This window comes from Falco cherrug, chromosome 8 (genome assembly GCF_023634085.1).
Source record: "Falco cherrug isolate bFalChe1 chromosome 8, bFalChe1.pri, whole genome shotgun sequence".
NCBI classification, from domain to species: domain Eukaryota; kingdom Metazoa; phylum Chordata; class Aves; order Falconiformes; family Falconidae; genus Falco; species Falco cherrug.
In genome coordinates, this window is record NC_073704.1 from 32,999,881 (window position 1) to 33,141,455 (window position 141,575).

The window sequence follows — 141,575 nt, forward strand, 5'->3', positions numbered from 1 at the left end:
AGTATATTCACTTGTCTTAAGGATAAGAGAGACTATCTCTTGCATGGTCAATGTGTTCAGTCTCATCCAGTAACTTTTGCTTAAAGACAAAAAATCCAGTGATCAAACACAGGCACCTCTTTCCATCACAGATGCCCCCTTTGGTTTTCTTTATCAACATTTTATCAGATTTGGATTGTTCTGGTTTGATGAAGAGACCCTTTGGGAAAGTACTTTTCAACTGGGCCACTCTCATGGCCTTAATCTATTCTCTGTTCATTCTTTTGGAAAGCACTTTCCTCTGTCATCTATCCCCCCTACCTTGAATATTTATTTTAATCTAATACATAAACTCCACCTTAGCAGTGACATTCAACTCAATACATCAATCTCAAACTCCCGGAACAGACACTGACTTAAATAATAACTATAATCACAGAAATAATTCATCACTTCTTCGCTGAAAGTACATGAATAGCTTTACTTCTCCTGTGTGAGATGTCATCAGTACACAGAGTGGGAAATTTTGACATCTTTTAGGGCATTACAGTTATGTCATCACATTTCATTAAAAAGGAGATTTTCACTGTGATCTGGTATTTTTGGGGTTGAAAGACCAGATAGGAAAGTTGTATTTTTCCATTGCCTCCTCCCTGATATTTTTCCACAGCTTTTTTGGTTATTTTTACAGTGATTAGTATAAATTAGTAATGTCCCTCGGTCCCTTTGGGAGTCTAACATACTCCAGAGCAATAAGAACAAACAACCTGTGGGGTCTGAGAGACTGAAAGGAGGGCCGTCCACAATCAGCAAGTTGCTGCAATGTCTGAGGTTAAAAGATTCCTTTGTTTGCATTCTGTCACAGCTCTTTGGCTCAGATCTATGAAGATATTTGGATGCTTCATTGCCAGGGGCATCAAAAGGAGTTAAGTACTTGAATTCTTTGCCATCTGCTCCCTCAGTGATTTGCAGCAGTATCTGATGCCATTATAAACACACAAGATTTAACAGAGAACACTTAACAGCATTTAACAGCAGAACAAAGTAAAGGCTTTCCAAGGAAAGCAGGCTGCTCTCAGGCCTCTCCTGTGTAATTCCAGCCTAGCAGGATGAAGTGGTCTCTCAGGCACCAAATTCCTATCTATCACCTTAAATATAGGATTACGTCAATGTTTTATGCAGCAAGAAACATCACAGCCTGAAAGAGCTCATACTAATGCCATTGATGTCAGTAACAAAATGCCTGTTGTTTTCAGCTAAGGCAGATCAGAGCCAAAACTCAAAAACTTCTGTAGAAAATTCAGTATGTCACTTTTACAAAACTAACTTTCCTTTTATCTGCCTATTGGTATAAATGGTCTTCTAAATAATACATCAGGATAATGAATCCAGCAATGGCTAGACAGAGCCACAATTATCACACCCACTCCAGATGTGACCAAGAATTTCTTCTGACCAACATAATGTTTGAGTCTCCAAAGGAAATGGCAGAGAAGTAGTTTTAATGTTAACAGAGACTCTGCTGCTTACAGTTTAATTCTTATAGAGGTATTCTGCTCAAGTTTTCTTGAAGCCTGCTACTCCCTTACTGCACCTTCTCTGGATCAGAAAGCATCATGGATGACAGCCAGTAATTTCAAACACCACTGACAGGAAGGAATAATCAAATATATATAAACATGGTGATTTTTCAGAGGCTCAATTATTCCCATAAAAACAGGACCAGATCCCAAACCAGACTTCAGGTGAAGCTGGTCCATCTTTATTGATACCAGGAGAGAAACACCAGTTTTAGGACACCAGCAGTAACAGTCTGGAGTCTCAAAGTGTCTGATGCTGTTATAAATGACTGCTTTGCAGATGATTAAACAACACATTTTTTAATTTAATATATCTGAAATTAAGGTTCCAGCTTTCATAATTTCAGAAAAAGCTTGAGAATGTACTCTGAGTATAACCTGCAGCTCAGAAACCAGGAGTAGAAGAGAAAGAAATACAGACTGAATAAAAATAATTCAGACATTCTAGGGATCTGGCTCAAGCTTTCAGTGCCTATGTTTGGCATTACTGAGCACACTGCTGACGATCTGGTCATCAGTCTTGCCTTTTGACACTCATTCATAACACTGAAGCATATGAACCTCTTCTTCCCTCACTTCCTCAATATGAACTACAAACAACGTTAAAAATTCAGTGTGTTCTCAAGAGAGGGCTGGATCAGTTTGCAGCAGCTGAAGCTTCATGCTGATACCCCAGGGGTGGTTTTTCAGATTGCCACTCTTTTTTTCCCTGCTTGTTAATCGAGTAATCAGGATCACTTATAATGTATAACTCTTATTTTCATCCACCATTAGCACTGTTAATTTTAAAGAAGCAGAGTTGCATTCTAAAGTGCAGGAGTCTTCAAGAATGTCTCTGCAAAGGTGGAGGTCTGGCTAGCACAAAAAAGCTGTCTGTGCTAGTTTTAATCAAGGTCGATTTAAAAGTGAGCGACGTGAGCCTGCTTGGATGCTGGACACTGATGTCAGTGACCAGCCTGTACTGAAGCCTGCCTTTTTTTCTACCAGGATTTGAACAGTCCAGTTTAGCTTGAGTCACTCCTCTCAACAAGTGTGTGAATGATTTTATCAGTATCACTAATAGAAGCTCACAGCTTCTATGTCACCTGCTTTTAGCAAGGCAAGAATGTGACTATACTAAATTGACTGATAGCAGAATGATGGATGATGCACTGAGAATGGCACAGAAATTCCCCTGGTTCCATAAGCCAGTATTTCCAGAGGTGCAGATTAAAAGGTAAGGCTGCGGCCAGGAAAACCTCACTGGGCTAGGACTCCAGCACTATGCTTCTGGAAGGCAGGTTTGAAAGACAACTCACCAGTAGGATCTTCAGCACTTTTCAGGAAGAAGGATCCAGGGAGGAAGTGTGCATACAAGCAGCCGGAGAGGGGCTTGCATAAGGCAAAAATGATTGACCAAGGTGGATATTATTGTTATAGCAGACATAGCTGGTTTGTTCCTTTTCAGCTTTCTATAGTGTTACCAAACAGCTACTACTAATTATGCTATGCTCCAGCACTGGATGGAATTACATTAACATGGAGGGGTTATTAGCAGGAAGAACTGAACTGCTGAAATTTGAGATTCCCTGGCCTGTTAGCTACATGCAGAATCAGAAGCTTTTTGGCTGCTAGGTCTGGTGGTGGACATCGTTCATCAACAACACTTTTCTGCATCCTGAGCTGTGTGTGACTTTCCTGTACTAATATATAAAATGATGCTCCATGACTGCTCGCAGTACCTGCACGGGGACATCTGTGCCTACTGCGTTACCAGAAGTAGCAAGTTTGTTGAAACATGATGCTGCCTGCAGGGAAAGGTGCTTCAGAGGCAGGGAAGCAAAGAGAGAATTGTTTGAAAGCAATTCTCTCTTGATACTTTGTGTCCATTTTCAGGGCAACACAGAGAGAACTAATCATGCAAATCCAAACTCAAGGGAAATAACCCTTGGTTTCTTCATCTGGTGCTCTGAAACTCAGCCAACAATACATACAACCAATATCCCTGAGGTGACAAAGTGCCTTGTTGATTTGTAGGCAATGCATATTGGATTACCAGAGTCTCCACACTGTGAAATTATTATAAACCAGTAATTACTTGGTGACGGAGGTATAATTTGGTTCAGAATTCTGAAGCCAGATAAACCCAACTGATTAGAAATAATGCACTGTTAACTCAGTCCCTTGTGCAATTAAAATCTCATAGAGCCTGACTGAAGTAGTTAGAAAGGCCTTCTAACAGCAGGAAAAAACTGTAACCATTTAAAAATGTGCTCAACTAACAGTAGGATTTGGGTCCTGGAAATTTTATTTCTTTAAAGGCAGAAGGACATGCTATTGCTCTTCACCCTGGAGAGCCTTCGCTCACTTAAATGCAGCTTAACCTTTGGACGATAAGACATGAATGTGCTGGAACTGAACAGTGCCTGGCACAAGTAAGCTGCTCATCAGTTTATTTTTTTTATGTACCAGTGCTATGGAAAAATACTTCCTGCAGGTGTTCTGCAATCACCTGGAGTTTTTCATGAGCTACTTGATTTAATTTTCAAGTCCCTGCTGTGGTCATACAGACATAATCTGGGAGGTCCCTCATGACCAATTACCTTCTGCAGGTGTTAAGTGGCACAAGATAGCCCTGTCAGATGTGTCTGGCTTTTTTTTTTTTTTTTTTTTGCCAAATCATGTGATTTCTGGATCTTTTTTTTGTGCTTGAAGTTATTGCCATGATATTGCACTGATTTTGGTTTTAATGAATTCAGCTTCATTAAGAGGACACAGAGGGACACAGCTAATGAAAGGATGGCTCAGTACAGCAGTATTTATGGGAGACTTCTGACAAACTCTAGCTTCATAGAAATGATACATCTTACTTGAGATGTTCATAAAAACGAAGACTCACAAGATAGTTATGCCCAAGTCCTTCAGTCTTTGGGAGCGGTATGAATGGCACTCTGTTCCTAGGAATGACAGGAAGTCTCTTCTGAGCACATGCTGAGACCCTGCTACTGACAATACCCCACACCACAAGGCCCAGAGGAGAACTGTATGCAACTATAGCACTGCCTTCCTGATGGCTCTCCAGGCCCTGCACCAAAGCAGCTACCACTGACTACCCTTTGGCAGCAGGCAGAACTGGAGGAGGCTGAAGAGGCTGCTCAGGCTAGAATTGCTGATCCATGTGCCACCAGACCAAACAGCTATAGACACTGCTCACTGCTCTAAATATCCTCTCAGAAGGCTTTTTACATTTCAGAAAAAAAAAAAACAAAGATTTTGAGAAAGCTGTCTTACCACTGCATGCTGCTAGCTACAACCGCTTGAAGAAGAGGACTTGTTCCAAGTGACCACTGTTGGTATTCAGTCCACAGGCTGACAGCAGAAGAAACAGAAAACAGAGGAGGAAAAAATAATTTTTTAACCAATTCTGCCTTAAAATAACTTCTGTGCAAAACCTAGGTACATCAGTGACAGCTATGGTATTCAGAGGTCATAGAAGCTGTCAGCACATCAGTTTGTTTGGCATCTATATAGGAACTGTATGAATAATATACTTACTGATTGCAGAGCAGCACTTCATAATTACATTTACAAAGAAATTTACACACACTAGTACACAGAGAAGTCCTTATTCTCTGCCTGTATCCAGCTTTCTAAGGAAATGGCACTGTTTATGTATATCTCACCTGATAAATTCCAAACCTGCTGGCTATTTCCAACCAAACTGAAGGAGCAGGAGAGGTCTCAGCAAGAGTTAAAATCCTCCATGGTGAAACAGCTGTAGAGAAGCCTTCAGAGTGTTTCCATAAGGTGAAGGATGCAATGTGAGCATAGCTCTAATTAAACACGAGAAAACCTGTGTAGGAGAAAGACCAAATAAATCTCCTGACCACAACAAAAATTTCCACTGGAGCTTATAATAAATGAGCCTTCCATTACAAATCTAAAGGTAACTACATTTCTTTAGTTTGGGGTTCATGAAACAATTTTTGTAACATAATTTCACCCACTTCTTCTCATCAGAAACACACTGCTGTTTTTCTCCAAGCCTTGTTATAAAATATAATTAATTTACGTGTTAAAGACCTTGATGGGTTTTCTTTCATCATGGAACAGTAAGTGAGATTAATAACCCAGTTACTAAGCACTTAAGCTCATGGATCAATTCCATATAAGAACATTAAAATTTTCTTAATTTTTAAAATGCACCTTTTATTTGATTTAGAGGTTAATGCTCATTTCTTACGTACTAAAAAGGAGAAAAGCTAAAGAGTGAGTCAGTGTTTATTAACCTTGCTAATAAGACAGTCTTTTCCAGGCAAGATGGATATATCTTAATTACTAAAACTGTTGCATCATCATTTAGCCAATTAATCCTTTCCAAGCATGGGAAGCAGCAGCAATTTTATTTGCAATGAATGGAAATAAACTTGTCACATTCTGCATATCAATTTACACATTCTTAATTTTCCCACTTATATCAGTAAGAATGCAGCCCTTTTATTCCCAAAATAAGGCAAACCAGAAATTAACATCGGTATGTATGGAAATAAGGCTATATATAACATAATAATTGAGCATGATTTGCAATCTGTATGTGAATTCAATCCACACATTCATGGTATTAATCTAGAATTGAATGCTATGTTTCCTTCAAAAAAGTGTGATTTACATCTTTAATAGAGGCATAAGAAAGCACACTAAAAGATGCATTAACAAACTGTTTTCCACTGTTTGTAAAAACATAGCCTTAAGGCTGAAGTTTGCACTAATGCTTTTATAAATAGCACTGATGTTGAATGCTGGCATTTGACACAATTGCTATTGAATCCTGCTAGCTGATCCTTAAAAAAGACCCTACAAATCATCCAAGTGTTTATTAACAGGTATTAGCAGGTTAGTTAGAGACAACCGTATATGTCTTTTACACATAAAAGTGCACTCCAAAATTTATGTTCTGGTCAGTACATTATAAATGATAATCCAGATAAAAACAACTGTCAGAAATATTTCAATACAGTGGGTAATGTTATACCAAAAGCAAAATTTCCATTACATCATTCCTTTTTCTTGTGATTTATTTTCTGTAACACCTCAGTCCTTTTCATGAAACACTGCACAGGCATAGAACTGTGAATAACCACCAACCGTAGGTTATAATTCTTATAGTGTATATACCATTTCTGAAAGTGTTCAGTAGTCAACTAGGAGAATACCTAAGTGGCCTCATATATTAAAACCTAAGACTTCAATTATTTAGCCAAATTTCTCGTTCTTAGACACCGCTGGATCGTCTCTGATTGCTTATCACCTTGAGAAGAGTCAGCCTCATACTACGAGGTATTCTGGAGAGATATAATGCACAGAGGTCTATGCATTACTAAGTGTCCCTTTGGATTTTAGGAACGATTTAGGGCAAAGTAATACCTTTTTCTTACCTTCTCTGCACACTGAAACCTGGCCCATAAAAACCTTAAAACACAGAAAGAAGAATCGCTTTAATAGAAAGGAGGTTCATTTCTTTGAAGGCTGGTGTCTACCATCGGAGAATGGAGAAGCATGACTAATTTCCATTGGGATGACCAGGACACTCTGAAGAGAGGAAAGAGGATACTACTGTAACAAAAAGAGAACAACCTTGGTTAATCACCATTGTTTCTGAACATTTATTCCCTCTTTACTAGACATTGAAATTTAGCTAGTGAATAACAGTTTCTAAGAATTATCTATGCTTGATTTAACCTAAACAGTGAATTATGAACTGTGAATGCTTTCACTGTATGAAATGTGAATGTTTTTGTCATGGTCATGTTAAGAAACAGCTCAATTCTTGTTGTGCCTCTTAGAAGATCAAATGCTTTCCTCAAGACTTGCAGAGGAAAAAAAAAAAGTGTACCTATTTAAGCAGTTGTTTGTAGTCAGAGAAACTCTGCAGATATCCAGACCTGCATTCTGAACAATCCCTTGCGGATTAGACAGTTAGCAGAAATTTAACAGCTTTTAATTTCTTTGAAGTGAGTAGAGATAGTATGTCACTAGTATAATACAGACTATTCTGCAGCTTTATTTTCAGCCTACTTTTTCATTTTCTATCTCCCTGGGCTTTTTACAGTTTGTCTACACTGATCTCTCTCTGAAATTAACTTTTTTTCTTAGGGGTTTTAAGTATGTCTGGAAAGAAGTATGGCTCCTAGAAACGTACTATGTATTGCTGCACCTTACATGCCTTTTAGTACAGAGGATATCTGCTTTGTAGTGCAAATAGCCTGGACCACTCTTCAAAATGAGCCCTCAACTCACTGCAGATAAAACCAATTTTGTCTGATGTCCAGCTTGCCCACAAGAAAGTAGGAGACATCTCAGCTGAAAGGTGATACGCTGAAGAAATCTCATTTCTTAGAGGAACATACTCCAAGCATTACAGGGCTTTCACAGGGCTCTAGAGTTCATCAACCCAATCCATGCACCCTTTTGCCAAAAGAGCCGTGCATTAAATTAACCCCCTGAACAGCTAATGAGATCTGCTTGGACATTATTTTTGTAGACAGTAACTGTGTTCAAGTCTTTCTTTTCATTAAAAGTCTCAAGTGTATAATTTACAGTCATGACTGAGATGTAGTGACTTACCTGCAAAAATTCAAGGACAGGTCATAACTAAAAAAACAAAATCAGAATAATTTGGTCATGAAGACTTTTCACATTTTATTTGAAACCAGTGGGCTGTAAATTAATTACCAAACTATTTTACATGGTAGTACTGTCATTTTCTGGTCCTTCACACCAGGACAAAATGAGCAGGTATGTGGCTGAGGGTTCTCACTGGAGCAATTACTTTGTTTGGGGTAAGGATCACAAGCGAGTCCTTGGCAGAGGTGGCATTACTGGTGGTTCTCTTCTCTGCATAAGACGTTGCTGACCTCACTGAACATAAATACATGTAGGTGGGACATAGAAGGCCTCACACATTAACAGGATAAACAGTGCCAAGCCATGGACTTCGTAAAATTACTCTTATCCCAGAATAAGGGTTTTATTAAGTGCTTTCAGCTTCATTTTCTCCACATGTTTTTGAACCTTCTCTCTGAGCTCGTTGTTTTGGGGTTGAAAATGTCCATCTGGATGGTTGTGCAGGTCTCTGCAAGAAGTTTAAAATGCCATTTGTATTTATAATAGCTGGGGGAGCTACTTAGGAATGCTGACAAAAACAAAGGAAGAGACACACATCATTCCTCTCTTTTTTTTAAATGAACACAGAGGGTATTCCATTACTTATGCAGAATGGAAAATGAATGAAACTGTGAAAAGAACATTCACTTTTGGCTTGTCCAGTTAGTAAAGCTAACCATCTGACAGGTAAACACATACCAGACTGAGTTTTATGTTTTATTTATGAAGGAACATATGCTGCAATGGCCAGAACTAGAGCATCCACATGAAAAACTGATTTGCCTTAAGGATAAAATGCTGAAACGGCTGGAGAGGAGCAATGTGATATCTGTCATCTGGCGAAACACCACCCCACTGATAACAACAAAGAACCTTCCAGTGACAAAAAAAATGGATTGAGGCTTCATTGTTTACTAATAATTCTTCGTTTCCTTCTTTACAAAGCCAAACAAATAGGGAAGGTTTCAACAAGTAAGTATAAATACCCAGAGGTGTTTAATACAGAAAAGCATTTTTATTTCTTAAGGAAACATCTAAAACTTCAAAAAGAAAGATCCTTATGATTATAAAACTACTTACCCAGGAAAAGCACCATCCAACACTGTATCACTGTGGAGAAAAAGGCCACCCTTTAGTTACACAAGCCAGCCCAAATGCCCATGTTCTGACAAGCATAGTGTCATAACATGCAAAAAACAGCACTGAGTCTGACACATTTGTGTTTTTAGAGCAAATTATTTTCAATCAATGCTGTAGTAATCACAATACAGCAATCAATGTTTTGTCAGAGAGCTTATAATATGCAGCACTGTTTTTGAGTTTAATGGCTGACAGTTGCATAGGATTTCAATGTCAATCAAATAATTTCCCTCTAAAATTAAAGAAAATGAGACATTCAAATCTTCTGATAGCTCTGAAAGTTCCAGGCTATTATGCACATCCTGACATCTAAGCCACATCACAATCACTTTAAAGAGGGGGCAAACTGTTGGACATAAAGATTAATTGACTTGCTCCAAGTCACACAAGGTACCTGTGAAAACAGGGTTAGAACTCGGCACATTCTCCTCTGTTGCTCTGCAACCACGTATCCTTCCCATACTGCCTGCTGCTCAAGCCCACTGTCCTCAGTGTCCCACTTAAGAGCTCATATACCTCCTTGCATCCTTCCTGCAACATCACATACCCCCAGGCTTCACACAGTTCATCCGCTTCTGCTTCCAGCCCCACAGAACTGCGAAATGCTGATCTCAAACCACAGTGGTAATCATCAACACCATCAAAGACCCATTTGTCTCTCAGAGCTTTCCTTGTCCTCAGGTTGCCCCTCAGGGTTTTTCTGCTGAGCTGCAAAATCAGGACATTGGCCTGACAGTACGGGAGGCATAGGGCAGAACTTGGCCCTTACAGTGGTCAGTTCACAACATTTTAGGGAGAAGGTAAATCTATGTTTATGAATGTAAGCTATTTTACATGCTGTGCTGTATGCCTAAAACACATTGTGTGTTGGTGGAATGTGAAGCTCAGACAGCAGAGAGAAAATGTGACCCACTCCTAGGAAAAGCCTGAGAAAAAAGCACCATGCCAGGGGAGATTCTAAGGGCTTATTGCTCTGCCAGCATTAGTAAATATCTAACAAAAACGGTCACTGAAAATCAAAAGCCACTAGTCCAAGAACACTGACTATCTCTGCAAGGGCAAGAAAAGTGCCTCAAGTGTTAGCTCACATTGATAAAACTGAAGTCAAGGAGACATCCAGGCCAGTGTGTCACATTCACAGCTGCTTTCTGCAGTCTAATCCAGAGATCACATTTGAAGTGCAAATCTGCTCAAAGTACCAGATCTGTATCCCACTTGTGATGGAGCCCCTACATCACCTCAGTATGACTTTCTACGTGATCTGGAAGGGATGCTTGTCTTCAGATTCCCTCTCATTCTTCTTCCCTAATTTCAAATGATACCTACCCTTCTCTTTTTGCTGATTTCTCTTTGCCTTCTGATAGTGCTTCCCCAACTTGTGGAAACAGAGCTCTCACCATCTCTGGAGTAAGAATCATTTTGAACTCAGCTTCATCTGTCTCCCTAAAAATTTGCAAGATGAAGAAGAATTGGGCTTTATCCTTTAAAAAGTGGGGTTTAGCCAACAAAAAACAAAAGTACGTTCTATGCAAGAGGGACTTTGTGCTTTTGCCTTGGAGGATCTCTCAGTACAGGTTTAGACACGTTCATACAAGTGGTTAAGACATAATCAATCACACTGAATACAAAATAGTGGAAAAACTTACTGGTCAGTTATGTTCTCCCTGTCTCTCTCAGGTAAGCCATGCAGCATTGGTGGTACATCTCTTGGAAGCATATCTAAACTGTAAGGATCCCTGTGATGGAAATGGTATTAGTTTAAGATGGGCAGATGGCAACTGCACTAAATATTTATATTTTGAAGCTTCACACAGTAGTTGTAGTTACAATGAAAATTATGTACTTTTAAATATTCCTGGAAAATCTGAGTACACCAGAAACTGCTGTGATATGAGGGAACCTGAGCCCGGGAGATGTTAGCTACCAGATGGGTGCAGGTACCCATATATTAAAGGTTTTACCATTCATACTGCTGCAGGGCAGACAGGGTTTGTACCTCCCAGGGTCTTCTAGCACTGAATCAAAAAGCATTCAGGAAAGATGTTATTGAAAGTCCCAACTGTAACTCTCCTTCCAGGGCTAGGTATTTCCTCTACTTATACTGTTCTTCACCCACCCTTCAAGGAGGTCAGTAGGGGTTTTCCCCATCGGCTTTGGATTTCTGAGCAGCAGTTAATTGCACGCGTAGGCTCACTTTTATCTGTGGGACTAGTTACTGGTCAAATGGAGTAACAGACAGCAGAAACTAGTGCAGGATAGAGGCACTGTATGTTCAAATTCCTTCTTACCTAGCTGTTCTACTTGTCAATGTCGGAGTGTTAGAAAAAGTGGAATACACTACTGGTAAGAATCTTCTCCATTCCATTACTCCGCAAATCACTTCCTGAAATGACAAGAGCTACAGCGATCAGACCTCTAATACATAATGCAGTGGGGACAGAGGCTTGTAGGACAGAGCATCTGACTTCTTGGCTGAGAACTGAATCTGAGGAGCTGCAGTTCTCCATATTTAAAAGATGCTACCTCCACTGCAAGGTCATGAAAATAAAGTAGATGGTAAAAAGAAGGAAAGAGCAGAGAAATACTAAGGGATAAATAAGAGACATGGATAAAGCTGAACAAGAACAAGTTATTCTGACCCATGTACTGACTATTTAGGTGCATGCATAATTTATATTTGAAAATGTCTTCTATCTAGGACGACTCTTCATCTTCCTTTTTCATTCCTTGGAGCAAATTCTCAGCAAGAAGATATCAAGAAGCCAGGTACTTGTACAAGAAACCCAAAGGGCCATACCTTGTGATGCAGAAATTTCTTTTGTGTGACTGGAATACAGGATCCTTTGGGGCATTCCTTGGTAAAGGTGTATTTTGGATGAGGACAAAGATGATATTCAATATTTGTTTCAGAATAGGCCAAAGGAGGTAAAAATGGAACTAATCCTGGTGTGGGGTTCTAAAAACAAAGAAAGGATTATTTTTAAAACCTGTTATGAGCACCATAAAGAATTTAATTGATGAAAATTCAGTTCTTACAATTAATGTAGTCTCCCCAGATTTACACCTTTGTCTCATTGTGACTGTTCTGTTCCGTGTGACCCTTCATTTCCTGTCTCTTGTCATCACAGACCCATAATCTGCCTGGTTTATCCATGTTCTCTGCTGTCTAAAATACAGCAATTTAGGTGTTGTCTCCAGGTTTGGAAGAAAAAAATTTGCCTGATTATTCCAAACTCCATTGCTGATTGTCTGAACAATTTAAAATCCAAGAATGCAAACTGGCCTTGCTGTGGTGGAAGCTAGTGAGCGTTTTGCCAGCTATTTCACTGCACTAGCATCTGTTCCTGAATGAAGTCTAACGCTGGGCAGTTTAGGATCGGACCGTGTCTGGTTCTTACACTGACATAACAGAGGGATGAAAGAGATGCATAGAAGATCTCATCAGTAAGTCCGCTGGAGTCCTGGCTGCATGCAGTGAGGGCAAGTCTATGCCATATATGTTATGCCAAGATCACCAGACTAGCACACTAGGCTCTGAGCCATTGAATCTAAGTAATGCTGACAGACAGAGCCACCCAAGTCAGGCACAGTGGCATGCTGGCTTGGAGATGCTGCCATGCACAGCACTTAACTGAGCTATACAGCTGGCTCTTCCTGCTCTGAGACACCTCGGGGACTTTCAGGCTGTACTGCACTGCGCAGGAAATGACTTCCGTAGTTGGTGCCAAATAGCATAATCTATATGACAATTAAATAACAGAAAAACCTCCCACACATGTGGTTGTAATTTTTTTAATCTCTGTGCCTAATAGTTTGGAAATGTGGTTTTGGTATGCTATGAGAACTATTGGAAACTCTAAGGCAGCAGGATGCATTGTGAGCAAAGAGTTTGACTTCACTTTTCTCAGTTTACCTAAGGATCAGGCAGAACTGCAGTCCCCTAGTTGAACAGAAGGACAAGGCTGCACCTGTTCTATCTATCTGGGCAAGAGCACGAGGTTATAGAAGGACTGAGACGACAAGATCATGGCTTTTCTTCCAACATCCAAATGGGGGAAGAAATGGAGAAGTGAGGGGCCCCATGGTGTTCCAGGGAATCCTGGGATCAGTGACCAATTATGGAGTGTGAGACTGGAAGGGTCTCCAGTTCTCTGCCATCATTGGCAACTTTGCCTTATCATCCTCTGCCCTAAACAGATCAAATTCCATTGTAGAGTGAAGCCATGCCCCTCTCTGTGGGCTGAGCTCTGTGACTCCTACCTACCAGGGCCTGCACCTGGAAGGATTACTCTCACTCTGGGTAGTTTTATATACCAATCTGAGTAAGAAAATTGCGCACCAATTCCACATCAGGCTTCTGATGGAACAAACACCTTTTCCCCTTCTTTCTTAGGTTCTTTGTGGTAGTCAACTCCTACTTACAAAAATGCGAAGTGGGTTGCTCTCTGTAGGGTGAACCAAAGCTTGGGGAGGAACCAGTTTTAAGAGGCTGATATTCCTTTTTTCTACATCTTCTGGAGATGGTTTGTAAAAATCCATCCTCTGGGAGACCAGGTTAAGTTGCCCCTCAGGAGAAGCAACTACTTGAATCAACTCATCCTTGAAAAACACAGACATCAAAGGTTTTCAGGGTGTAGTAAGCTTTTTGGTATAAAATGTCAAGACAAAACTAAACAAATAATGTAGAAATGTAGGGTGGAGAGTGACTTCAGCCAAGTTTGTATTTGAGATGATTCATTACCTGGGCTCCCTGCCTCAGTGGTTGGGAAAGTTTTCGAGGCTTGTAACTTGTGGCTGCATAGTGTGTATCAAATGGCTGATACTTCATAATGCTGGAATGCTGAGGAACCTAAGTGCAAAGAAAAAAAATGTGCTGCAGGAGATGACAATAATAACTTCTGATTAACTCATAGATGGAATGGAACATTCCAGCTTCATCACAGACACATCACGTCTCTGTGGTAAAAGATACTTGGAACACTATTCTGGAACATGGTATATGAACAAAACTTCAAGAACCCATACTTCACCAGGAGAAGCTGAATGTGTGCATAAAGGAATATTTCCATTCTTTTCTATGAAAGAGCATGGATTTAATGGTTTCTTGATCAAATATACTGTACTTAATGGAGTGGAGAAAAGCTGTGTTAAGTAATATACATAACACTGACAGATGAACCAATGCGTAATAAGGGGAAAAGACACTATAAGAAAGCTTCTAGACTTCTACACCACCTGAAAAAAAAGAAGGTGGACATTGAGCCAAAATCTGCATTGACTCGAACCTAAGGAAATATTTTTACTGGGATGGGGTGCAGAATTTGAACTTTTGCTATGCAAAAATTGGAGAGAAAAGGGTTTAGAAGTCAGGAGGAAAAAAAAAAAGTTTCTGTACTCACAAAGTTGCAAAAACATTACTTATTTCAAGAAGGAGAAGTTCGCATTTCCTATACAGGAATGAAGGAACTAAGCATGAAGAACAGGATGCCAAATAAACAGAAGACTTCCATTACTTTGTAAAAGGAAGGACCCTTTTACAATGTCGCTTTTATAAAACTGTAAAACCAAAGGAAAAACTGTGTAGTGTGCAGGGCTTGCAGCATCATCATTCATAGAAGGATTTTTGTTGCTTGAGTTATAATTTTGGCTGAGGTGATTCACCTCTCTGTCTGGAGGGGACTATTGCCAACTATAAGCTTGTTACTTATGGAAACAGGTGAGATTTGTTTTTAAAAAAAGCATGCTAATCATACAGCCATATTAAGGCAACATTTCTACTGAGCTACACACTGGGGCCACTGAATCAGGCAGAAAACGTGTCCAACTGGATTTCTGGAAGAAAACCATGATACAGTTGAGGGAGCTGTACTGACTTACCTTCAAATCATAAAAAGGAAGAATGTGTCTGACTGTCACATCTACAGATTCGATAGGAACTAGGCCAAGAGCATCAGGTGCCTGAAAGAATACAGTATTTAAAACTCAGTAATATGGTGGGCACTTTGTTTTGCATTGGCAGCAATCCATCATCACAGCCACTTGAAAATATATGGAAATAATTATGCAAACATTTTGTTTGATATTTCTCCTGTCCTTTCTTGGACTTCAGCATTTCAGTTTTTTTTCATTTCTTTTATTCTGCAAAATCATGGATGTTAGCTAACTCTGGTCGTTAATGTATTAATCAGAACTTTAAAATGCAATTAAGACAATGCAAAGATTTTAATTTTTTTACTGCTTTCAGCAGTACCCTCAAAAAATCTGAAGTCCTGAATTAATTTGTCAGAACCCCAGAACACCAATCACATTGTGAAATTTTAACAAAGGCAGTACTGGGTCTTGGGCCAGTGTCTTCAACAAAATTCTGCCTTGAGTGTTGGCCACCATTTCAGTTACTATACTTACCAAGTCACGGTGCAATTCATGGGAACTGTAAAATGGGAATTCAAAAGGCAATATACGATCTTCAGATATGCTGGAAGAAAAGCCCTCACATTTTTCACTCTTCTTTTGTTTGCTGAAACTCCTGCTTTCTGTCATGAATGGAAAGCAAATATAAAGATTTTGTAATATATCTTAATACACCATTTCAGAAATAGAATCAAGATGTATTTAACATCTTCCTAAGACAGATGTGTCTAGTAATTTTAATATAAGAAGTAAGGTAATATTTCTTAAAGGCTTTGAAAGCCTTATCTACAAGATAACAGGCACAATACCTTGACTAGCAGACAGATCTAATTTCCCCTTTCCTAAAAGGACATTACAGCCTATTCATTCCAGCATGGTTCTCTAACTCATTCCGCTCAGCCAGGCAGAAACAAGTCAGAAGGCCTCTCTTACACTAACTGCCATTCACCTTCTACCGGAAGCATCTCTGCAGCTCCTGCATACTAGGAATTACAAGTGCCAACTTGCAGAGGCAGGAAAAGGCCTGACATGCAAAGGTGCTTCAGCAGTTGTCAAATGGTGTGTGTACAAGGGAGTGGGAAATAAGAGACACAAATTCTCTTTTGTCCCCAGTGTACCCAACTGTGACTTCCATCCAAGGTCAGTTTCATTCTATGACTGCTAAAGAACAAGTGACTCTTCCAGGCCAGCACTTCCACCTCACTGAAAAGTGACTGCTTGAAAGCACTTGTATGAGAAACCAATAAGGAGGAAAACTCAACCCAGTACAGGCCACCTAGCCATGTATCTCATGCTTCCTACTGTCTCATTTCACTGAGTTCAGATATCTTGCCTTCATCATACTGAGGTGTCTTTCCATATTCCACCCCCCATGCAATAAGCTCCTCTTAACGTATGACTCGAACCTCTTGGGCTCCACCTGATCTGTTTACCCACCTCTCTGTTTTTCATATAGTCCCATCTGCCCTCTCATTGTTCCTCAGCTCTTTAAGTTGAATCACAGAAGTTATTCCAGGAGGGTTGGAAGGGACCTTTAAAGATCTAGTTCCAGGGGCAGGGACATACCTATCACTAGACCAGGTTGCTCAAAGCCCCATCCAATCTGACCTTGAACACTTCCAATGATGGACCATCCACAACTTCTGCCCTATTATTAAGCAGATAAGTCATAAGGTTCCTAAGAAGAGTTAATCATATTTTTAAAATCTGGTAAATAATGTGCATGAAAAACAGATGTATTTTGAGTACAGCCGTTCCTACCTGTTGTGATAGAACAAGGAGTAACAGTTTTAAACTAAAAGAGGGTAGATTCGGACTAGAGATAAGGAAGAAATTTTTTACGATGAGGGTGGTGAAACACTGGCACAGGTTGCCCAGAGAGGTGGTAGATGCCCCATCCCTGGGAACATTCAACCAGGTTGGATGGGGCTCTGAGCAACCTGATCTAGTGACAGATATGTCCCTGCCCCTGGAACTAGTTGGAACTAGATCTTTAAAGATCCCTTCCATAGATGTCCCTGCTCGTTGCAGGGGGGTTCAAACTGGCAACCTTTAAAGGTCCCTTCCACCCCAAAACTATTCTATGATTCTGCCTTGTCACACTTCTCTTTTTTGCTGGAAGACTCCTTTGTAAGAACTCTGTCTTCACCTTTATATGTAATGCACCTGACACACTGCAGTACAACCTGAATTATCATAATTCATGGACAAATACCAACTTGTTCTTCTACTCCTTACCAGAGACAGAGCCTTCCTCCAAACCTCTGGCTTCTTTGGTTAGCCCACGGAATAGAAGCAGTAAACGATTTAGCCGAATCTGAATCACAATCTGAGAGAATGATTTTAAAGTTTATAATTAAGCCAAACACTCTAAGTATAGCCAGAGAAATATACATACATTACAACTGTATTTATTCTACAGAGCTGACTTAGACATCTCTATTTCAGAATTTTTACTATTGTTTTCTGTTCAGGAGGGAGAAAATGGGGAAGCAGAGATGAAGAATGGATCTCAACTCTGCAGTGCCATTACACAACAAAACCAGTTCAAACCATTTAGTTTTACAGGTCAGACTTCTTTTGGCTAGATCCTTCAGCTGTGTCTACTGGCATATACAGATTTAACAATGGGTAAACAGTCAGTTGATCAGGGTCATATGAATACTTGGGGCTCTGTGAATGAGAAGAATAAGTAGTAACCTGCACTGTGCAATTTGCCTAGCACCACATATCGCAGGGTAACGATGAAAAATCCTAGGTTTTAATACTGGAAGGGGCCATTTAGCCACCTCTTTATTTGTGCAATACAGGAAAGAGCATTTCATTTCAGGACCTACATATCGAGCCTAATATTGTGAATGGATTGGAGAAGAGTATCTAAACTGAATACTAGGAGAGCATGAAATTTCCATATTGCTTGCTACATTTAGATTTACTGGGAAAAGAGCCATGAAGATGCATAATAATATTTAAACCCAATGAGATAAGTGATTTTACTGGTTAGTCTTTATCTTCCACATTGGAAGGGATCTTAGAAGGTCCTAGTCCAACCTCGTGCTCCAAGCAAGGTCAGTGATGAGATCAGACCAGGTTGCTCAGGGCTTTATCCCGTCTGGTCTTGGAAACATCCAAGGATGTAGACTGTACAGCCTCTCTGGGCAACCTGCTCCAATGACTGACTGTCCTCATGGTGAAAAAGGCTTTCCTTATACATGGTCTATGCCTCTCTTATTTGAATTTATGACCATTGTTTCCCATGTTCCCACCATGCACCATTGCAATGATTCTGGCTCCATCACAAATAATGTCCTCGGACATGTTGGAAGGTGCTGCTCCCTCCCTCCACTTTCCCTCTCCAGGCTGAGTAAGTGCATCCTGACAAAGTCTCCTCACAGAATGAGTGCTCCAGACCCTGACCATCTTGGTGGCTCTACACTGATGATCCAGCTTATTGATGTGTTTCATGACTGGGATGCCAAAACTGGGCACAGTATTCTATATGCATTTTGAAATCTTCTCTTTTTTGTGCAGAAATATTTTTTACTTTTTAAAAAACCCTAAATTTATCTGCATTTGCTCAGTATTGATTGCAATACCAAGCACCAGCAGAACCACCAGCAAATGCAAAACTTACTCCAGATCCTTACTTCCTGGTGAAGTGGGGATGTATTTATCAAACTATCAAATCCCTAGCTAGCTGTGAAGACTCTTTATGTGCTAGTTTGCCTGTTCTTTTGTGCTATTTCCAAGGCATCGTGCCATCACACTGCATTCTGGTTGTTCACGCTACCTTGTATGCTGCTTGTTGGAATTTCCTCAGCATCCTGTTTCTGTTGTCCCAAGTGTCATTACGGAGCAAGTCAAATGTGGGATGGACACCTGGATGCTGCATGGTATTTTTTTTAAAAAAAGAAACAGAAAAGAAAAAGGACACCCCTTTTACAACTATACAAGGGAGGAATTTCCTCCAGCCCAAGCCAATCCCTGGCCTGAATCCATATGTTATTTCTGAACACTGGAATTAAGTCAAGTGAAAACGTTTGCAGTATTGGCATTTAACCAGAAGCCTTTACTGTAGGGCTTAATGGGAGGTAATCACCAAATATTTGCAGATACAGTATGGGGAATGCAGAGATAATGTAGCATGGTCTGCATCCACACAAATGAAAACCACACACTATGATTTAACTGCAAGACTGTTGTGGTTTAACCCTGGCCGGCAACCAAGCCCCACCCAGCCGCTCACTCACTCCCCCCACAGTGGGATGGGGGAGAGGATCGGAAGAGTGAAAGTGAGAAAACTCGTGGGTTGCCATAAAGACAGTGTAATAGGTAAAGCATAAGCTGTGTACACAAGCAAAGCAAAACAAGGAACTCATTCACTACTTCCCATGGGCAGACCAGTGTTCAGCCATCTCCAGAAAAGCAGGGCTCCATCACGCATAATGGTTTCTTGGGAAGACAAACACTGTAATGCTGAATGCCTCACCCTGCCCCTTCTCCCGGCTTATATGTACTCAGCATGACATCATACGGTATGGGATATCCCTTTGGCTAGTTCGAGTCAGCTGTCCTGGCTATGTCCCCTCCCAGTTTCCCAGTTGTGCCTCTCCAACCCTCTGACTGGCAGGGTCTGAGAAATTGAAGGGTTCTTGCCTTAGTATAAACATTACCTAGCAACAACCAAAAGCGTCAGTGTGCTACCAGCATTGTTCTCACACCAAAGCTAAAACACGACACTGCACCAGCCACTAAGAAGAAAATTAACTTTGTCTCAGCCAAAACCAGGACAAATACGTGGGCAGTCAGACAGTGGGATGAATGGACTAGGTCTCTATTGTTTACACACTTCATCCTGCACAGATATCAAGTTGGGACATAGCTGTAGGGGCTCAGACCAGGGGCCCAGCAAAACCAGTATCCTGTGTCTCCAATAATGGCTGATAGCACATACTACAGAAGGGCAAAAGGCTGGGGTAAACTTAAGAATGATAATTTCTCAGAATAACCTCCTCACATGTAGTGAGGTCTGGCTCTGGACATACTTGAGGCAGAGGTGATGTCTCTAATGCCTTAAATTGTTGGAACACTCTTTGAACACAAGAAAATCTCTTTCTTGATGCATTAATCTCTTCTCCAGTTTTAAACCAATGTAACAGAAGAATGTGGCACTAGAAGGAATTCCAGCAAACCCAGAGTACAGTATCTCTCAACAGGATGGCAGCTGCTTAACCAACATTTAGATTAGGAAGGTTATCAGAACACCAGCTCCACACAACAGCATGCCATGCCTCACCAAACAATTTTCAACACTTTGTAACAGGTGTATAACAACAGACCAACTCCCACAGCTATTATGTTCCTCAAGAAGGCAGCAGTTCATATTGTTAACATTCAAAGTTCCTTTGGTAGCTCAATAATCCTAGGAAATGGATCTTAGGAAGTACCTTACACCACAGAGAAGGACAAAAAAATCTAAGTACCAGAAAGGCTCCTGTCAATCTGAGCTGCAAGTAAAGGTTGCAAATCTTGTGATATGCTTAACCTTAGGTTTAGGCATGAGAAAACTACTCCTGAGAGACCTTTCAGAAGCAAGCAATATGAATCTCAGGTTAGGCCTGCAGATTTCCACTTGTCTCTCATATTAGATCAGAACATCAGAAGCTAAGTTGTAGCACAATGCTTGCCCTACTGTACTAAAAGTAAAATGGGAAATAAGACACTAACACGGAAATGGGAATATTAGGAGGAAAAGTATTCAGTGTCAAATATTTACTTAGCTTAGTAGGTGATAATAACATACAGCAGGCAATAAAAACACATAAACAAACCTGGTCAACAGGGCGGATAACACGTCTGAAAGCAACTTCTACTTCATTCCTCTGAAACTCCTGTTCTATGATAGGATCTCCTCTTTGGATCTAATTTGTCGCCAGGATGAACAATCACATTAGTACAAAACATTTAGTGAATTCTTTCCTCCCTTACAATTAGTGAAATAGTGGAGCTCACTTACAATGTAACGTTTGCGGGGAGCTTGACAAAACAGACTTCATTCCCTTCTAGGGAGTGATTATTGCAAGCCCTGAGCAAGTCAAACAAAGTAAAATAATGTCTTTTTGGGTCTGAGTTTCAACCAGATCTCTGCCCTAATGAAACACAGTTTGCTTTGCATAGCCAGAATCAGCAAGAGAGGGGTTACAGAACCAACAGCATAAGTTAGCACCTGAACAAATCTTCCCAGATGACAGCGCTACAGAAATTTCCTGCAGCTTTCCCATGTTCTGTGAACATCTCTGTCATGGTTTCCAATGGTGCCAGCTCAATCTGTTCATGTGTGAAACAGTTTACTACTGATATCAGTTCACCTCTTTGAGATCCTCTCAAAGTGTTCAGGCATGCTGGATGAATACCAGTGCTTCTTTTCATCGTGCCTCTTCCATCCCAGTCCTCCTTACCTATTGTTTCATTTCCCAGATACCATTACATCTTAAACAAAGACCTTGGGGTTATTCTGCAGGGCAAAAGTCCCATGATTTTCATGGACTGAGGTTTTAGTTAATACAATGGAAGACAGACCAGTTAAAGGTCTCCAGGACAACCACTCCCAGGCTGTATAACATAGTGGCTGCTTGAGCAAATAAATGATGGAGGGATAATAAATACTCTGTGAGGCCTCATGACATTCAAGGTGAACAAACTGACAGCATGAGCAAAAATACGGCTCGGTCAGAAATGCATGGGGGCAACTGTGAAACCAACCAGAGATCTCCACAGCCCCTATGGCCAACAGGTAAGTAAATAAATGTTTTTAAACAAAGCTAACATACATCTGATTTAGTGATACAACAATCTCACAATTTAGATCCTTTTTTTGCTGACTTCCTCCTTTGTTAGTATTAAATACAATGTTTAAATTAATTCACAGTGCCTAATTCAATGTATAAATCAAGCCTTTACCCTATCTATAAATAATTTTACTCCCATAAACAGCTCCTTGGAAGTCAGTGGGATGTCAGAAGCTACCTGAATGTCCAGAAGGCAGGATAAGAGGGACAAACCCCACCTGTCCCTGAGGGCTGTGCCATACGGGGAGAAATATCTCCTGCCACCAGGTATTGCTGCTGTCACCCTCATGGAACATGACCCACAGTCTGGGGTGACTGGAGGAAACCAAAGAGAGGGAGGGCAAAGGTGTAGAACAACCTGATGAATTATTTCCCCATGGCTCTGTGTGAGAGTAATGACTGGGTTTAGCTTTTGGTTGTGAGCAATTCAGGACATTAGCTCTTCAGAGAGGTACAATAGAAACAGAAGATTGGATGCTGCCATGATGCCGACAGACTTACACTGCAAAGCTGCACTGTGATGCAGCTGGGTGCAAATCTGCTAGGTTGGGCAAATATCTCGTTACATTTCCATTAATAACTTATCCTCTCCATCTACCTCCAAGATAAAACCACCTCAGAAACAGTGATACACAGGCATAATAAAGATATAACTGCAGTAAGAAGTACAGCTAGTATAGGTTTGCACTGATGTATAAAGAAAAACTGAAGACACAGAGAGCTCGATACAATTCACTAGTGCACTGTGTAGTCTGAAAATATAAATTTGATTTTAGATTTATAGAAAAAACAACAAAGACTAACCTTGTACTGCTCTTCTTCCCTCCGTCGGTTTTCAAGAATCTCTTTTTTAAATTCCAGAGACATCGGATCTTTGCCTTTACAAACTTGCCTGCATTTACAGTGGAGGCAAGAAAAACGCTTTACTTAATGCACAGTTTGCTTTATTTAAAGACTAACAGACTTATTACCCTCTTCCTAAGGCATCTAGAGGTCTGTAACATTCAGCATAAAGGTAGATCTCTGGATTGCAAATGAAATCACAGTGTGCTTACAGACACAATTTAAGTGTTTTACTTTAGGCCATTTGATGTATATGTGCACTTCTGTTCACTCCATTACACATTTTAGCCTTGATTTATTGCCAACCATGATAAAAGCTTCCCTTGCCCTTAAGGCCACAAGATGAGATGCCTGAGAATAAGGTTAGGTGAACAAGGTTTTCAGCAGGTTTCTTTCTGAATGTAACCATTATACAATCAAAGACCTCATTGGGTACTAGTATGGATCACTACTGAGACTGCTTTTAGGCAGAAGATAAAAAAATGGAAGTAAACCAACAGTAACTTAGCTGTAAACCAGAACTATCAGGATATGAAATGGCAGAATTATGCATTAGTGGATATTGCATACATCATTCATAGAGGCCTTAGTTAAGCAAACCCCAGTGTTGTTAATATGGTTAACTAACACTTACCACTTCAGATAATTTGCTGCTTCTTCCTGAATATTTTGTTTGACTTTTAAGTGAAATATGGCTTCCTTCATCTGTCTTGTTTTTATCCCTTCAGTGCCTTGGCAAAGAGCTGCAGGAATATCAGAAAGCCATATCACACATCAGACTAAATTGAATTTTTATTTGGGAAATCCACCCATTATGATAACTGAATTCATTAATACATAAAGCTAAGGTGAGACTTCTTACAGGAACTACAATGACATCACCTCAGCAATTCTGAAGCTGAGTTCCTCACCAGAAACCTACAAATAACGCTAAAGACCAAGTTTATGCTGCTTAATTACATTACCTTCTTTCAAGTCCTTAATCTTCAATTTGCCTGGTTCCTGATTCAAAACAGTAGCTACAGCATATGGATTTGACAAGTCTGTGGGGAATCTCAGATTCTGGTATTCAATTTCCTATGAGATATAAATTAATAGGAAGAAATAGAAACATGAAAGATTTTCAGCCCAGAAAAGTACTTGTGTGTATTTATCTCTTCACACCTTTACTTTCTGAATAGGACTCGAACGTGGTTGGCTGAATTGGTCTCTTCTCCACACCACAGATTTTCCTGCAGACACAGCTTTTTTCTCTGGACGACTTTGTTGTTTGTCAAAATGTTCTTTTCTAGATGTCAAAAGGACAGATATTGCTCTTATAAGTACTCTGTAAATGGCATATAAGTCTAGTACATGCATTTACATCCCCTTTAGATATAGAAGGAGACTGGAAATTTCTCTCCCATATTACAACTGGAATCAAACTTTCTAATCTTCAGAGTTCAAAAAAATTAGATACAGCCCAAAAGATCTTACTGCTCAAAACCCCCTGTATCTTGCAAGACCTCAGCAATAATTATAACATAGAGCAGGCATAATGGAAGCTGAGGATGCTCAACACTTCTTTAAGGACATGTAAATTCTCATTACTTTTATTTTGGTACAGTTTCACTTCACATAGATTAAGGGCGTTCTGAGCAAATGATGTAAGAAGGCAGGTACATGTATTAACAGTTGAAACACATTACTGTATTTTAAATCTCCATAGATACAAATGCTTAAAATGATTCCAGCAAAATGGCACTAAATCCATGAATTTTTTTAGCATTGGGCAAAAATACTCAAAGGCCTGTCAGCCACACATACATTAGACCCAGATGTGGTGTTGATGTTCCTGTGAATACACAAATATAGGGTTTTGAATGAAACTGTGAAATCCGTAACTGCATTGTCATTTGTGCTGTTCCATACTCAAGTGGGGAGTATTTCACAGTTACTTCCACTTTCCCATTGCCTGGAATGATTCCTGTGATTAGAGGAGAAAACCAGTAAGAGTCCATCTAATGTTAGGTCACTTAAGTATACTGAAATTGATTCTGGACTACATTTTTTTAAAACAATATTAACGTTTGAATGGATGGCAGCAGGCCTGGAAAATATTTCAAATCTCAAAGTGTCTTTCAAGAAATATCCATTGCCAGATAATGGAAGGTATTTTGCAATAGCAGAGAGATTTGACAGTGAAACTATAATATTTCCTACTGTTATGAAAATTATTGCCTGTTTATATCTAGAAACTCTTCACTTGCATCTGCCAGTCTTAAATCTCTGGCACTTTCTGCTTTCATGAGCAAAGCATTATAAACATATTCCTCTGTGCTCTTCCAAGCTGGGGGAATCATCTGGATTTGATGCGCTACCTGTCACTACTTGGTCTTATTTCCTTATTACCTATTCCATTATTTTTCCAACCACTTTAACCACCCTTCGTATCCCTAAACATTAAGTGCAATCCCAGGATATAGGCCCTGATGCATTTCTGCAACAAGGAATTTATTCAGATCATCAGAAATACTAATTTCTTGTATCTGTAAAGTGACCATTGCCTGGTTTTCTGCATCCTGCAGTTAAAACCAGTTAGTTTCATCGTTGGGTTGGGTGGTTTTTTGTGTGTGTAGTTTGTTCAATTATTTCATCACTATCTCAGAGCACAATGGCCTGAACAGGAGCTGAAACTTCTTAGTCCTTTTCAGATGGCCTTCAGCTCCTCAGAGTTTCTAGCTACCAAAGTTTCTGACTTAGTTTTTACTGGGTTAATGTTTTTTTTTCTGTGATATTTTTGTTCTCCATACTCCCAATAACTAAGCCAACTTAGAAAGCATGAATTAGTTCCAGCTGCTTTGTCTATGACTGTGCAAAACCCCAAAAACTTCCTGATGAATTTTACTTCTCCCTAGTTACACTAATTTGTTCCTTTCCTCCCTTGATATATCAAAACTTCTTTAAGCACAAAGTAAGAAAGAATATTATCCTGAAAGAATGACACAAAATAAGGCAGCAGCACAGTTTATCTTTGTGAACCACACATCTGATTGATGGAATCCAACTACTTACTACCCCTGAAGAATGAAAATCCATCTGACAAGACAGGGCAAATTCATATCATTGCACATACAGGAACAATAGCAACTTTTTTTGAAGTGCATAAATAATCAAAGTTTAAATTCCAGTGTCACAAATGGCACTAAGCACCAGTTCTGTGAAGATTTTTATTTATTTAGATCTTTATGTATTTTCATGGGACTGACCAGAGTGCCAAAGTGAATTATTCAGCCAGGTCTCACTCACTTCGGTATTTTTGTCAGAACACCTGAAAACTTACATGCTCCTGCCGGCACCTGGCAAATTTGTTACATATGATAGCAACTGACCTGCAAACAGTTACATCTGCCTCAAGACAGAGCCCTTTCCAACATGAGGCATGAAAATAGCTGAGCATACTGCAGCCAAAAGTCCCTGCCTCTTGTAAAGCCCATAGACAGAGATCTAGAATGAATCTAAAATCCACTGCTGTGCCATGAAACACCTGCAGCAGTGTGTTTTGTGCCCATCACTGTAACAGTTCTTGAAGCAACAGACATAATTCCATCAAATTCTTCTAGACCATGAGGGAAGACAGGTATAGGGATATGTTTGATAGAACAGAGGCCATTTTTATTTCCTCTGTGCCCCCAGTCAAGCAACATGATGCATACCTATTCCACAAAGATATCTGTTCCTTTATGGGGCAGAAGCCAGACACTCCACGGGGAAAGCTGTGATAAAGAAGTGAGTGCTGAGCTTCCTGCCTCTCTCCTTTCCAAAGGCTGCACCAGCAAAGACAGAAGACAAAGGCTGGATGGACGGTTTTGGACGTCCCATATTTTGCCAGAGGTTGGTAGCTGGGCATTGACAAAAGAAATCTACCAGCCACAGAAGGCTATTTGCCATGAGGCTGTACGTGACTAATATTTATCAGCCTGCATTTACCTGGAAACACTTTGAGGCAAAGGCTTTTTCTGTACAGCACTGAATACACTATCACAAGTAAGTACACTTAATAAATACAGATTTAACATTTAAAATAAGTTCAATCTACCAAATGTTGGCTGGACAGTGAAGGCTTTGTGGGGCTGAATAAAATCAATGTGGAATTCAAAATCTATTGGACAGCTGCACTGCAACGGGATAACATACTCCTTACTGAAAAGAGAGAAAGGAAGAAATAAATTAATGAAACTACAGTTGATCATCAATTACAAGCTGAACAATTATATTATACACAACATGCACTGAATTTATCTGTGTTCAGAGGGATGGGTTACTTATTTATGTGAAAATAGTCATTCCTCGTTTTTCCAAAAGAGCAAAATATTTCAGATCTTTCACTCAGTGATGAAATAAGAGCTAAATCTTGATTTGAATGCTGGATATTTTACATCTTGACTTACTTTGTCTTACCCATACATAATCTGATTACAGAAAAAATTATAAAATTTAGATTTTAGAAGTTAGTTATATGTATCCTCAAATTCTTACAAACCGCAGTACCTAGCTAGTACAAACAATCCAAACTGGAGCAACAATAAGTACAGAACCAGGAATCAGCCTTCTCCCATGGCCGTCTTTGTGAAAGACGATGAGGAAAGACTATGCAGTCTTCAAAAGTGTTGAAAACTCCAACACATCAGAATGACCAGGCTTTAACCACTGTGGAAATAAAGATACCACGGCCTGATTTTCATAAAAGCTCTTTATGTCTCACACAGGTTGTGTGAGGGTATTAGCACATATCTTTTCAAGCTGTCTTACTTTTGTATGCATCTATTTTCATGTACCAAATTGAAACACAAAAGCAGTGGGGTAACACCATATATCATCCTACAAATCAAGACCAGTTTACCCAGGCTTATTTCTGTTCTTTGTAAACTGGCTGAAATCCTATCCTACTGATTAGCAAAGAATGCATGTTATACACAGTGTTTCTTTGGAAAGCACATTTTGAAATGCTTAAGGAAATGATAACAGCAAAGTCCTTTTTTCTCTCCCTTAATATGACCTGTTCATAAAGAAGATGTAACAGCAGACTGGGGAGGCAATTTGTTTTAGGGTACAGTGCAGCTTGTACAGTAGCCAAAGTGCTTTAAAAACAATTAGGTCACCTGTTGCCTGATGGACCTTCTGTACCTAAGGAAAAAGCTGAGTGGTAAAATATAGGTCTTATCTGACATTTATGGAAGTAAAAGGCAGTTCTTCCATTGACTTCAGTGGGCTATGGACTGAGCTCATAGTACCCTGGGTTCTGCGCAGTACCATGTATTCAGAGAGCTTTAATTTTTTAGGAAAATTTTTAATAGCCTAATGATGAAAAATACTAGTAAAAATTAAGGTTTGAAACCATCAGTTTTCTTTCCAGGAACTCCTCCAAATTCCCTCAGGGGCATCTCTGAGCATCCCTGTTGTGCTGAAAATTTTTCCTATCATTTAAAATTGTCTTTTGTATTCTTTCTAATCTCTTCTCTGTATTCTGAGAGTATGAAAATTCTGTATATTTCAGCACTTGTTACAAAAATGGAGCAAATAAAGAGAATTACATCATGCCTAGAGGCACCCAAAAAATCAGGAGTTATGTTCAGTCCTGTGAGAAAGCTGTAACATCAATTCTGATGGACTCACTAGAGTTTAACAGATTAAAGGATACTAGAAAAGCAAATAAACAAAACCACACAAATGTTCATTCTACAATTCTGGGATCATATTACTGCAGAATTTTGCATTTTCCTTGTATGTGCCTTGCCTATTCATATTTCTGTGCTTCAGTAAAACTAATGAGTTGCTTCCAACTGACAAGCTAAGACAAAATCCAGCTGCTAAGAACTTCAGTTCCTAGAATTCACTCAAATCTTTACACTAACACAGATCACCATAATTACAACTAATATAGTCTATATACTACAGGACTAGACCCTAATCAACAGGATCTCCCTTCTCCTTTTCCCCTCCCCATTTCCTATTCACAATTATTACCGATAACTTCATGAAAACAGTTTTACATCTATGCAACAGAGCAAGATGAAGTCTGTGCCATTTAGAGCTCCACATCAGAAGATTTCAATATTTTTAAATAGAAGAAGCGAATCTAATGACTAATCAATCTGTGGACTGAGGTTACGTATTTGCTATCACTTATATCTACCATATCTTCATTTCCAGAATGCTTCATCTTGAAAGGAAGATTCATTCACTTAGGACTTAATAATGCTAAAAGGACATAGCACTTGGGAGTGTACAGATTATGGACAGCAGCCATACTGCTTCACCATATGATGAATCAAGTGAGTCAGCAGCAACTTAGACCGAAAACCCAGTTCCATCTATGTATATGCTTAGTTTGCACAGCATTTACTTTCCTGTGAACAAGTGCCTGAAACAGTTCGTATATAGAATTATTTTGCAGTCCAGATGGCAGCTGACTTCCTTAAAGCTTCCAATATGTTAAGCTGTACTTAAGGAATTTTAGGAATCAGATTTTTCAGATTTTGTGCATGTCTCACAAAATGTGGACAAATGTCTATCCTTAACTCACCTCTGACCAACTGATACATCAGACAGATTTATAAATGATGGAAATTCTACAACATTCACAGCAGGGTAAGCATGCACAGGAACAATGAATGTATCATCTCCCTGCAGAAAAAAGGGAGATAAATATTTGTTTCTTACATTGAATAAATATGGAAAGAAAATGTTTCTGTAGTAGTTGGCCAGTAAGTGGGCACAAAACGTCTTCAAGATCATCACCGTGTTGCACCTCAGGATATTGACATTCTACATCCTTTCAGTATCCATCTGTCTTTCCATACTTTCAGCAGCTCTCTAGAGCTCCTCAAAGCCTGCTCAGCTAAGACATTACATCAGAGTTGCACAAAGATTGATCTACTGGCAAAGAATAACAGAATAAGGAAGATATTTTAGCCACAGCTCCAGGACATTTACAGAGAGAAGAATGTTAAATGCTCAAAATGAAATTATCCAATCCAGACTTACTGGGAATAAATCCATGTGGCTCTAGGAGATTAACTGTACCTTTACTTTATCACTGTCATCATGTCCTAATAGTTGCTTCATTCCATTACAAATGTAAATATATTTTATAATAAATCCTCACCTGACAGTGAATTCGGATGCAGTCATAGTAATAGCGCCACTCATCGGGACAAAAGTCAACAGTAACCACATATGAAAAGCCAGGGACAAGCCGGTGCTAGAAAATGACCCAAAATAAAACAGATGGCCTGTAAAAGCCACTTACGTGACACAAAACTGGTGCTGCATGCAAAAAGCAGTGTGAAGGCTTTCTGACACTTACTGTTTTGTTGTATTTGATCTGAAAATACTTTGTCTGGGGTGGTATTATGTGAAGGTTTGTTACATCACCAGAAATATTTATCAGCTTCTGTAGAACAAAAGAAAGCCAAGACCACAAAACACTTTACAATGTAAAAGGTCAGTTGAGAATGCCAACTGTACATTTTGTAAGATCATTTTTTGTAAGTAATAATTTTTACTTCAGTAAAAATAATTCTGAATATGCTCTGAATTTAAAAGAAATGTATGTAAATTTTGCATTCTGATTTTTTATTCATTGGAACCAATGACAATTCCTTAGGAATAACAGTTTTGCTAAAGAAGATACTACTGTAAGACGCTGCTGCTGAATCAAATTCTGGCCGTTTTGTTTATGTGCAAAAGGAACAAAAAATGAAACAACTTACTGACTTTGCTTTTACAGAGGTATGAAACAACAGAAATTATGTAATATTCCATGGTTTTGTTTTGGATCACAAAGCAACAAACCTTTGGATGTGACAGTTCAGCCTGCAGAGCCTCCTGCTTCTTGTTTACTTTCATTATATCTGGAGAACCTAGTCCACCATAATCACCCAACCACTGCCTCAAAACACCACATGCGTAAAGAAGGCAGACAAAGGGAAAACAGAGAGAAGGAAATATCCAAACTATTCACAAGGAAAGACAATTAAACCTATGCACCAAGTTTCTTTCCTTAGATTAAATTGCTTTTGGCAGAAAGCCAGAGGTGCTTTCAAAATTTTCCCGCCAGTGAACATGTTTGCAGACCCAGTGACGGCCCAAGTACATTTTGAAAACAATCTCTTATGGAGTTAAAGCATGCATCCTTCATTTATGACATGCAAGTCACATATCATTAACACTGCTCACAGACACAGGAAACAAAGGTAGAGCAGAGACCGCAAAGGACAGTAATGTACACAGCATGGTACCCGTCTGTTTTGTTACCACAGGGCCACTGATTTTGAGTGCTGCTTTTTGGAGGACTCCATAGAGCAAAAGGCCTCATGACCACAAGCAGTCTACTCAGCTTCTGTTGTCCTTTTATGACCCCCAAGAGGATCCCTGCTCTGACACTTACCAGTATCTGTCGATGACATTTTCCAACTTCATACCCTCCATAGTGTAACACAGCAGGCTCAGCTTGTATAACCTTGCTCTTCTGAAGTTCTGAATAAATCTCTACAGAGACAGATAATAAAACAGGGAGAAAAGGAGACCAGGTGAAATACACATGATGATTGTTACTTACATTGACTAAATATATTTACGTTGTACCCAATGCATTATAGAGGAAAAAAATGAGCCAGAGATTACTTCTCCTGTTAAGGGGGCATGACTTTTTAGATGGAAAGTTAAGGCAGCATCTACTATCCCAGCTGAGCCATGATCCTGTTGCCAGTTTATGTCTTGGCATCACAGCTTCAACAAGCCACCCCAAAACTTGAGTCAGCCCAAATGAGTCAGCCAGGATCAGTACAACCACTATTTTCTTTCCTGACTCCTCTTCTACAATTTGGGCTCACAGGAAGACACAATTTAAGCAACAGGATGGGCATTTCGCTTGCAAGTTGCAAAGAAAAATAATAGCAAAGTGCCTCCTAGGATTGCTCTAAGGTGGGGGAACAGTCAGAAGGCAGAAACTTACTTGATTCCAGCAGGTGATTGGGGACAGCATGTCTTTTTTTAGGTTGCTCCACTAGGCTGCCCAGAAGGACACTGGGTATTTTCTTGAAGGATTTCTTAGCGATTGTGATTTCTGTGGAGGCTGATTGAACTACATCCATGTTAGAACAGAAATGAGAGTCTGAATGGTACTAAAATTCTTCAGCACCTGGGGTCAGATCAAAATAACAATGATCAAAATGCCTTCCCTTGCATTGGTAACATCTATTGCCTAATACTGCCTAAAAACATTTAGGAGCAGGAGTTATTTTTCTTCCTACTGAAGTAGATTACTGTGTGTGTGGTAAGTACAAGGACAGAGTGATTCCAGGAAACCCTTTTCCCACTGTAAGCCCTAGCACTTTGCCATGTTCATCTGTTCTAAGGCTTACTGGGGGCATTTGGCTTTCAGCACTGTGTAAAACACCTCTCCCTTCGTGTCTTCCAGCACAGAGAAGAAAAGGCTCTTATGATAATTCCACTATACAAACTGATTTCTGCAGAGATGTTCTTCTAATCTCTCCTGACTGGGTTGTTAACTTGCAGACGCATTTCTAGTTTTTAAATATTAATAAGAGGGATAAGAAAATTGGCATGTGAATCTTTTGTTTGGATAGCATCATCTGGGCTATTTGTTTAGTGAAGATAACTGTAAACTCAGAAGGCCATAGGTATTATAGATCCTGTGTTAAGTAAGCACTGTTATCAGAACATAAACTTCCCTAATGACAAGTTCAAATATTACATAATAAGGACAGCAGACACAATCCATCCACAAAAATTATCTTCATAAATACAGCACATAGTCCTTGGCTCTCCTATGAACCGGAGAACTGCATGGAGAAAAAGACAAGATACTTTTGGAAAAAGTACTGAGTTCAAAAGCCATGCTGGGTTTTTCTCAACCATCAAGAAGTGGGTTGAAAACCCTTCATTTTGTATTTGTTCTTCATGAACGGGAAGATGGGTGTGCAGCTCGGGATGGTGCCACATTAGTATCAGTGCACCGCTGAACCCACCCAATGCTAGAGAATATAGACTCCTCCTGCCAGGCTCCGGTCACGAGGCACCTTCCTGCTCCTGGAGCAGTGCCACAAAGGCTGATTAGCTGCTCAGACAACAGAGTTCCACTGTGTGATCCACACCGTGGCAGCACTTGAAGATTCAACAGTTCCAAAATTGAATTGTTAATACCAGCAGTGGTATTGTGCTTTCTTTGTTATTTTAACACTTTCATACTGGCTTGAAAGACCTTAAAGGGCCCCAACCTAAAATTAACACTGATCAATAAAAGTTGGAGGGAGGAAAGGAAGAAGAGAGCAGCAAAGCAATGCCCAACATAACCGAATCAGGACTTTTGAGGACGAAAGAGGTCCATCTCCCCCCATTACATTTTTTGGTCTCATCTCTGGTATTTGTCTGATTTTGTAGTCTGCTTTAGATCTTTCAGGCAGAAGTCGAGAGGTGCTTCAGGCTTATAAGCTGCTGTTTGGATTTGTGGCCTTGTGCAGTATTAAATAATAAATAAGCAAGAAGCTTAAAATAATGTGCTACCAGAACCCTAGCCCCAATAATATTTTCCACTCCATAACTCCAAGTACAGATTTTCTACTTGCAGCAGAAAATCTGTAAGAGGAACTGTACTATTGTGCACAACAGTAAATTTCTTCTGAGGTAGTGAGACCAACCAAACTTGGAGAAAAACACACTTAAAAAAATTTCTAAACATAAGGCTTACATTCTTTCCACTTGTGGTGTTCAACTTTAACTTATACAACTGTCACCCTCCTTCTCTTGGTCAGTATTCTCCATCAGGAATACAAGTTTTGAAAAACTGTAGACATACATATTACAAAGGATTCCCAATGTAATCTTATCAGTAATTTAAAGTGATGCTATCATCATCACTCACCAACTTTAATAACGCACTGCAGTATTCTTCAGAGGGCTAATACAGGACAAATGTTTATATGCCAAGGTCCTGGAATCTCTGATAGCCTGACATTCTTAAGTTTTCCAGGATACCTGTATACCTGTGCTATCCTTAACATGAGGGTTGTTTTTTTTTTGTGTGTGTGTGTGTGTGTGTAAAGCCACCCACAGGAGAACTCGGAGGCTGTGAAATGCTGGTTTCCTTGGATGTAACAGCAAAACTCACCTCAGATGCCCTCAGGCCAGGGTATCACCCTTCTTTCATCAGCACTTGGCCTTTCTAATCCCATTGGGTCTCAGAGCTCCCAGCACACCTCACCACCAGAAAGGGATGCAGTTTATTGCCCTTACATACTGCATGAGACCTGCAAAAGCATCCCCCGTGCTTTAGGAGCAATGCAAAACGTGCTTTTAAGGTCCAATTTAAATAATTATTCTAGCTGATTTTCTTAGCGGACAGAAATTCCACGAACAACACGTAACCCCTGTCGGTGCCACATTCTCCTCCACCTCCAGCCGAGTCGGAGGGGAGCTGGATGTCCCGTCCCTGCCCTGTTGAGATTCTGCGAGCGATACGCCGCGCCGCAGGCCCAGACAACCCACCCCCGCGCCCCACGCGTCCCCCCGGCCCGGAGGGAGCCGCTGCTAAGCCCGCTCCTCCCCTCACGGCGGCTCACGGCGCCGGACACCCTGCGCGGCCCGGCCCGGCCCGGCACTCACCTCAGCGGCGCGGCGGGCCGCGGCGGTTGCTAGGCAACGGGGCACCGCCGCTGGGCCGCACCACTCGCGGCTGGGGCGGGGGGGATTGGTGCTGAGGCGACCCGCCGTGCTCGGGAGCGCCGATTCGGGGCGGGGGGGGGCATCCCCTCAGCTGCAGTTCGGCGGGCTCTGACGGCCGAAGTACAAAAAAGACAAAAAACACCCTTTTTTTTCTTCTTTTTTTTTTTCCTTTCCCCCCCTACTAATCGTTTTCAGGATCCACGGTGTGGCGGCAGACACGGCACCGACGCTTTTATTTTTAAAAACCCTCCTGTATTAGCATCTAACTTGTTCTTCTTTGGTAAGGCTCAGATAAAGGTTCAGCTCCGAGGTGAGGCCAGCTGGGGTTGCAGTGCCTGTTGGGGCCCGCCTGGCTTAAAACAGACTTTGAAAGTTTTATTACAATATTTTTTTTAAAAAAAGACCATCTCTTTTTTCCACTGCGTATATATTCTCACTTTTCAGTGTTAAACAGCAGTCCCCGAAACATAATCTTAAAAACAGTTTTCAGTGCATTGCTCTTACCACCCATGACTGATGATACGTTCACCTGCATGTGTACAGGGGAGAAGGGAAAGCACAATTATTTTTTTTTTGCTTTAAACAGGCAATCTGGATGGTTTGACGAAGCTGAGAAATGATGAATTAAACACAGCAGTGTGGCTCCCTCGGGTAACACAACCTATTTTTCTAAAGATCCCCTGGCGTTCCCTTATAAATGTTGTCCCAGAGCTGTAAGCCCTCCAGACACCCAGCAGGGTCAATGGAGGAGCCCAAGAGAAAGATTAACACTGAAGAAATCTGCACTGATACCCTGCACTAGGCAACATGAAAAATAAATCTGAGAATACTGGCTGCCCCAGCTCCTTCTGCCATGAGTGTGTGTTTGGGACAAACTGTGTTCACAGCCCTGCTGTTTTTGCCGTGATATCTTAAACATAGGCTTAGTATAAAAAGCCAGAAATATTTCCAGAACTTTTTATTTTTCTTATGTATTCTAAGAATAAAATTATTCCCTTTCAGCTTTTCTAGAAGAGGTAAAATGTGACCAAAATTAGTGCAACACTCTGAATAAAAAAGGAAGGAAGAAAAAACTTCAGATCATAAAATTCAACTCCCAGAATGTAGCTCCCATACTTAGCAAATAGATTAGGAAAGAATGGAGCCTACACCCTTGACAAGCCTGTGGAGAGATGCCCAGTGATGACAACATCCAAGCTGGCTTTAGGCGAAAGTTCAGGATCAGCTCTAGACCCTTTGTGTGAACTCCAGTAGCTCGCTATCCCACCATTTCACAGCATGTTTTCTGTTGGAGCTGGTCCTCGCCTCACCTCTATATAAGCCCCCATGTGCTACACCACTCTAAAGGCACATAATCCATCAAAGATGTACCCGAAACACCTCCTGCCCACCTAACCTCCCATCTCAGCCTTCCTCTCCTGGGTGCATGCACCTCCTCCATGTAGCTCCATGTGCACAGCTGTCTGCCTTTGATGGAGCTTTGGCCATTTCAGGCATCAGGGAAGAAAGCAAGCTGGCACTGTTCCGAACTATCCATTCACCATAGCTGAGTAAACAAAGGCAGACAGCTTGGTCTCCACCTGACAAGCTGGGGAGATGGCTGAAATTCTTTTCTCTGCCAGAATGGATCTCTTGGAGAACTCTCTAAGCAGGCTGGGCTCCTCCAGTCGGCTCCCTGGGGCAAGGGGAGATGTCTCTGCATAATACTATGTTTTTTGCATGGCACAGTTTGGCACTGAAAATAGACTTGCCAGCTATAGAGCTTAATCACAGTGCCCCGTGCTGAACTTGCTGAGGTCTATAGACTTGCCAGGGTTTTGTTTCTGTTTCCAAGAAAAAGGCCTTGGGAACGTAGTACAGCAAATAGCATGCTAACATATTTCTCCTCCCACAGAAACACAGTTCACATGTCTGTCTCTCTGTCTGCTTGGACAGTCATAGTTGAGTGTAAATCAGAATCCATCTCCACTTCCACATCAGAGGAGCTGAGTATGATGCATCTCTGGAAAAGCTCTCTAAGGTTTCCCTAAGAGGTAGCAAATCAGTGGAAAAGGTAGGTGAAAAGAGGAGATTATCAACCAACAAATCTGCAGATTTTCTTGGGAAGGCTAGTTTAAATAAAGATTGTGAACTAGGATTTAAATAGGTGATTCTCACCTCAGTTTTATCTCTGTACTGCAAATATCAGATGAAAAATATGTGGCCTGACTGTGAAGCTGTAATAGAGGCATTGCAAACAATTTAATTATTTAGCAAAGGAGGGAGAAAAATGAATTATTAGGCTGAAGCACTAACGGAAATTTTAAGTATTAATAGATAAATACTTACATCAAAGTTGGTTAGTGTTTGATAAGTAAAGACTCCTACAACCAGAGTAATACAAAGCAATTTATTTTATTTACTCCTAAAGTTACAATTAAAAGTCTTTCAAGATTGCATGAACAAATTCTGATGTTTTATTTCTGGTTTAGATTACAGACCTGAAAGAAATTGCAGCTGTGACAAATGTAAAATAGTTATATGTAGTAGGAATAAAGGTAGGTGCATGCAGCCAAGTGCAATGCTACATTATTTAATTAAACAAACATGTAATTTCAGGATATGTGAATTCTTGGTAACTATTCTCTGTAGTCTGCTGCTGCTCCGAGGTTTCACAGCCTGCTGCAAACTGTCCAGCTGCACTGACATCTGCTGTGCTGCGAGTCAAGCAATGATTTGCACAGATGAAAATTTTCCAGGTTTTATTTTGCATCCAGCTTCCTTCAGACACTCAGCCTACACACGAATATAATGGAAGGGTCACAAAATACTAAGCTCTTCATTCACACTGTTGGTATTTAAGTCCAACATCGTCTCTCTGAAAGTCTCGGGCAACCATCGCCTATTTCAGAAAATGCTCCACATTCGAAAGCACGTTCAGGAGCAAAGCTCCCTCAATTGCACAAACACGAGCAAGAGCAGTGGCTTTCAGCGGAAGCTGTTACAATATGAATGAAATAATAAAATATTCCTTCATCCAAAGGAAGAGAGAGAATGACTTGGCACCCCACTGAGATGATGAAGCATTGCCAATGTGGTTTCTTCAGACTACTGTAATGATATTGTCTGGCTGCCTCTCAGACCCCCTTTTAACAATTAAACAACAGTTTAACCCTCTGACCAATTTCAACCAAACTCTGCAGGAAAGCAGAGCTCTTCAAGAAACGGAAATTACTACAAGTTTAGTGTGGACAGGGGCAACAAAGACTGAGCCGTTTGCCCATTGCAAGGGCAAGTGTTGTGTGAGCGTGCTAGCTGGGTAGTTAGCACACACAAACCGGGCAGCAGGGCAGGACAGACATAGTGCGGGGTTAGAGCAAACACTGCCACTTGCCAGACTCCTGCTCTGGACATGTGGGGGGAAATGAGGGTGGTGTGTAGGGAAACAAAGAGCATTGCAATTAAATGGTCCTAAGGAGCACATATAGAGATGAGCTGGAGTTACTGTGGTCAGAGTTGGCATGGGAAAGGGCAGCTTTCACTAGGAAACCCGGATTCCTTCATGGTGCTACTCAGCAGATGACTTGCTCAATCCAATGGCCAGATTTTCAGTGCACAAGTAATGAGCCATATGTTTTATGGCCGTAGTCATTGACTCTACTGGTAGAACTGGAGCACACCCTCATTCTGGGCAGCACCGCATCACATGTGACCTGTCTGGGGTGATGGGAAGTGGTAAATTGGAATAGGTAGTAAAAGAAGTTTTGACACAACCTGAGGACTACAGTGCTTTGAGAAAGAGCACTAGTGCATCGTGTAAACTTCGGCACTTTTTTAAAGACATATTCATTATTGAGCCACAAGTGAACTTGGCAAGCAAGAGTTTAGAGTGCCTGCCTTGGCAGCTGGGAGCCCACAACCAGGGTAAGCACACATCCCCTTTACAATGGTTATGCCACACAAACAAAACCTGGAAAAACAAAAGAGCGCTCTGCTGCCAGGGAAAGGGGGCTCCTGAGGAACTGCCTATGGGGAACCCAGGACAGCTGGAATCTGTATCACACCAACAAGGTACACAGGGATCCAAACGTGATGACATCTTGCAACCTATAGCATTGGGAAGAAATGCAGACTGGTTGTTTCTCTGGATGTTGGATGTTGGATGTTGGATGAGATAGTGAAGCCCCAGGAGCATTCAGCATTGCAAGGGGTGGGAAGAGCAGGTCCCCTGTTTGCCCTTTCTCTGGTACCTATCCCAGACTCAAGGTTGCCTTCAGCTCTGGCAGCTGTGCTTGCCTGGGCTTGATGGGAGGTGCGGGTAGCCGGCTTTCCTGCAGCAGGCTCTGCCAGCCTCCTGATTTCTGGCTCTCTGGGATGTGTGCTCCCTGCGGGAGGCATGTGCAGAGCTGTGGAGAGCAGAGGCAGCGCAGGCAGCCTGAATCGCATTCCTCCAACTCTTGTTTCTCAGCAGGGCACTTATTCCAGGACTCTGTTTCCCCCTGATTGATTGCCTCTGCCATTGTGGGACTGACATCTTACACGAGAGTCCTGCTCAGTCCCTTATCATGGGAGCATGAGGAATGATCATTCCCCAGGACACCCATTGATAACAGTGAATAATAGTCAGGAGGGAAGGCAAACGATAGTAGGACCATGCTCAAGCGAGGTGCTGTTATTCTTGGGACAGGAGGTTTCTGCAGAGGAGGAGGAGAGCTTGGAAGATGGAGGGGGATGGGAGGTGTCCTGTCATTGCTGATGCTCTCTAGGGCTCAGCAGCTGGAGAGAAACATTGGCTAAGGATGGTCAAAGCTGGGAAGGAAAAAAAGGAGGAGGGAAAGGGACGAAGTGAAAGGAGCTAGGAACCAAACTGGAGAGCATACAGACAGACCAGTGACCTCTGATGCATGAGGGATGAAAGAAACAGACTGTGATTGACTATGTGGACTGTCTGGGTGATCATCTTCTGGATTTCAACTGTACTGGTAGGTGCTCAGAGCTATTTATTCCCAATTGCATGGAATCACATATTGTCTGAGTGTGCGCACCTCTATTCCATGAAGTTGTGGTGTCTTTGTTTAAAAAGGTCTGTGTAGAGCCTGGGATTATTTTATTTCCTTCTTGATTCTGCTGCTTCCTGCACTAATTGACAGTGGTCATATGGCTAGATGCTGGGTGCCTCAGTTTCCCCACCTATTATAAAGACAGCAGTGTTACTAACCTGCTTTGGTAAACATAGCAGGTTCTGTGGTGAAGGAGAAAAGATTTGATGCCATTTAGAGAAGCTTTGCTGATTTACACCAGCAAGCAATTCCCTAAAGGGGAATACCCACGACTGCCACTGCTTCCCTTGATTCAGACTGAAGGGATGCAAAGTGATGTTTGACACACAAAGTTTGGTTTATTTCTTTTAGCTTTATCACTTTACTGGGAATTTATGTGGCAGATTGTTGCTGCTGAGCTCCGCGTGCTCAGACCGGTCAGGAAGAACAGCTGAACCTGGGCTGTGACGTCCAGGTGCTGCTCAGCTTATTCAGATTTTGAAAACATATAAAACCGAGACTGAAATATGTTCAGCTTGGGTGTGAGAAATTGGGAAAGGAGCGAACTCTTAGCAATTGTAAAAAAATCACTGTTTCATTGCAACTAATGGAAAAATCAGTCTTTCTGTCACAGCAGGGGATTTGGTTCAAACTCCAAGAAAACCTGAGCTCTGCCTAGACATTTTAATTGCAGAGTGAATGCAATCTGCAAATGTTTTTTTCCTTTTGATTGTCTTCCACAATAAAAATAGTGACTGTGATGGTTTTCTTGTAATTTTCGTTTCTTATTCTTAGATTCTATCTAAAGGACTCTGTAAATAGATGTCATTGCTCGGGGTGCCACCGAGAGCGTCTCCTTCCACTTGTTCTTTTCCTAATCCTTCAAAATATCTATTTTGATTTTGCCAGGCATCTTTTGTTCTCCTTTAAATCCTCTCATTAAACTAAACCCACTTACTTTCAAAATAAATAGCTGGGAATTCTGCAGCTGCAAATATTATTTATATTAAGTAGTGTTTAGATCTATTCCTATTTCTATTAAAAACTGTAGTGGGCTGTTGCTGACAATGTCACAAACTGCAGCTTTCCGCCCGTTCTGGACATCCAGTTATCACAGCTATTTCTGTTTGGAATGGTTTTGGTATCTTATATTGTCTTTAAAGAAAATATGAGGATGTCTTGCCACCTCATGAAGATCTGACAGCCTGTGGGCTGTGAGCTGTTTCAGTGAACTGTTCGGGAAGAGACAAAGAAACCATGCACAGAGAAGCCCATTTACCTCCTTGATTTCAAGGCGTGGGGACAGACTGTTTGCTCCCAGTTGCGGATGGTAAATATGAGCAAGACTTGAGTGCAGCTGATAGTAGAGCTGGGTTACCTGGCCGTGCCATGGGAAGTGGGATTTTGCAGCACCCAGCAGACAGTGGCAGCAGACCTGCAATGGCCCCACTCGCACCCAGCCTGTCCCATCAGATGCCAGCACGGGCAAAGACCAACCAAGCGACAGCATTTGTGGAAAACAAGGTCTTTAGCACCTGGAAGCTCTTTGCTTCCTCTGGGTTTAAAAGCCTGTTCCCCACATGTCTATTACCAGGCAGTGATACCTACTTGATCAGAAGAATAGGGTGGACATCACCTGGTGAGTTAAAACAGCAATTGTAAAGCATTAACTACACCACATTGCTGCTTGAGCAACACATTTTATGTAAGAAAATAATGCTGTGTCAGAGCATCAGCATGGTCTTTACAGCTGAACGCGCTAAAAGCATGTGGCCTCATGCTAGTCATAAAGAAATAACATAGGCTTTAAATCTTTCTTGAGTAAAAGCTTTCTTAGGACCTACATTTCTTAAAAGAAAATGGTGCCCACAAGATGTGTAAGCTTATTTAAGATGAAGAATTTTCCTGTTTCTGAGATTGTTACTAACGTGATTGGTGGCATTTATTTTTATGTATGTTCAGTATCATCTTCAATACTCTGCGTCCAAACCAGACCCATTCTGTCAGCAACTTCAAATGTTCAGCAGTAATATTGTTTTTTAACATATTTTCACAGCAACTTGTAGACAGAGATACTACAGCAGAAGTATGTTATTGGTCTTAATTGTCACATTTGTACTTGTGAACTCTGAAAATGTGCTAAATTGTTTTACTATCATAATAAAATATAAAGAATAGAATGATAAATAATGGAAGTTTGAAAAAACCTGTCACTATTTAGAAATTGTCAAATTCAACCTTCAGCTAACAACTGAAACTACTAAATGCAGTTATGTTTTTTTAGACATGTTACGCCAGTCAGACATTTCTGTTTTTTCAAAGACTAAGCGGCTTTTAAAATTATTTTTTTCCCAAATGTTGCATGCATTACAAATGCATTTAAGTCCTGGCATCAGAGGATAGTTTATTTCATCTGAATCTTTTGCATGTGTGATTCCAGAAAATTCATTACATTATGCAAAATCAAATGGCTTTCAGTTTATTTATTTCATAATGCACAAAGACAAGGGAGAAAGATGCTGAAGTTAAACACAACAGACCAATTAGATGAGGCATGATACACTGCTGGAAAGATCAAACTTTGTTCAGAAATACAATACCCAGAGTACTTCCAGCCGAAATGAGTGGGAATATAGTTGCTGATGTCTGTTAGGCTAAAATTTAATTGTAGAAAAGTAATAATTCTCATTACAAGGTTTTCAGTAATCATTCTTTCTCCTAAATCTAATCTGAAAGTGATCAGCAGTGCTACAAGATTGATTAGGTTGAGTAGTAATATGATGCTGCTGGGTTAACTTTTCCTGCATAAAGTACATTAAAAAATTCTGTCTGATAATTTTCAAATAATAGATCCTGATGACTTGTTTTTAATCTTTTAAGTATGTGTGTATATACATACGCATATATAGATATATATGTACCTATGAGTTCCATAGTGGAAATTGATCGATTTTTGGTTTTGTTCATGAGGGAGGAATTACTTAACTCTTTTTAATGGGAACCCACTTATATGCAGTATTTTTATTGTAAAAAATAACAGAAACTGGTAAAATAATGGTACAAGTACTTTTTTCCTGCAAGACATAACAACTTGGACCTTGTCCTGCAAATAATTTTGCAATGATTTTTAATACATGACATTTTAATGGTCAGTAGCTGTTTTGTACATTCGGTTTGGTTCAGCTACACATACAATGAACTGCACATTTAATTTCTACATGAGGATTGAGTTAAGACTAACACTTCCACACTGCTTTGTAAGAAAGGAGGATTAGGGCAAGACGGGAAGATGAGAAAACGACTTTAGAGCAAATTACTGTCTAGGTTCTCACAAAAATCAGGGCGAGATTCTGCCTTCAGGTTGGCTCCTGCAGCTTCATAATCGGCAGCAGTGAAACAGGCTTGGGTGGTCTGCAACCAGTGGGCATACCTGGATCACTTCTGCCAGGAAAAATGACCTGCCAGGTCTATGGTGTAACACTGCCAGGGGCAAGTGAGTAATTCTTTGTTGCTCTAGGAGAGTCCAGCAGCGCCCTGGATGTTTCTGCAGTCTTTTGGAAGAGCATCCTGCTCATGTGTTTACTTTCCCAGAATAACACATTTTTCTCAATAACAGTAATGTCAGCAAAAAGGAGAAGGCAGAAACTCAGTCTGTGCTTGCCTGCTGCTATGATAAAAAAGCAGACTTAATTAGGAAAATAGACTACATTTCAAGGAAATATTGCCCACATATTGATTGGCTTGCATGAGAAATGTGAGCCTAAGAAGGGTAAATCCTGTCAAGGGGATGTAAGTTATAAGAGGAAAATTGATTCCACTGCTTTTAAAATTTGCAGATCGGAGCTGTCCCACCTGTCTGTGACCTCCTGAGTGTCCTGAAAAAGGAGGAAGAAAACTGTGCTGAGACGCTTTCCCTGGAGGTGAAGAACGGAACAACTGAAAACTATCTGCTCCTGAGCTCAGGTAAAGGGTGAATTAATATGCATGATAAAAACCACTCTCAGATGAGCTCCGTGGACTCACAGAGCTCCGTGGACTCACAATCAGACAACCCCACAGAAGGCATGCACCCTATATGTATCTCTCATTTAGGAGCAGAAAAACAGGTAAGATCTGTTATAAGGCTCTGAGAGTGGGATTTTGACCTGTGACAGCAAGAGCTGTAGGAGCCTTCTACTCAGCTGCTCAACTGCAGTCCTCACAACTAGGGAGCACATCAGCAACAAAATCTTGCAAATTGCAGAGGATTTGGAATTCTTCTCATCTTGGGCAAGGAAATTTTTACAAAGTCTGCCCAGTAAGTGCAAATTTACTTAACTATGCTTTCAGAATCAATGAATACCAACAGCCAACATTTGAATCATGTGGCCTGAAGGTCCTCATCGCTTCCTCCTTGCTCTAACTTACTGTCACATAACAGAGCTTCCATGGTGCCATCTCTGCTGTGATGCTCACATCTCTGTGAAAGTGGCATAAACACACAGGATTGATTAATTGAGGGTGAATCAAGCACAAAGTTCTTATGCTCCTGCAGTATAAGGAAAAAGAGACTCTGTGCTTTTGATAGCATTAGCTTGGAGAAGGGAGAAGTGTTGCATTAACATAACTCAAGTCATGGTTACGCTCCTTTTTGTGCATGAGCGAAGGTGGGATAATTCTCTCAGGTGCAGGGAGAAAGGGGAGGGAAGCTGCTGGAGGTCTTGGAGCTCTGGTCATGGTGACACCATGTACTTCTGCTGGGGGGATGCTCTATTTGCTGCTCGAGGGAGGTCCTGAAGAGCACAGGGATGCCAGGGAGGTGCTGTTGTACTCTGCCTCCATCCAGGAAGCTCTTTAGCTAGGCAGGGGTGGGTGGCACTGGCTTTGTTCCGTGAGGAATGGCAAGAAGCCCACCTGCAGGAGGAATGGCTCAGCTGGTTTTTGTTTTCTTCTCCTGGGCAGAGATCATCCCAACATCATAATTTTACCGTGTTTTTTCTGTGCACTGAGTCTGATTTGGGGGCTTTATGCCAGTGGCATTGGCATGAAGGTTCAATAACGCAAACAATGCAGCACAGCCAGGCATAAATGTCACCCAAGGTGATGTATCATTTGCTGTTAAACTGTTGCTTGGAAGTAAATGGTTACCAAGTCCTATACACACTGGCACAGGCGGGGACATCAGAGCTGTAATGCCCTGGCTGTGAAAAGCTCTGTATTTCCAGGCACTAGGACTGTTGTGCAGGAGGAAATCAACACATTTCTAGAAATGTAAATATTTTTGCAGGCTGAGAGAGGCTGGCCTTATAAAGCACGAAGTGTTTGAAGAGTGCTGAGCACTTCCTCCCCTCCACTTTCAGTGAGCATGCAGGTCATCTGGCACATGTCAGGACCCGCCAGGTGTACAGTAGTCTTGGCATGCTCCTCTGGCCTCTTTTTTTCCCCGTCATGTTACAAAACCCAAAGAGAAGGTTTTGCTAAAACTAATGACAATAAACAGAGGCAAAAGGGAACCAGCCTGAATGATTTCAGCCTATGTCTGGAGAAGAGCAAAACAAGAAAGGCCAGGATTGCAGTTTCTGTGTAGCACAAAGGGCATCATCTGTAGGTCTTCTCTCTTAAACTCTGCACCACAGGCCAAAATTCATCCATGCCAGCCTCTAGCACCTAAGCAAGATGTCTAAGTTGAGATCACTGTCACACTGTGCTCCACTGACCATTGGCTCCTTGATGCATGTCTACCAGCCTTGTCAGAAGGCAACACAGCCAAGGCAAGGGTGCAGCTGGAAAAGCCTTCCTCACACCCTGACTGTAGGAGGGGACCATGACAAGCCCAGCCTTAAAATAAGGAGTTCTCATGCCTAACTGAAGGAAATGGGGTGAATCTGGGCAGTGGCAGTCAGTCCCTGCAGCTGATAGAGGCCTTGGGTGGCAGAAGGTGCAGGGAGGGCAACTGAGCCACAGGCTTGTGACTGCAGGGAGTCCAGCAGGACTCCAGGTTCAATGGCTGCTCTGAGCTGGGTCCTCCAACAGGTATGTCATACTGTCAGAGGCCTGGCCTTGGAAAAAACAACAGTATGGTCAGATTTTGCCACCATATTGGAGTGTATCCATGTTTTGTCCTGGCCTGTAAATGTGATGACCTTCCCTTTACACTCCCAAGGACTGATAGAGCTTGGCAAAGTTTTGTTCTCCTGCAGCAAAAAAGCCATTGAGAGCTGTGGCCAAGCCCAGTGAGTGGTCTGTTGGTGTTATTCACTCCAGGACAGTCTTGGCATCATGAAAGAGATGAACAAGCAGAGGTGTATCTATGGTGATAACAGGATGACATCGATACTGCTCCTCTCTGCCCTTTCCCTAGTATCATTCTGAAGCTGTTTAAACTCCTAGTCAAGTTGTATCTTTTTCTGTTTACAAAAGGGGTATGGAAGGAAAACATTAGGGTGAAAGTGGAAGCTTTAGAAAGACAGAAAGGTAGGATAAAAAACTCACATCTGGTCTCCTTCATCTTTCCAGGGCCATTCAATAGTTACCAGGAGACAGAGGGTTAGCCATAGGCCTGATGCAAAGTTCACAATGCCCCAAGTTGCTCTTTTCTGGCTAGTACAGACCAGTGGAGTCAAGGACCAGAATGGGACAGGCATGGAACTTGCTGGGGCTGGTTTGAAGCAAGTAGGACCTGTTCTGTCCCATCCAAGTCTTGACAGGTCTCAGCAGGACTTGCTCTATCTCATCCACCTTGCTTTTCAGAGTACTGAGCATCTTTGCTCCTCTAGCTGCCATGGTCCTTGGGAGACATTTCATTGCTTGGAGATGTTTCATAGTGTTTCATTGTTGGGAGAAGTCTCACAGTGTTCTGTCACTGGGAGATGGTGCATGGTATTTCATTGTTGCCCCCTCCACAGGCAGATGTGTTGGAATGTGGGATAACATGAGCTGCTGGCCTTCATCTGCCGTGGGACAGACTGTCAGTGCTCACTGCCCTGAATTCTTCCAGATGCTGACTGGGAAAAAAGGTAACACTGAAAATATGCTTTTCTTGCTCAGGTATTTTTGATTAAAAATGTTATGTACAGGGATGCCACTGTCAGGTCTGAACTTGAAGTGAAATTGTGTCCCTGTTTCTTTTAACAGCTGATGGTCACTTAGCAGTTCCACTTCCAACACTAAGCTAGATGTGGGAAAGCCTGGAATTAAAGTAGCAAGATGTTTATTTTTCTTAGCCAGGTGGAAAAAAGTGCAGGAAGCAAATGCTATACTGAAAAGCAGGGTTTTAGCATGGTTTCTTAAGGGAAAGATTCTTCTTCACTCAGGCTCAGTGCTTATGTATTTCTGCCTGTCTTTCCACTTCTAATAATTCCTAGAGCCAGTGGCTGATCTCAACTGAGCTTGACGGAGACAAAATTTCACACACAGTTAAGTTCATACAAGTTTTGGGAAAACAGCCAGGCAGGTAGGGGAAAAAGATCCCTTTTTTGCCTTCATCAAGAGGAAGACTGCACTGTGGGCTTGTCCCTTGGCTGTGACAAGCTCCACACAAGTGGCACACGTTCATGGGAACTCAGGTTGTTACCAAACAACTTAAAAAGAGATAAGCTCAAGCAACATTTGTTGTCTTTCTAAGCTAGAAATGAAGTGAAATTTATTTCCAGAATGCTACAGTAATCATAAGCTATCAAGTAGGACTCCCTGCTTGCTTTCTGTTCATTTTCAGCAATGCCCAAGAAACGTGCTTACATTTCTCTTTAGCGAGTTAATAACTCAAATTGGAAGAGGGTTTTGCATTCTTTGGTTATAGGACATGGATTAATTTACTTACAGAAAAGCATACAGATTCATTTTATGGAGGGAGGAATGGGAGACAAGTATTAGATTGTCTAATAAAGATTAGATAAATCAGAGGAGAAGCACTTAGTACTCTTTAAATAAAATCAGACATGAGCCATTCAGATTAAAATAAATACCCTGCTATTTTCTGTACACACAAACAGTAGCTGCCCATTGAATCCTGTAGCCTGGTTTAAAGACAGAGGATAAACTACACAAGGACACAGATCGCTGAAGAAATCATCCATCTGGCATGTGTTCACAAATCCTTAGCATAGTGATGCCGGACCGTAAACGCATGAAATTTGGTTCTTGCTGGTTCCTTGCTGGTTCAGCCGCTAGAGGGAACTGCTCCCTGCCTCTGGCCTTCGCACCGGGCAGAAAACAGGAATTTGTACGTCCAAAGGTCATGCTTGCATCTCAAATGTGCATTGGGTTATCTTGGAGATAGTCTAACAGCTTTAAACTTTAGTTGCCCTCCTTATCGAGAAGCTGAGAGCTGAACCACTTCTGATAAGCAACAATCAGAGTGACAGTGTTCAAATCATAAACCAAAGACATGGTCCATTGGCATTTGCATCTTATTTCGGCCTCTGCGTCTGGCATTTTGAGTCAAAGTCAGCAATAGTTTATTCTTATTCTCATAGCCACATTCTTCTCTGATCTTATACTTGCGGTTGCCTTGTGACTCCTGCATTTAATTACTGCTACAGTCATTGCCCTGTTTGAAGCAATTTTGCAAAAGAAACCAAAAATCTGTTTGCTTAAAGAAAAAATAGAAGTTTTCTCTCCTCACCACTTACAAAGCAGATGGGCAGCCACAAATGCCAAAGACCCATATGTTCAGGGACAGAGATAGCTCTGAGCTCTGACCAGACCCTGGTCTCCATGCTGTTGAGCTCTGTGCTGACATCTAGGCTTGCATTTGCAGCCCAGACTGTCTGGCCCCTTCCCACATAACAGACCAAAGAAACAAAATAATACTGGAACCAAGTTCACATCCAGACCCGCACATTGTGTCTCAGGCAAGAAATGAGGAAAGGTGTGACAACTGTGGGGATTCAGAGCCAGAAAATGCCCCATCAGATGGCCCCAGTTTCACAGCCATCCCTTTAGTCCCTGTTCCCCCTTGCCTAGGCAACTCCAAAAGCCTCTAAGGACCAGTAAACACCAAGCACAGATCTTTACACAGTGTGGACCTGAGTCTGCTCAGAGTGGAACATGCTGCAGTTTCCCCACCGTGTGTCACCCATAAGCAAGTAGCACTGTTAAAATTTTGCTTATATCCATCAACATAATATGCCCTGCGTTATTTCCCATGCCTTGCATGTAACACAATTGCATGCACACACCAACACAGAAATTCACCTCTTGTCTGATCTACTGTGACATCCTCAGGCTAAAAACAGTTACAGGCATGTTTATACACGCAATACTACGAGTTAGTACGTGTGTCTTAACAACTGAAGCTGAAGTAGAGAATTTGCCATCATACTGCTCCCTTGCTGAGTGCCAAGGCAGGTTGGGGAGAACTGTTTGGGAGAGCTATTTCTCTCCTGTTGTTGCTGCACTGCAGCAGGGCATGGAAGACCTGGCTACAAAAGCAACCCTGCCCCTTTCAAAGATGCTAAGCTGGAACAAAAGCATCATATTAATGGTCTGATACTGACATACCCAGAGTTCTTCCCACTTGGAGGTCTCAGCATGTTTCCTGTACCTTGCAGTTTTACAGAAGTGAGTTCAAATCCAGTGCAGACATGTTGTCAGGTCACCAGAATTAGCCCAGAGGTAGCAGGAGCCCTGACTTTGTCCTGACAGTCCCAGCAGGGCTCTAAAGAGCATAAACCAGTGCCAAACACTGCTGTATATGCATCTCCCTCCAATCCTCAACACTGTGGGGATGTTTTGCTGGAACTGGATGCCCTGGAGTCCCCATGGTTAAATGTGTGGGCAAAACCAGACTTCTATGGTGTCTTCTGGCAAGGCTTCTGCTACGAAGGGCTGCTGATTTCAGGTCCTAAGTCCTTGCTAGTATTGCCATTACTACAGCAAAGCCAGGATTTCACTCTGTGTTTCTCAAGTGTGGCTCCTACCTGACAGATCAACATGATTAGGACAGTCAGCAGCGGTTTTACTTCTTTGTGGAAGTTTCTCTTCTCTTCAGTACGTAACCTACATGCCTGCTAGGGTCATTTTCTTCCAATGAGATTGTAAGGTGTGCAGGGCAGGACTTTCCACTTTCACTATGGTGCCAAACATGAATATGGACATGTTTGAACCTGCCCTGCTCAACCGCATGCAGCTTGCTGGGGATCCATCTCACTCAGCTTTAGGAGTCTAAAAGTCAGTCATCCCAGCAGAAGTGGGTCAGATAAACTGTCCTTTGCCGATGTCTGTCTGAAAATGAGATGAATTTTGCAAATGCCTCTTTTTCTCCACTGACTAGTAAGACAGCCATGAGGAACACAGTTGGACTCAAGAATTTAGCTTTTAGAAGTCTAACTTAAGTGAGGGAAATCCCATCCTAGCCTTTAATTTGCACGTAAGGGAGGAAATCAACAGTGTAAGATAATGCCCAGACCTGGCTGTGGGATCAAGCTTTTTGGTTTTCATTTAAATCTCACTAAAAATCTGTGACCGTCTAAGGTTTTGTGTTCTCTTTGGACCATGACAAAGCACAGTAAGGAGGTGGGAGCATTCAGGAAAGTAGCAGGTTTGCGTGGAGCATGAATCTGTGACTGAACAAGTCACGTGTTTGCTGGTCTTGGAATACTGGCCAAGAAACACCAGCTGTACTGAACAGTATTATTTATGTTGCAATTAATAAAAACACATCCATCACAGTCATCTGTGAGCGGGCAAACAATATTATGACCCACACAAGTACACTGGGCAAGTAACAACATAATTAGCTCAGCTGCATTTCACCACCAGCTATGCGGAGTGCACTGCCTGGGGACAATACTCTCTTTGCTCTTGGAGTAACCTACATGTTTGTGACTGACTCCCAAGGAGAATGAAGATACAATCAGAAATGATCACACTTGGTTTTGTCTTTCTTTTGTTGCTACCACACAGGTTTTGTCTACCGAAACTGTACAAGCGAAGGTTGGTCAGACCCATATCCAAGACCTGATATCGCTTGTGGCTACAATGTCAATGACACAGCAAACGAGGCAAGAGTGAGTCTGAGTGCCTGTGACCACAGATCTGCTGCCTTGGGGCTCTGGGGGAGGAACTTGTTAAGACTGAATGATGCTATGATTTAACTCAGGTGGGGTTATTGTGACAGATGTTTTTCAGCATAAACACTTCCTCCAAATTATCAGAACAGGTTGCTTGGGATAAAATTTCAGTAGCTGATTTTACAAGAAAATTTGTTAAATAGGAGGAGACATCTTTCTCTTGGTATGGGCTGATTTCTACCAGACAGTCGAAGGTAAAGATGTAAAAATACATGTTCCCCTGCAGCGTTCCTATTTCATGATTCTGAAGACCATGTACACCATCGGGTACTGCACCTCCCTTGTGACGCTGATGATAGCCTTAGCGGTGCTGGCCTCTTTCAGGTGAGGAGAAGCATCTCTGGCTGGCATTTGGCCAGGACTTTTGGTCATGTCAGCCAACACAGATCCTTCTGTTGGCTTTCAGGGCAAGTTAAAAATGGAAGTATTTCTGAAAACCTTCACAGAAATCAGTAACAAAAATGACCTTTTAGTCTTGTCTCCCAGAAAATGTCAGGGCTGTTCCTCACATTGTGCTCCCCTGTCCTTTTCAAAATGTAGCTGGATGTATTTTTCAGACTGGCACTTGCACCACCTCCCTGCAGAGGTCTTCCCATGACTTCAGTGTCCCTTGGGAAGAGTGTCTTTTCCCCACTTGAGACTGTGGCTAAAACTTTGCTCTACGTGCTGCTGCACTGACTTCTGGGAAGGTGTCTCAGATTTACAGCAGTGATCTGACAGTCAGCTTTTCTTCACACATCCTTATAACCTGGAATTTGTACTTTGCTGCTTATTCAGTGAAATGAATTTCCTTTACAGTAAGTGTCAGGGCTGCACCTCCAGGCAGAAGGAACCTCAACTGCTTTGCAAACTTGTCTTCAGGCTGCATGGCCTCTGGACCCAGATTATGTGGAGATTTAGTACAGAAAACATTCCAGACACAAGCACACTGTGCAGGCAAACGAAATAAATCCACCCAGGTGTGGATAAACACCTTAGGTTCATGTTACTCCAGAAAGAAGGGAGGGTGAGAGGCTAGAACAAGTATATTGGTGTGAAATCACAATCCTTCTGGCAACCTTCAGCTTGTTTTAGTACCTGCATGGAGCAGATGTGACTCTAGCTGTTTAAGGTCTTCTCTAGGATATCCCTCTTGAGAAATGCTTTAGCCTTCCTTTCACAGACAGAAAAACAGCATTCTAAATTTGCCAGTTTAGCATTAATAGGGATTGAACATGCTGTTTACAGCCACAAGCTGCCCACATTGGCTAGGAACGTAACCTCACAGGATCTTTCTCTCTTTTTGCAACAGAAGGCTTCGCTGTACAAGAAACTACATCCACATGCATCTCTTCACATCATTCATTTTGCGAGCCTCGTCCAACTTCATCAAGGATGCTGTTTTGTTTTCCTCTGAAGATGCAAATTACTGCAGGGCATACACGGTAACCCTCTGCCTTCCAGCTTGCTCCATGCCTCAGTTTCCCAGCAGGATCCTAGCAGTAGTTAGTACGCAGGGAAGGAAATCTCTGTCCCAGCTTTCTATTCAGCATGCGGGGTTATGGGAGAGGAGAGGTATGCCCTGTCCCTTCTCCATCCCTTGATCTCTTGTGTGGGTTGTTCCTGGTTGAGATTTCCCTGTTCGATGGTATTCTGTGTGGGTGAAGGAGGCATAAGGATGCAAAAGCAGGCCAGGCTAGAGCATAACCACAGAAACCCAGGTGTGGTTTCTCCTGGCTATAGATGCCTTTACAAGTATTGGAGCAGAGGGCACCAAGGTCAGTCTGAAGTAGGTACCTGCATTCATCACTTTGACTGCATTGACTAAATGGCCACAGAAGACACCAGGAGTTCAGCATATTGACCCAGAAATGGCTAAACACAGGTGTCTTGGGCTGTGAACACAGGATACACCACCAGGGTGGAGATTCTTACATGAATTTTAGATCCCAGTAGATGGGGCTGGCAGGAAAAGTACAAGAACATATTAAATATTGCTGACTTACACTGCAGTGTGAGACCTGATATTAAGACAGGGGTTTGCACCCAGAGAGCCTGGAAAAGGAACCACCTAAATTTTGGACTGTTTTTTCCTTTTTCTTTTTATTGGCAGCAAAATATCTTGAAAATTGGGTGTCTCTGTGTGTGTGAGCACCAGAGATGATGTTCAATGCTTTAGACCAAAAGATAAGATTTTGGAAGGGAAACAAAAAACCAAAGAAAAACTTTTCCCCCAGGTTTTGCGGGATTTTTGTTTCTAAACAAGAACATTCTAAGCAAATTTTAACTTGTCTTATCGACCCTTTTTCTTGGCAAAAAAAGGACTGATAAATACATTCACGTGCTTCTTTAAGGTGATATTAGTGCTACTGATACTAATAAGGTAGTAATAGTGAAACTCCTCTGAGAAAGTAACCCAAACCTATGTGTCCATGACACATTAGGTTATCCAGGCAGTTGATTAATGCATTTGCAAGTGCCAGCCCTGCTTTCTTGTCATGTAAATGCCTATCTCGAGGCCACCCATTTTGATCCCTCCGTTCGCCCGCCAAGATTTATTTACTGCTCTGTCTTTGTTAGAAGGTAGATACAAACCCAGGCAGAAGCTAATTATCCTCTCTTTCCTCAGGCTGGGTGTAAGCTCACCATGGTCTTCTTTCAGTACTGCATCATGTCTAACTACAGCTGGCTCCTTGTGGAGGGACTGTACCTCCATACTCTCCTGGTTATTTCTTTCTTCTCGGAAACAAAGTTCCTCTGGCGGTTCATCACCCTCGGATGGGGTACTGGTTCTTTCAGTAAGAATAAATGTGGGTTTGTTTTGCCTTTGGGAGGGACTTGTGGAGCAGTAACTAGCTTTTCCAATTGCAGGTGCCCCAACCGTCTTTGTGGCCGCATGGGCAACTGCGAGGCAACTCCATGAAAATATTGGGTAAGTTGCGTGGAGAGTGGGGGAAGGTGGCATGCCAGGGGGAGCATGCAGCCCCCACCCATGCAGTCTGCTCCACGGACTCCTGCTCATTCCTAACCACTGTCAACCAATCAAACCAACTACTACCCTGCTGTGGTGTGAGTGTGGATCCTAGCATGGATGCATGTAGAGGCCCACCCAGCTGAGCAATCTAAGAAAAAGGCTCAATTTTCATCAGCCCATGATGTTTTCAGCATCTGTATTTGACTTTCTGATTGGTGAAACTTTGTTCCTTTCTTTTCTCCCTTCCAAAATTTTGAACAGTGGTTGTACTTTAAGGGCAGGATATACTTTTGTCCAGTGCAGGTGGACAGGTTTTTATCAGCAATGTTGTACCGCTAACTGAGAACAGGAAAATAATTTTGTAGAAGAAGGGGATAGGGGCCTATCTAAAGTGCAAAACAGACTAAACCTCTTTGAACAGACACCAGTGTTTTGATAACTGACTGCACCTTCTCTTCTATTTTTACAGGTGTTGGGATATTAACACTAATGCCAATACCTGGTGGATCATTAGAGGCCCTGTAGTTTTGTCTATTTTTGTAAGTCTTTTCTGGGACAAGCAGATTCAAAGTGTATTTTCAAATATCATGAAGTCAGAGATCATTTGCTCAACATGTTTTAGAAGTGTGTTACTGAACTGATCTTAGACATGTGCCCGGACTGGTGTGACACATGAATTACTGCTTAAGCAACTTCTGCTCAGCAGGATTTAGTCAAGTAACTAACGCCCCGAAGCTAAGTTCACAAGGAAAGCTAGAGTGTCCTCCCAAGAAGCAAGAGCCTGAAGAAGATCAGGTTTCCACATCCTGTTGATTTCATGTGAACTTGGCTGGCTTGTGGAAGCTTGTTTTGGACTGTTTCAAGGAAGGCTCTGGAGGAGAAATTAAGTGGCTGTACATTTCAGTACAATCACCTTTGTGTCTCCCGGTCAATGCCTCTCTCAGCAAAGCCAAAAACAACTTGCCTTACATGACCATTAGCTTTTGTTTTCAGCAATGAAAGCAGCTCACAGGCTGCATGCACCATATGTCAGTAGATCACAATTATACTGTTACAGCATTGCTCACTGAAATAAGGCACAGGCACTGAAACCCAGTGTGAACCTACCCAGTACGAGGCAGTAGTTTGGTACATATAATACTCCGCACTTACAGTCTGAGTATTTGCTGGTGCTCATCTTCAGAGCCTTAGGCACCGAGGGGCTGGAGCTGCTTCTTCGAAATAGTTGTTCCGCCCAGCAGAGATGCTCTGGGACAAACCGCTCCGCAATGATCTATCTGAAGCCCTAGCACTAGAAACACGCGTACTGCTAGTGGCTATCAAGTAACCCACTGACACTCCATGTGAGAACCCAAGAGATGGTTGAGGGTTTTGTGTTGCCCGTAGAAGCCATAATATTTGCAAGACAGAAACTGCAACACTTGCACAATCTCTTGGAAACCCAGGCAGCAGAGGTGGTGGGTTAAAGTTCTGCTCCCATTTACCAGTGAGCAATCCTTCATGCCCACAAGATCAGCAGAAGACCACAAAAGTGATTCAGGATCAACTTAATGAGGCCATAGCATTTATTTTTCTTAATGAAACTACCCTTATGCTCCAGGAGCTACTCAGCACTATTTAAATGCCAACAAAGCCCAGGCATTCTGAAAGGCAAAAAGCACAATCTTAATTTATCTTTTGATGACCACCACCCACTATGCCCTTCCAGGTTTCCTAAATATCCTGATCACATCTAGCTTAGCCACTTAAGGCAGGAGCCGCCAGCACGACTCTGCCTCTTTACCCAAAAAGGTAGAGGCTTTTCTCAAGCCCATAGCCACAGACAAACAAACAGCCAGTCCTTCAGAATTCAGATCTAATCTCTTTATTCCTCACAGCACAGTCCTCAGCAGTTCAAAGGGTAGAAAATCGACGCCGATAACCTCCTTTGTGCTCCTAGGTTAACATGCATTGCTGTGCTGCCCGCGGGCAATCCCTCCCAGCAGGAACCCCACCGTCCCGCCTTCCCCAGGAGTTTTCATCAGCAAAAAGTCCTGCTCAGCCTACACTGCGCATACCTGGCCTAGTGGGTTAAAAGAACCCAGAACCCCCAGACCTGAATCTCTTCCCCCCCCCCCCAACACCCCCAGAATATTTCAGCCTTTCCTTCATGTTCCCCACCCCTCGTTCCTCCCAGCTCCCCAAACTTCCAGCCCTCCCCAGACACCCTCAGCAGCCCAGACCACACAGCCACAGTTGCTCCCTCTTAATCCAATAAGTCGGGAAACCCAGGGACATCCTGGATCTGTCCCATCTACAGTAGACCTACTTCTTTTAGGAAAACCCAGCACCTCAGACCCCTGCTCCATCACCCACAGGCACGTACAAACCACCATGAAGAGGATGCACCACTGCGATGGTGTTTCTAGGAGCAGGGGAGGGATAAGGGCCTGCCATGGTGCAGCGTGTTGCAAAAGGGCTGTGGTAGGCTCTGTGGGTGCAGGAGGAGCACAGGGGATGTTGGGAGCCCACATGCAAAGGGCAGATTACCCAAGCTCGCTTCCCAGTACTGCATGCTGGCCGTGGGAGAGGGGCACGCTCAGGCCAGCTCTGCCTCCCCTGCCACTCCTGCTCTGCCTGAGGGTTGAATGAAAAAAACCCAGCTATTGCTTCACCCACCTTCACCCAAACTGAGCAGGACATCAGCATTTTTATCTGATATCCACCCTTGCAGAGGGGGAAAATGCAAAAGGAAGGACTTCAGTGTCGACTCTCTCCTATCCCCACTTTTAACTGCTTTGCCTCCATCGTCCCAAACCGTGCTGCGTCTTGTGGCACGGAACAAAGTGCATTTGCAGCCCTGGTTAGTGATGGGCAGCTCCAGTGCTGTCCCTTTGCTGGCATCCAAAGACTGCACAGAGGCTGTCTGAACCTGGCACCAGAAGGGATCCTACCAATGTGCCTGGTCTCCCTGCCATTTGGTGATATGCCTAGATAATAAGCCCTGATCACCATCCCCACAACTAAAGGTGCAGCAATCCAGCAGGGAAAGCAGCCAGCACTTCAGGGCAGGCTGGAGTGGCAGGGACAGGGACTGGGATGGGGACAGAGACATGGACAGGCCAGTCCCAGCCCCTCTAGTCTGCCTGCTCAGCCAAAACACCCCAAACTGGCTCTGCTGATACCTAGCAGTTATGTGCATGCTTACTGGGCATTTGTTTTTTTTTATTATTATTATTTATTTTCATGTCCTTCCTTTTGTGTTTTGGTCTGTTTCTTTTTTTTCAGATAAATTTCATTCTTTTTGTCAACATTTTAAGAATCTTGATGAGGAAGCTCAGCTCACCTGAAGGACGGAACAGTGATTTCAACCAATACAAGTATGTCCCTTACATCATGACTTTATGCCATGTGAGCCTACCCGAGCTCTTCTTGCTCTGTCTACAATGGCTTTCCCCTCTGTTTTCATTCTCAGGAGACTTGCAAAGTCAATGCTCCTCCTCATCCCACTCTTTGGGGTCCACTACATCATCTTTGCTTTTTTCCCAGAAGACACAAGCAGTGGCACAATGGAAATTCAGCTGTTTTTCGAATTGGCTCTTGGATCATTCCAGGTAATATTTGACAAGCTATTATTTCTTTAAAATAAGAAAAATAGGTATAACATATAACTCTGCAACAGAGCAGAGTTCCAATGGCAAAACCAAGCTGTCCAATTTCCCTTGAGATGCTTCATCCCCATTAAGAAGCTGAAACTGCAGTTCTAATTCTGTGGCTATGGTTCTTTTATCTTTTAGGGCTTTGTCGTGGCTGTACTTTATTGTTTTCTTAATGGTGAGGTGAGTTTTGTGTATATAACATTCTTTTTTATTGCTCAAGCATGCCTTATTAATCAGCAGGATACGTTCTCCAATGAATTGCATGTTTTATCTGAGGGTTTTCTTCCCAGCTACCCAACGTCACTCATGAAATACCTCCTGGATCTGGCAAACTTAAGTAATTGTATGCCAGATGCAAACCTCATCTCTCAACTATTGCAGCCTTTTAGTAAATCTGATAGCATTATTACTGTCTGGGAACAGAGGCTGGGAGTACCATCCCGCACACGGTCACACTGGCATTCAACTGGTTCTGATGTATGGTGCTATTATCTGTCATCCTATGGCTGTTCTCTTTGCTTGATCCTTGGGAAGGAATTTATCAAAAGCTATATCCAGTCCAAATCTATTAGGCCTCTCATAAGTAAAACTTTTGGAAGAGGGACCATTCCTTTGTAGCTGCATGATAACTCCCAGGCTTCTGGGCTAGAACTTGTGCTCTGAAATGCTGCTGCTGGTAGAGGTGGGGAAAAACATTATCCAAACCTGGGAGATCCTGAGGTTGTTGTAAGGGAATAAAAAATCATTATTGCCTATGGTTGGAAGAAAAAGTCACTTTGAAATGGAGGAGGGCTTTGAAATACTTCAACTGATCCTTCAACAGGGTTCAGAAAAAGTTGTTTTGAAAAGAAAATCTGATTTTTTTTTACCTTAGTATACAAAATTGTCCAATTTTTATAACCAAAATCAAAATCTTGGGAAAATCTAAACCAAACACTAAAGCCAGCTAGACTGTGAGCATTTTAACATGCAATTAAACAGAAAAAGAGGTTAACAGAAAATTGTGTGGCTGCAACAACAGTATCAGTAGAAGTGACAAGAAACAGGTCCTACCCTAACCCCTTAAACTGGGGGTTAAAGAAATAAATCCAAACCTTGGCAAAGGTTACCTGCTCTCCTTTTCCTGTTATACTGCTCTCCATGATGCAGGGCTCCAAGATAAACTAGCTGAACTAAGGATTTTGTGATCTTTCTACCCAGGTTCAGCTGGAAGTTCAGAGAAAATGGAGGCAGTGGCATTTAAGCAAACACTTGCGTCAGCATCTCAGTGCCTCAGCAAGTAACGGAGGAAGCGGCTTAACTCAAGAGATGCAGATGGTGAGGTCAAGCCCACCAGAGCACAGGAGAGCAACCCTCCAAAGATCAAGCGTGCTTTAACACTATACACCTGGAGGATACCTCCATGCTCAGATACACATGGTTAAGTCCCATGGACCGTGCTGGGAGTCTTGTGTATGCATCTGAAAGCGGGCTTTGGCTATAGATCAACAATTCTTGAAGCACATCTGTTCATTTATATCCTGTGTAGCACCAGAGTTATTTTGCAAGGCAAAATGGGCCAAAGCTTTATGCTTTTCCTTGGGCTTCTAGCCATAGTCATTTGTGTTTCTTTCCACACTAGTATTTTTCAGCTGCTATTTCTACCTTAAATGTGACCTTTCATTTTCCATGTGGCTTTTCAACATGTTCTAGGCTAAGCCAGGTTGGTGAGTGTTCTCTATTTCTTCTGCTGTTGAAGCTGGCAGGACACTCAATCTTGTACTATGAAGGTTATGCCACCCTCTAACACAGCCCATGGGTTTGAAATGCAAAATTAATGAATCTCTAAAATTTACCAACATTCAAAGTCTTTCTGTTGGGGTCACAAATGATAGACACTGAGAACATAACGCACAGCTGAGCTCCAGTTTCCCCTCTGACTGCATATCCATTGCTTCAGTGACAGTAGCAGGTTCAGATGGTTTTCTTCCTTTGCCTCTCCTAACAATGGAGACCTTGGAAATAACAGTGGTCCAATTTTGATCTTCATATCTTCTTGAAATGGTAAAAAAGCTATCATAGCATATTCCAAGGGTGGCCAAGAAAACTTCATTAAGATAGCTTTTTCCTACTGTGTCTGTACCTCTAAGACTTGTCCAGCTAGTCTTTGAAGGGAAGCAATGAAACCCTTGAGACATTTAAAACTCAATTGAACTGGACAGCACAAACTATCTTGTGAAAAACACCACCACAGTGGCTGGCAAAAATCTTAAAAGTCTATGATCACTCAGCATGCTGAAATCTGCAAGACTGTGCACTGTGATACGCTGTCACAAGGTATCTGAGCTTCTATTACAGTTTTACGTTCTTAAGGATAAAATTGTTAAGCAAATTTCCCTGGTTTTAGTGGGAAAGGGATAAAAATTCATACGTCAAATGCAATCAAGACTTCTGAGTCTGCATCTGCACTTCCCTAGTTGGGGCAATTCTTGCCTGGTTTTCTTCAAGGGCAAAGATGACTGAACAGAAAGCAAGTGTGCTTATCACCCTTCCCCCTCCTCCCAATCACCTACATGACATTGTCAAATGCTGACCTAGAGGCATTCCCCAACTGCTTGGCCCAAACTGCTCTAACCAGCTTTTATTCACACCAAACCATCATGGTAGACTTCTGCCATTTTGCCAGAAGGCAAACATGCAGAGAATTCTAAGGATGCTTTCAAAGTTAAATTACCTGTGCAGGAGCAGGTTTTTGAGTGCTATTAGCAGTGTTTCAAACCCCAAGATTCAGGAAAATGTCTTTTTTTTCCTGCCGTTTCTGACAGACTGCACAGCCCGTATCCTCCCCGCTGAAGCGGGCACTGTGGGCAGCCAGGCGAGGAAGGGCACCTCGGCAGGAGGGAGGGCTTGGTGTTTGCTCCAGCCTCCCCTGCCTGGTTCGCTTTGCCAGCTGATGCAGGTCACCCAGCAGTGGGAGAGCTGGACCTCTTTTAACACCAGGAGGGGTGGAAAAAAATAATCAAATATAAAGCAGTGAGCTGGCAAGTGTTTCCAGGAATTAATTTTAAACTTAAGTTTTTGGAAATGGCAAGGTTTTGAGTTGGATTTGTCCTTTAAAACTTAGCCAAAGCAAGTGGAAGGAAGAGCAGAAGTGACTAAGGAAGAACAGAGAGACCCCCTCCATGCATGTTTGTGTGAAAGATCTCATTTCTCCCTGACTTACGCAAGCCAAGTAGAGCCTCCAACCTTCTCGGGGGTTCGCTCTGTCCCAGAGCATTTAGCAAGTCAGATACTTCTGAAAAGATACCACCATTAGCTTAGTTTTCTCTCTGGCCTACAAGTAAGGCCAAGAGGAGTGAAACAACTTGTATGTTCCCTGTCTGAGCATTAAACATCTACCAGCCAAGCCAAAGCAGCTGTTTGTTTTAAATGCAAGTGTCTTCTTCCGGCATAAATGAAGAAATAGAGATTCAAAGATAGAATAACATGTAATTAATTAGACCTGATGCAATTACCGGCTCTCCCACAAGCCAGTGTAAAGAGCCCAGCCCTGCAGTATGTAGTTAAGACCAGCACTGATGGCACAAGTTCGGGTGGAGCTCATGCTGAGTGTCATACTTATTTGTACAGGAGTCCTGGTGAGAGAGGCGAACCACATGCCCTGAAATATAGCACTGCTGTTTGTTTGTGTTAAAAAAAAAAGTTCTAGTATGTTATTGTTTTACATGGCCATTTTGGTTTTATTTGACTTGTCTGAAATAACCAAAAAAAAAGGAAGTATTCTCAGATTCTGTATTACATTTGATTCAAGTATCAAGCACTGGCCTGGTTTGTATGAAAAGCTGATTCCATAAAAAGCCTTCTATGTCAGCTGGCACTTGGAGTCTTTGGCTCTTTGGGAAAAGCATGACCACTCGTGCAGGTGCCAGAAGCAGACAGCCCCAGGTGTTATGATGCTGTGACCTGGAGGTAGAAAGCTGCTGCCTATCACCACCATAGCGGGACATACACCATGCAGTGGAAGGAGCTCCAGGAACTCTGACATGTTTGTAAGCAGATGAAGAGGAACAGGGAAGTAAATCTCAGCGAGCAGTTCAAGAAGCTAGAGATGAACAGGTGCAAGGCATGCAGACTCCAGCATCGGTGGCCTGAAACTACTGACACAGACTGAATGCAAACTCCATATTCAGAATTCACCAGCTTCCCTTTTTCTATACTTGCTCCTCAGTATTCAGGGTAAAGCAGGAATTTGTTATCGGTGAATAGGGCCATCTTTCAGTCAAGTAGTTATCATTGTTTTGGGATGATGCTGTGACAGCCTCTGGCTATTCACTCTAGGTCCCCTGAGAAGCCGGTTGTGGCTCTGCAAGCCAGCAGTGCAGGCGGCAGCAGCTCCAGCAGCTGGAACATCAGCGGTCTAAGGCCTTAGGGCTGAATTTAAGAGGAAATGATTAATGGATTTTCTCTCCCAACACAGCAACGAGGAAGTTCCCAGCAAAACCATCAGAAGCAAAAAGCAGTATTGTTGTGCAGTGAATAACTAATTACATTGTACAATGCCTCACTGGGCATCAGGGGAGCTCAAATGAACTGTTTCAGAAGTGGGTGGTGCCAATTCAGAGGCATCGGATCCAGGTGAAGGTGACAGGACCCAGGAATCTAGCCAACACCCCCTGGGGCAGACCTGCCTTCCACCCAGAGGCCCTTCTGGTGTATGCAAGCTGGCGGTGGAAAATTTAGAAGAGCCACTACCTGCTTACCATTGGTCTCAGAAGAGTGAAAGAGAAGGCAGGTGAGGACAGTCATCTTCCTACAACCACCTTTCCCTGACTCACAAAAGCAAGCAAAGCTCAACCCCCAAACCAATTGTCCCTCCAAGCACAGCTGATGAAGGTACTGTAGACTTAAAATCAAAATACCAGTGAACAGCCCAGGATATCTCCCTAGTTAGCACGCCCTGTACCGATATTTTGTTATTCTTATCTGCAAGCAATGGTTTGTGCACAAGTTTCCAATTAAAGTTAGTAACTAAGTCTAAACAGCTCATTAACAAAAGGTGATGTTCATTACCCTGCTTTTAAGAGATACTGTTAAACCATCTGAGACAGACCAATGACCTCCCCCATCAGAAAGAGAACACCAGGTGCTAATTAACTTACTTGAGATTACATAAATGAATTCAGTGCTGAAGGTGGAAATCTGTTTTCCTGACATTCAACTAAATCTGTTAGCACAGTAAGCTTGGAAAAAAACCTGTATAAATACATTTGTACTCTTATACCACTTTCTGCAGGCCAAATAAGCAGAGCTGGGGAAAAGAGCAAGGATGCTTCAGACACAGGGTGCGGTGTGGGAAAAGGGAGGTGAAGGACACAGGAAAGAGCTCTTTAGCTGGTAAACAGAGCACATGCAACAGCAGGAAATCATTTAGAGCCTACAAGGTTATCTCCAATTCCCACAAAGCAGCACAGCTGACACCCCTTGTTTTGCAAGACCAGAAAGCAGTGCTGGCTGCTTGGGTTGGGGGGGGGGGGGGGGAAGGAGAGCAGAGTGTGCAGCAGCCTTGGCTCCCTTGGTCAGAGCTCGGCAAAGCGCCAGGCAGTTGTTTCTTCATCGGTCTAGCTGGGTAAACACAAGGGGATGGCGCCTGGGAGATTATGTAAACCCCACTCGTCCCCTTAAATCTACACCCCAACATCTAAATATAAGAAGAGATAATTACAGTTGTCTTATTTCAAAGAAATTTATTTAACAAGTTTCAGGAATATTGCTTGACACTTCCACAGGCTTCAGAAAATTAGCAGTTACCCATTGCTGCACAGGTTTCTGTATGTAAGGGTGTCCGAGACAATCAACCCTGTTTTGTAATATTTAGCCACCAAAACGTGCTTTCTCCCAGCATTAGTAAGTCAAGCGGTACTATACAAAAACAGCTGGAGAAAAAAAAAGTTACTGTATTTTCTCTAAAGGATTCCCTACCCTCAACAAAAGGCCTCTTCTTCAGCTAGCAGAGGGCATCTGCAACCGTTCACAATTGCACCAAGTCTTGGGTGAACTCAATGGCCGATTGTCCACTGCCTCCCTCTAACCCGAGTGGGAGGCACCAGCCTGGGACTCAAGTCTGGCTACAGCTGCCTTCCCCCAGGGAAAGGGCTGGGGGCACAGACTCCCACTAGCACAAAGGGGAGTACATGAAGAACTGATTTCCAGGTTTGAGTGTCACCAAGGCGCCACTCTGAAGTTACATTCATGTTTCTAGACAAGCCGTGGACACCCTTAACCTCGTGTAGGGGAACTCTCCTGCCTGGCATGTGCAGCCCTAGGCACCACAACCGAGTTACTGGTTAGTTAAGGCACTCTACTACCTGGTAACACCAAAGTGCAACGGTTTAGGACTGCACCTTGCAGACTCTTTGGGGTAATCGGCTCTGCTAAAGCCACAGCACTATTCACACAAGCATCTGCAAATTCAGCCCACTAGCATACCTTTCACAGCTCAATTCAGCAAATCAAAAGCACCTTCACAAAGACACACACAGTGCAGTTTTCCAGAGGCAAGTTCAGGACCCAAGTCCTTGTCCTTAAAGCAGGTCAAGAAACTCTGACAGAGCCCCAGACATTGCAAGAGTTCCAGGAGTTGGCTGGGTAGCACAGCTCTGTGCATTATCTTGCCAGAAAGACAGGCAGACTCATGTGTAAAAACATAACTGGCACTGTCTATAGCAAGCCTGGTCTGAAACTGCACCACAAAAAAAGGCTCAGGAGTGTCGTCTTATAGTTACGGAAATCTGAGAAGGAATTGACACTGTCCACATGAAGGCAAGTGAGTCCACAAGAGCACATTCGGCAAAGGCGGATGTATGCTCTTAAAGTGTCTTTGCTTTCACAGACAAAGCTGCTTACCCATAGCTCACCTACACAGCCTTCTCAGACTTTGTGCTATGATGCTTTTATTTCAGGTGAAAAATTGTGTCAAACTCAGCGCACAGGAAAAGAAAACCTTGCTCAACAGCTACCAGACAAACTACAGAGGTGAAACGTATAGAAACATTTGTTCCAAAACAAGAATACAAGCAGCTTTACCAGCAAATACAATAACCAATAAATGTTAAACCAGAAACCCTGAAATACTCTAAAGACATTTTTATCTTTGGGCAGCTGAGTGCTGTATGTTGGACAGGGAGGATACATGCAGGGCCACCAACCTCTGAGGTCTCCTCTCCTGCTGAGGTCTTCTTTTACATCAGACACTATGGGGAACATCAAGGCTGCAGCAATTTTAGAGATCTTGACTCAGGCATTGGCAGCAGGAAGACCACCATTAATATAATTTTGGCCAAGTCCCTTGGTATTTCCACCAGCTGTGATGGATTAAAGCTGCCCCCATCAGCCCCTCCTTCGGAAATCACCGGCTTCTCCCAGGCTCACTGTTAATTAGGGGAAGAAAAGGACTTAGTCTAGTCAGAAGGATCTAGAGCCTTCTCCTCCTAGAAGGAATGCTACAGGAGACTCTCAGCTACAGGATGAGCAGATTTCCTATTGCCCCAGCAGGAAACACCAACAACCAAAACACACTCCAGTAAGTGTGGCGGTCTGCCCAGCCACGATGCCCGCCTAAAGCCCCTGCAGAGCTTATCTCTCTTGCCCCAAAGGGACAAAAAAGAAACCAGGAGGAGCAATGCCTTGTTACATTGAACTTTGCAAGGGCTGTGAATGAACCAATTTTGGTGGCCGATTGGCATGCGTCCTACATGGCTGGCAGAGGAGCAGTGCCAGTGGGGAGGCTGCAAGCCCAGGAATACACACTGCTGCCTGAGAAAGGCATCACAACCCTTCCCTGTACATCTGCATCACTCAGCGCCTGCCCTTGGCCTCAAGACAACTGCATCTCCCTGGGCCTCTGTCAGAAGCATCCCAGAAAAACTCACAGGGGAAAGGACAGACACAGGTAACAAAACAGGTGACCAGAACAAGAACTGCGTGCCTTCTCTTTTGAAAGAGAAATGGAGGAGTGAGGTCCCATGAAGATTTTCAATAGTCCACACCAGTGAGCATGGCCAGGCACCGATCACTTGTCCCTGAGACAGAGCAAAGCTATGAGACACACCAAAGTTGTACCACACTCTTCACAGGCTCCAGAGTATGGGAGAAATCCTAGCAACGCCCAACCCACAGCAGTACAGGCTTTGTGTAAGCTTCAAAACAGCCCATGGATGTAGATTGCAGTCTGCCGACCCTGCGCACATTTAACGGGATGCCCTCTTCTTTACTCCACTCCTCCAGAAAACCACATTGCAGGAGCAACCAGTCCCAGTCTCTGCTTTGCTCACATTGCCCAGCCCTCTATGCTGACCAGTGGGTGGGTATGTCTTCCACAAGCACCAGGACTGACTCATGCTTCCCTTCCATGCACACAATTTAAGACGCAGTGTCCTTTTCAAACTTCATTAGACTCCCTTTTTTCCAGTCTAATTGGCAAAGCTGATTACACGAAGGCAGAGGTACATCTTTGCAGCTAGATTTTTCCTACCCTGCTCCTGGGGCGTGTGAGGCTGTTGATGTGAAGTCCGCTGATCCCATTAAGGAAGAAGAGAAAGGCTGCGATGAACTCGCACCAGTATGTCAGCGTGAAGCCCGTGAAGGTGAGATGATCCTTCACAAGGATGGAGAAGCTCAGAACGCCGGTGGCCGACAGCAAAAACGAGCAGAGGATGAGGACCGAGCCCATGGACCACTTCCGCCTTGCATTGGTGTCCTCGCAGACTTGGGACACCATCAGCAGCTCCAAGCCAAATATGGCGACCACAACAGCAAAGGACACCATGCTCCTTATGGGAATCGCCCCCACGCTCAGCCCCTCCACCCTGGCCAGGCTGAGGTCAGTGACGCACTTCAGGACGCTGCCGTTGCTAACGGTGCAGAAGTGCCACAGTCCAAAGAGCTGCCCCCTTGCAAAGAGCCAGCGGCCATCACAGACGGAGATGGATGACAAGACCACCGCGATGGCCACACACAAGATGATCAGGCTCCTGATGAGCGTCTCAAAGAAGGATTTCTGTGGTCTCCGGTGCGCCAGCAGCCTCTGTGACTTAACGGAGAGCGGGGGGAAGAAAAAACCCTGAGGTTAACGGCGCTACTTCAGGGTGAAATGAAACCAGAGGGACAAAGTTGTGGGGCTTCAGCGTTTGGAAATATTTGCCCGGGCACATCAAACCCCATCTCGCAGGGGAGGGCAGCGCAGCTACAGGCTGTACCCCGGAGAAGGGAAGGGTGGGCGAAGCCCTCCCGCTCCCGGCTGCACGAACGATGCTCCCACATCAATGCTGGGCTGGGGATCACAAAGGCTGTGGGCTGAGCGAGACCCCTGCCCCAGCGCCCCCGCCGCACAGCCCGGCTCTGGCAGGGCTGCAGGGAACCGCCGGCCCCGGGAGGCTGCAGGTCCGCGGCTGGGAAGGGAGCGGCGGCAGAAGCGGGGCGGGGGGCACCCCGTTACCAGCACTGCTCTCCTCTCCCCGCAGCCCCCCGGGCTCTCCTCCTCCGCTCGTCGCCCGCAGCGGCGGCCCGGCCCGACCCTGCACCCCGGAGACGGCTCGGCTCCCCCGGGGCCGGGGGTCTCCGGCTGCAGCCCCCACGGGCAACGCACGCCCCCTCCTCACCGAAACCCTCCGGGGGCGCCCGACACCGAACTGCGAGCCCAGCCGAGCGCCCCGCAGCCCCCCCCGGCCCTGCGCGCCCCGCCAGGTGCGGCGGGGAGCGGCCGCGCCGGTGAGGAGGGGTGAGCCACGGCCGGATCGGGGGGTGCGGGTGGCCCCAGCCCCGGAAAGGGCCGCGGCTGCCCCGGGACAAGCCGCAGCGACAGCGGCGGAGCGATGGCGCCCCGGTGCCCGCAGCCTCCCCCGCGGCCCGGCGGCAGGCGCCGGCGGCCACGTACCTGCGCCCCGATGGCGGTCATGCTGCCGGCGGCGCCGAGAGGCGCGGGCGGGCTCCGGCCGCGGCCTTTTATGCCCCCGGAGGGCGGCGGGCCGCCCGCCACGCCCGCGGGGCCGGGGCGCCCTCCGGGCCCCCCCGCGGCTGAGTCAGCAGCGCGGCCCCGACGGGCGGAGCCGCGGCCGGAGCCGGCCCGGGCCGCTCCCCCGCCGCGGCCCGGCGTAGCGGGGACCGCAGCGCTGCCCTGGCCCAGCGCACGGGCTCGTCCGTGCCCGGCCTAGCGCTAGCCCCCCTGCCCCGAGTGCCGGTGCATCCCCGGCGGCCCGTTTCTCCCCGGTGCCCGGCCTGCACGGGGCGGTGACGGGGGGGGCGACCTCCGCGGCTTGCTTGCCTTCCGGGGGGGCCGGGCGGCCCCGTGCCGGTTGCTCGCAGCCCTTCGCGGGGCGGGTGTCGCTCTCCAGCAGAAGCGTGTTGCAAAGGAGCCCCCTGCACGGCCCAGCACCAGCCGCCGGGGCCGCGCCGCTGCGGAGCGGTGACACCCAGCCGCAGAAACGGCCGCGGCCACAGGGACGCCCCGGCCCTCGTCCTCCTGCTCCCTGCGGTATCTGCTCCCGCTGCGGCTGTTTGCGAAGCCGCTCGCACACGGGCCCTCCGCACCTGCTGCGGGTGCGGCCGCTCGCCGCCTGCTGCGCACCCTTATCTCCCCCCGCCGTGCTCGGCCTTGGGGATCTCGCTGCCTCCACCGTCAGCAAAAACGCCACCCCTCATAAAGTTTGTTGCCCTTGCTCTTTTTCATACTCGCCAGCCTCTAATGAATTACGGATTGCTTTACTGCTTTTTTTTTTTTCTTTCCCCCCTCCCCCCTTCCTTTTTTCCTGAAACGGCTTAAAAAAAAAAAAAAAAAAAAAAAAAAAAGGCAGGCAGGTTTTGCTGTCACCAGAAACTCTTGTTTTACTGCCAAATTTTGATTTTGATTCCAGTGGACAGGTCTGCGGTGACTCCACAGGATCTAGTGGATGGTCTCCGGGGTGCCCTGGCCTCCCTCACAGGTAGCCGGGGTCTGAATGCGACCATTCCCCTTCTCCAACATGGAGTGGTACAAGTCATCACAACTTCATCCTTCTTCCAGCTTCCACTTCTGAACAGATCAGCTGTCTATGAAGATTGTCTCATTATTTCAATCTCCACACAAGTTCATGGGGGCTGCCTATGTTTCCTTGAAAAATACATATATATTTGCTGTGATTTGGCCGGGGGTGTTTGCTCTAACACTGTTTCTAGTAAGAGTGAGCGTTCTGAACAACACATTTAGTTTCAATTTTGTACCACTCATTTTGACAACAAATTCTGACCTTTTTCTTTCTCCCTTCCTGCAAAATATTTTTTTAAAATTGTTTCTCTTCAAGTTGTATATATTATTAATTATATTTCCATCAAACGCTGAATTGGGGTTTTCTGTTTTTGCAAGACGGGGCAAATTTTTGCAAGGTTTGTGGTTAAAACTTCTGTGGGTTTGTGGTCTGCAATATTATTTTGTTTTCTGAATGTGCGTTCCAAGCTAGCAAACTTGATGTTTGCCACATCCCTTTCATTTTAGGTTCATCAGAGGGTAGAATAGTGTTATGAACATCCAGGGCTATTTATTCCACAGGTTAAATAGCATTCCTGTATCGCAGTGTTCAGACTGATTACATGCACTTGCTGTTATACCCTTCCACTTTTAAGTTCCAAATGCAACAACATTTATGCAATTTTGGCTCAAAAAGCACAAGCAGGTCTGGTCTCATTTGTTGCATGAACTGAACGAATGCTGCTTGCACGTAACCGTGCTAAGCAAATGCAGGCTTGGGCCAGACAAAATACACCAACTCTTATCTGGCAAGAACCTCACATGACTTATGCTTTCTGTAACATGGGCTCAATCCTGCAAAGCATTAGGCAATTTGGGCCCCAATCAGCAAAATTATTAAGCATAAATCTGCCTTTAAAACAAGTGAGTCATCCTAATGACTTTAGTAATTTTAAAAAATAATTTTTAATAATGGGGGCATATCCTGCCGAACAAGATAATTTTTTTTCCATAAAAGCCTGTGGTAAGGCTCACATGAGTAAACACGTGCATAAGAAGCTTTGTAATATGAGGAACTTTAAAGTGGTTACTTTCGAAAGGAAAACTGCTTCCCTGTCATACTTGAGCAGCTACATAGTTATCTGCCAAGCTGGTTCATTAAGGGAAATGGCAGTTTGAGTCTTTTAAAGATAAAAAAAAATAACAGAATTGCTTGAAGAAAAGACAAATTGTGGAAAAATGCCTCGAGGTTATTATTTTGGAAAATCATAAGTGAAAAGTGTTTTGCAATAAAAAGAGCTCAGTGCTTTAAAAGGAAAAATAAGATTTGGGTTTTGTCTGAAAAACACGTTACTTACATCATAACAACACGGTAAATGACCTTTAAAGCACTTCAGATGTATTTTTGGTTCAGCTGTGTTAATGTAGAGTTCTTGGTATATTGCCAGGTTCATTATTTTGTTTAGAAAGTCCCTTTTCTCTATTGTTTAAGTGGGTATTTCACATCCTCTCCCTGGAGAGAAAGTTTTCAGGGAAATGTGTTCATAAATAATGGAAATTACCAGAGACTGCTGTAAAACATGGAATAGTTTCATCTGGTTCATTTAAAACCATGAAAAGTTTAACACTAAAGAATCTGTTTCAGATTTTTTCCTGCAGAAGCCCGGACAAGGTTCAGGACTGAAGTCTGAGAGTCACCAGGGGCTTAGGGACCAGTTACCCAATGAAGTATTTCACTTGGAGGTAAAGCAGAACACAAGTGACTGAGTCACCACCGGTCCAGGTTCACCAGATCTGAAAGTTGGTTACTTCTGTAAATACACTTGTCAGTTGAATAATTTTTTTTTCTGATCACATCTTTAATTCCTGGCATAGCAATTGATATGGCTAGGCATTTACACCCTCATTTTTGTCAGACTTCTGTTTTAAGGTGTCTTTCCAGACACACATTAACATGATCTTGAAGACAAATCTTGGAGATCTTCGTTATCTTGCAGGATGAGTCTTTGGGAGATGCCCAAAGCCTGTATAAAGTGCAAAATGGTTTCTTTGGTATCTTCCCCCAAAAATGAGCACATAGAAAATTTTATGAGGAAGGAAGAGGCTAGCTGTCTCATGTCACTGTTTTTTCGCAGTGTTTTTTCTTTCTTTTTTTCTGGCAGCAGACTGAAAATCCAAGTTGAAGAAGCTGCATTCAGCTCAGGCTGGGTTCAGCCTAGCTGGGCTCAAACAGAGCTTCTGGAATGGGGCAAAAAGTCAGCAAGTTGCTGGCAAGCTGCTCAAGATCGACAGCTTCTGGGAACACAGGCACAGCCTTCCCCAGTGAATAGTACCCCAGGCAGCCTACTTAATGTTAGGGGGTTTTGGGTTGTACACCAAGGCCTGTACAGCTCACACCAACCCCTTACCACAACGGCTTGAGTTCACAATTTTCTTTTCATCGCTGCAAGTCACTGCAGCCAAGCGGACAGCATCATCCTAGCATGTAAGAGAGATGCAGTCAAGCACGTAAAGCTCTTGGGCCAGGTGGTTTCACTTTGCTTCCTGGCTGGAGGTCTCTCCCGTGCCACAGGAAGGCAGGCTGCTCACTGCCCCGCGTCCCTGCAGCCCTAGCTCTCCCACTCACCACTGGACACGTGCAAGACCTGGGCTGCTGGACACAGCAAGAATACCTGCTGCCGATGTCTGGGATCCTATTGTTCATCCAAATCAAACCGTACTCGTTAAGGCACTCATAGCTGGGTTAGAAACATGCTGATAATATGCTGGTCCATTACAGTGGCTTTACCCCTCACCCCCATTAACTCCAAGAATAAGAAGAGACTTTAAGCAGAAAGACAGGCTTAAAGGAATACATTTTGTATCCTGGAATAATTGTTTTTTCACTTCTGATCAGTTTCTGGACTTACTTCAGCATTACACTGCAGAGACCCAACACTGGTTGCTCACTCATTCTGCTTTGGATTCAGCCCTTTTTAGGGACCTCTGGCAATAGTTACATTGACTTAGGACATACCTCAAAGTACTTGCATCCGTCCGTTGCAACAAATTGATGCTTTGAAATAAACATTCAATAGAGAAAATAAAACTTCAGCCCTTTTAGCACTACTAGAAAAATTTGGGTCCATATGTCAATACTATGTAAGCTGGGGGAATTCATATTCCATTTCTCAGTTGTCACATACAAATTTCTTCTTGCAGTAAAAACTCAGATTTAAAAATACCAAGTATGTGAAACTGGTGAGATCACCTTTCAGAGTCAGAACTTATTCAAATGAGCAGTGTTTGTTAGGTGGCGATGACATACCACCATCTCAGCCTTTTGGGGAACACAGTACAAGCCCGTGCCTTAGCACACTTTGGTGGAGACAAACAAGGCATCTTCCTGGCTGTTCTAGCCACGTAACATAACTTTCTTTCTTCCCAGGATGCAAAATCACCTGACTGATGCACTCCGGGCTTGCAAACAGAACAAGCTCCTGGTTTACAACCGACGGGGCAGAGATCATGTAATATCCCCATGCACCAGGGTTTTGGCCTCTTTTACATAACAATAAAGAGCTGCTCATTGCAGTGGCAGTACATAGAGCTAGAGTAATCCTTGCTAATGTAAGGATTGGAAGGGATTAGTTGAGCCACTGATTACGCTTCCAAGCAGTTTTTCTGTATCACCTCTTTCATAAGCTCAAAAAACTCCAGAAATTTTGACCAGCTGTTCCTCCCCAGGCCCACTCTCATTAATGATACTGTATTTGTGAACAGCTTCTCCATCAATTTAGACAGTCTGAAGTGTAGGAAAGGTTTCAATCATTAGAGGCAAGACACACTGAATGATTTTGAGAACAGCTCTGTACATCTTCAGGTACTTTTGAGGTAGCAAAAGATTGCTCTAGAACTATACTGGATGGCAGGACAGCTGTAAGAGATTAATCACCTCTAGTGATCATTAATAGTGTCAGACCTTGAAAAATAAATGTTTGTGTACAGGGACTAACCCAAAATCCAGTAGCTACAGGTAGAAATGGGAATGAGTTTAAAGATCACTGCAGCCAAGCTCCACGTTAATTCTCTATTCTAGAATAACAAAACCAAGCTGTGTTTAACTTCCACAGATATAGATATGCTGGCTCTACAGCAAATACAAGCTCATTCTATAGATGATGAAGACAGTAATGCCTAGAATGGATCGATCTTATCTGCACTTTAAGTGAGCAACTGAAGATTGGCTAATTCATAGATAAGTTATCTGAGCCTGAAGATACTTCATATACTTACAGGCAGAGGAAAAAATAACAAAAAGAAAATCAGACTCTATATTTTATGCTATCAACTTCTACATCGCTGAGTTTATCACTGTGACTCTCACTCAAATGCGTTACGTCTATGTAATATCAACTTGTCTTACCTCTAAGCGGCTTTGACAACTTGGAAGACTGCATAACCTTTTTTGGGTGACAGCTGTGCATGGCATTCAGAAACCTATCCAAGCTAAAATACATTTTCTTTTTTGTCTTCCCCAGCTTATAATCTATCCCACAAGATGGCTCAGATGTATAGTCACCCCAAAGTGGTATTGCTTGATATTGTTTGCTCTGAACAGTCTGCAGGCAGAGCAAATATTTTAAACAGCAGCAAATACAACTGTCATTTATTTTTAGCAGTATCATCAGGGTCAAGTAAGTTCAAAGGTTGAAATAATTGCATTGTGAAACAAGATCACTCCAGATGAGGAATGAAGAATTTTGACAGATAGTTGCACACTGCAGTCAGCCTCAGAGTGCTTTTTAGTCAAACATAAAAATTCACAGGGTTAAAAATAATCTGTTATGTCTTAAGCAGCACACCAATACTGACTTGTTAAATCTGTGCTACAAGCATTTAACCTTCACATATGTTTGGTAAGAGCAAGCAGAACCCACAAGAAAAAAAAACAACCAAGCAAAACGTACCCTTTACAGCTTATCTCTAATTGCACTGGGTGCCAATCAACAAAGTTTCTCTGCAAGAACTAATCATAGAAGTGCGATAGAAGGAACACTGTCTTATCACACACACAAGTTAACATTTATTATTGTTATATCCAAAGTCCAGATGCCGTCCTGCACACTCTGCAAACTCAGCAAACCAGACCTGAGTGCGTGTGTGCCAGCTGGCCTCTGACCTCCTGCTTGTTGGGCTTGTTTCAGCGCACGTCTTTTCCCCTTCCCAAGCGCTGCGAGGATCAGGATGTTACTGGCCTTTCTTTGATCTAATACAGAGGAAATAGCAGCAGCTCCCTGAATGGGTGTCAGAACAATTCCCTGTTTTGCAGCACTGCCCAGCCATCAAAAGCTCCTCCACCAAGCATACCTTATCACAGACAGAATAATGGTTTTGAAATTATATTTTGGTTTGAGGCTTGCTGCTTCTGTTTCAAATCTCAAGGCTATATATCTTTATTGGTTGTCTATTTTTACTACTTTATCCTTTTATTAAAAGTAATTACCACTACCCACAAGTCTGTTCGTAGATATCCTTAAACAACTATTGCCCTAGCATCACTACTGCCAGAGTGTTACTTAAGCAACCCAGGAATTGCATACTCCATACCAACAGCACTATGCCACCATTAAGTCAGCAACATTTTCAGACAGCCCAACAGTCCATGCACTTACAGACATTCATCCTACTGCTAAACAACCAGCCCCTCAACTCAGTTCAGCCTTTTTTAACACCCTCCCTGCAGTGGTAGTACCCACAGTTACAGTCTCATCATGGACACTGTGCACAGACATCAGTATGCTTCTTCCTGCCTTAGCACCTCTTGTACAGTCTCTTACTGCATAGCTCTTACTTCCACAACTTGAATTTTGTTAGCTTATTCCTGAGATGCACAACTGATTGCCAAAGGGTAGATTAATTGCCAAAGGGCAAGCTAAATAGTAAGACCACTAATGTTACTTTCCCAAGGAAGGTGAAGCTGCAAGCAGGAAGGTGTTACTATGGTGAATATCCCAAGTAAGGACATTAGAGGTAGAGTTCTCAGTCACTGGCATAGACTGGCAAATAGCATTATTTGCAAGTACAAGGCAATGTATAAAAGCCCGGCCAAGACCAAGCCCTCTCTGGGATAAGCACTGTGTATGTAGCAATGTTTTCCTAATGCCAGACAGGTATGAGAAAGGACAGCAGCACCATAACTATCAGTAACGTCTCACAAGGGAAATAAAGCAGAATGAGGATGAGGATACAGAACTTACTGCTCCCAGCCCACTCTTTAGACAGAATCTAATTCTATTGCTTTAGCAGTCAAAAATTCTGAGAACACCCATTTTGACAGAAAGCATGTTTAACAAAGCGCAGCTTGCTCACAGCCATCAGCTTCCAGCAAACTAGAACAGAAGTGGAAGCATTTGCCAGTATGAATGAGTTACATCCTGCTACAGATTGACAGAATCCTCCAAGGATAACCAGCTTCACAAATACAGCTGTGAAGACTGAGCTGGCTGTGGAATTTCAGGCTAGCAAACAGCTAAAAACATCTCTGATGCTGAAGATCTACTCTTACCCCTCTTTTGCAATGTGAATGTAATTAAGGAAAAACTAACAGAGGATACAAGAGGAGGTAAAAAAAACCCAAATGTTTATATTGCTTACCCAGAAGAACAAGGAAGAATAAGACTAAACAAACTTTTTCCTTATAAGAACAGAGCTCCAAGAGCATTTCCCATTAAAAGCAGCAAAGGGGGAAGGTTAGTTTTTGAAATCTTCTCTCTCTCTTACCACCAGCATAAGAGGGAAAAAAAGTATGAGTTAGACACTAGACACAGCAAAGCCTGTGTAGCTTAGTACAAAACTATGTATTTACCTAGACAGATGGGTAATGATAGGTTTCACCCCTATGTATTTCTATAAATCAATTGCTTATCTGAAGACTGAAGTCCTCACCTGTTCAGATGCTAACCAGTACATGTCACCTTTTAGAAGCAATGTCTCCCTTTTCCAGCATCAGCAGCTCCAACAGACTATACTAGGCAGACCAAAACAGGTAAAAGCCTACTAGAGATAGTCATAGCTGTGGGTTTGGTAATAAAACTTCTGATGAGCACCAAGTCTTTCCGTTTGAACAGCCTTGCCAGTGTTAAGCTAGTTTATACTTGATTCACCCCTCACTGCAGCTTTGGTACATGGCAACAGCAGTACTCTGTACACACAGCATTAGACCGAGCCTCTTCACAGTAATCTTCGTGGCGCTCCAGCTTTTGCGGGTTGCCTCTCATTTACACAAGGCAGATGCAAAGCAGTACCAGGCGTGACCCGACAGGTCTGGACACAAGCCCGTACGGCAGGAGCGCCGACTGCTGAGCCCCCTCTAGCGGCACAGCGACTGGAGAGGCTGGCTTGCGCCTTGCAGTGATTGCCATGTTGCAGCTGTCAAACAAGGGATGAATTCGGAATAATCGCTAAGGGATGACCATAACAACAGCTAAAGTACCAAATGCACTTTAATGAGTTCCAGATTTTGTTCCCAGAAGAAATTTATAACGTGTCAGTACATTAGGCAGGTACACAACTTCCTCAGAACTACAGGCATGAGGAAAACTGACTGTAATATACAGGTATTTAAAATTATTTGCAGAAACCAGTTTTCCACAGTATTAGAAATAAGGCATGTTTCAGGTGTGCAAGTGGCTGCTGTATCCAGTCCTCAGATGCCATATTTGCCCTTTAGTTCTTCCACTTTCGCTATGTAAGCTTTCATTGCGTCTTCTTTGGACATTCCTGAAGGACAGAACACAGGAAGCAGTCAGAACCTTTTGCATGCAAGTCACAATTCCTTGCTATAGCGTGTAGCAGCACGCTACCAGAGAGAAAAGAAGCTAAGAAGGTCACTTGGCTGTGAATCTAGTATTAAACAGACATATTAAGCAATGTTTCGAAGTGGCAAATACACTGTTGCTGTCTATACAAATAAAGTTCTATTAACGCTATAACAACCATTAGAGGAAAGCTATTCAACCAACTTAGACTGCATTTAAATGTGGTGCTGGCTCCTTAAAACACCAGAAAAATCCCATTTTCATAGATTAAATAATTTCTTTGGCTCTTATTTAGAGAGCAGCACCCAGTTGCATCTTCCACTTAGGAAAGCTTCAAAAGAAACAACTGAGGGAGAGCTCAGTCTCTGGGGTACCAGGCTGGGACCTGGAAAACTGACTCAAGTTGCTGCTGCTGCTACAGTTCTCCTTTGTGTGGCATCTTGGGCCAGCTGGGGGATATTTCACCTTAATTCCATTTCACACAGGCTACATTTTTCAAGATTACTTCTGCCTTGCAGAGGTAATCAAAAGTAAGTTTATCACAGCATTCTAGAACTCTTGTCTTATAAGGCCACAGTATTTTATTTCTTGCTGAACGACACATGCTTTTCTGACTAGTTTGCCTGTGGTTTTATTTACTAATTTTTAATTTTTTAAGCAGACACTTACCTTTCAATGCATTCCAGGCATCCCACTTTGCTTTGCCTTTGAAGTCCAGCATACCAGGGCGGTCTGAGAGAGACAGGATAAACAGCAGTATTAGTTTGTGTGGTCTGAAGGTAGGCAGTACTCATTCCTTTCCTGAAGGAAAGGGATATTTTAGCTCTTAACTATGATAAAATAAAATGGTTCATCTTTGCAGCTATTACTTACTAACCTGTAGTCAGAAGATCACCTCACGGAAGCATGCTGGAATGCTACTGGTGGCAACAGAGATATTCTCTGTCAAGTTCCCCTAAGACGGCAGCATTTGAGCAGATCACCACCAAATAGCATGATTTGGTTTTATCGTACTTTCTGAAGAGACTGCTGTTGCGTGTCAGCTCTCCGATTGAAGAGCATCAGCTTTAAAGTAAAGCAGAAATGCCCTAAGGTCCATTACACAGAGACATGAAATCAAAACTAGTAGCGTAAAGCTTAGAACTCATTATCATCAAGTTATTAGTATGTTTCTAACACACAGTTCTTCATTTGCTCTGTCATCTCGGGATATAAGCTCTGAATTCTAACTCATTTCATTGCAGGCTACATTGTGGCCAAATAAAGAAGAAATAAATGAGATACGGATGCGTATATGGTTATTCTTCACATGAAGTCCCCTTGATACGGAAAATAATATAGCAAGAAACATAAACCCCTCTGTGTTTTTACTTCCTGTCTCGTTGAAGACAATTCTTAGGATTAACAAATGGAACTGGACATTACCCACAAAAATACCCTTGTACTGCTCACATGGCAATGTGACCCGCAAAACTAGTTGGCAGCTTCACCGGTCTCCAACAAAAACCCTATTAGCTTACTCTTACACAGACTGCTTTTCTAGCCAACTCCTGTTAGCTACTGCTTCACAAAAACGCAGCAACATGCAGAAACATTGGTATATTAACAGCTCTAAAGCACCATTTCACCATAGCAAACATTAATACTGCTAAGGTCCACTCATACCTAAAGGATCAAACCTTAAAACCAGTTAGTTCTTCTCCCCCTCCATGCTGCTCATCTTGCGGGGTGTGTATGTGTCTGTGGGGGGTAAGAGACTGCAAGTGCCCATACTTACCATTTCCTGCACGCTTCGCTGCCAGCTTTTAATTTAATCGACACCCAATAAACTTCACCAGCAACTGGGTCAGGAGGCCAGTGCTCCAAACAAATGACCTTTTCCCTTTCTAATTCTAGTTACTCAAGTGTTATACGAGGCCAATAGAGACAGGCTTCATTCTAAATGTCATTCTTAGGCTGAGCTGCCAGTGACTTAAGTGTAGCAACAGAAGTAGCAGGAGAGATTTTTGCATAGCATACCTGCAGAGATATTTCTGCTACAGTCTTTCCAAGATGTGGTATTTAATTGCAGCTCCTATAAAGTTTTGTCCCCTTTTATGTTTTGGCTTTACAGTTTATTTTTAGCATCCAATCCAATTTAAACGAACTCCACCCCTCAAAGTTACTGCAATTCCACACTTGTAAGGTTTGCCTTGCTGTTTAACTGAGAAGTGTTTGTATTAAGGTAGCATCCCTCGGCCTAAGCAAGTACTTGCTGACAGAGGTCTCCAATAATCCCAAACCCAACATCTGCAAAAGCTAACACAAAGGATTCTCAGACTGTTGCTACACGATTTAGATGACTGTGGCTGGGTTAATCTAAAAACCACAAATTGCACAAACCCTTATCAGGTCAGCTTATGCCTGCCCGCATACAAATCCATGCCAAGTCGGTATTGAGCCGTTTTTGCTAAACCGCGGGATTGCAGGAAGGGTGGCACTCAATAGGGGAGAGGCCCTGCCTCCCCCGTCGCCTCCCGCCCAGCCCCCAAGCCGCAGCTGCCAGGCCGCTGCCCGCCGGGGGCCCTGCACAGGGCGGCGCTGCCCGCCGGGGACCGAGGCGAGGCTCACCCGTGTTCACGTCGCCCACCGTGGCCTGTTTGTAGTGACTGTAGACGTCGAGCATCTCCTGGTCCGTAGGCTGGGACTTGAGCTGCTTCACCTCCTCGGCGGCCTTCTGAAACGCGGCCTAGAGGGGGAAGCCGCAGAGCGTAGCTGGGGTCAGTACCTGCAGGCTGCCACTACCACCGCCCAACGCAGGGGAGAAGGACAGAAAGGGGGAAGAGGCACCCATCCCATCCCATCCCATCCCATCCCCTCCGCCCCCCGTCCCCTCAGAGCCCCCCGCACCTCAGTCATGACGGCGAGCCCAGCGCGTTACCGACCACCCAGCGTCTGCTGCACCGCCCCCGCCGCTCGGCCGCTTCACTCCTCGCCAGAGCGCCTGCTGGCCAATCCCAGCGCCACGGGCAACACGGCGCCAATCGGAGCCTGCCGGGGGCGGGGAGAAGCCGGGCACACGGCCAATGCGGATGCAGCGCGGGATGGGCGGGCTTCGAGGGAGCCGCGGCGCTGGCTGGCGTGAGGCGCTCGCCTGGCCATCGTCCGACAGCAGGCGGGAGCCCCGCCCAGCCCCGCTGCGGCTCGGAGGCGCGGGAAGGGGGCGGGGACAGGGCGCCTCGCAGCCAATCCCTCGGTGCGGTGGGTGGCACCGAAACGAGGTGATTGGTGGGGCTGTGCGAAGGCGGGCTGAGGAGAGGGACCCGGAAGCGCCGGCGGGGCAGTCGGTAGCAAGGCTGAGGGGGGGGTAACGGCCCTGCTGGGGCGGGACGGGGGCTGAGGGGGCTGTGAGGGCTGAGGGAGGCCGTTCGATCTCGAACGGATACCTGGGGCGGGTGGTGCTCCGCCGCGGGTCCTGGTGCTACAGCGGGTGGGCCTAAGCTGGGCGGGCCCAGGGGTGGGCCCCCTTCGCAAGAGGTACCGGTCGGCAGCGCCTCTGCCCCGGCCAGCGCCTGCAGGGGGTCTGCTGTGCTGCCCCGGTACCTGGTCTCCGCCCGAGGTGGAATCGGTCTGTTGGGTCTGTGCAGTACTTGTGAAAAGCGGCGGTCTCTGCTCCCAAATCTGTATTCTTACAGCGTTCTTCCACGCTGCTCAGGAGAAAGTTAATTGAATGCTATCCCCTTTCCTTTACTCTCTACTGTGCCCTCCAGGTCTCAAGCCCATGTGCAACAGCATCAAGAAGATATTAATATTTGCTGTATAGCAAAAATCTAGTGATTTTAAGGTACAAAGTATGCTTTTCTTGATTGGCATCTTTCATTTGTGTATCACAGCTTATTTACAATGAAAATTGAGTTAAGAGCTCTGGGAGTTATTGACCAAGGGGATGTAAAAGCAAGTTACCTTCTGATGTGGAAGGCCTGTGTCCCCATTCTGCAGAAAGTATTTGAAGAAAATACTGCTTGCTTACTTTGCTAGGACAAATACAGCAAGGATTGGGAGATGCCTGGCTACCTGCATGATGGTGGGGTGCTTAGATAATCTCCCCTCGCAGCACGGAAGGAGAAAAAAAAAAGCCATACACACACAAAAAAAGAACATGAAAGGATGAATAGGCAAGAGAATCCCTTGCAGGACTGGAAGTGGTGACTGAAATGGCTGCTGAGGGATAGGAGATGCAGAGGCTGTACTGTGTCCCTGGCTGATGTTGCAGCACTTAGACTGCAGTCTTTGCTCATTGCTGCAGCAGCCACGGCAGTTTACTGTGTGACCAGAAAGCAATGTTGTTGAGGAATACCCAGCACCAAAATTAAGAGAAGATTGTCAAGGTAGGAAATAGCTTGTTTTCCTGTGGAGAGAAAGAACCCAATGGAACAACACGTGGGCTTGTTTGTAGAGGGGCTTGGGTTCATAAGCTGCTTCTGTTGTAGTTTCTGCTCTCCGCTGAAGTACTATAAGCCCTGTAGACCATTCTAGAGACCTACTATTTTAAATTAAATCAAGCCTCTTAATTATGTAGTAGTATACCAGGAGAATTATTTGCATGTGTATGTGGGGGAGGTTTTTCCACATTCTGTAGGGAGGTAAAAATGAGCGTTGTGTAACAGCTTAAGGCATTTTTCAGGGTATTATGTCCTCTATGATATAAGTATATTAAGAAGGTTTTGGGTTTGTTCATTTTAGTACATTCTTTTAGAGCACAATGTTACTCACCCAGCAGGTAGTCTTCAGTCACTTAAATCCCAAACAACATACTTGCATTTATCTACAACATTTTTGTGTGCTTAATAGGGAGTCTGGTGCTGTATTACACAGCACAGGTACAAATACTGGACTATTTGGTGTGCAGTATCAATAATATCCTAGACAACCCTGTTTGTTTTGAGATTCTGATACTGCTTCTGTAGAAATAATAGAAATAAAGTCCTGAAAGACAAAATGCTATTGAATTTCTCACCGTGTTTTAATCTTTGCCTGAGACCCGCTTGTACCTTGTTTCCTAGCTGCGCTCATACACAGAGGAAGGGCAATCATTCCTCTCTTTAATGTTTTCCAGGTTATTCAGAATTAATTCTCATGTCAGCAGAAAGCTCAACCATCACAGTTCGTCTTGTTCGCTCTTTTGAACACCGGAATTTCAGACCTGTAGTGTATCATGGAGTTAACTTGGATCAGACAGTAAAGCAGTTCATTACTTTTGTGCAGAAGGGTAAGGGGCTGTTGCCTTACTCGTTTGTTTCAGTGCCATGTGTTGTTGTCTCTGCACAAGAAAGTGGAGGGGAGCAAATGAATGGGAATTCTGTGGCTTTGGTAGAGATGCCAGATTTGTGTTTACATCCCCTGTGCGCTCTCCTCCCTTGGATTAAAGGTCTGGAGTTAATAAGGGTGTCTATGGTCCATGTGCCATGCCTGAATCTGGATAGACTGCTCCCCCTGCCCAGATCCCCATGTTTAGTCAAAAAGAGACGCGGGCATTGTGCATTTGGCTCAGTGCCTCAGGCTCCTTGAGTGGTGCTGTCAGGCAGCTATTCATAAATTAACAGGAGTAAATTAGTAAAATTTAGAGAGCCTTTGATCCTTAGGAACTACACCAATATGTGGAATGTGGGAATGCAAATCTGTTTGCTATTTGTGAGAAGAGAGGACCTCAAAAAATTGTTTTTGACACTGCGAGGTCTAACTGTGCATGTTTGCTGCCCAGTTTGTGTCTCCATCTTGAGCTTTGTGGTATGGATTTACTCATCTATGAGCTTCATGGTTTAGAAGCCTGGCTGAAAGTGACAATGTATCTGAAAGTTAATTAACGTAGACCAGCCCACACAGTGACTCAGTAGTTAGGGCGTTACCCTGATCTTGCAGATGTATTTCTACACACCTAAATGGAGACATTCAAAGAGTGCAATATAACATCATTTGATTTTTTTTTTTTTTTTACATGAAGTCAGCTTAAACAAGTCTCGAACTGTTATAGCTGATAATATTTGAGCAACTTCTAGGACATTGCCCTGGGCCTCACAGCTATATAGTGTTTTCAGCAACTTCCGTACTTCTTGACAGTGATAGGCATGGCAATATTGTAGGATGCTTTGAGAAAACTACAAGCACTTCCAAAACATATGGTACAGCTGCTGTTATGAAGGATAAAATAAAAAACAATGCTAAGAAACTTGCTTTTGATGTGTGCAGTATTGCAACTCGTTGTTATTTGAGACAAAGCTAGCATCTTGAATAAGGCTTTTTGGAACCTCATTCCACAGATGGATAGTGCTGTTCTTGGTCCAAAAGCTGTGTTCCTTCCTTTACTGTAACCTGTTTTGAAGGGGGAGTTTGAGATAAATTGTTAAACTACTGATGAAAGTAAGGTTTCAGCCGCCTTGCTGCTTAGCATCGCAAGGTGGCTGGGCCTTCCAAGGCCCAGGTTGAATCCCTGCGTGTCACTGGAAACGCTGGCACCAGGGAAGGTGTTAGTGTTCTTGCAGTTGCTTATGGGCTGTGTCCTGCGTGGGTCTAAAGAGTTAATTTTCTACAGTTTGGCTTCCTTTTTGTGGCTGGTTCCCATGGCTGTATTTACTGAACAATTCAGTTATGAGTGACAGTTGTTTGCTGTTTGTATAAGGTAGAGGGAGATGCTGTGCAAACCATTAACAAGATGTTCCTGCCAGCTTTCTGAAGGATCAGACTCCTGTGATCATATCTTAATTGTATTGACACACTGTCCTCACAGGTCGTTTTGTTCAGAGGGACTTCAAGCTCACGTGAAATTAATCAGTACGGAGAAAACACAGAATTTGAGCCAAAGGTTGTGTTTTAGTATTTGATGCTCAAACAAGTCTCCTGTGTTGTGGATTTATTTTGATGTAAAGGATGTCCAGGGTGCATATATTGCATAATAATGAAAAGTAAAATATTGGAAATAATAAAAGACAACTGTGTTTTAACTTGGTGCTTTATATTTTAATAGATGTGTCTTCAAGAACAGCACTTCCTCCTCCTTTTAGAAATTACAAGTATGGTAGGTGTGGTTTTTTTCTTTTTGTTTTAATTCCTGTAAAATGCAGACATAATATTTTATACCAGTTTTTATACAATTTAAACTGCTGTAGAATCCTCATGCTGCTGGCAGTGCCTGCCTACATTTGCAACTCTGTCCAGCTCTTGTAGCTGGGGTTGTACCACTGGGATCATGTCTACAGAGCTTGGCTGTTATTTTGAAGTTCCGTATTAATCTTTGAATTAGGCTGCATGTTATACATTATTTGCTAATTGGTACCAATGGTTTTTAGTATTAATTTTTTATTACTTCTGTAAGTGCCTTTTAATGCTCTTTTTACTGTAGTGAGCAGCTTGTGGTCTCAAAGGCTTTGAAACTGTAGTTGTCTATGGACTTATGTATTTTAGTATCTATTTACTAATTGTGAAGTCAGAAGCAGGAGCTGAAGTCAGTAAATAGAAAATGCTTAAGACTTATATACTTAAATAATTTACATGATATAAGAGAAGCAGAGGAACTGGTGAAATAGCCTGGTGTGAAGTTATGTAAAGCTATGTGTATATTTCCTTTTTGTGAAGATTGGCATGAACATGTGCAATTCATCTGTTTGGGACAGAATCTACTTTCAAAATAGACTAAATTATTTCCTTTCCTGGAGTCTGTTAACTCAGATGTGAGTAACGTATCTTTTCCTGAACTCGGCAATTCTGAAAGTTCCCTTGGAGTTTTGCTGCAAGGGATCCTCTCTCTCCCATGTTCTTGGAGTTAACAAAATCCTTCCTCTACAGTGATTCAACGAATTGTATGAGGAACCTACTTAATACATGTGAATGGTAATAGAGTTTACTTGCCTATTTAAAAAAAAAAGAAAAAAGAAAAAGCCAAGCATTTTGTTCTGTGTTCTTGCTGATGGTGAAAGAGATAGTGCAAAATGAAAGCAGAAGAAGAGTTAGGGGTTGAGATTTATGTTATGCCTGTGGCAAAGACTTGAATGTTATGATTATTTTTAATACATTACTTAAGGTCTTAAAATCTAGGTAACTGTAAGTTTGAATTTGGAGTGCCCTTCCTCTCTCCAGTATCTGTGGCTTTGGCTAGATGAGGGTGTCCTATCTAGAACTGCTACTGTCAGTGGTATTCCTTGTGTTCCCTATCCCTGCTGCTAGCTGTTTCATCACTTAGAGCATCAGTTTAGTTTTTCCCAAGGCGTATGTTGTGGCTGAGTGCCTGATTGTGCTGTGCAGAACTGAGCATAATGTGGGTGAAAAACACTGCAGAACTTAAAAACCTGTTATACCAGTTAGTGGGGGCCTGCTTTTAGTGGGATGGTGTTAGCTGCATGGAAATTTTCACACAGAAAAATCAAAGCCAAGTTCCTCACCTTCCCTTCAGGCTGTGAATCATCTAGGTTCATGTTTTTGGCATGTCTTGTGTGCTCTGCAGTCTTTGTTGTATTTTGGTGATGAAAGAGCTGTGAGACTTCTGCATGACTAGTGCTCGTAAGAATCAGATTTTTCCTCCTTTGTTTGGCAGTGCCAGAAATCTCAGGTGGACCTGGCTGTCTCTCACCTGGCCTGTTATGGCTTCTTCTCTCTAGAATTCAGCACCACTTTGTTCTCTCAACATCATCTATAATGACATCACATTTTCCCTCTTGTCTTGGTGCTCTAATTCACGTATCAATGCTTTCATTTTCTCTTCATTGCTCTGTAGACACTGTTCTTGTCCTTGGTCTAGAACTCTTCTCAGTCAATAGTCTCATCTTCCTACCCTGTCATTGCCATCTTTTCACTGACGATGGCAGCCTGGGTGCCAGCTTGTCTCGTAAGCTGCTTCTCAATTCCCTCTCTCCATGAATGCAGAGCAATGTGGTAGACAGTTCACAGAATCAGACTTAGAAAGTGATTTCTTGTCTGTTGTCACAGAGTATTTACTACTGGAAAAGGATAGATAAAAATTTGGGAATATGATTGAGTGGAATTAAATGGGGATGAAATAACAAAGGCTATTGAGAGGACTTAAACCACAGTCTCTTCTCATTATGATTAAAGTCTTCATTTCTGTGACAGAGTTAGAGAAGCCCTTTGAATAGCTCAGGTGAATATATGATAAACTGCTGGATGCCAGTGGTGGAGTTGTGAACAAATAAAATAGAGACAACAGTTCAGAGAACGGACAAAGGCTAGAGAAAAGGGAATGTGGCAAAGTAGATGGAGAAACTTAAAACTAGCAAGCAGAGGCTGGATTATATTTGCTGTGGCAGAAAGGTTTCATGATTGCAGTGTATTTTTGCTGTGATTGCTTGGTCTTTTTTGCAACACATCTATGCAAGATGGGTCCTGGTAATTGCAAATTAATATGTGTCTTGCTTCTAATGCTGCAATTATTACAACATATTAAGGTTGCCTTCTCAGTAACCTCTGCAGTGGGAATACAGAGTAGTTTTTACTTTCTATAATGTTTTAAATAAAATGTTCAAAATGGGCCATTTTGGTGGTATGAAAGCAAACTTCTGAATGGGAATGTGATATCTGTTATTCTGAACATCTGAATACTTGCTTTCAGTAGTTTGGAAGTTGTTTTAGCCTATATTTAACTTTCTTGCATCATTCTCTTACTAGACTATTTTAACATGTAGTGTTCAGTTAATGCACAAAAACAAAGTAGAACAGGAAATGACCAGCCGAGCAGAACTGGTTTTTGCTTTTTTGCTGGGAAGGGATTCATGTGTCACTCTGAATTTGAACACAGAGGCTTTAGAGTTTGATTTTTTTTTTTTCTTTTTTTTTTAAGCACTGCATGGGCATCTTCTGACTTCCATTCCCTCTGGATCTTTGCACTCATCTGGTTGCTTTAGTGATCACATTATTTTCCCCTCTTTCTCCCTTCTGTTAACAAAGCCCTGCTAACATTGCCAGAGGAAAGCAGTATTTTTTTTATATAACATAATTTCTTAAAAGTCCTACACTGCACAAGCATATCAGAGGTAAATATTATTGAAGAGGGTATAGCATTAAAAAGAGGAGAGGCTGTACATGTTCATGGAAAATGGACTTGCTTAACAAAATTTCTGTGGTGGGTGCTTTCTTCATGAGAAGGAAAATTTGAAGGAATGAGTTGAAGTGGTCAGGTTACTCTGTCTTAATCACTTGCTGCCTATCGTCTGAACTGTAGTAGCTGACAGTGCATAAATGCTGTCTGTCCTGCACCACCTGCATGTGTAAAACCTGTTAGGTTAAAACACCCTAACTGGCATTTAAATTGATGTGTTTTGACTGGCAATTGGGATGGTCATTAGTTAGTTACTGTAATTCAGCCAGCAGACAGGAGCCCAATAGGATGTGGTACCTTGAGATGTTGGATTGATTGGTTTAAGAATGTGTCTGCAGGACTGGGAAATCAAGATGTTTTCTCCTCTTTTAGGTTGAAGAAACAAAATTTTATTAACAAAAGATTTTGAACCTTAGCCCTTTGTTTGTCTCTCTTTCCCCAAGTACAACTTTCAGTGTTACCTGCCTGTTAAGCCTTATTTTAGGAAAACATTGTATTTTCTTTCAGATACGATGAAGATTATTCACCAAGCACACAAATCTAAGGTATGATTATTAGCTGTGTTCTTCCCTTTTTACATGCTTTAATTGAAGTGGATCTCTGCACTGTCAAACAGGACTGGGGCAGAGGCACTCAGTAAATTCTTATTATCTTTGGTTTTTGGTTCTCTGTTTTGCAGACTGGTGAACTTGTAGTGAGTTTGGAAGATGATGACAAACTGATCTTGAAAGAAGATAAAACGCTGAAAGGAGCTGGAGTAGGTAGGAGTACATTTGTATTGACTAAAGGTGCTGTTCATTGTGGTTGTCATTAAATTGATAACTGGCTGATTATGTTTGGATAGTCTGCCGAAAAGTAAATGCTATTCCTGATGCTCTTTACACTACTTGATAATTATGCAGGGAAGAGGGGGGGATAATGTACATTCAAATCATTGGACTGAGGGCAGCAGGTATCTGCACTCAAATGTTCAGAATGCAAATTGTGATTTTTAGAGGGTATGCTTATAATTCTGCTGAGAGTAATTTTAAATGATTGACAGATAGGTTATTAGTACCATGTCTGCTTAGTCTTATCAGTAACATTTAAACTGATGTTTTGGTTAGAAATGTAAGTAGTGGAACCAGCATGGAATAATGAAATAAGATTAGATTTGTTTAATGTGCAGCATACAGTGCCTGATAGCCAGATTGCTCAGGAAAGCTCAAGCATTATCATTTAGAGAATGTGCTGAACATAGCAAAGAGTTGAAACTTGACCTGATTTCTCATATTTTGACAGGGGACTACATATAGGGCATGTCTTTTGGTAATAATGTAAAGAAATGTCTGTCATGATAAAATTGATGGTCCCTGGATGTCCTTTGGGCTTCACATAAATGTGGCTGAATGACTTTGTGGCAGCAGGGTACTTAAGGGATGTAGTTGTATTCCACCTTGATATGGACATTTGCTCATTTGAATCTGATTTGCCTAGCTGGAATGCTTAACTGCCTGTGCTCTAAGTGTGGGGGTTTCGCAAAGAAAGCTCCCTCCTGTTCCTGCTGCCCTCTGATAGCTCCCCAGCTGGGGTATGGGATTTCTTTCACATAGGTTTCTTGGCTTTTTTGTTTCTTTACATTTACTTTCTGGTTTCAAGTGATTTGGAATGTCTTTTTAATGTTTCTCTCTAGGGTGTACTGCAGCTGGCCTCAGTATACCTTTCCTAAAGGTCTCTGGGTGTTCCTATAATATGAATGATAGTTACTGTCTGGCTGTTTGTACTAAACCAGGTCTTTTTATCTGGAGAGAAAAGAAAAGAAAAAAAAAGTTCCTCAGAAAGGAGGATTAATGGCACTCAAGTCTTACAGATTTGTCATTTAGTTAGCAGAAGATTCATTTAAGCATGATTTTTATCTACCTAAGGCATAAGAGGCAATGCAGTTCAGGAGAGGGACTGATGACAGTGCCAAATGTTGAATTAGAAACTGCATTGTTCAGAGCTGCCTTCTTTCAAAAAGGTATTGATAGCATTGATAAATATCTGTATATATTATCCATCTTTGAAACTAACCTGTAGCTACAGCAGTGAAACAGTTGGATGTGATCTCAGAAAAGGTGTCAAAACATCAGGATAAATGTTATAATGAAAGGAAACTGGAGTAGACCAGCCTGTTCTGCGTCTCTGCATGGAGAGGGTGGCTTATTAAAGACACAAGATAATTCAAAGCTGCTTTCTATTTTTTTTCAGAATAACTAACAGCAGTTAATTGTTAATGTATAATGGGTAATTGTGATAGAAAAGAAAAACTCTTGCTTTGTAAAATGCAGCATGCCATTATGCTATTTTGAATTTTGGTATGTTCTAGCATATCTTGGTAGGAAAATTAGCTAAGTTGGAAGTGGGGTCATTGTAGTAAAATCTTAAAGATTTTACTACTTCTTCTTCAACAAGAAGTGGGAAAGAGTAAACCAAGGAAGTATGATAGCATATACCACTAGTCCTTGTTTTTTACAGTTTCATTTAAATCAGTAAGGTTTTAAACCTCTTGTTGACATATTACATTTTTCCAATGTCTAGCCTAGACAACATTTGCTAGAATAAAAGAGAGAATTGCCGTTCGAAAATCTGGGAAATTCTGAGATACACAGAACGTTTTTTCTAAGCTGCAGTTGATTGCCCTTGGCACTTTACAGGGTTGGGCTAGAGAGTTATAAATTATGAGGACATTAGATAAGTATCCTCGGGAAAGCCTCTGTGGTAGCGATTATTATTACAGTTATTATCTAGTCAGCAAAGTTAATGCTTCCCTGTTTTGGTGGTGGTTTTTTTTTTTTTTTTTAAAGCAAGGTGTATGTTAATAAAGTGTTCAGTATTCATTGCAAACAGTGTTGTCGGTTTTCTAGTTGAGATTCTAAAACCCCTTCTGCTCGGTTTTTTTTTTTTTTTTCTTTTTTACAAGACAGGCAGACTTCATTAACTTCAGGTTTAATTTAAAAAACGAATGTGGAACTTATTGGCTCAGCACCTTAAAGAATTTCATGTTTAATAATTGTGAAGGCTTTCCATCAGATTTGTCTCTGTTCTGAATTAGTAATGTTGCTGACTTATTGTTTTAGAAGAGGAAGTCCTTGACCTACTGGGTTGAAAGAATTGTGACTGCTCTGAACCTTTGTGGGTCCTTTAGCTCTGCCATATCCCCTGTGAATAATTAGAGGTATTTGAAGGTATTGCTGGAGAAGCCAATTTGTGTCTTTCACTTTGCATATTGTTGAAGCCTCATGAATTAATCATCAGCAGGGCAAAAAATTAACTTCTTCAGACACATATTTTGATGGGTCATGAGGGAGAATGTAAAGTGATCTGTAAAATATTCTACTGATCCTCTAAGTATTAAATTATTATACCTACAGGCTAATTTAATCGAAAAAATTGTTTCTTTTTCCCTTTCCTAACAGAAAAATGCACAAAAGAAAGAAAAAGAAAATAATGTTTCATTATTTTTTAGCATGTGAAGGCGTTAGGAATGCAATCACTTAATTTGCTGAATGCTTATACAAGCAATTCTGAGGCTGTGTTAAACAAACCTTGAGGTGTCTTGTGTACATATTTACTTCTATACATTCAGGTTCTTGATTTTTGTTCTTGTTTTGTAACAAGGTTAAATTACATCTTTAATACTAGAATCTTTTTTTCAAAAATGCATGTTGGGGCGGGGGGGAAGTGTGTGGTGATTTATAATTGTCTTTAACAAAAAAGTTGCCAGTTCTCTTCTAAGATTCTAATAGCTGGCTGTTGGGTGGTTCATTTACTGGTGTGCTAAATATTTAATTTTTTTATTCATTCTAGCAAATGAGACCGAATTAGCATTCTTCTGTGAGGAAGATTACAGAAACTACAAAGCTAATCCTGTTTCAGCCTGGTGAAGATCCCAAGAGATTGTTTTGTTTTCCCATACCTGTTGTAAATTTTCCTTATTCTGCTTAATGAGATTTTTCTTAAAGATCAATAAATCCTAGAGGATTGCTTTGCAAACAGTGCAGTTCCCTTCCTATAGAAATTAATTTCTGTCGATATGCTACGACTGAGAGAAGGAAAACTGGGGGACATAAATTACTTTTTGTCCTTCTTGCTTTTCTTTTTCCTTTGCTTGCTTCTTATGATGCAAGCAGTGCAATCTCTGACCTGTGATACACATTCTTGGTGCGATCCTACAGTAGACATTAGTTACATATGGAGACTGTACAGTACACAGGAAGATCCCATTACAGTTTTAACTTATAATGAAAATGGAAAAGTTTTATGACCAAATCAGTGGGTATTATTGAGATCTTGAGAAGAGAATCTTTGTTTCAAGTCATTGCTTTAATTCTCTCATTTTATGTTTGGTCTTTTTTTGTTTAAATGGTGGAGACTGGCAAGCATTTCTGAATGTGTTCCTTTATATTCTCTTCCAGCCCTCTTTAGCATGCTGAAAGGGACAAGTGACTGTTGGGAGGCTTTTGTGTTCAAGGACCAGCTGGCCTGTCTCTAGTTTTACTTCACAGAGACACCTTCATGTAAGAGGTACCAACCTGAGTTCTGCTAGGACATCAGTGTGCATAAGTAGGAACTGGGCATTTTTCCAAGTGGAATGAAAGCTGATGGTTTCAGTTTTAAGCCTAAAACTTGAATGATTGCATTTTTGCGAGGAGAGGCCCATTCTGCGAGCCACATGTTGTCAAGATGGGAATTGATTCTTTCCTGCTTTCTAAGAGCCAAATACTTCATTGCTATATGTTAGTTCTTTGTTATTCCAGGCTTTCCTACTACATTAACCAAATAAAAAATAACAGAAAACCCAATCATGCATCCAATAAAGTACCTTTAGATAGATACTGCATATGAAACTGCTTTTTAGGTGGTACCAAGATGGGACACTGTGCCTTTAAGTCTCTCTTCACTGAAACAGAAATTATGCTGGCCCTCTGCCTTAGCAGCCTTTTTGGCTATAGGTTCTGCTAAATCAAATGAGACCTCATGTACAATTGCTTTAGACCCACACATCCACCCTCAGCTCTGGGTGAGAGCTGACAGCACTATTTCCACAAGAGACTTTCCAGAGAAATAAGCTTACCGTTTCCTAGAGCTTTGATGATATATTTTTTTTTAATTGACATGTGATAGTGAAAGCAGATGTGTGATTTCCAAAGTATCTAAATAAAAGTTCTCTTTACTTTAGATGTAGGGCCAAAGAGACCTCTATGTATTGTTCCCACCTCATTTTCTTCATCATTCCTGACAGTGCTCTGGTTTAGGCTGGTTTTGATAGCTGGTGTTACTTACCAACAGCTTTGCTTCAGACAGAGTTATTGTCTTGTGCAAGTAGTCTACCACTTTGTCATCTGTGATTAAAAAGGTGATTGTATCTTTATCTGGTAAGGAGGATTCCTGTGTCACTGAAGTCACATGTGCTCTCTTGGGATTTCAATGCTGTTACGCATTCTCTGATGAATTTGTAAGGAGAACTTACCACTTGCCTCTTCTTTCTGTCCAGGCTGCCTTTCTGTTGTGGTACCTGCTCCCTAAACATGGGCCCATGTCTCAGCTACCTTCCTACACAGTGCATCAAGTTTGCAGATGTGTTATACTGGCTAATACCAATTTGTACTCATCTTCTCAGACAGTTTAAGCTAAAGCATTGCACTCCAGAGTATACCAGCTTTGTTCAGCCAAATTTATAATAATGAAGGTAACTTTGTAAGAGGTAGATGGCATACTGGAGAGATCAATGTCTCCGACTGTCCTACCAAGTCATCAGGATGACATCTGTCAGCACACTCAGGCTTTCAGACTTGAGCAAACACTGTCATTCTTTTCCTCATGTTCTGGGGTTTTGAATTTGGTCTCCAGCCCTTTCAGACAGATTTGGATTGGTTTTGTGATCCTTCTTCTCTAAGGCATTTGTGTTTGAAATAGTCACCGTATTTGAACAACTGCCCTTTCTTGGGCTAGTACAGTTACAAATGTTCAGTGCCACATCAAGTGTGGCACAGTGAAAGAGCAATTCTTACAGCGTCAACGAGAAAACGGTAAATGTTTTAATGCAAATATTCAAGAATTATGTGTCTGGCTTCTTTTTCCAAGGGAAGAGTTAAACTAGTGCTTTGTGAGCTCAGCTCACTCTGGCCATGGCACTTCATTGGCCCCTTTCTGCAGCAGCACAGTAGAGCCTTTTGTAATGCTCTCAATGACCATACTTGTAAACTGGTTTCTTTCTGAAGTGTTTTTCTACTGTGGGTTTCTGTGGGGGTTTTGGTTTTGTTTGGGTTTGTTTTTTTTTTTTTTTTAGACCTTTAATGATACTTCTTTCAAATTAACCCCACAAAACCATGGATGGTAACTGAGAACTTGTTACAATAGCTGCTGTTCCAATGTTTTTGGGTGGTATATGGTATAGCCTTGTGTCAAAGTAGGTTTGGATCCAGGACTGTTAGGTATTGAATTAAATCTGTGCACACTGGCTAATAAATTACTGAAGACTGAGGTATCTTTGCCCATGTTGTTATGAAATCCTCCTTCTATTGAAAGAAGCCACCTACAGGTTGGTAACGTGGTTTGTTATCCTAGCAGAGGTCATGAACTACATCAGTTTACAATTACTGTTAATCAAAGATGGCTTCCCCATAATGTGTAGTGGGGCAAGTCATGTAGCTTTGCTAGTGTTCTTAAGACATCATGGGGTTAATAAGGATTCATCTTTCAGAGGGTGTCTTTGGGTCTTTCACCAGCTTTTTTTTTTTAAACAAGAACAGCAGCATCCAGAGTGGGTGCTGAAGTAAGATACTTGCGCTGGGTTGTAGCACTATAGGAGGGAAAGGTAGTTAACACAAAGCTCTATGTGTGTGTGTGTGTGTGACTTGGGTGTTTCTTGGAGAAAAAAGTCACTTCGGAGAGACTGGTGTTTTAGTTACAAGGTGTGAAAGTATAGCTACTAAAGGAGAAGAAAGGAAATTAGGAAGGGAGTTATCATGAAGAAGAGGTAACAGTGTAACTGAATAAAGATGCAAAATCTTCAATGTATGGCACTCTTGGCATAAATACTGGAGTAGTGCTGCTTGAAAATGCATGAAATAATGCATTTTAATAATTTCTGGAATGGAACTCATAAACTGCTGGAATAGGCATCCTGGTCTTTCTGGCTTTGTCATGTTATACTTTCTGCATGCAAAGGTGTGTATTACACAGTCTTGTGTATTTTTCTGTCCAGGAGTAGTTATGTTGCCTCTTGAAGAAGCAAGAGCTGAGAAAACTGCTGATGTGGATAGCTGAGTTAAATGTTCACAGTGACCAGTGGGACAAAGGAGTCCTCAAAGATCTGATATGCATCACCATTAAAGTTGGGGAACTGCTTTATTTGATGTGAACATTCTGTCTTAAAGGTGATCTAGAGAGATGTTGTGAGCTGTGGTGTTCCTCTTTTATTCCCTGGGAGTATTCAGCGCATCCCCTGACAGATCACTACTTAGAAATGAGCTTGCAAGTAACAGTCCAAGAGTTACCACAGCCATGACAGGACATCCATGGGTCCTGTATTGGAAGCTAATAGCCACAGAAATCCTGAGTGTCCAGAGATCAAGAATGAAAACCCAGAACATACAGTACTCATTCCTGGCCTCATATGATTGATAGGATCTTGGTTTCAGAGGAACGGCAGCCGGCTGGAGCCATTAAAAATACTTGAGACAAGCGCACATTTTTGCTTATTAACCAGTTTGGACTGGGCACAGTCTTCCTGGTTGGCACCCAATCCTCCTTCCATGACTTCCTTTTTGTAGCACTACTTGGCACACAGGTTTGCAAATGATTAAGTCAAGCAACGATGCCCATTAGGCAACTTTGCTACTTTTCATATTATCAGGACATTGACTTTTCCCTGCTACCTGCTTTCCTACTCAGAGAAACAGGCGCAGCTGTGCGTGTTTTCCCAGCCACTTCCCTTTGCTCCTTGCTGCCACCTCTGCTGATTTGCAGTGCTTTAATGGTTAGATTTGCACCTCATCTGATATGCAATAGCAGCAGTTCCTGTGGCAGTGAATGTACACTTTTTTTTTTGTTCATGAAGAAATATGCTTTGAAATAAAGAGGAGACCTTTTCTACATTGCCGCTTATACTGCGTAACAAAGGATCTTTTCTTGCTTTACAGGAGGACTTGTATAGGACAGCACTGTCCACTGGTCAGTGGCAACAAAAATGTTTTTATCATAATGCTTTGTGTCTTAGAAGGAAACAAGGGAAGTTGTATCAGAAATGGGGGGGGAAGCAGTGAAAAGCCAAGACCTATTGCCATAAACTGTCTTTGTCTGCAGAGAAAGCCACCAGATGTCAGCACAGCCTGTTCTTTCATTCTCCAGAACCTGTAAGCAAAGAAATATGTAATGTTTATGAGAAGTGCTCATCTGTGAATTGGTTTAGCCTGCAAAGTCTGCGCTAGGGTTCTGGTGATGAAAGCTGAATCTTTCCTTGCAGAAAGTATTTCTTTTTATATTAAAATCAAAAAGCGGCAAATTGAACTGGTATCAGTGCTTAAATTCCTCTTGTTAGAGAGCATCCTTTGCAGAGCCACTTCCAGCGTATCTAAATCTTTGCATGCTGTGAAGAGGCATTTGCAGAACATTCATTTGAAGAATTGTCTGGAAAAGATCAGTGTTAATTTGCTGAGGTTTTGTAAAGTAGACTTTAAGTATGCCTATTTTTTTTGAACACAAGGAAAACCACCCAGAACAGACACACACGCAAAGCAGAGCAAAACATTTTCAGCAGCACGGCTTAAACACACAACAAATGTATCCTCCATGCTTCTGACCCTAAGCTCCTACTATTTCTTCCTTGTAGTGCAAGGGCTCAGGAGAACCTGGCGCTGCGTTCCCTGGGCCATGCTTCCTGAGCTGTGGTGAGGTATGAGTTTCAGAGCCTGAACCCAAGCACTGTGCACAGCTTTACGCTGTCAGTGATTGAAGTGTGCATACAGGGACAAGGTGCAACAGAGTTTTCTGCCGAGATTCCTGTTACTTTTCTTGCAGCCGCTTGCAGATGCCAGAAAGTCTGTCAAGGAGAGGGAAGTGGCAGGTAAAGCCTGTGTCATCTGAGTTCTCCCTTCCTTCTGTTTTGCGCTGCTGCTTAGTTCCTTTCTTCTAGCATGGTAGCACTGGTGTCATGCTAGCGGTTTACCACAGCTTGCTGTGTATGAGAACTGCTTATTGATTCTGAATGATCACTATAATCCTCACATACCATTCACAATCCAGAGGGGATGCATGGGAGATTACAAGTTGTGCAGTCTTGTGCTGTCTGCAGGGGAAGACGGTAGTGTGCATGGGTGCAGCCAGCATGATGATGCAGGTTGTTTGGGAGGTGTTATTCCCACTTCTCTTCCTTCTGCACAGCACCCATTTCTGCTTTGCTGGGGACCAGGACCTTGTCTAGAGGCATTGCGTGCGTGGCAGATAGTGGAGACTCCTCACCCACTCCAGGTGGGTGTTTGGGCTGCTGATGCAGTATGGGGCATAGAGCTTTCGTCTTCCTGTAGAGATATTTTTTATCAGTATGGATTGTACCTTTTGTTTGGTTTATCAGTATATTTTGTTTATCAGTATGGATTGTACCTTTTGTTTGCTAGCATCCTCCCTCTGATAGCAATATTCTTTCCTTTGTAGTGGGCTGAAAGCAGCTAGCCAGAAAAGTTTGGAGTTTCAATTGATAATGAATACATTCAAGAGCTTAGTATGACGGATCAGTATAAGAATTTACTTTTGTATGTCCATTTCTGCTCTCTGGCAGGTGATTAGTGTGGTGTACCAGGAATGTCAGCATGTACTGTAAGAACTGCTGCCGTCTGTTCTTATTCCATGTCTTGGGAAGGTTTAATTCTGCTTTCTAACCTGAAGCCCAGGGAACATACACTTTAAGGCCAGTTTGGGAAGCTTTTGTTCTTCAGTGAACTGAGGTTTTCAAAATGAGAAGTGTGGTGTTGGCCTGTTTTTCCCACGGCTTTGACGTCACATCTTTGGCTCTGTGCATATATTTGTGTCCATCCAACTGGAGCACAGCAGTTGGTTTTAGAGTCAAAGCACCAAGCTGGAAATGAAAGCCTTGTATCGTAGCAATTAGTATCGTGGCCATTTCCTCTCGCTGCTCCCCTGCCCCATCCCTCCTTAATCAAGTAAACCTGGTTTTGCAGAAAGCAGACTCGAGTCTTGCACAGCAACTTTTCTAGAGCACTGAATGAGACAGCTACTTAAACGAAGACATCTGATTATAGACAGCTCTTTAAGCCAGCAGGCTGGCATGCAGCAGCGGCAGCTGAAGCTAGCTAATTGCGTATCAGATATGGGAAACTGATAAGAAGATTAACTAACCTGCTGAACAGCAGCTGTAGTGGATCTTCCAGTGCTGAGGTTTCTAAATCTAAAGCAGATTATCTTTCTAGGAGGACTGCAGTAGTAGCACTTTAAGTCTTTGAAAGGTTCCAGTAATACTGTGGCTTGTAACATGTGATCCTCCTGACTGGCCACATACAACAGTTATTTTTAGTCTTTGATAATGAAAGTCCTGCACACGCTTTGCTAAGAACCATCCCTAATCATAGATGGTATCTTCTTACTGTATATCGTATGCTTAGCTTTAAAATAAGCATGGTTCTGACTTGCACTGAAAAAAACTTGAGCAGAAATTCTGCAAAACCGATGCTGCTTATTAAGGCACAATAAACAGATAAAAGAAAACCGTCCTACTGTAACAAATCTGGTTCCTCCAACCTGAGGCGCAGTCTGCAGATCCTGCTAGCTCAGTGTGTGAACTTTTGAGCTCAAGGATAACACCAGGCTTTTGTTGCCGATTGTAGTAGGTGATGCTGCTGTGCTGGCCATCTTGGAGAGACTGGAGGAAATATATTGCATAGAGATGCTGAAGCAAGTGCATCCCCCTAATGATTTAACTGTAGTTTGATATATCACTTTGTAAGTAAATCCCTGAAGAGCAAAAAACCCATCGTACTGTTAAAAGCCTTGTATTATCAAACAGAAGGAGTGAGAGAACTGTACCTGCAGAGGTTAATCTTCAGCACAGGAATTTAAATGAATTCATTAAAATCAACTTACAAATTAGCTCATTAAAATGCAGTGCTGCAGATCCAGAAGTTGGTTGATCTGGCATGCCACTTCTGTGAAGAAGTTACTTAAGAAACAGAGAACAAATTGATAGTATTAAAACTCCCTTTTTCTTTCCAGTCCCATAAACCCTCATCTGGAACTCCTTCTTCCTTGAACTCTGTATCAACAGCACTTTTTGTTTAGTGAATTAAGCTTGTTTGATCCTGTGCTACAAGTGCTGTGTAATACCACTCTTGTAATGAAATTTATGTCTGTACACACTTGTGCCCTCCCACATGCATAGGAACTCTGTAATTGAGACCCTGGCACCGTGGGTCACTGCAATGATCATTTTCACTTATTACCTTGATAATGAGACTCTACCAGCTGCTGGCTGTAGTGGGCTTAATTTCCTAGTGGTTAAATTGTAGATAATCACACTACTACTGCCATCAAGGTAATGGTATTGTTTAGGGGGAGGACAGAAAAAAAAGACTCAAACGAGTTCTGTTATAATTATATAGACGTGTTCAGAATATCTTTTATATAACTACAGATGCCAGTGATTAAAACTGGGCTTACTCTTACAGCTTTTCAGTTGGTTCTTACATATCCCAGAGGCACATAGTAGGCAATACAGAAAATAAAAATATAAAAAATTTACATTCCAGCTATATATTCTGCGATAATATATATGGATGTGTGTACAAATATACAGAGAGGGAGAAACTCCAAGTACAAAACCGGTTCATTGGTAAATTTTAAGCTAACCTCACTGAACCCCCTGCCCACATCAAAAAAAAGTGTAAGGAAAAGATAACTGAAAAATTCTTCAAACTACTTTTCAGCATTCCACCATGTGAAGAAATTACTCAAAACTGTTGTGTCAAAGGGTTTCAGGACCAGACGCCTACAGAGGGCACCACTTGAAATGCTGTTCTGCATTTACACTAATTCGTTTCAGTCTTTCAAAGGGATGGTGACTGGCTGACAGTACGTTGGCACAGGCGTTACCTGGAGACACTTGACCAGCCTTTTTTTAGACGCCGTGGAGCTGCAGTAGCTGTGGGGAGTTTGAGCTGGCTCGTCCGTCCATCTGGGCCTGTGTCCATCTGAAGGGCACCATGCTGACTCACTAACGGAGCCAGCTCCTCAGGTTAGGTCTGGGTGCCTGACTCTGCTTCTGCTCGTGAAAACTGTCCCTTTGCCATCGATAGGAAAGAATATGTGGGCACGAAAGTCATGTAAACAAAGCAAAGGTGCAAACCTTACTTCAGAAAGGCGAGTCTTCAACCTTGCAGTGCCCACAATAAAACCACACCTTGCCCCTTGAAGACAAAATCCTGCAAGCCTGTGTGATGTTCTTTCCCTGCCTTGTAATCCTCTTTTTTTTTTTTTCGGTTTTTTTTTCCGCCAGGCAGTAGTCTTGTCTGACCTAAAGATGTGAAGAGAAGCTTAGGTGGGAAAAAGAGGCACTGGAATACACTATTGCAACGAGAAAAAAATGTGCAGACTGGGTGCTTTTATGTTGACTTTGCTTGATGTTGACTTTCTGTGAAATGGAAGACTAAAAGAACAAGCTTGCTGAATCCAGTTTTTCCTCAAGGATGAGTTAAACTGGAGTGGGTGGAATTATGCTCAGGTGAAACTGTCTCAAAGCCATGCAGAAACATAACCTACCATTCAGCCACAAATAAATAGTGCTGCGTAATCAATCTGCTTGGTGAGTGATTTGATCAGGTGCTGATCTGGACTAGGTTGTGGAGGTGGATGGGGAAACCTGAATAACCATGACTTTATGAAGGGGACAGTGGGAAAGCATGGTAACTTCCCCATGTTGCCAAAAAAACCCCACGAACCAAAAAAACCCAGCTGATTATGAAATCTAGGCTTTTCCCTCATGCTGATGTCCTTCTGTTCAGTGAAAGGAAGCGGTGTTGGGACTACTGTATGCCTTAGGCAAAAGCAGAAATCCCTCAGTATCATCACTGGCACTGTAAGCAATGCTTGGAGAATATTACTCACTTTGTTATTTGAGGCTAAACAGGGAATTCTTAGAACGGTCTGTGCAGAAACCGTTCATGTTACAGAAGCAATGTTGGCTTGTAGAAAGGCTTATGCACCCCAAGGTTGATGTTGCCCCCCCCCCCCCCCCCCCCCCTTCTGTGAACTGGTCCAGTAAAAGTACGTACTGGTGCCACAAACTGTACCTCATCTGATGCTGACAGCTGTTGTTTTTCAAAGCAATACTGAACATGAAGTGGTGGGTTTTGCTTAACTGTAGGAAAAAGAGGCTGTTACAGCTGTGTCCTTCTATCTGACCTGACTGAGGTAGACTGCTCGTGTCATCCCGATTGCTCAAATGAGCTTTTGTGAATGGTTGTCTGTTCTCTGTTTGGTGATTTGGATGTCCAAAACCTAGACAATTATTCTGATCAAGAGTAACAGCTTGAAGGCATAGAAAGTGACAGTTGGAAAATTAAATTAGGACAGAAATCTTCATTGCCCTGTACCTTATCCAAAGTGTGAGTGAAGTCAGAACAGCATTTGCTACCTGCTTTGTGATCTAGCAAGTGACTTTTTAAGGAGAAAAGCAATGAAGGACTGTGCCCAAAATGTACAACTGCTGTATTTTTATATTGCAGTCAAGACTCTTTGATCCCTTTGTAAGACCATTCAAAGATATTATTGCTAGTGAAAACAATGGGTTTAGAGCTGCTGTTTTGTCTGTGTAAATGGGCATGTTCAGGTGACAGATGATTTCTAAAAGCTTCACCCTTTGATTTGCTGTAAGGCCAGCTGGAGGGCCTTAGTTTTCTCCATGTAATTTCGTGAAACAGCAGGTCTTTCTGATAATTATCTTTGCTCTGTTTCCATGGAATACTGCTTGAAACTTTGGCTTAGTAAAACAGAGAATGTGCAGCAGCAGCAGCAATCTCGGAGCCAGCCGTGCAGACCAGACAAGTGATGTTAGGGACATCTCTCCAAATGCTTTTTATGCTGCTGGGAAAAGTGCTTTATTTCTATAGCTTATAAAGGTGCATCAGGCACAGTTTACAGGACCAGAAGTGCTGTATGTATTTGAGAGAACAGGTATACTTGGACTTGCTGCCAGGTTTGGATGCTTTTAGTAAAATCTGCAGATGCTATATAACACGGACATTGCTCTTCCTACTTATCCATAGAGTTCTCTGAGGAGACCAAAAGCAGAGACAATTCATTTTTCTAAACCTCACTGCCTTGACTGAGCCAGACACTCAAGAGGCAGCATATCTTTGCGGTCACAAAACCCAGAAAATCTGTGCTACTTCATATTAAAAAAAAAAAAAAGGCATTGCAATTCATGAGAGCAGCTAGGGAAGCAACTGAGAAGTACTGGTCTGAGGAGCTGCCAGCCAGCACCTCAAATGACTGATCTAAGAGAGTCCCTCAGTTTCCCTTGTATATTAGTGCTGCCAGCTCAGCTTTCACAGTCATTTTTAAGGCAATAATTGTCCTAGCAAATCAGCAATATAATTTAACTACTACTGTCTAAACTAGCTTCATGGTTATCCATTTTCTAAAGTCACCAAACTTTATTATTTACCCACAACACAATTATACCAAAACATACATATATTTAAGAAAAAGAAACACCTTTATAGAAATGTTGATAGTGCTTTGAAATTGTGTCCCAGCCGAGGGCTCTGTTAGACGTTGCTAGAGGTCTCCCCGCTTGAATATTCCCCCGTTGCGCTGGGCAGAACAAACTTCACGTATCTCCCCTTCTCCCAGCCCCTCCTGATTCGCAGAAGTCTTTGCTGGACGCAGGGCAAACTGAAGATGACTTTTGCTAGGATCACAGTACACGGGACGAGCAGCGTGAGGGTGTAGGTTGGCGGCAGGTAGAATTTGTACTGGTTCTCATCAAAGGCCCTTGACCATCCGTATGTGAGTGTGTGCAGAGTGCTGATTACCAAGGCAATAAATCCAAGGGTGGACTACAAGGAAAAGAAACACATGCCAGTTAGCAGAGGACCTTGTACTTGGCTATTTTTCTATATTTTTTTTTACACTATTTTCTAAGTGTACATAGCACAGAGAAAGCAATGAGTACTCCTGCATTTCTTAGCCAGAATAACATGTGACTGGAAACCTTTCCTGGGTAACGTGCCAGGCTGCATTTTCTTTTTCTAATCAGAGGTTAAGTGTGATATTAGAATCTCAGCAGGAGTTTCCCGGAAGATGCTGCCAACTCGGCTGAGAGGTGGGCTCCTGCCTCCATGCAAAGCAGCAGCCCCCAGCCCCTGCCGAGCACGTCACTGTCACCGTCACCGCAGGCAGCTCGCAAATGTTCGTCCCCAGCTGCAGCTGCCAGCTCCCCTGCCTGCTGGGCCCTGGCTGGCAAAAGGCTGCTGGCCGACTGGGTGAAGCATCAGCATCGTGGCTCTGGACCAGCAATTGGCACCATCAGAAGTTGGTGAAGCTGTAAGGAAAGCCACCTTCAGGTGCTGTCATCTACAGGAAAATGAGATTGCAGAGACAGAAGTGCTCTGTTCTGAGGTGAGGAACATCCCTGAAGGGTTTCCTTCTCTGTCCTAGAGATCTGTGTTGGTTCATGAGCCAGACCATCAGGCTATGTGATGGACCAAGTCCTTTAAATGGGGAGTCAAGAGCTCTTTAGTCACTCAGGGAGGCAGCAAGAACCCACCTCCTGTTCTGCAGACAAAGAACTTCCCCATTTTCAGCTGAGATCATGGCTCCCAAGCACCCACAGAGACAGTATTTTGCCTGAATATTTCCAGCTCCCTCTGAGGGTTGCTCACAAGAGGGGTTTTAAACTGTGGTCCCCTCACTGGTATTTTCCTGCCAGCATCAGAGGTGGTGGCTCCTGAGCTTGCCAGCTCCTCAGCAGGAGCCGGGCGCTCGATCCCGGAGGCATCTTGAGTACAAGCCTTTGCTGCTGTATTTTCAAAGAAAAGCACAGGTGTAGAATATTGCTCTGCTGCCCTACTTTGAATGCCTGGTCTAAGTCTGCAATAACAACAGCATTTCAAGATGCATAGACAGGGAAAATTTTGCTGCTGCTATCCCTAACGTAGGGAAGGAAGTCTCTACATGTCAAAGTATCTGGCTTGGTGCAGCTAGTCAGATCTGGATCAGCAAGAAACACGGTCTTCCTCAAGGCATGTTTAGAAAGAGGACACAGCAGAGAAATAAGGGATCAGGGCAAGACAGGAGGAAGGACTCATCATTTTCTTCTGAAAAAATAATCTCAGCTGAAGAACAATTCAAAGCATCCCTTCCTATTTTTGATTGCTGGGAAACTAAAAACCCAGACAACTTTTAAAAATGTACCATGTTGTTACCAACAAACTAGACAAAAACTCCTCTAACCTTCAGAGCTGATTATTTAGGCAGCTGAGGACTGGGCAGGGGAGGGGAGGAGAGCTCTAAAACGCACTACCACGTCTAGGTACTTCACAGCACCTATCCAGCAGTCACCTGGGTGTCGCTGAGTCCTGCCAAGATTTCACCCTGTACAACTCCCTGCCAAGGTAGGGAACTCTGCTCTGTTACAGCTGAGCATTACTCGAGGCTGTGCCAGGAATCAGGAGCAGAGCTGTGAGCTGAACCTCGGTCATGTGTGCATCCCCACATCCAGCCTTTCTTCCAGGGACAGCTGTCCTTACCAGAAGCCACGTCTGATTCCTAAACCAAAGTGGTAACAAGCAACAAACCCAAACGAGGTGAAGATTGGTTTCACTTGGAAAATTAGGGAGGAGTTTGCTGCAGTATGCCATGATCACAGCTGAACATAACAGCAGGACCTGACCTATAGCTTATCCATCTTTTACCAACTCTGAGCTTCTTATCAACAGGCAAAGAAAATCATTGGGTGGCAAAAGGTTGGAAGTACGAGACTGTGACTCATCTGGAAGAGCAGAGATGTAAAGCAGGGTAGGGGGAAAGGGGACAGAGTGAAGTCTGAGGGCAGCAAACACTGCCTGCCCTGAGCAGAGGGTGCTTTCAGAGCCAGCCAGAGCAGGGCTCTGTGCATGGCAGACGTGTCAGAGCTGGAGGTAATTAGTTTGTTCCTCTACAGTTTCTCTTGCAGCTGCTGCTGGTACTGGGGGAGAAATTAGTAGGACAAAAGGTGACAAACCATCACAGGCGCTCAGTGACCCACCTTTGTGTGCGGATAGCGGGGCACATGGAACAAAAAAGCTAATTGGCAAAACCCACGTGGATAAGCTGCCAGAGGCTGGAAACGGCACTGGCAGCTCCTCAGACAGCAGCAATGGTCTGATCCGCTTCTAACACAAATGAGGGGCTGTCTGGTGAGAGCTGGGGGTGCCTGGGGTGGGCCCGGATGGTGCTGCTGGCTGAAGGACCTGTGGTCAGCAGCGCCCTGTGGCTGCACCCCCCAGGCAAGCTGTCAGCTGGGTACAGGTTGGTCTGTAAGGGCACAAACCCCAGAAGTTTTCCTGATGTCAGCTTGGTTCAGTATCTACAGCTCAGTATCTGCCCAGCATAGCACAATGCAGAGCCTGCTGAGCACCCCGGGGTGGCTGGTTTGCCAGCGTGCTTAGCCCTGCTACCAGTTTTGAAGCTCTGTTCTTGTTTACCCTCTCAATGCAGTTTCTGGCTAGGAAAATTTTTTGGGTTTTTGTTTTAAACAGGGGCAAAGGTTTCCTTTGCACTGTCACAGCATGAGGAATGTGAGGCCACCACCCACATAAGGTGTTAAAGCCCTCTGAAAGGTGGCTGTGTGAAAACGGTATCTTCCTAACGCAGGCTTTGCACATTATTTTCTATTCTGTAATAACTCATATCTCCCCCATGTCCTTGGTGTCCGTGAGGCTCCCTGTGATCCATCACCAAAGGTGATTCACTTGCATGTGGCGCATTTGGAAATCTCTGGGCAGCATCCAAAGCAAACAGCCCCTTCCTGACCCAGATATATTTCTGACTTCTGCTGCCGTTAGTCCTGTGAAGTCATTAGCTCCGTGGCAGTGACTCTGGCTCACACTTCATCGACAGAAGGGTTAGAAAAGGTCTGATGACAGATTCTTTATATCTTGTGATACATGAGCTAAGAAGGAAACCAGGTCAATTCAAACAAGAAATTCCAGGAGGACTTCTCAGGACGGGAAGGTAAAGGCAATCATACACATTTTTACTTCTCAGCCAATTAGAGTGGATTTGTAAATCACTGCGGAATATTAAAAATGTCTCCTATAAGTTGAATTGCATACAAATCGTTCCACTTATCCATTGTCCAGATCCTGTACATTTTCTGTTAATCAAAACTGGACATGTAAGGGGAACTGTGTATCCAATTTAACTATATTTAATTGAAATCTGTATATGTGCAGGAACTACTATAAAAATTAACTGTTTTTTTTTCTCAAACCTTAGCAACAATCCAAACAGGATTTTTGGCCTGTCAGGCAACAGATGGGTATTTTAAGAGCGTGGCAGTATCCCGTGACACTAATACAGGTGCATACACTGTTGCTGGAAAATGTCATTGAGAAGCTCCGGTTAAGGAGGGGACTAAAGTGGCTCCTGAATTTGTAACAAGCCCTAGCCCTCTCTTAGATGAGCTTTTGGTACAGGATCTCTCAAACACATCAGCCAGTTCTAGTGAGACAGCAACAAATTGCTGCATTTTCTGGAAGACACCTGGCTGGGGTGGCTGTGCTTCGCATTCCCCCTCTTTCACTGTTCCCAGGCACGGGAAGCCACGATGCCTCTGATGCGCTGTAAAAGGGTCAAGTGCTAGACATCCCAAATATTTGAGAAAGCAGCCTCATGCTTCACCCCTTGTATTTACATTGTGCAGCTGTGCATTAATTCAGGGAGGATCACACCGCGTTACATGAATGTTAACCTCTGGAGCCCAGGAGCCGTAGCTTTATCTGCTCGTAATTTCCTCAAGAAAGGCATCACCAACTTATTGGAGAGTAAATAATTTAAGAGTCCTCATTAAAAAAACCCCACACAAGCAGAAGCTAACATGCTAGGAGATCTGTAACCTGCTCTTTTTGCATTCTGCTTCCGCAGCAGGGCACAACACCAGCTGTGCCTCTCCTGCACGTGACCAGCTGGGAGCTCCTGTTGCACCGTCATGCTTTATCCTACGTGGACAAAAATAGGTGTGAATATCTTTCCATGAACTAAGCCATGAACCGTTCCTGTGTGGGGCAGCCAAGAGCTATTTTGGAGCTGACCAATATGTATTTGTCTAGTCCCAGGCTGACATCCCCTTGGAAAGGCATGGGAACGGATCCCAAAGGGCAGATGCAACAGTCACATTACATGCACTGGTAGGAGACGGCAGCACTACAGGGGGTTTCAAAGCCTCCTTCCAAGCTCCAAGGAGCTTCATTTATTTCATACTTCCCTTCTTTTGGGATTCCTGTATGAGATGCCTAAGCCAAGATCGATTTATCCAACAGCCCAGCAGCTGCAGCCCCCTCCAGGAGATGGTGGCAAGAATGAATATGCTCCCATTGTCCAGTCTGAAAGGGAGGTTTAAAGCCAGGTCTCCCTTCTCCCCAAGGGATGATCTCTAGGGGTCAAGTTCTCCTGGTGAGGGTCTTCTACTCAGTGTAAATAATTACTCACTAGCCCACAGCAAGAGAGCAGAAAAGACAAAACCTGACTTGCTCGTTTGGTGATTGGGGCATTTGCGGGAGAAGCGGGGGAGCAGGCTCTAATGAATATTGAATTATTTACGTGCTGCTGAAGAGCTTCAGCAGGAGGGGCTGGATGATAAGATATTCACCTCCGCATCCCCAAACCCTGCCTTCCCTTTTGGAAGGGTCAGGTGCGCACCCATGTGATGCACAGGGAGGCTATGCAGGGGTCGGGGTCCCACACATGTCAGGGTGCCACAGGGGTCACTGCAGCAGGACTTGAAGCCTAGTGCATGCTCAGCAGCAGTGAGGTAGGGGACACAAGTAACAAGGGTTTTTTAGGGCTGTGGGATATGACAGTGACATGGTGAGTGGAACTTGGCCTCAAAATCTGCTCTAATGTGCAGGGAATACTTGAAGTCCATTCCCTGCTATCCCTGTTACTCAGCCCTAAGCCTGGCTCCAAGTGCATCCCTGAGAACGCTGCAGCCCCCAAATTTGGGGTTTGTGAATGTCCCACATGGTGGACTCGGGTCACCAAGGGAATTTGGCCCTTGGAAGCCTGGACGTTGCTGCAAGTGGGAAGAAGGCTCCTAAACTGCTGAATGACTTTGGAGAAAGGAAAATTACATTCCTAATGCACTTTTTAGAATCAGACATGGACTTATCATTGAAAGCATACCCAGTTCTCTGTGCTTCTTGGGCTCTGGCATTTTATAGACCAGTTTAAGCCTTTTTGAACCTGCCTGTTGAATATTTGGGTGCATGCCAGCTCTGCCAAGCCTGACCTTCCCCTGCACTGTCCTCCCAGGTGCTTTCTTTTTCAGAAGGTCACTCTCCCTGAAATGCAAGGGCAGAGGCATGTCCCGCAGCCAGCCGTCTCCATGGCAGGTTACCTGCCTGCCCTCCCTGGCCACGTGCAAACTCCCCACAGCAGCTCCAACACATCGTGCGTGATGGGCACGCGACCAGCTCCAAGGGAGATCTTGCCCACGAAAGTGAACAACCCTGCCCTCTCAAAATGACCCCCAGGCTTTCTGCCTTTCTACCTTGTGTGACCTGGGGAGGTTTTTAGCTGTGAAGAGCAGTGCAGCTCCTGGGCACCAAGCGAGAGGGAGAGGACTCTGCATAGGGGTGTCACACAGGCAAAGCCCAGGCTGAATTTTTCTCAGGATCTCTAACTAATGCTGCTAAATGCAGGGTGAGAAAGAACTTCAGGCAAGACATTAAAGACTCCCTCCTGCAATGCCTGCCCATGACAGGCTGCATTTTCCCTTCCCCCCGAGAGAAGCACCCCTTGCAGACAGGGCAAGCCCTGAGAGCAGCGGCCCCCGGCACACAGCACAGCCTGCTGCCCCACTGTCACTGCTCGGTGTCACCTCCCGGCCAGGGGCCGTGGCTCCGGGCTGCACAGGGAGCTGTGGAGTGGCAGGGTTTGCCCTGGCACCAGTGCACAGCTTGCAGTCATTGTGCCGCAGCAGGGCTGTACTGGGATGGCAGGTCAACCCCTGCCCTCCGTGGCCTGCGAAAGGGCCTGAGTGCAAAAACGCTCTCTGGCATCGGCAAATGTCAACTTTACCTGAACGAAACTGAATTCCCTCCAGTTGAGAGAGTTTGCGATGGATGGAAGTGAAGTGATGGCAAGTAACGACAGCAAGCCCAGGGCAATTATTCCAACAGAGATATAAATCTCCATCCTCCAGACTTCCTCCTCTACCCAGACATTCATCTTCTTCTCCACAGCCTGGCATGACAACGAAGGTTTGTTACAACAGAGCGCTTAGGTATAGGGGAACTGAATTTTATCTGTATTTGTTTGGGTTTTGGAAGCAGGTTTCCTGGATGAACACTGGGTCCTGTTCACAACTCCAGCACTATTTGCCTATTTGAGAGGTGTGGAAATCTTCTTTTATCCCACTGCCATTTGGCCAAAGCTAGACCTGATGTGAAGCCTGCTGGGAAGAACTGCTGAACGCTCTCAGCTCCCACAGCCAGTAACCACAGCAGCAGGCCCCAAAGTCGCATTTGGAAAGATAATTAGAATGAGAAGTCAGTTTAAAGCCATGAAAACAAATACAGATGCTTGAATATGCAGTAGTCTCCTAATAACCTTTGTTTTAAGTGCATTTAGGGGGGAAATTGTTCATGCTAATGGAAGGGAAGATGGGTTTCATCCTGCATGGCAAAGAGGAACATTTAGAACTGTCCTCTCTAGCCCATTAAATGGGTTTAATTTACTAAACAAAGATGTTGCTAGAAAACAGGAGGTAGAGGGGAAATGAACACAGGATGCCTGCCGTGGCAATTGAGAAGGACCTGCTCAAGGCTGGAGCTGAGAGGCTGTGGATGTTGTCTGATGGATGCTTTGAACAGGCACTGCTGCCGAAACCAGCCATCCTGCTCCCCTCTGCCCCCGTGGCCCCTTTCCTCCTCTCTGTGGGGACAACCATTTGGAAACACTCGGGCAAATACCCCAGCACAGAAAGCAGATGGGTTGTGGGGCAATTCCTTGATCAGGTTCTCCACTCAACCGTATGAAGCGTGTGCCATCCCAGGAGGGAGCAGGGGGGAGCAGCAAGAAGCCAGGAGACAGAAGGGCAGAATCACATTTCCCCATGGCACTGACAAGTTACAGAGCTGGCTGAATTGCCTGAAGGTAGCAATCTCACATTGGATAAACACTGCTGAGAGTCTCAGTAGGGCAATAAAAGTCCTTTTCCATCTCCTTGTTCTCTTAGACTATGACCAGTTCTTCGCCATCATTTTGTTAAACTCCTGGAGGCACACTGTGAGGAGGACACGGCTTCTACAAAACAAACCCGCCGGGTTACGGCTTGGTCACTGCAGCAGGCAGCCTACTGTGAACATCAGCGCGAGTAAACAAGGACCTCCCAAAATCTAGGGAGAAAGGTGGAGGGGAACTTTGCTCCCTCCACCACTGGATTTTTCCTCTCCTGGCATTCTTCCTGCCTCTGGCTTAGTCTCAGGCACACCAGGTGCTGGGCAAAGTTGGTTGCAAAGGCTTGTCTGTGCTTCTGGGGAGCAATGGCACGGGGAAGTTCGATTCTAGCCCTGGCTGTGAATGCATGGGCAACCTCCTGCCAAGATAGCTGGTCCTCATGCGGATGGGTGCATGCCTGGCATGCGTGGCGCGGCTGCACCACGGAGGAAGGGCTCATACCGATAACAGCTTATTCCCACTGTCTGTCCCACACGTGCTTTGGAAAGTGAGTGCAAAAGCCAAGACATTAAGCCTGCTACCCGACACCTGGATGTGCGTAGATCATCGCTACAGGTGCTGACCTGAAAAGCGACCACGTTACCTGCTTGACGGCTGTCTCGATTAGTTGGTAGCGGTGGGAGCGGCGCATGGGCAGGCAGAAGCTGTACACGGCATGCAAAGCTGCACAGAAGAAGCTGAGGAGCCCGATCTGCTTTCGGTGCTGGAGCCACTGGTCAAGCCAGTCTGGAAAGCGCCTGTATTTGGTGCCATAGTAGAGCTGGGAGCAGGCTGCCAGCACCCCGGGCAGGTAGACAAGAGAGAGCATGACGTAGGCCACACAAGGCAGCGTTGTGTTGACCACCTCAATGGGGATCTTGTACAACTTGTTCTTCTGTTCCCTGATGTAAGGGTGGATGACCTGCCGGATCAGGTTGTAAGTGAAGAAGCAAAGAAAGAGCCCCAATGCCAAAAAGATGGGGATTTTCCAGGCTGGCAAGAGGCGCAGGGGAATGTTCTCAATCTCACAGGCTGATGACATGCAGCCCATGTCCACAGGGGTGAATCCCATGACTTGAGCAATTTCTGCTACAGTGCGCTTGGCTTCTTGGTTATTTGAGCAAATCAGAACCTGCAATGAACAGAGAGATACACACAGGGCAGAGAGATCAGGCTGCTGGGAACGAGTGTGTCGGGAGGAATGCTGTGCTAAAGGGAGCCTACATTGTTCCAGTGAGCATCATGCTTCCTGGCAGGCTTTCTGACGGGGATTTACCATGGCTGCCGAAGATGTCTCTCCTGGACAGGTTTCCTTTCATGTGTGCACCACCAGTTTGTTTTACTGGCTGTGTTTAGATAAACAGACTATAATTAAATAATACTTCTCACTTAGGGAGAGGCCCCAAAGACTACACAAAGCGCGAAGCAAGTGAGGGCGCTTCATTTCTGAGCCGAGAAACCCAGAAGCTATGGGGCAGTCTCTGGATGCCACGGCCAGCCCTTGGACCCCAGCTCCTGGAGCCTAAGGCCATTTGCTGGTGCTGCCAGACCTCAGCTGCTGAAACAGTTGGGATTTGGCCCTTGTCAGAAGAGAACAATACCTGCTTATTTCCATCCCTGGCACCTGACTGCAGCGTCCACGCAGAAACCACGTTAAACCCCTTGACCACGGTGCAGGCTGGGAACAGGGAAGCCAAGTACTCGGCATTGGATTCTTTGTGATGGTTGATCTCGGTGTTGTTACTAACGTCCACCAGGATCTTGCCCACCAGCACATCAGCCAGGTCACAGAGGGTGGAGTAATGTTCCCTGAAAACTGCCACAAAAATGATGTCCGTCTTCTTCACCGCCTCAGCCTGGAAGGTGACTTCTGCCGCAGAAGGGAAGAGGCTGGCTTTTCGCTTCGGGTTGCGGCTGCCAACCACCACCTTGAACCCGGAGCACACCAGGCGGATGGCCAACGACCGCGCAAAGTCCCCGCTCCCCAGCACCCCGATGGTGCGGCCGGCCGCTGGCATGCTGCTGGGGTCACCCTCCATGCTCCGATGGCCCAGGAGGGGTTTGGCCATGTCTCCTCTGGACATCCTGGTAAGAAAAACAAGGGGAAATGTAAGTCCACTGTGAAACTTTCACAGAGACCCAGAGCACATCCACAGTCGTGGGGAAGAATGCCACTCAGGCCATTTGAACAGAAGTGCAAGTGGTTTTGGTCCCAGTAGCCCAGGACCATCTGCCAAACCCACCTGCAGGCGTGCAGTAACGTCCAAGCACCATTGGAGGGGGACAAACCACCACACTGGGCTGGAAGGCCAAGGGGTTTAGGAAGGTTTCCAGGGTTTGTGTGATCCAACACCTGCTGGATACACTCATCCATCCTTTGCTGTCCTTCACGCTGGCATCTCACACTGCAAAGTCAGGGCAACGCTAACAGCAACCAGGACCAGAGGCTCTCAGAGCCCCATGGAGCTACCAGACATCTTCTGAAAAGCCCAGGGCCAGGGGTCTATGGGAATCCCTGAGCCTATGTTTGGAAAAGCTGGTGGCAGGCTATGCTTCTGATTTGTAAGAGCAGAATTGAGGCAGGGAGTTTAAGCTGAAATGAAAGTGTCCTAAAAGTGGTAAACCCAGAGAGTTGCAGCCTTTGCCTGTTCCAATATTTGGGTCTGGCAAACACTGTTTGCTTCAGCTCTTCAATGAGTAATGAGAACTTACTCGTGACATTTAAAAAAAAAAAAATTAAAACATGATGGAATTTGCTCATGAAAGATCTTGATGAGCTTTACAAACGTTAATGAATTTTGCCCTATAATGCTCTGCTCTCGTAACAGATTAGATACTGAGGCCACAGATAGGTTTTGAGCAGATCAGTAAATTCACAGGCAGCACGCTGGCTGGCCCTGGAAGTCAGAAGAAACTCAGGCAGGGAACTGCCAGGCTGTGCCACCAACGTAAGGAATAGCAAATTTGCTCTTAAGGAATGGCAGATTCCTTAAAGGCAGGTTTATAAAGGGCTCGGGAGGTGGCCGAGGGAACTTACACACCAGGACACCTGGCTTTTGTACTGGCGTCATTAACAAACTCACGATACACTGGGAACCGAGACAACTTGGTTTTGGCAGAGTACAGTCCTGCTTATAGCTAGTCAAGTTTTTTCAAAGTGAAGGTGACCACTCTGCTGGGGTGACCTGGTCCCTGGTGCAGGCTGTTTTTCATGCACTTTTAGAAACGTCTTTCACCCAAGGCTTTTCTGGGATTGGCGCAGTAGTGGTGCAAAGGGGAAGGGCACTTCTGCATGAATAGTTACCAATGGGAAACAAAGGGTAAGAAGAAATAGATAATTTTCATAATGGGAATAGGTTATCAAGGGATTTCGCTGAGGATCTGTGTTGTTCAACAGGCTCATAAGTGATCTGGGAAAGGGAGCGAATATTGAGAAGGTTGAGCTTATGCGTGATGATCATTTAGGACACTCAGTCTTCACTGCGAAGAATCTGCAGAAGAATCTCCTCACTCAAAGTGCCCAAGCACCAAAATTCACTACTGACACGTGGCAAGAGCTGCCTATGGGCACAAAACCCCCTAGTTATACCTACACGTTCATGAGCTGTAGATTTGTTAACACCACTCAAAAAAACGATCTGAGGGTCACATTGCCCTGAGAATAGCAGCTCGGTGCTCCCTGGCCGGCATACCTCAAACAGAACCTGTCACTGCCGGAGAAGATCTCTTACACAGCAACCATGATCTCTCAGTCCTGCTCCTCACGGAAAGCCTACAAGGCACCTTCAGCAGGGGGACCCTGAAACTATAATTCACTGTCCTGGATAAAAAAAAATAATCACAGCTTCAGTGACAATATTGTTTCTATGGCAGAGGTCTGTCTGCTCTGCTTGCCTCTCACCAAGCACCCCCTCGTCCCAGAGACCGAAGGTGTGTGTTCACACGAGCAGTGCTCTCAGCAGAAAACAAGTGCCAAAGACAAGCATGCCAGCTTCTCCCCGTTAATAACACCTTTCCCCTGCTCCCCACATATCACACAGACTTTCTTTCATGCTCTGGGTGAGTAAGAGAGTCCTGTTAAACTCAGAATTACTCATATATCACTCTGAAGTTTTCTGCTTCTGTTCCAGCCCTGCAGAAGGGTTTGGGTGCCACAAGGCTGATGTGGTGATGCTGGCTGTGTCAGCTGGGTTAACCCAGGCTGCTGCCAGCGCACACACCCCTGTCTTGGGTATATTCCAAGTGTATCACCATCACTAGGATGTTTCATCTAGGAATTAGTGGGAAAGGCATACAAAACAACACAGAAAACGCTACTATACCACTGTACAAATCCATAAATTGAACAGCACACTGCGGTTCTGCTCACCCCATGGAAAAAATGGGAATAAACCTAGAAGGGGATGGAAAGAATAAGAGAGATGACAAAGGCTGACAGCTTGGAAAAGAAACACTTGAGTGAGGATGCAGAAGGGACCACCTGGGATTTCTCGAGAGGAAGAGCAACCTCACAAGTAGAGCTCAGGTCAGAGCTAGGGAATGCTGGAGAGCCACGTGGGAACACCAGTCCACTCTGACCACAACCAGCTGTGCTGCAAAACCCCTACTGTACAGTAAAGCAGCTCTATCTGAAAAGATGTTGGTTTTTTTTCCTGGCCCCTTTCAAACAGACACTTTTTGAAAAGCTCACTGCTTTACTTTTTAGAAACCTTCTTGCTCCACCTGAATTTATTTGTGGCTGGAAGTATTTGTTCTAGAGCCAACGCTGTTGTTCAGCCAAACGAGATTTCTTTCCTACAGCCCCCCCTCTTCCACCACCTGTATGCACAAAATGTTATCCCGAGAGACATACATTTCCAGCTCTCAGCCAAGAGGAGAGAAATCAACATTCAGGGTGACAAAGCAGTTGTTACCTGCAGACTCATTTTGTAATCAATCTAAAGTGCCTCAAAAGCTCTCTCCATGCTCCCACCAGGATGAGAATTTTGCTGCAAGCACATTTTCTTGTAGTGCATTTTCTCTGTCCTGTGACTGCCACTGAACACGTAGAGAGATGCTGGCAATTTTTGGAGATAAACAGTTTTGCTGTCCCCCGTTATTTTGAATAAAAAGGACAACAGAATTAAATGGCCTTTGAAGTCAGCAGGGTAGTTAAAAGTAAGAAGCCTCAAAACCTTTTCTGTGGATTTTGGTGTGATTCTTTCAGTTGTGCTCTGACTGTCAGGGCTTTGGAGCAGGACCCATCCCTGCTGCACAGCCCTTGGGTGTGATGGCAGCTTGGTCCCTGCTGCTGGCTGCAATCTGTCACTACCATACACTGAAATCCTCCCAAGGAAGGAGGAGGAGATCCCTTTTTCACGTAAGTGCATTTCACCGACACAAATGCTGTGGTCTCTGCCTAACAGATGCCTGGAAATGGAGCATCTGATTAGGCAACAGCTTTTTTCACTTCTGTATCTCTGCGGAGCACGCAAACCCTCCGGTCTCCTGCCACCGCCCCTGGCTTACCATGTCCATGCTACTTTTTCTGTACCTATGGACAACGTGATACCTGCTTAAAACTCTGCCTCCCAAAGCTAATTCCTCATGGCAAGGCCAACCCATCCAAAGTCAGCGCAAAGCACGGCAGCCAGGATGCTGCGGAGTCACCCAGAGGCAGAGGAGGCCAGGAGTGACTACCAGGCATTCAGACACATCTTTAGCATGTTGCAGCCTTAGATATACCTCGTTTATTGATCTTCCCTATCAAGGAAACTGCACCCCTGCTGAGTTACAGCACATGCAATTCAAGGAGGTCGGTTTCTTAGCAAAGAAGCTACAAGATGACTTAAAGCACAGCCCAATGGAAGTAAACTAGCTCCAATCCTAACTGGGAAGCAGTTCCCTAATTAAAATATCTGATACAATTTAAAGCTGCCCTTCAGCTAGACTATTAATAACACCCTTATATCACAGCGTGGGGGTGCGATGTCCAGCTCTGACACACTTGTTCCTGTGTGTGGTTCACTGACTGCATTGCAATTACTGTTATTATTTACAGGACAATAGCAGCGATGGGCAACAAGCAAGACGGGGAGCTCCCCTCTGCCAGGCACCCTACCAAAACCGTCCAGAAGGCCACTCCTGCCCCAAAGAACAGGATCAGACAGACAAAAGCTGGGTAAAACGAAGCAGTCAAATCTCTCTTGCCCAGGCAGAGGGAGGGAGGGGCTCTCACAGAAGAAAAACGGATAATTTGAGGTATTTTGCACCTGAGGCTTGGCAGAGGCAGTTAGCTTAGGCTCACTGCCAGGCAAACAAGGTTTTTCTGCCTCTTTGCCCACACTGGGCAGCCTTGCTCAGGTTGTGCAGCAGGACAGCCGTTCTGGATGGAGCCAGGCTGCAGGAGCCTGCTCAGGTGTCCCTGGGCTCACAGCAGAACCGATCTGCCAAGCTGGTCATCCCCCACCGCTAAGGGGGAGCTGGCTCCAGCGTTATCCACTTTCAACAGCCACGGGGGACCAAGATACTAACAATTATGGGACTCCAGCAAGTTTGCCTGGGAAGACCCAGATATCTTTGACGATGTCTTTAACAATGAGACCATCTTTTCAGGCCCCTTTCAATTCCTCTGGTACAGAAGGATAGCCTAGCTGGTTCCTGTGGCTCACAGCATGGAGGTGTTTGAGTTGCAAACCCTGAAGAAGGATGGACCTGTGGTGACAAGGCATGAGCTTCACTTCAGTTTTGACCAAAAAAACCAAACAATCAAGACCCATTTCACTGCCTTCAGATTTATCAGATAAAATACAACTTAACTCTAATAAAAAAAGCAGTACCTTAAACATATCACCAAGTCAAACTGTGCCAAAGAACACGGCAGAAATCTCATAAAGAGCTCCAAGTAACATCTCTGAGCTTAGCCTCATGTACAGGGCCTGAGCCAGCAGTACCTGGGCTGAAAAAAACCCTTTTGTGTCTTTGCCCCAGGTTGGGTTTTGCTTTGACTGACCACAAATGAGCCTTGAGCAGCTGTGGATTCAACCCATGCAGGTCATCACAGGCATCTCTGCTTCAGCTTCTGTTTGGGGTTATCTGAGATGAAAGCTCGCTATTCTTATCTACATCCCCTAATGAGCACGTGGGTTGAAAGACCAGCAAGCCACATGAGGAATCAAGTGATGTAGCAGAGCCCTTGGTCAAGCCATCACAGGGGAATGTCACGCTCTCTGCATCAGCACGGTCCCTTTGGGTCCTGCCAGCCGCAGCTGGCACCCAGCTCCGTGGAACACAGGCCCACAGACACCACACCGAGAGGGACAGGGGTGATCTCTGCCCCCAGGGGACTTTCAGCCTGCATGGAGGGACCTTTGAACCATGAAGCCTAAGCCCTTACAGCTTCTGTTTGCAGAGTATCTCCTGCTGCTTTAACCCCTGAGAAGCCCCAGCTGGAGAGGAGCATTCAGCGCCTGAAGTCTATTCATGTCTTGCTGTGAGCAGAAACACTTTTTTTGGCTACAGCTGTTTTGTTTCCAGGGAAAAGAAAACATTTAAGTCCCCCATACCTGGAGTGCTCCTCCGAGAAGCACAGCAGGTACCGCGTACCTGTTGGGACTAGAACAGATTTAAGAAAGAAAAGGGTTTATCCAAAGCTGCTTTAACCCCAGCACCAGTGCACATTTCAGGAGACCTTTCAATGCTGCCCAGGCTGACTGGAAATCACCCCTCTGCTCTGCGAAGGGAAGGAGGGGGGGAACCAGGCTTGCTGCCCCTTTCCCTCTTTCTCCTTCCAAAGCAGGGTTAACTCCCCAACTGCACAAACCAGGAACTGGGTGAAAAATCACCCTCCAGCCTCACTTCAGCCAGAAAAGTCAAGTTGCAAACCTACCTGGGATGCCAGCCAGGCCATGAGAATGAGGAAATGCTGGGAGCCGGGCTCCCCTGCGCTGTCCTGCGGCCCCTGCACCCACAGGGCAGAGAGGCAGGGTGGCTGCTGGGGAACTGGGGGGTTGTGCACCCTGCACCCCTGCCGCCGGGCTGAGGAGGTAGGACAGGGACCTGCCCTGGGGGAGATGGCCCTGCACTGAGCAGGCATTGCTGGGTGCTGTCCCCTGCAACATGATGAGGACAGACCCACCGTTAGACCTGAGGGGTTGCTGGGACCACAGACCTGCTGTGGGACCCCATGGGTTTGCTGCATATCTCCCTACCAGAGCTCTCCACCCTAATGCACTCTGCACTCACAGGTCTTTATCCCTCCCCCTGCTCCAGGGCAGGTGTTTATCTGATTATCTCATTTGTCAGGTGTTTATCTGTTAAAACCACTTTCATAAGCTCCTGCAGAGCCCAGCTTTCCCCTCTCTGTATCTCTTGATCCAATTAACCTCATTGCTTCCTCTCTTACCCCCAAAGGATGCAGCAAATGATCTGTCCCCTCCTTTTGCAGACACATTCTGCATTTGGAAAACAGGTTTCACGTCTCCCTTCAGTTTTTCCTGCACAAGTGAAATCCAACTCTTTCCTCATTGCTGTTATCTGATGTGTGTCCTGCAACTCAGCCTCCTCTTCCTTCCTCTCCTTTTTCTTGGAGGATGCCTAGAACTGCATTTTCTAACCCAGCCCCTAAAAGGCTCTGGCTGGAGCAGAGACGCCACTTCCCCAATGTGCCACTACTCTTTCTTCATCCCAGCAGGCTGTTTGCTTTTGCACAACTGCATGACACTGTTGACTCACAGGCTGCAGTGCCCATCACCCTGTCCTCTGGCTCCCCATGGCTGCTGCCTGGCTGGTCACTCACCTGGTGTCCATGCAGTCAGTCGGTCCTACCACACAGGACATAACACGTGCCCTGCTTATTTAGACCAGCTCTCCAGTTTGTCACAACCTTTAATTCTTAGTTTCTTCTCTAAAATGTTTCCAGTTCCTCCCAGCTCAGCGTCACCTATGAATTCAGTACATGCCTCCCTACTGCATCACCCACTAATGAAAACACGGGCTGACAGGCACAGACCCTCCCCGCTCTGTGCACCCTCTGGTTTAAACATTAATAAATACAGAGGATGTTGGTTTTGGAAGCCAGTGGTGAAGCCAAAGGCATGTCCCTGACCACGAGATGTTCTTCACCATGACCAAAATTCAAAAACATCTTTCAAAACAAGGGAAAGTGGAGGAGAAAGGGCTACCAGAGTTTCCCACAGTGGCAAAATAGTCTCTTTTTCCCACACAAGCTCAGACATTTTGGCTACAGTTTTTCTATAGAAATACATCAGCCTGTGGCCACTTTGCAAGAAGAATCTCCCTTCTCAAGGTTAAACAGGCAGCATTAATGCTCAGCAGAAAAATCACCCGCCTGTGATACAGAACTGGAAAACAAACTTTTGGCCTGTTCTTTTCATCAAAACAACATGATTTTAAGCACAGATACCAACAGGCTCTGCAACAGATAACCCCAAACTCTCCCAGATTTGTCTCTGAAGTTGAGGTTCCCTGTGCAGTACCATTTCTCTGCAGCACAGTCCTTACCTGATGAGCTTCCTCAGCTCTTCTGCCAAAAGATCTTGCTGCCTGTGCCCACTGTGTTGATAAGAGTAATGAGAAGCCTGAGAAGGACCTGCCCTGTAATATAACTTCATAAAATGGGAATCTGAAAGCCTGGGAAGACTGGAGGTTTCATTGTAAGACCACAGAGAGCACAGACCTGAAGCAAGAGGGAGTTTTGCTAAAGCAGTGCTGATGCTGACATAGCACACGGGATTTTATCTGGCTGATGTGACTCTGAATAAGAAGCTTATTTTCCCTGCTTATCATCTCACAGTTCTTAAGTGACATAAAGGGGTGGTTTACAACAACTTCAGGTGCCACACTTCAGCCTTACCTGTTTCTTTTGGGTCTTAATCTGCTTCCTGCACTTACCAAGTTAATGACACTCTCACACTGACCCACCCATTTCTGAGCCTTCCCTCCCTAAAGTGCAGGGAAAACAGGGAAGCAGCCGAAAGCCCAGACGGTGGAAGCTTCTCAGGTAGATCTAATAACGTCCTGCAGCCAGACCCGATGGGAGAAGGTGCTCCTGCCTGAAACAAGCTGGGGAAAATCTCTTCCCCTATTCTCTGGGCAGTGTATGTTATTCTGCTGGGAGCTTGAGGGCTTTCGAGATGGTGAGACCTGACTTCAGCAGTCACTGCAGGGAGCTGGCAGGCACCGGCTGTTTAAAACCTCTTTATTTCTTTCCAGGAAAGACACAGAGGCGCTGTGTGTCGCATGAAAATATTTGGTTTGGCTATTCCCACGCTGCAGCGCCTGTTTGAAGGGTCTCCAAGATCAGCACTCCCTTGCCTTTCTCCTTTTGCCTCTCCTGATGACTCAGAAGATATGCAGGACCACAGGGGAGAGAAGATGGCCTGGCAGGCAGTGTGGAGCGCAGGGAAGACACAACCTGTGGCATGGGGTCAGCCCGGTTCCTGCTGATCTCTTGCTTTCCAGCCTCGGAGCAGAGGCACAGCACAGCGCGCAGAGGTAGCTCTGAGCCCACCCTGAAGCAGCAGTGGAGAGAATGGCACACGCTGCCCAGGAAAGGCAACAAAGCCCATGTAGGGGCGCGTTCTGCTCCTTCTGCCTTTCCCACAAGCTTCTGGGAAGCTCCTGGGAGAGATGGGGGAGAGTGACCGGCTGACCAGGTGGTCTTGTTTGGGGATCCAGATGGGTGGAAGATGGGTGGGAGGGAGTCAGCTCACTTCCCACTCCCACTGCCTGCCTGTGTCTGGCAGAAACATGCCTTTGGTCCAGCATCCCAGCTCGCAGAGCCAGCTCGCTTCACCTCATCCCCTGCACAGGCAGCGGCCTTGCAGGTCAGCCAGGGAGATGAATACAACCCAGGCCCTTCTGCTGAGGGACACCAAGCTGCTAACATCTTGCTCTGTGTTATTCTGGCCATCTATTTTATACTTCTCTTTATTCTTCACTCCTTCAAGTGGGTGATGAGACCAACAGGAAAGGAGGAAGAACAGGGAGTGTTACTGAGCTGGCAGGAGCTGGGAGGAAAAGCAAGAGAAGGCAGCAGGTGACTTTACTAGGAAAGGACCACGGAAGGACAATGACTAGAACAAGGAAGATCATGCTGCCTTGTGAGTACAGCACTTGTTTTGCCCGAGCACACCATATACCTCAGGGCATGTTCAAGGCATGCCATGGACAGGAGAGGTACCTGGGAAGGAGAATATCTCAGTATAAAGCAGCAGCAGATGCTTCCAACTCAGAGGTACCTTCTCCGGGATGAGGGAAGGCTGATGCATGCGTGTGCACATGTGCACATGCGGGTGTGCGCAACGGCCTTCCCAAGGTCGCCAGCAACTTAGCGAGACCCACGTGTACTGGATGAGTACAAACACCATGTATTTCACCACCGCTCAGGGGAGCCATTCTGTGCCAAGCTACACTGGCTGCTGCAGAGGGAGCTGATGCTGTCTGTCTGGTCAGTTCTGTCCTCTGGGATCCCTCTTGATGGTCTGCGATGAGTTTTTTAAAGCCAGTTCTGCTGGGGCACTGCCTCCCGCACCCACATTTAGCAAGGACACCCTTGTGGTGACAAGTTAATTTATTCTAAGTCCCTGAGGTGATGCATGTTGGTATCTCTTAGTGCTTGTACATGTTCAGTAGTTGGTATCGGCATACTTTAGTGGTAGACATGTTACCTACAGACACTGGTTCTTAAAGTCTATGGTCCATGGGGACCTCTTAGGACATTTTTTTTTCCACAGGCTACAGCGGTACATTCATGCAGACTAAATGGAAATTCACGTGTTACCACAACCAGAGATACTCACTGAAAATCTGAGAGCCTGGAAAAAGGATGGAATTTCTGCCTCAGCCTCTTAAACCCTGGGCATAATTTTCAAAATGTTCAAGTGATTTAGCCCCCAAAGGGCTTTTGGAAATGCAATGTAAGCCCCAACATCACCAATGTGCTTTCAAAATGTTTTATCCTTTCAGTTAAGCTACATTTCACCTAAACTTAGATAAAGATGGGAAGCTACTTAATCCGCTGTAGGGCTGCAGGGAAAACTACCCTATGAAGAAGCAGTAAATTAAAATTTGAAAATAATTAGCATTTTCCTCCATAATGGGGTTGACAAAAAGCCCCAGTGATAGTAAATTTACAGATAAAAAATTGGTGAGTTTTAATCCTTGATACGTGGCATCTCTTACCGCAGCTGCCAGGGCCTTTCCCACCTCCTGGGATAGCTGGCATGGCTGGCCTACTTCTACCATCGGGAAAAATGTGTTTCCCCTGAATCTAAACCTGCTTCTATTTATGGGTGTGATCTCAGAAGGTCACAGCCAAAACACAGTTCCTAACAATAAGAAGCAAACCAAAAACAAAAAGCAAAGCAAACAACAAAAAAAATATTATGCTTTCACAAAGTGTGTTTTCCTGGGGTTTGGTGTTTTTTTTTTTAAACAAAGACTTGTTGAGTCATCAACATATTCTTCTTCACAATCATGGAGGAAATCAAATATGTGCAGTGACTATGGGATCTTGTATTACTGTACATTTGTTTCATAGCAAATGTGATTTTAGAAGAGGAGAAAACTTAAGCTTGATGTAGTATTTAAATCTTGTTAGTCCTCCATCTCCTCAGCCCACAGGAGTATTGATGCTGTAGGCAATGGCCTTCCTCTGCTGCTGTCTCAAATTTGGTTTCTTGCCACAGGAGGCAATTTTCTGTGTATTAGTTTCATTTAGGCTGTACCGAGCGAACGGACCCGGGGTCCCCAGCCCCTGTCCGTCCCCACTCGGCTCAGCGGGGCGCGGGCACCAATGCTCCCCCAAGCTCCCCGGTGCTCCGCATGGGGGACATCGCGGTCCCGGGCAAGCGTTTGCCCCTGGCCAGGGTGACAGGGCAGGGCCAGGTCCACCCCAGCTCTCACCACCTGCGGGACGGCCCTGCTACAGTCACCCCTCCGATTCCCTCACGGCTTTCGTCCTTCGTTACTCCCACACGGACAAACGCTGGAGTCGCCGCCCAGCGCCCGCAGCCGGGGTCCCGCCCGCAGCCCCTGCCGAGACCCCCCCGGCTGCATCCCGGTGCCGACTGCTGGGAGAAGCCACTCGTCCCCTCAAAGCATTTGGAGAGTTGGGGACAAAAGTGAAACCTAAGGGCGGGCAGGCTGCCCTCCGGGGGACCCAACCTGACCCGGGTACCCACCCGCCGCAGCCCCGCTCCGCCGGGATTGTGCCCGGTGCCCGGGACCGCCCCGGACCTGCCCGCACCCGCCCGGCAGCCCCGGCAAGCGCTGCCCGCGGACACCCTTCACGGCAGCCCCGCCGGGGACCAGCACCGTCCCACCGGCCGCTGCCCAGCGACCACCCGGGTTGGGACACGCCGGACCCTCGGAAATGTCTGCCCGGGACCCGGCCCCCGCCCCACGCTCGCACCGAGGCGCCCGCGGCCGAGGCCGCCCCGGACCCGCTGCCCGAGCCCAGGGGCGCAGCGGACGGCGGGGCCGGCCCGGCCCCACCGCGGGGCTCCCGGGGCCGGCGGGTGCAGGCAGGACTGACCCCGCGACCGAGCGCTCCGCGGCGGGGGAAGCAACGCGGGCCCGGAACGGCCCCCCCCGGGCCGGGGCCCCCCCGGCGGCGCCTCCCCGCCGCGCTGAGCCGAGCCGAGCCGCCCCTCTCCCCGCACCGCACGCCCGGCGCGGCGCCCGGCTGTCGGTTCGAGCCCCGCTGCCGGACCCCGGGCGTGGGGCAGCTCCGCCGCGCCGTCCCCGCCAGGGGAAGCCCGCGGTGCTCACCTCTGCGCGGCGGCGGACGGCGGGAGGGCGAGCGGAGCCGTCCGGTAGCGGTGAGCCGGGAGCCGTGATGTCAGGCCGCGGGCCCCGCCCTCCTGCCCATGTGCCCGCCGGCGGCCGCGGGCACCGCTCGGCACGGCTCACCGCATGGCCCACACGGCGGGGCGCTGCATGGCGCAGCGTGGCTTAGCATACCCGGCACGGCTCGGCACGGCATGGCCCAGCACAGCCAGGCTTACCCCATGGCCCAGCACGGCGGGGCGCTGCATGGCAGGCACAGCGTGGCTTGCCATACCCCGGCACGGCACGGCACGGCACGGCCTAGCACGGCTCTGCCCAGCCAGGCTGCCCGCATGATGGCCCAGCACTGCCCGGCCCAGGGGCGCCGTGCCGGAGCGGTGAGCCCCGCAGCCCCGGCCCCACCTCCCCCCACTGCGCCCGCCCGGGTTAAACGCACCCGGGGGGAGGGCATCGCTGCCAGCGCTGCGGGGACGCGGCATCCGTTACAGGCAGGAGCCGCGGGCAGGCTGAATTCCCTGCTCGTAAGTGCGTTGCAGGGCCAGCCAGCGTGCCACGTCCATGGCAGGGTGCGGCTTGGTGCACCTCGCTCGCCGCTATCAGGGGCTGTGCACTTGCTGTTAAAAGCTGTGCCACGGGCGTGGAGCAGATAATGGCTGTCACCCCTGCAGGGGGACAGAGTTGTCCTGCGGCAGCCACCCCTAACGCAGCCGCACGGCCCAGCTCCGATAGACCGGCGGTCACACAAGCTTAGGCTGCGCAGAGCTGGCACTGAAAGTAGTGTCTTCAGGCGAACACACAGGGTGAAACCCACAGGGATTTAAAAAAAAATATAAAAAAAATCCCCCTGGAGCTTTGGTTCACCCACCCAGCAGAGGAGAGGAGCACGGAGGGGAGGGACCCGAAGGGATTGTGCCATCCATCCCCCAGCCACATCTGGTTTTGAAGCTGGCACAGAGGGGTGTGCAGCCCCTCTGAACCGAGCCTTACATGCTCCGCTGCCCTGGCCGTTAGGAGAATTTTCCTAATCTGATTTTCACAGACTGCCATCCCCTCTGTACCCACCTTGCACATGGGATGGGTGTTCCAGGGATGAAACAAGCTCCACTTCTTTCCCCTCTCCTGGGCAGGCCGTTGATGCTAACCACCTCAGCCTCTTATCTCTGCTGTCCCCCGCCGATGTCCCCCCTCTCCTGCCTCTGTGCTGCCTGCAAACGGGGCCAGCTGCCAGCCAGGGCTGTCCTGGCTCAGGGGGGTACCCACCGCCTCGCACATCCACTCTCCCATCCATGGGGTGAGAGATACAGAAACCAGCTGATATGGAGAGGCTGCAGTGAAGATGTGGGACTGCTGGGGAAAGCTTGCATTGGTGGCTTCTGGTATCTGGACCTTGGATAAGAGAAAGCTTCGGAGGCGAGGCGTGTTCAAGCTGCAAACTTTGAGATGCTGTGAGTTCCCTGAGTACTAGGGAATACTGTAGAGGTGAGAAAACCTATTAGCATGGTTAGGAGAAGGAGGATGGTTGGGATATCTCTACTTCATCATGCCTCCATTAAGTCCACCTGTGATTGAATGCAGCTGAGACCCATATTACTCCTTACCCCTTTCTTCCCTGTTGGGGCTCCTGCCTTCTCGTGTGTATCTTTCTGATACTTAATTTATATGCCATGATGAGCCCTCTGTGGAGACTGAAGTAAAGAATCATTGAATGCCCTTGTGTTTTCTGTATCTTGCTACGTGTACTTTCACGTTATATAAAGACAAATTTTGCCTTGAAAATTTTTATAGATTTTTTTTAGTCAGTGCCTTGTTTGCCTTGGTCATTGCAATTCGTTTTACATGATTCTTCTTTCATCTTTCAGGTCTCTGTGAAGCCACAGTTGCACTGTGTGGGTCTCCCTTGCATGGGGCAAGGCTGCTGTTAGGGGTTTATGATCGCTTCCTGGGGTAACAACCAGCCCACTGGGGTTCCTTTATCCCGAAGCACTGAAGGCTACTTTGTTTTTAAGATTTCTCTTTCTTTTTTGTGCAGTAGCAAACTTTGGGGTTTTTTTCTCCACCATTTTCATCAAAATATCCTCTGCTTTTCCTCTTTTCTGTCGCAAAGAAGAGCCTCAAAATGCACACCCATTTCATACCTGTCTCCCTCTTCTCAAACCTGTGGCCAGCCCTCTCCAGGCCACTTGTCTGCTGGATGGTTTGAGTCCCAGCATGTTGGTAGGTATCTCAAGCCTCCCCAGTTCCTGGTCCTTGACTGGCTTTATTGATTGCTCAGGAAATGCCCTTGGGAACTGTCTTTCTGATGAGCCGACCTGATGCGGGCTTGCAAGGTGGCTTCATTTTTCTTCTACACAGAGACACCCAATGTGCCGGGCTCGTGCTGCACTTGGCCAGTGTTTCTGTGTCTTTATCTATTTTTCCTCTCTTTCTCCTTGCTGGTCCTAAGCGAGGGTTTTCCCTGTGTCAGCTGGACCCTTCTCCCAGCAGTTGTCTTTCCTGGCCCATCACTGGTGGTTGGAGCTGTGGCTCTCTGGCAGTGCCATCTGTGTCCCTGTGCCCAGCTGGCCGTGCCCCCGCTGTCCCCTCTGCCACGGTGCCACCTGTGCCCCCTCCTCCCTGTCCTTGCCCCCCGTGGGGCCAGGCAGTTGCTTTGGATCTGCTCAGGGCTGGGGCTGGCAGGCTCCACCGGTGCCCATGTGCTGGCACAGCGTGGCGTGGGCGAGCAGATGAACCTCAGCAGCTCCTGGCTGCCGGACCAGGGAGCCGTGGGGAGCCTCCAGCTCCCACACTGTGTCTCAGGGCTCTTGCTGGGATGCTTAAGCCATCTGAAATGGCCGTGTGGAGGGGTACACTGGGCCAGCTTGCCCCCTTCCCCACACCTAATCAATAAGGTGATGGCCCTCCCAGGGCATGCCCAGGTTTCGCTGTACCCAGACACCAAGGTGGTGGTCCCCAAGTCCCCCCATGCCCCTTCGCCCTTGCCAGCTCCTGTGGGTCCCTCATGGAGGTGTAAGTGCCAGCCCAAGGGCTGATGTGCACTGGAGGCCACGGGGGATGCAGCAGCAGTGGCTGCAGCTGAGCAAATATGGTGACAAATGCAAAGCTGGGGGACACTGTCTCACCTGGCCACCCGCAATGTCACGGCAAGGGAACGGCTCTGCTTTCCCCTGAAATCCAGGGGTAGTAAGTGGCAAACTTACCGTTTGCAAACCGGCACTGGCTGGCGGGGCAGTTGGTAAACGTGGCTCCTCCTCTGGCCTTTCCAGAGCTGTATTTTGGGCTGGAAGCTGCTTTCTTGGGGCCCAGTGATACCGGCCGGGTTGGGAAATCGGGTTATAAGCCCAACAGGAGCGTCACGCAGGTTCACCGGCACACAGCGCCGGACTGGCACATGGGCCGGCGGTGCTGAAACCACTGAGCCCAGAAGGGAACCGAGAGGCTGGACAGGTGCGTATACAAAGTGGAATTGATTGTGTATGGTTAATTATTGCCAGCAAGCAGAGGCCAGATATTAATTTGGCATGGTTGTGAAACAGAGGGCACGTGCAGGGGCTATGAGCTGGAGGCTGCAAAAATTGGTGCGGGGGGGGGGGGGAGGGAGCTGCAATTGCTGTGTGAAGCCTGAGTTGGGCAAACAGCATCTTTGCTGGGTGAAGAAATAGTAGCTTGTGTTGTCCCTCGACTCTGCTGGCATTATCTGGAAATACTGGGGGTGATGTGCTGGGGACAGACCTGGCTGTATCCTCACAGAGCTGCAAGGGGGAAGCGTGCAGAGGGGAGCTGCTTGCGGGTAGCTTGCAGGCGGGACAAAGTACTGCCATGTCCCTCCCAGAGCATCCCAGGTGGGGAGGGTGGGCTGTGTGCCCTCAGTCCACCCCACAGCTGTGTAGGGGTGATGGTGGCTGCAAGGTGCTAGAAGTCGACAGGGGCCTCCAGCCATGCTGATCACCTGCTCCCTGCTGTCAGCTGCATGTCTTCTGCTGCTGATCCAGAAATGCCAGTGGAATGCTTGGATTTTGGACCAGACTATAGGGTGAGATGTGGCTGAGTGTGGCTGGCTGTATGGCCATGCAGGACATTTCCAGCCTGAGCATCCTCCTGAGCACTCTGGCAGCACTGGCCATGGTGCCAGGGTGCTCAGGAGGATGCTTGGGTCTGGAAGTGTCCGTACAGGGCTTATGCATGCCCGGGGTACCCCAGATTCAGCTTCTGGCTGGGCCCCGTACCCCCCGGGGGTCTGGCAGCATCCCCTGGGGAAGCTGGTGGGAAAGCACAGTTAACACGGCGCTATCAGAAAACGGCTTCCTGCTGCTAATCAGCTGCTGGCAGGTTGTCGCTTTCGCAGCTGCCTGGCTTTTCGGAGAAAAATGTCATTTATCAGCCCTTCCCGGAGGAGACCTGGTAGAGATGCTCGGCGCTGGCGCTGCCGGGGCTCGGCTCCGCCTGTCGCGCAGGCGCCATCTAGTAGGAAAAGGAGAAAAAGACCAAAACCGAAAGAGGGGGGATGTTGAAACACAATTTCTTTCCGGGGGAAGGGTTTAACCCAACACAAAGCTGCTCTGGGGCAGGGCTCTAGTGCTGAGCCTGTGCTTTGCAGAATTTGCACTGCGTGGGAAAGGACGAGGCTTGGAGATGCCCCGAGCTGGAGCACGGCTTAGTCTGGGACGGGTCCTTATTGATTGGATCTAAAAATAGACTTTGACATAAAGGATCATTTCCAGGCAGCTTCCTGATAACATTGTCAGGGCTGGATTTGATTAATTAGCTCTGTGTGGTAGTTGCAGTATACTGGCTTGGGCTGCTACCTTCAGCTCCGGTGGGTGGCAGATGCTCCTGATCCCAGCACCGAGGTCATCCATTCAGCTGGAGGCTTTCCTTACAGCCAAAAACCTCTCTCTGCCATCCGTGCATGTATGTTTTCACATCATGAAGGCATCCGCTTTGCTCACATCACATGATTTTAGCGCAAATCCTACCCTGCTCTCGTCATCTTCTAACATATGTGTGGATTTTCAGTGTGATTTCCCAGCCCTAGGGGTTTGCCAGAGAAAACCTCCCCAGACCATCCCCTCCCAGGGCAAAATAAAAGGGACATATAATGTTACTTTGCTTTAAACACACAAACAAAATGTCATGATTTTATACCAATCCTATGATTTTTACACAGCTTGACTCACCCTTCCCAGTGTGGGGAGGTGATAATGCTGGGTGTCTGTTATCTGCCATGCATGAATTCCTGCTGGCAGGCGGTGTGTCCTCTGCCGAGGATACACAGATGCACATCCCCATGCAGCAGGTCCCTGCGATACATGTGTGACATGGTGAGTCCTGCTCAGGCATGTCTCCTTCTTGCCTTTCCCCTTTATTTTCCCAAAATTTCAAGAACCAGAGGCCAGGGATGCTGCAGGGTGAGGGGCATCGCCCACATCCTGGGGTCTGGTGGTTTCACCCTACCAGGGACTGCATAAGCGTCATTGCACTTTGCCCAGAGCAGAACCTTAATTCATCTCCACTTTCATAGATAAAAGCCTGAATTAATTAAAAAAGAGAATAGAAAACACTTTGATTTCCAGAACACCAGAAACTCCTAATTATCACAGCTCCCGCAAGTGCTGCTATAATTAAGGGGCTACTGCTTTTTCCGCTGCAGACCCAGTTTTTGCAGGGATTTCCAAATGGTGCCTAATTTTTTTGCTTTTGGTGAAGTACAGCTACTCAGGGCATGGATTCTGCCTCCAGGTGCATCTCTGTAAATCAGCCACACCACCACTGAAACAGTGTCTAATTCCCCCATGGATTTCTTATTAGAAATCCAGTGTCCCTAATGGCACCATGCTACAGACAATGTCTGCTCTCCAATTATACAAAATAATAAAATTGGAGGCCTTTATTCTTTGCCTTCTGGTCTTTCCATCTTTGAAATACACTTGGGGGCTGCTTCCAGCCTTTTATCATAACCAGAGAGACTAAGCATTTATTAGTATTTAAAAAAGACGGTGGAAACTGAATTTCTCACCTGATCACTGGCCCTCTGGTTCCTGTAACCCTTCCAGAAGCACTGAAAGCACTGTGATGGCACTGATGGTGAAATAGCTACACTTTGCTACAGCGTAAAAGCAGGAAAACACCTCTAATGCAATAACCGAGCAAATCCCGCAGGAGCATCTCCCCTGCAAATGCTGGGTCTGGTGGCTGCTGGGCAGGGCAGGGGGCTCCCAGTTGCCTTTGACACTTGTGTCAGAGAAGTGGCCAGATAAAGACGTAGTTGACGATATGCATCACCTCTTTATATGTTGAGGTTTATCTTTTGGCTGCTGCAGCTTTCCTGCTTTTATGTCTTTCCTAAGTGTTCTCTGAAGTCTGCCCACTGCCAACAGCTTTCTCAGTGGGTATGGGTGGCAGCTTCACCACCTCCAAGGTGATTCTTCTGCTCCCAGCTTCACAACTGTGGACAAAACTGTCCCCAGAATTATTCTTCTCGCTGACAGCTGCTTTCCCTCTCTGTTGAATGGCCCCAGTTTTCTCCAGGTCCCCCCATCCTGACCAGGTGTAGGGTCTGGCTGCAGAGACCTGCGTGGGACTTCAGAGCTGGTGCCTGGAGGGATGAGTTTGGACCTGATGTAGGGCAGTGGGCTGCGGTCATGTGTCTGGAGTACTGGGTGTTCTGGGGAAGGCTCTGTGAAAGGCATTCTTAAGAAAAAAAATCTTATGTATAGCTTGGAGCTACCCTGCGGCTCCATTGCAGGCATTGCAATGCACTGAATGTTGGAGTCTGACTTGGTCTGAACCCCCTCAGGTACTTGTAACCCATGTTTAACACCATGCCTTTCATGAAACACCATGCCTTTCATGAAACTCTTCCTTTTATCCCTCTAGAAAGGTGAAAGAAATAAAGGCTGTGTTTTGAAGGGACACTTCAAAAAGCAGAGGGATGCTCCTTTTCCTCCTGCCCCGTGCTGGCCGACACGGGTGCAAAGCCAGCCCCAGCCTTCCCCCCCCATGGCTCTGGGTTTCTCCCTGCCCACGGGGAGCACGAACACCCCGACATCATGCAGAGGCAGCCGGCTGGTGGAAAACATGTTCCCCACCCCAGCACACCCTTTTAGTAGCCGTTGCTTGTGTATGGGCAATGCAGATGTGCTTCAGGATCAGACCAAGCCACGGCTCTGCTCTTACCCGCTTGTCTCTGCTGGAAGATGGTTTTGTTAAGCAAAGCATCGCTGGCTTGCAAAAAAAAAAAGTGAAAGGAATACATACAAAATTTGTCTGTCTTAGATAGGCAGAGAAGCATAGGAAGTTAAGAAGATCACAGACAATTGAATTTAATTGAAAAAATAAGATTAAATAAAATAAGACTTGAATATGAAGAGCTAATTTGAATTAAAGAAACAAGCTGCTTACCTGAAGAAAGAAGCTAGAGGATGGAAATTATTTTATTTTGCATTTGGGTTCCAGCTCTGTTTATATCAGGAAGGCTTTAAAAAACACCCCCCCAACACCCACCCCCCAAAGTGGTTTTATGCTTGAAACTATAATTTTTTTGGAGACAGTCACAGTGCACAGGGAAACGGAGCTCTCACCTGATCTCATGGGCTTAGGAGAGATTTGCACTATGTATGGTATAATGAGAGAGCTTGATCCAAGGCTTACAGCTTCCCAGCATCATCTCAGGGTTGGTAGTGAGGTCTGCAGCTCCTCCCTTACAGGGAGGGGAGCAAAACCCAAACTGTGGGGTCAGTGACAAGCAGGCCCTTGCCTTGGGAATGACGGTGGGTGGGAATGTTTCCAGGACTGTAAAATCCCGATGCAAACAGCTCTGAGCAGAAGCCACGAGGGCAGGCAGCACTGGCGGCTCACGCACAGTGGTTGTGACCAGGCTCTGTTCCTGCATCAGCTTTTGAAAGCAAAATGGGTAAGAAAATAGTTTTAGGGAAAACTGTTAGTTTGTATTCACAACACAAACAGGAAAATTATATACAGACAAGTAGCGCAAATAGGAAAAGTAAGAGATTAATCTAAAGTATTTTTTGCAGTTAGAGGCATCTGTCTTCCAAGGGAGTTCTCCTGAAGGTGATGAAATAGTTTAGTGCATGCCCCCCATCCAGCCACCGGCACCCTCCTCCCCACCGAACAGTCCCACCGGCCTTGGTGTCGTGGTCAAGGCCGTGTCCCCCTGCTTCCCACGGGCATGCAGGACCCAGCCTCAGAGAGACAGGCCTGGCCAGGGACCCCATGCCATGCCACCGGCTGGCTATGGCACTGGGAGCAGCCATGCGCTAGGTGCTGTGGCCGAGGCAGCAAAGGTCACTTCCAAGTCACCCCACGGCACCCCTGGGCAGGGAGGGAGCCGGTGGGCGTGCAAGCTGGCACGGCAGGGCACAGAGCTCGGCCGTGCCCCGTGGCCCACGAGCCAAGGGGGCTCTCAGGACCTTGTGCTGGGGATGGTGAAGGGGAGGAGGGGGGCCCCAGGAGGGTGGCAGCTTTGTTGACCCTTTTCCAGATGGTAATTTCGACATTTTGTTGTCACTTGAAAATTTTGTAACAGGAATAAATGCAACGGCGGTGCTCATTTGTACTGAGTCTCACTGCCAGACTGGGGGCTGACCTAAACGTGCTTTTAATGCATATTTAATGTATACACCAGTAGCTTGTCACTGTCTTTTAACTGCTGCCCACCTGCACTTTGCACATGCAAGAGCCGACCACAGCGTATCTGTTGCCTGCCCCTACTCAGCCACCCTTGTGCTGAGCCATGTGCTTTGTCTCCAGCCTCCCTTGGTCTCCTCTGGTCCCTGCCCAACTGGCATCTGCTCCATCCCTCTCCCATCCCAAGAAAACTTGGACAGGGATGTATTTCCACCAGCACTCCATGCAAGAGCATGAGCATGGTGGTGCACCTCCTGCAAGCCGGTCTGGCAGCGCATCCCAGAGCGGGGTGATAACCTGCCCCGCACCCCAGAGATTATCATCCGCCCCAGTATTGTGTGAGGATCTTATTTCTGAGCAAAATCCAGCTGTGATTTCATTAAAGAGGCTCTTGCTCCTTGTACGCAATATTTAATTTAACATGAGTGTTGAGTGTGTTGAGTTCAGGGTGTTGATTAACCATGACTCTGAGATAGAGGGAAATTACTAATATGGGAAAGTGCAGTCAGTTATTTCATGGCAAGGAGTAATTGAGCTAACAGTTGACATATGGAGTTGTGTGGGCAAACTAATTAAATTTTACATCTTCCCAAGCATTTGTGAGTTTTATAAGCATTTGATTTATATATTAATTAAACCTCAGAGTGAAATAAAGAGGACATAACTATTTATACTGCAAATGTGTCCATCAAGAGGAAGGACTTTAATGTATTTTCAAGCAGATACCAAAGTAGCTCTGCAAGTCCCCAGCTCAGCTCAACAGTGGCAGAGCAGGCTGGGACCATGTCGCAGCCCACGAGGCTGGTCCTGCACTGGCAGAGGGTGCTGAGCACCCAGCTGTCACCACGTTGCTGGCCATTCCTTTGTCCCCTGTGGTACCTATTCCTCCTCTTCTCCACCAGGAACAAGCTCTGTGCTGCCCAGCTGGCTGGTATCTCCCTGGTGGGCTGCAGAGCCCCAGTTTCCCACTGATTTGGGTGCTTTACAAGTAGCTAGTGAGAAAGCTAATATGTGATTTAAATATTTATCCGACCCATTAGCAAGGTGCTAGAGGTGGTTACAGTGTGTCCTGGGATGACCTTGCTGAGGATTTCTGGAGTTATTTGCATGGTTTCACATCTAAAGGGAACTTGCGTTGTGTGTATTTCCCGCTGGACAGCAGGATGGTCAGAGCATTTAGGGTGGCCAGCGTTGTTTTCAGCCTGGTTGACTCTCTGATGGAAAGGGGTTCCTGAAGTTAGGGGATCAGTCCTGCTCCTCAGGGTTTGCACCCGGGATCTCAGGCTAGAGGCCATTTCTGCACCTGGGAGAAGATGGTATTTGGGTCCAGTGACAGCGAGATATGCTCAGCTGCCCAGCCCTGGCCCTGATTTTTCCTTTAGGCTGTTGGTGCACTCCCCACCACTAAGGCATCTCTCTGGAGCTCAGCACACAACTCGCAGGTCTGCTTGGGTGAGCCTGGAGCCTGCTGCTGGGCTGATGCTGGGGCACCCGTGGGAGGTGTGGGGCTGGCTGGGGATTTCTGGCTGTGCTGGGGTGAGTTGTGAGCCTTTTTGGAGCAGGAGCGCTGAGTTTTGTTCCAGGGCTGAGTGCTCGGGCTGCTCCTGCCCGGGGCAGCCTGGCTTACTGCTCCAGCAAGTGTCCCCACTGCTCTCCGGGGCTGTTCCAGCCGAGTCACCAAACTGCCCCTTACTGCCCTGTGCTGTTTATTCCCAGGGGTTATGATACCTGTAAACCCCTCTGATTCCAAAATAAATTTAAAAAGAGAGAAATGTTTGTACTCTGCTCTGCAGCGATGCCTCCCAGCAGCACAGGCGATGGGGCCGTGCCATAGCACTCGTGTCTGTTTCTGTATCCTGGCTCTGGTGTCCTGATGATGCTAAAAAATGAATCTACCCTTTACATTCCTTATTACTGATGGGTTATTTTTGCCTCTTTTGAATGAAGAAACAGAAGTTGTTTATGTCAACAGGATTCAGAAGACATTAGATTTTGGTAAGAAAGTGGAATTACAGCTAAAACATGAGTATTACAAGTCCCTTAAATTTAGAAAACTATTCATAACAGGTACACAGCTGATACTGAAATCTATCAACACTATGAAATAGATGTTAGCTATATTTTAAGAGTCATTCTGTGTGCCACCTCGCCATCCCACCTACCCTCCAGGGACTCCATCAGTCTTGTGGTGGCCAATGATTCCTGTTCACGGTGTCAGTGATTAATATCTTGACCTACTGGAGAGGAAGGATTACAAAAGCTTAGTGTTTGTGTGCACCGTAAGTTAGAGGTTGTGGGGGCAGGAGCTACTAGGACCAGGCTGGAATTAAAAGGGGAGGGAAAAGAGGGGCCAGTGCTCAGCGTCAACTGCTTTTAAGATTCAGTGCTTTGCAGAGCATCCTTCCCAGAACCATGGGGGAAGTGAGATGAATATGGCACATATGCTCTGTGTCATATGGCACAGGGGGAATCGTGGTGCCTCCTGCAATATTGCGTGTTGAACTTGTCCCTCAGCTCATCGTATACGCAAGCAATCTCTCAAATCCTGCAAAAGTGCAGTCCACTGCCAAATATCCCCCGTGGGCTCTGGAGAAGGATTCAGCATGTGAGAAGCAAACACCTACTGAAGCCCGTGCCCATCCACCTGGATGTGACTGAAAGGTATTCATCATGCAGGGACAATCTTATGGGAAATCAGAGCTACCTGGGAGCTAGCTATCTGGGCTCTGAAACTCAGCTTTTGCTTGCACATACATCCTTGTGTTTGGAGGAGACCAGGGGCTAATCTAGCACCAGTGATTAAGCATCCATAATTAAATGATTGACAGCATCTGTAGCAGGACTCAGGTTATTGACAATCCCTGGTAAACCTTGGGACAAGCACACTCTCAGTAATGATAACATCACCCGTGGTCAGACAGACAAGATCACTTTACCACATGGGATCTCAAGAACATTCAGCAGCAAACACACCAACACCTTTTCCCTCCAGTTCAGCCTGACTATTCGTACACCTGGGAACAGCTCACATCTCTCTACACAGCATTACATTTCATTGGCATTTTCGTTATAATGTTAGAGTACAGTGTGCCATCAATTTGTGCATTCCTCGTCTACAAATCAATGTAGTTAATACAATGTGCAGCATCTTGTGTTTGGTGGGCTCTTGCTGTTTTGCTAGCAGTGCCAATACATTAAACTTAGGAATGTAACCAGCACAATGAATGTTAATTTCATACAATAACGGGACCTGCAGATCTCTCTGCGTGGTATTAAAACAGAGTATTGGAATAGGGTGCTTTGGAAACAGCCGTGCACTGTGTGATGGAGAGGCAGAGCTGGCAGATCACCTTGAAGCAGATCTAATTTGATGCTGCTGGAGTATCAGAAATCATCCTAAACGGTCCTGTAGTCGATGGGGGCTTTTGCTTTATGTCACAGGTGGAATCACTAACAAACCTGAGGGACTACATAGATGAAGCAATGTAAAATCCAAGCAGCCTCTTTCCTCTGCTGCCAGATTTTGAATGGGCATATGCAAGGATGCTCTTGGATGTCCTCCGTAAGTGCTGTTTGTCCTGCCAGAGCAGGTACCCAGGCTGATGCTGCTGCCAGTCCGAGGACCAGGGCTCTGCAGGAGGTAGGGATGCCTGTCCTGGGACAGCTCCGCTCCTCAGCATCTCTCAGCTCCTAGAGGCATCGCTTGCCTTTCCCTGCAAGTCCCTCTGCCCCTAGCTGGTTTCAGGGAACTAGGGACTAGGAGAGATCAGTTGCTCCAAAATAACATATAAATAGGAAGTGAAAGGTCAAAGCTTTCTACAGAATCATTTTGCCCACAGTAGCAGAAAATGTAAGGGACAAAAGACTTGTGTGACGAAGCCAGTGATCAGCTCCAGGTAGCGCAGCCATGGCCTTGGGCAACCTTCTGGTTTCTGTTTCCTCTCCGGTTTTTGCAAACTGGCCTGTCAGACTTCACTTACCGAGAAGACCCATGTGCAATTTTAAAGATGCCGTTAGCTGCCCCCTATTCCTCCTCCATCCTAATCGGAATCTGTCATTGCACTCTATCAATGTGCCTTTCTGCCTGGTTCGTATATGAGCTCCAGATTGCTATTGATAGGCTGGATAGCCACAACAATCTTTAGGAAATTTGTGATCTGGTCCTGGCATATTTGACAGATAACACTCGAAATACAAATGTCAAAACACATTTAGTTTTTTTCCTTTTTCTAACTTACCCTGAAGAAAATGCAAACACTTTTTGACAGAATCAGTTCAGGAGCCTCCTCTAAGCCAGGCCCTGAGTGGTAGGAGATTCTGCTTCTTAAAGCCATATAGATCCATCACTGCTGTATAAAAAAATACTCTTTACCCTGAGGCAGAATTACTTAAGAAAATCCTGACATGATTAGACACCACTGTCTTCTGAGAAAAAAGTAAGTATACTATTAAAGGATAACGGAGATGCTGCTTAAACTGGCAGTATTTAAATGACTTGATATTGCAGTTCTGAAATGTCATTTTGGTATGAGAGCACAAGACTGGAATATTTTCTGGATACCGCTGTGCTGCTATGCTTTAGCCTGAATACGTTCTACCAGGGATGCTCGCAGGTGCTGCAGCTGCCCTTGGTCTGCTGCCATGGGGCCTGTTTAGGCTCTGGGTTGGTAACGTTCATAAACACAGGCTCGAACAATTGATAACAATTAGTATATAAACTGATAACAATTTATGCACGTGCTTTAGCAGGCCAGAAGTCCTTTTGCCTTAAATCAGTATAATGTTGTCAATTAAATAATTATCTCACTTGTAGTGCCTACGAGCCTGGCCCCACCATTCTGTTTGATGAAGCACAAATTAAAAACAAAGCTAGGGTCTGCCCCCAGAAGTGCATAAGGTGATGTGAATGGAATGGGTTATACACACTGGTCTGCACTAGTCAGCAATAAGTAATAGGCATATTTAATATTATTAAGTCAATAGATTTAAGCACAGCCTTAAAGCCAGAGCCCCATCAGGGCCTTAATTAAGAGTGTTACTGAACTGTAGGGCCTGCCAGCAACTGGTAAGTGAGAATTTTATATGTAAATATCACCAGGTTCAAGCTTAAATTAGAATATTTTTGAAGTCAATATAGTGCGTTAAATAATACTCCATGCATGTATATAATTATACATCAATCATGTAGAACCCTTCAGACTTCAACCTTTAACCACGCCGGGCAGAAAGGCTAAGCCTGTAGCACATGGATAACCACAGCCCTTGCTGGCTGGTGTAGTTTTTGGGGAGCAGTGTGAGTATTTTGCGTTGGATCAGATCTCGGATCCAACCAGCTTTGATAGCTCCTGGGAATACATGTGATTAGCCAGCCCAGCCACAATATGTCACCAGCACTCCACACAAGCAGCTCTGCCACTGCCAGGGAGCTGGGGCTCGGTGCCGGCAACCAGGGAAGGCATCACATCCCTCGGCCAGGAGAGGGGAAAAGAGGATGGAAGGACAGGGAAGAGTCTTGACAGGAATATGATAAGGGAGGAAACAGAGATTCCTGGAAAAATGATCACAGAGCTGGTGAGGTTAGCGACACGTCAGGTGGGAGCTGCCCTGCTTGCTCATGCTGCTGCATGGGTGTAAGGAGGGGAGCCATCCTGCCCTCGGGGTGCCCTGGCACCCCAGCACTGGGCTTGGCAGGCTGCAACTTAAAAGCACTCATTTCTTCATCTTTGCTTTCCATTTTAAAGGATTATTTCTCCTCCTGATTGTATTAAGCCTCGCCTGCTGAGAACCGAAAGCACTCGGTACACTGATGGATTCCCCTTCCCAGTGCTGAGTCAGGCAGTGGGGGTGGCAGAGTCGAGTGCATGTGCCACCCGCATGGCAGAGCAGGTGCTGTGCCTGAGAACAGGCTGAGCTCCTGCAGGTCTAGGGGTTCCCAATGTCTGCGGAAGCCACCCGGTCAGTGGCTGGATGTGGATTTAGCTGACTCCTCTCCCACGACTGCAGGGAGAGTGGCTGAAAGCCGTGCTCAGCACCAAGCAGTGGGAACTACCAACAGAAATGCTTCGTGGGGAATAAAATGCATGGAAATAATGGAGCCCTGGCAGCTACATGCAAGTGTAAAGAAAACACATCCCAATGTGATGAGCAGGGAGCCATGATAGAGCATGACCTGTGTTCAGGGCTAGTAATCATTCCTGGCAGAGTTTGCTCGCGAGGATTAGGGAGCGTGGGCAGCTCATTAACCTTTGCCATCCGGGATCCCCATGGCTGAGCATCATGAGCACGGAGTGGCTGAAACTGCCCTTAAAGCTGTCGGCTGCCCATGCCGGGTCTCAGCACTGATGGGGATCAGGGGATTCACTCCAGGTCCTGATGGGTTTGGCAGGGAAGGGATGTGGTGTAGCCCTTTCCAGCCCTGTAGTGCAGCTCCCTCCTTCCCTGGGTGACCCTGGCAGAATCACTGTGTCGTGTCGCTGCTTGGCCAAGTGGCAGGGGAGTTGGTCAGTCCTTCTGCAGAGGTCAGGAGCTTTGGGGAGCCCAGCTCTGTGGGTTTGCAGGACCGCATTGTACGTGCTGGTGCCACAGCAAGCATGGCTGGGGTGCTTACCAGGCATCATGTAGGATTTAAGCAAGCACGAGGTACTGAGAAAGAGAAAAGAGGGTGCGTCTCTTTGCAGATTTGCTGTCTTGTTGCTGTTGGGTTAGAGTTAGAGATCTTTAATTCCCAGTTTATAGGATAATATAGAGTTCACCTATAGATGTGCATTAGTGTGTTCAAAATATGCCATTCTGTGCCTTTATATGGGGAGCAAAGCTGAGGGCAGGTGGGAGGAAACCGTTTCTGGCAAACACTTAAAAGCTTGTTAGTGTGCCTGGCACTATATGGATTTGGGGATGCCAAGGAAGTTGAGCGTGATTTGGTGAGAGGTATGATGTCAAAGTGCAGCACTCAGCGTGTCTGATGCTGGGGGGGTCTCACTGGGCAGTGAGGACCCTGGCAGCCCACCCCTGGAGGGGTGTGATCCCCCTGGACAAACCCCAAGGGGCCCAGCAGCGAAGCTCTGTGTGGGCTGGGGGTCTCTCTAGCTGGAGGCGAAGGCTTGGCCAGCCAGATTTATCGTGGCATGTAGCCTGAGATGTGTAAAGAGGTGTTCTGGCTCTCGTTTTGTAAAAAACTCTTTATCTCTAATACGAGCTACTAAATAAAATTATTTACTGAATAACAAAGTGGCAGATACAATAAATAAAAACACAGGGGATATTCATGCTGTCTGATTTCAGGCACTCAATTTAAAGGTTTGGTTTTTGGGTCTCTCTATAGGTGATGGAGAGGGATTTTCCCCCAGAGGATAGCAGTGATGTGGGTGCCTCAAATTATTCTCCTTCTACTTCTGACTCTGCAGAGACATGGGTTACATGTGATCCCTGGAAGGAGGAAAATCGCTTTCTTGGTGTCCAGGTGGATGCCCTGGTTTTGCAGTTTCTGAACTATTTTTAGCTATGTGCACTCATCCTGATCCCCAGCCCTCCAGGCTGCCCGTGCTGTGCGGGGCTTGGTTCATGCCAGCATGCTGGGGCGTCTGACCGGCCTGGGAGGCTCCACACTGCCAGTGTAAGGACATCGGCGCAGGAGCAAAGCCAGCTTCTGGTTCGTGCTGCCAGGGAGGTAAAATCAGAGCCTTATGCAATGGTGTGTGCAGCATACCTGGCTCAATTAGCTTGGAAAAGGATTACTGGTGTGACATTGGGATGCAGCTGTGACAAGTTCAACCTCTGATGGCCACTGCATAAGGTAGTGCTGATGCTAGTATGCAAAGCATCCCGAATTGTCACTGAATTAATAAAACCAGGAGGAGGAACTCCAAACGGATGATTAAAACATTTAAGTCAGTATTGATTTAAGGCCAACACCTCTTACGGGAAGCAGGGAGCCGGAGAGGAGGATCTGGGGCCAGGGTCCCTGCAGGAGCCTTGCTGCGGGCGCTGGGCTGTAGGGTGGGAATGGCTGTGGTACAGAAGGCATGGTTCCCTGGGGACCTTTACAAGGAGACCCCGGAGGATATTGCTGTGCTAAAGCAAAGCGGGAGCTGGATCACACAGATGAAAAACAGGGAATGACAAATTTGAAGCGTTTTGTTTCTCTTTTCATATCTGTGTTGAGGAGGGATTGTGCAGCTCGGTTGCCACCGCAGAGCTGTCGCTCACAGGGAGCCTCGTGCGGCTCTGCGTATGGGCTGAGTGACGTGCAACCAGCGCTGCTGCCAGCCTTCGGACACGTCACGGTCTCCTGAGCAGCGTTGCAAGGGGTTTGCTTTCTTAAAACAACGTTCCAGTCCAGGAGAAGTTCTCCAGTGCCAGCTCGACAGCAGGATTTTGTCTTCCTGTGGCACCTGGCAGCCAGCGCTGGTGAACTGTGCTTACCTGTGCCTGGCTGCCTCCCAGCTGGGCAGCCTTTTGTGTGCCTGTACCCCTCAGGCACCTTGCCGACAACCACTGTGCCAGGAGGCCGAAATACAAGGGGGGTGGGCCACAAACCCCCTTTCCTTTCCTCCTCAGGGTCCTGCTGTCAGCTGAGTCCCAGCTCTGCCTGCTGTGTCTGCCCGGCAGTGGGGCTGAGTGTGGGCTTATGAAACTGAAGTGGCCAGTGAAGTGCCTTGCCACTGCAGCAGCATTTATTTAGATTTTAAAAATAAATTATTTTATTTCAAGATCTTATTTTTTTGTCGTTGCAAGAGATTTGCAAAGAGAGTGACTATCTAAATGATCAGGTACTTAAACCTTCAGATCTTCATTTTAAAATACTGCCTTGGAAATAAATACTCTCAAATTTTGGGAGTCTTTTAATTTTTTCCCATTTCTCCATCATTAGTTAGGATGATTGATTAAAGCTGTTTCTCACTTTAATGCTGAGAGGCCTAAACCAGGATTTGTCAAGCACATACATCACCTACCCGGAGAACTGTAACTGGAATTGGATTTTTGTTAGCCCTGAGAACAAGGGCAATTTCACCCGTCGTACCTTCGCCACCCCAAACCTACAAGCAGCACACGTGGAAGAACTCAAGACTGAGATTCTGCCCCTTTGTGTTGCGGTGCCCACAAGCACGCAGCCGCAGCGCGATCCCAAGGCAGCCCAGTAGCCGGGATGCTCCCGAAGAGGCAACTGAGTAATCCAGCAGCAGCGGGGCATGAAGCAGATCCCGGAGGTTGGAAGGAGCCGAAGGCACGGGTTACACCTCTCCATGAGCTGTTGTTGGCCGCACGGTGATGTCCTGCCCTTCGTTATTCTTCTGACTGCTGAATTGCTTCTCATTTGTGCCCTCCGGTGTGATAACAGCTGCTGGTGCAAGCCCTGCTGCCATGCTTAGGGTTTGTGTTGAGGCTTTTTCCCCTCCAGTTCTTTGGGAAACTCCACACTGAGCCAGGAGAGGGATTTGGCTTGTTATTTCTGGGAGACGGCTTCAGCAGCACTGACACCAGGAGCACTGGCAGGTGTTGTCAGGACACGTGCCTTGCTGTGGAGACTGAAGTGGGCTAGGGAATTCATGCATGGGTGAATAAGACAATATGAATATACAATATATATATCTCCACACGATATATATGAATAAACAATAGGAATATGAGGAGAGGTCGGGGTGTCAGGTCCTGGTGCTATAGAGCCTTTATCCAAAGTGCCACCTGCCTGTGCCCTCACACGAGTCACTGAGTGATGGTATTTGGTGTTCACAGGGTCACAGCCCCTGCCTGAACTGTGGCAGGGCCCCTGCCTTGGCTTTATGTGTCCTGTAACACACTGCCTAGGTCTAAACCTGTGTATAATGAATAACAAGGATGGTACTGACGCCAGGCATGAAGTCCCTATGGACCCCACCGGGCTGTTGGCAAACAAGCAAGACATCAAATGAACCTGGGAGCAGAGCAGCTGGGACAAGACGGAGCTGACATGAGGATCTGATCCCACATCCCTGAAATAGCTGAACTTCATTTTTACACCATGTAGTACACAACCCTTCTGACAGGTCAACGAGAAAAGCCCACTATATCCTTTCAGCACCTCTGTTCTGCATATTTTGCTGTTAACGAGGATGGGAATTGCGGTGGGGTTTTGTGGCAGCTCTGCGGGGCTCAGCAATGGGGCTTCTGCAGCAACAAGCCCCCTCTGTCCCCGCACGAGGCTGCACCACCGTGTCAGCTGCAATGCACAAGCAATTAAAACTGCTCAGTAACACAGATGGATGGCTTATTACATTTTCCACCCTCTTCTTTTCCATTTTTATAACCGTTAAGCAGACAAACACAGCTTTTGCAGAAGTCCTGGCTAGGAGTTTGTAAAATCCATCCTGCCCACCCATCTGTCTAAATGTGTTTGTAGTGAATTTCTGGTGGTGTTGGCAAACTCAGAGGATGGGAATCCTCTAGGCATCTCCCCTAAACAACACTTTCAAAGACACATCTACATACAAGCCACATCAGATACCGTTTAGAGAGCATGCGAAAGTTCT

At 45.0% G+C, this 141,575-nt stretch overlaps 6 protein-coding genes across 19 annotated transcripts; 2 read left to right on the forward strand and 4 right to left on the reverse strand.

Moving 5' to 3' along the window:
- Positions 1–8,233: 8,233 nt before the first annotated feature.
- Positions 8,234–32,121, reverse strand: CFAP221 (cilia and flagella associated protein 221). 2 transcript variants are annotated; one of them, XM_014286997.3, is made up of 24 exons: positions 31,941–32,121; positions 31,374–31,474; positions 30,291–30,377; positions 30,090–30,185; positions 29,508–29,608; positions 27,021–27,124; positions 24,749–24,908; positions 24,107–24,230; positions 23,908–24,019; positions 23,577–23,685; positions 22,904–22,991; positions 21,083–21,172; positions 19,042–19,137; positions 17,490–17,580; positions 15,747–15,874; positions 15,219–15,299; positions 14,083–14,190; positions 13,764–13,940; positions 12,139–12,297; positions 11,630–11,724; positions 10,988–11,077; positions 10,668–10,784; positions 9,282–9,311; positions 8,234–8,670 (listed from the first exon to the last, which is right to left on the reverse strand). In XM_014286997.3, exons 1-24 carry the CDS (start codon positions 32,077–32,079, stop codon positions 8,547–8,549), a joined length of 2,607 nt encoding a protein of 868 aa, XP_014142472.2. In that variant the 5' UTR covers positions 32,080–32,121; the 3' UTR covers positions 8,234–8,546. The 2 variants fall into 2 exon arrangements, with proteins under 2 accessions (XP_014142472.2, XP_055574597.1); XM_055718622.1 differs by lacking the exons at positions 29,508–29,608; positions 30,291–30,377; positions 31,374–31,474; positions 31,941–32,121 and having other exon boundaries at positions 30,090–30,177.
- Positions 32,122–37,087: 4,966 nt separating this feature from the next.
- Positions 37,088–62,440, forward strand: SCTR (secretin receptor). The gene is given in 14 exon segments (XM_005431780.3): positions 37,088–39,526; positions 39,529–39,630; positions 43,524–43,650; positions 46,572–46,682; positions 50,572–50,675; positions 50,965–51,062; positions 52,030–52,162; positions 53,347–53,500; positions 53,589–53,649; positions 54,161–54,230; positions 56,959–57,050; positions 57,146–57,284; positions 57,468–57,509; positions 58,530–62,440. Coding segments are annotated over 14 exon segments (1,635 nt in total). The 5' UTR covers positions 37,088–39,301; the 3' UTR covers positions 58,707–62,440.
- Positions 62,441–63,032: 592 nt separating this feature from the next.
- TMEM37 (transmembrane protein 37) lies at positions 63,033–67,393 on the reverse strand. Of its 2 annotated transcripts, none has more exons than XM_055718883.1 (2): positions 67,240–67,393; positions 63,033–66,396 (listed from the first exon to the last, which is right to left on the reverse strand). In XM_055718883.1, the coding sequence occupies exons 1-2, from the start codon at positions 67,258–67,260 to the stop codon at positions 65,824–65,826; spliced, it is 594 nt and encodes a 197-aa protein (XP_055574858.1). In that variant the 5' UTR covers positions 67,261–67,393; the 3' UTR covers positions 63,033–65,823. The 2 variants fall into 2 exon arrangements, with proteins under 2 accessions (XP_055574858.1, XP_055574859.1); XM_055718884.1 differs by having other exon boundaries at positions 63,033–66,390; positions 67,240–67,344.
- An 8,377-nt stretch (positions 67,394–75,770) lies between these two features.
- Positions 75,771–79,141, reverse strand: DBI (diazepam binding inhibitor, acyl-CoA binding protein). Its single transcript, XM_055717928.1, has 4 exons — positions 78,993–79,141; positions 78,714–78,831; positions 76,773–76,835; positions 75,771–76,065 (listed from the first exon to the last, which is right to left on the reverse strand). Exons 1-4 carry the CDS (start codon positions 78,999–79,001, stop codon positions 75,992–75,994), a joined length of 264 nt encoding a protein of 87 aa, XP_055573903.1. The 5' UTR covers positions 79,002–79,141; the 3' UTR covers positions 75,771–75,991.
- A 104-nt stretch (positions 79,142–79,245) lies between these two features.
- On the forward strand, positions 79,246–92,690 carry C8H2orf76 (chromosome 8 C2orf76 homolog). 7 transcript variants are annotated; one of them, XM_055717922.1, is made up of 8 exons: positions 79,246–79,363; positions 79,778–79,926; positions 81,199–81,351; positions 83,104–83,154; positions 86,692–86,729; positions 86,864–86,945; positions 90,013–90,085; positions 90,621–92,690. In XM_055717922.1, the coding sequence occupies exons 3-8, from the start codon at positions 81,219–81,221 to the stop codon at positions 90,628–90,630; spliced, it is 387 nt and encodes a 128-aa protein (XP_055573897.1). In that variant the 5' UTR covers positions 79,246–79,363; positions 79,778–79,926; positions 81,199–81,218; the 3' UTR covers positions 90,631–92,690. The 7 variants fall into 7 exon arrangements, with proteins under 7 accessions (XP_055573897.1, XP_055573899.1, XP_055573902.1 ...); XM_055717921.1 differs by lacking the exon at positions 79,246–79,363 and adding an exon at positions 79,378–79,429; XM_055717920.1 differs by lacking the exon at positions 79,246–79,363 and adding an exon at positions 79,381–79,429 and having other exon boundaries at positions 79,853–79,926.
- A 5,108-nt stretch (positions 92,691–97,798) lies between these two features.
- STEAP3 (STEAP3 metalloreductase) lies at positions 97,799–125,870 on the reverse strand. 6 transcript variants are annotated; one of them, XM_027817015.2, is made up of 5 exons: positions 125,625–125,870; positions 110,238–110,721; positions 109,241–109,768; positions 107,497–107,661; positions 97,799–101,273 (listed from the first exon to the last, which is right to left on the reverse strand). In XM_027817015.2, the coding sequence occupies exons 2-5, from the start codon at positions 110,718–110,720 to the stop codon at positions 100,983–100,985; spliced, it is 1,467 nt and encodes a 488-aa protein (XP_027672816.1). In that variant the 5' UTR covers position 110,721; positions 125,625–125,870; the 3' UTR covers positions 97,799–100,982. The 6 variants fall into 6 exon arrangements, with proteins under 6 accessions (XP_027672816.1, XP_055573894.1, XP_027672769.1 ...); XM_055717919.1 differs by lacking the exon at positions 125,625–125,870 and adding an exon at positions 122,410–122,531; XM_027816968.2 differs by lacking the exon at positions 125,625–125,870 and adding an exon at positions 117,413–117,574.
- Positions 125,871–141,575: the final 15,705 nt, after the last annotated feature.

Excerpts from the sequence above, each read along its gene's own strand:
- DBI (XM_055717928.1), bottom strand. Across the intron at positions 76,836-78,713 it reads GGTGGGCGACGTGAACACGG|ACCGCCCTGGTATGCTGGAC; the intron begins GTGAGCCTCGCC and ends TGTCTCTCTCAG. Across the intron at positions 76,066-76,772 it reads TGCCTGGAATGCATTGAAAG|GAATGTCCAAAGAAGACGCA; the intron begins GTAAGTGTCTGC and ends TCTGTCCTTCAG.
- C8H2orf76 (XM_055717922.1), top strand. The coding sequence starts at position 81,219 with ATGTCAGCAGAAAGCTCAACCATCACAGTTCGTCTTGTTCGCTCTTTT. Across the intron at positions 86,730-86,863 it reads ACCAAGCACACAAATCTAAG|ACTGGTGAACTTGTAGTGAG; the intron begins GTATGATTATTA and ends TCTGTTTTGCAG. Across the intron at positions 86,946-90,012 it reads GCTGAAAGGAGCTGGAGTAG|CAAATGAGACCGAATTAGCA; the intron begins GTAGGAGTACAT and ends TATTCATTCTAG.
- CFAP221 (XM_014286997.3), bottom strand. The coding sequence starts at position 32,079 with ATGGATGTAGTTCAATCAGCCTCCACAGAAATCACAATCGCTAAGAAA. Across the intron at positions 27,125-29,507 it reads GATGTATCAGTTGGTCAGAG|TAAGGAGTATGTTATCCCGT; the intron begins GTGAGTTAAGGA and ends CTCTCTTTTCAG. Across the intron at positions 24,909-27,020 it reads CACTGTCCAGCCAACATTTG|GAATCATTCCAGGCAATGGG; the intron begins GTAGATTGAACT and ends CTCTAATCACAG.
- STEAP3 (XM_005431782.4), bottom strand. The coding sequence starts at position 111,010 with ATGGATGAGTGTATCCAGCAGGTGTTGGATCACACAAACCCTGGAAAC. Across the intron at positions 109,769-110,237 it reads CCAGGGATGGAAATAAGCAG|GTTCTGATTTGCTCAAATAA; the intron begins GTATTGTTCTCT and ends TGTTCATTGCAG. Across the intron at positions 107,662-109,240 it reads TCGAGACAGCCGTCAAGCAG|GCTGTGGAGAAGAAGATGAA; the intron begins GTAACGTGGTCG and ends TTGTCATGCCAG.
- TMEM37 (XM_055718883.1), bottom strand. The coding sequence starts at position 67,260 with ATGACCGCCATCGGGGCGCAG. Across the intron at positions 66,397-67,239 it reads TGACCGCCATCGGGGCGCAG|TCACAGAGGCTGCTGGCGCA; the intron begins GTACGTGGCCGC and ends CTCTCCGTTAAG.